This window comes from Aotus nancymaae, unplaced genomic scaffold (assembly GCF_030222135.1).
Source record: "Aotus nancymaae isolate 86718 unplaced genomic scaffold, 86718_ANA_hifiasm-v0.15.2.pri h1tg000064l_1, whole genome shotgun sequence".
Lineage (NCBI taxonomy): Eukaryota > Metazoa > Chordata > Mammalia > Primates > Aotidae > Aotus > Aotus nancymaae.
In genome coordinates this window covers 7,327,272-7,441,874 of record NW_026988479.1, presented here as the reverse complement: position 1 = coordinate 7,441,874, position 114,603 = coordinate 7,327,272, and the positions used below count along the sequence as shown (strand labels likewise).

At 44.8% G+C, this 114,603-nt stretch overlaps 2 protein-coding genes and 1 long non-coding RNA gene across 9 annotated transcripts; 1 reads left to right on the top strand and 2 right to left on the bottom strand.

Annotated features, from left to right (window-relative positions):
* Positions 1-9,077: 9,077 nt before the first annotated feature.
* Positions 9,078-33,484, bottom strand: SLC22A5 (solute carrier family 22 member 5). Of its 2 annotated transcripts, XM_012445616.2 has the most exons (10): positions 33,087-33,484; positions 26,659-26,762; positions 20,948-21,102; positions 19,437-19,608; positions 17,835-17,961; positions 16,021-16,121; positions 14,076-14,290; positions 12,355-12,537; positions 11,206-11,341; positions 9,078-10,823 (listed from the first exon to the last, which is right to left on the bottom strand). In XM_012445616.2, the coding sequence occupies exons 1-10, from the start codon at positions 33,477-33,479 to the stop codon at positions 10,736-10,738; spliced, it is 1,674 nt and encodes a 557-aa protein (XP_012301039.2). In that variant the 5' UTR covers positions 33,480-33,484; the 3' UTR covers positions 9,078-10,735. The 2 variants fall into 2 exon arrangements, with proteins under 2 accessions (XP_012301039.2, XP_064222372.1); XM_064366302.1 differs by lacking the exon at positions 19,437-19,608 and having other exon boundaries at positions 20,935-21,102.
* Positions 33,485-36,495: 3,011 nt separating this feature from the next.
* LOC105712563 (uncharacterized) lies at positions 36,496-65,874 on the top strand. Its single transcript, XR_001106366.3, has 4 exons — positions 36,496-36,754; positions 39,906-40,012; positions 52,407-52,505; positions 65,646-65,874. It is a non-coding gene; the product is annotated as an uncharacterized LOC105712563 (long non-coding RNA).
* On the bottom strand, positions 50,900-107,621 carry LOC105712318 (solute carrier family 22 member 4). 6 transcript variants are annotated; one of them, XM_021677496.2, is made up of 11 exons: positions 106,366-107,070; positions 89,361-89,464; positions 87,562-87,716; positions 78,888-79,059; positions 73,798-73,924; positions 69,561-69,655; positions 65,640-65,854; positions 64,581-64,763; positions 64,420-64,452; positions 60,940-61,075; positions 50,900-57,886 (listed from the first exon to the last, which is right to left on the bottom strand). In XM_021677496.2, the coding sequence occupies exons 1-11, from the start codon at positions 106,756-106,758 to the stop codon at positions 57,793-57,795; spliced, it is 1,707 nt and encodes a 568-aa protein (XP_021533171.1). In that variant the 5' UTR covers positions 106,759-107,070; the 3' UTR covers positions 50,900-57,792. The 6 variants fall into 6 exon arrangements, 5 of the variants coding, with proteins under 5 accessions (XP_021533171.1, XP_021533173.1, XP_012300766.1 ...); XM_021677497.2 differs by having other exon boundaries at positions 56,010-57,868; positions 106,366-107,040; XM_012445343.3 differs by lacking the exon at positions 64,420-64,452 and having other exon boundaries at positions 56,009-57,886; positions 106,366-107,056.
* Between the last annotated feature and the right edge of the window lie 6,982 nt (positions 107,622-114,603).

Below are 114,603 nucleotides of genomic sequence, written 5' to 3'. Positions count from 1 at the left end.
ATTTCTTTTTCTTTCTTTCTTCCTTCCTTCCTTTCCTTTTCTTTCTTTCTTTCTTTCTGTCTGTCTCTTTCACTCTTTCTCTCTCTCTCTCTTTCTTTCTTTCTTTCTTTTTTTTTGATGGAGTCTGACTCTGTTGCCTAGGCTGGACTGCAATGGTGGGATCTTGGCTCACTACAACATCTGCCTCCCAAGTTCAAGCGATTCTCATGCCTCAGCCTCCCAGGTAGCTGGGATTACAGACATGTGCCAACATGCCTAGCTAATTTTGCGTTTTTAGTAGAGGCAGGGTTTCACCAGGCTGGTCTCGAACTCCCAACCTCAGGTGATCCTCCTGCCTTGGCCTCCCAAAGTACTGCGATTACAGGCGTGTCCCACTGAGCCCGGGGCTTTAGCCTTTCTTAATGGGCAGGTCTCACTTCTTTCAGAGAGTCATTTCCATTGTCCATTTTTTGTATTTCATCCATTTGTGTTCTAGAGTAGTTTCCAAAAATCTTCGAAGAGGGCAAGAAATAGAGGTTTGCCAGATTTGGGAGTGTTAGGGAGGCTGTACCAGATGTTGCTAACATTTTAGTATGGCTCAAGAGATTAAGGGCAGGGTTAGAATCTTCATTTCTTCTCCTTTCACCAATTTTAAAAGTGTACTAAATTGTGCTATTTTCTTGTTTGGTTTTGGTAAAAAAAATGTGCAGGCTTTTACTTTTATTTATTATACTTAAGTTCTAGGATACATGTGCAGAATGTGCAAGTTTGTTACATAGGTATACATGTGCCATGGTGGTTTGCTGCACTCATCAACCCGTCATCTACATTAGGCATTTTTCCTATTGCTATCCCTCCTCTAGCTCCCCATCCCCTGACAGGCCCCAGTGTGTGATGTTCCTCTCCCTGTGCCCCTGTGTTCTCATTGTTAAACTCCCACTTGTGAGTGACAACATGTGGTGTTTGGTTTTCTGTTCCTGTGTTAGTTTGCTGAGAATGATGTTTTCCAACTTCATCCATGTCCCTGCAAAGGACATGAACTCATCCTTTTTTATGGCTGCATAGTATTCCATGGTGTATATGTGCCACATTTTTTTAATCCAGTCTATCATTTGGGTTGGTTCCAAGTCTTTGCTACTGTGAATAGTGCTGCGATAAACATACATGTGCATGTGTCTTTATAGTAGAATGATTTATAATCCTTTGGGTATATACCCAGTAATGGGATTGCTGGGTCAAATGGTGTCTCTGGTTCTAGATCCTTGAGGAATCACCACAATGATTGAAGTAATTTACACTCCCACCAACAGTGTAAAAGTATTCCTGTTTCTCCACATCCTTTCCAGCATCTGTTGTTTCCTGACTTTTTAATGATTGCCATTCTAATTGATGTGAGATGGTATCGCATTGTGTTTTTTTTTTGTTTTTTTTTTTTTTTGAGACAGAGTCTTGGTTTGTCGCCAGGCGCCAGGCTGGAGTGCAGTGGCACAATATTGGCTCACTGCAACCTCAGCCTCCCAGGTTCAAGCATTCTCCTGCCTCAGCCTCCCGAGTAGCTGGGATTACAGACACACACCACCACACCCAGCTAATTTTTGTATTTTTAGCAGAGACAGGGTTTCACCATGTTGGCCAGGATGGTATCAAACTCTTGACCTTGTGATCCGCCCGCCTCAGCCTCCCAAAGTGCTGAGATTACAGGCGTGAGCCACCGCGCCCGGCTGCATTGTGGTTTTGATTTGCATTTCTCTAATGACCAGTGATGCTGAGCTTTTTTTCATGTTTGTTGGCCGCATAAATGCCTTCTTTTGAGAAGTATCTGTTCATATCCTTTGCCTACTTTTTGATGGAGTTGTTTTTTTTCTTGTAAATTTGTTTAAATTCCTTGTAGATTCTTGATATTAGCCCTTTGTCAGATGGGTAGATTGCAAAAATTTTCTCCCATTCTATAGGTTGTCTGTTCACTCTGATGATAGTTTCTATTGCTGTGCAGAAGCTCTTTAGTTTAATTAGATCCCATTTGTCAGTTTTGTTTTTTGTCGCCATTGTTTTTGGTATTTTAGTCATGAAGTCTTTGCCCATGCCTATGTCCTGAATGGTCTTGCCTAGGTTTTCATCTGGGGTTTTTATGGTTTTAGGTCTTTAATCCATCTTGAGTTAATTTTTGTATAAGGTGTAAGGAAGGGGTCCAGTTTCAGTTTTCTGCATATGGACTTTTCTGCATCAATTGAAACAATCATGTGGTTTTTGTCTTTGGTTCTGTTTATGTGATGGACTATGTTGATTGATTTGTGTATGTTGAACTAGGCTTGCATCCCAGGGATGAAGCCGACTTTATCATGGTGGATAAGCTTTTTGATGTGCTGCTGGATTTGGTTTGCCAGTATTTTATTGAGGATTTTTGCATTGATGTTCATCAAGGATACTGGCCTGAAAATTTCTTTTTTTGTTGTGTCTCTGCCAGGTTTTGGTATCAGGATGATGCTGGCCTCATAAAATGAGTTAGGGAGGAGTCCCTCTTTTTCTATTTTTTGGAATAGTTTCAGAAGGAATGGTACCAGCTCCTATTTATACCTCTGGTAGAATTCAGCTGTGAATCAGTCTGGTCCTGGGCTGTTTTTGGTTGGTAGCCTATTAATTACTGCTTCAATTTCAGAACTTGTTATTGGTCTATTCAGGGTTCTTCCTGACTTAGTATTGGGAGGGTGTATGTGTCCAGGAATTTATCCATTTCTTCTAAATTTTCTGGTTTTCATAGAGGTCTTTATAGTATTATCTGATGGTAGTTTGTATTTCTGTGGGATCAGTGGTGATATCCCCTTTATTGTTTTTTATTGTGTCTATTTGAGTCTTCTCTCTTTTCTTCTTTGTCTGACTAGCGGTCTATTTATTTTGTTAATCTTTTCAAAAAAGCAGCTCCTGGATTCATTGATTTTTTTTTTTTGAAGGTTTTTTTGTGTCTCCACCTCCTTCAGTTCTGCTCTGATCTTAGTAATTTCTTGTTTTCTGCTAGCTTTTGAATTTGTTGGCTCTTGCTTCTCTAATTCTTTTAATTGTGATGTTAGGGTGTCAATTTTAGATCTTTCCTGCTTTCTTCTGTGGGCATTTAGTGCTATAAATTTCCCTCTAAACACTGCTTTTTCTGTGTCCCAGAGATTCTGATACATTGTGTCTTTGTTCTCATTGGTTTCAAAGAACTTCTTGATTTCTGCCTTAATTTCATTGTTTACCCAGTAGTCATTCAGGAGCATGTTGCTCACTTGCCATGTAGTTGTGTAGTTTTGAGTGAGTTCTCATTTGATTGCACTGTGGTCTGAGAGACTGTTATGATTCCCATTCTTTTGTATTTGCTGAGGAGTGTTTTGCTTCCAATTATGTGGTCAATTTTAGAATGAGTGTGATGTGGTGCTGAGAAGAATGTATATTCTTTTGATTTGTGGTGGAGAGTTCTGTAGATGTCTATTAGGTCCACTTGGTCCAGAGCTGAGTTCAAGTCCTGAATATCCTTGTTAATTTTCTGTCTTGTTGATCTAATATTGACAGTAGGGTGTTAAAGTCTCCCACTATTACTGTATGGGAGTCTAAGTCCCTTTGTAGATCTCTGAGAACTTGCTTTATGAATCTGGATGCTCCTGTATTGGGTGCATGTACATTTAGGAAAGTTAGCTCTTCTTGTTGCAATGATCCCTTTACCATTATGTAATGCTCTTCTTTGTCTTTTTTGGTTTAAAGTCTGTTTTATCAGAGACTAGGACTGCAACCCCTCCTTTTTTTTTTTTTTTTTTTTTTTTTTCTTTCCATTTGCTTGGTAAATATTCCTCGATCCCTTTATTTTGAGCCTATGTGTTTCTTTGCATGTGAGATGGGTCTCCTGAATACAGCACACCGATGAGTCTTGACTCTTTATCCAAATTTGCCAGTCTGTGCCTTTTGACTGGGGTATTTAGCCCATTTACATTTAAGGTTAATATTGTTATGTGTGAATTTGATCCTGTCATTATGATGCTAGCTGGTTATTTTGCCTGTTAGTTGATGCAGTCTCTTCATAATGTCAATGATCTTTACAATTTGGTATGTTTTTGCAGTGGCTGGTACTGGTTTTTCCTTTCCAGATTTAGTGCTTCCTTCAAGAGCTCTTGTAAGGTGGCCTGGTGGTGACAGAATCTCTCAGCATTTACTTGTCTGTAAAGGATTTTATTTCTCCTTTGCTTATGAAGCTTAGTTTGGCCAGATATGAAATTCTGGGTTGAAAAGTATTTTGCTTAAGAATGTTGAATATTGGCCCCCACTCTCTTCTGGCTTATAGAGTTTCTGCAGAGAGATCCGCTGTTAGTCTGATGGGCCTTCCTTTGTGGGTAACTTGACCTTTTTCTCTGGCTACCCATAACATTTTTTCCTTCATTTCAACCTCGGTGAATCTGATGATTATATGTGTTAGGGTTGCTCTTCTCGAGGAATATCTTTGTGGCGTTCTCTGTATTTCCTGAATTTGAATGTTGGCCTGCCTTGCCAGGCTGGGGAAGTTCTCCTAGATAATATCCTAAAGAGTGTTTTCCAACTTGGTTCCATTCTCCCTATCACTTTCAGGTATACCAATCAAACATAGGTTTGGTTTTTTCACATAGTCCCAAATTTCTTGGAGGCTTTGTTCATGCCTTTTCATTATTTTTTCTCTAATCTTGTCTTCATGCTTTATTTCATTAAGTTGATCTTCAATCTCTGATATCCTTTCTTCTCCTTGATCCATTTGGCTATTGATACTTGTGTATGCTTCACGAAGTTCTAGTACTGTGTTTTTCAGCTCCATCAGGTCATTTATGTTCTCTCTAAACTGGTTATTCTAGTTAGCAATTCCTCTAACTTTTTTTAAGGTTCTTGTAAGGCCGGTTGCCTTGCCAGGAGCACGGACGCACCCCCTCCCCACCCCCTCGCTGGGAGCTCAGATGCTCCCCCCTCCCTTGCCGGGAGCCTGCGTGCACACACCCCCTTCCCTCACCGGGAGCTCGGACACACTCCCTTCCCTCACGGGGAGCTCGGACACAACCCCCTCCCTCGCCGGGAGCTCGGACACACCCCCTCTTCACTGGGAGCCCGGAAAAATGCCCTGCCAGGACCTACCTGTTACCATTTTGTCCCATCTGGGCCCCACTGCCTGCCATTTTGTTCCATCTGGGACCCGCTCCCTGCCATTTTGTCCCACTCACCTTAGGCACAACCAATCAAACTCCTTCACTCCCTATAAAACCCCACGTCTAGGAGGAGTCCGTGCGACTTCTCTGGCCCCTCCTGTCGGACCGCAGAACCTCATCCGGGAGCCTGAATAAATTCCTTCACATCAGATCATCTTGTGCTGGCCTCAGTTTCTTTTCTCTTTAAACTTGGCGAGAACAAACCTTACAGTTCTTAGCTTCGTTGCATTGGGTTAGAACATGCTTCTTTAGCTCGGAGGAGTTTGTTATTACCCACCTTCTAAAGCCTACTTCTGTCATTTCATCAAACTCATTCTCTGTCCAGTTTTGTTCTCTTGCTGGTGAGGAGTTGTGATCCTTTGGAATTTTCAGCCTTTTTGTGCTGATTTTTCCTCATTTTCATGGATTTATCTACCTTTGGTCTTTGATGTTGGTGACCTTTGGATGTGGTTTTTGTGTGGGCATCCTTTTTGTTGATGTTGATGCTATTCCTTTATGTTTGTTAGTTTTCCTTCTAACAGTCAGGCCCCTCTGCTGCAGGTCTGCTGGAGTTTGCTGGAGGTTTGCTCTTTGCCTGGGTATCACCAGTGGAGGCTGCAGAACAGCAAATATTGCCACTTGTTCCTTTCTCTGGAAGCTTTGTCCCAGAGGAGCATCTGCCAGATGCCAGCCAGAGCTGTCCTGTTGGGAGGTATCTCCCATTCGGGAGTCATGGGGCTCAGGGACCCACTTGAGGAGGCAATCTGTCCCTTAGCAGAGCTCAAGCGCTGTGCTGTGAGATCTACTGCTCTCTTCAGAGCTGGCAGGCAGGAACATTTAAGTCTGCTGAAGCTGGGCCCACTGCCGCCCCTTCCCCTAGGTGCTCTGTCCCAGGGAGATGGGAGTTTTATCTATAAGCTCCTGACTGGGGGTACTGCCTTTCTTTCAGAGATGCCCTGCCCAGAGAGACAGTCTGGCTACAGCGGCTTTGCTAAGCTGAGGTGGGCTCCACCCAGTTCAAACTTCCTGGTGGCTTTGTTTACACTGTGAGGGAAAAACAGCTTACTCAAGCCTCAGTAATGGTGAACGTCCCACCCCCCACCAAGCTTGAGCATTCCAGGTCAACTTCAGACTGCTGTGCTGGCAGCGAGAATTTCAAGCCAGTGGATCTTAGCTTGCTGGGCTCCGTGGGGGTGGTATCTGCTGAGCCAGACCACTTGGCTCCCTAGCTTCAGCCCCCTTTCCAGGGGAGTGAATGGTTCTGTCTTGCTGGTGTTCCAGGCACCAATGGAGTATGAAAAAAACTCCTACAGCTAGCTTGGTGTCTGCCCAAACAACCGCCCAGTTTGTGCTTGAAACCCAGGGCCCTGGTGGTGTAGGCACCCGAGAGAATCTCCTGGTCTGCAGGTTGCAAAGACCGTGGGAAAAGCATAGTATCTGGGCCAAAATGCCCCATTCTTCACAGCACAGTGCCTCATGGCTTCCCTTGGCTAGAGGAGGGAGTTCCCCAAACCCTTGTGCTTCCCAGGTGAGGGGACGCTCCACCCTGCCTCGGCTCGCCCTCCATGGGCTGTACCAACTGTCTAACCAGTCCCAGTGAGATTAGCTGTGTCCCTGAGTTGGAAATGCAGAAATCACCCACCTTCTGCGTTGATCTCGCTGGGAGCTGCAGACTGGAGCTGTTCCTGGGGCTTTTACTTTTTTAATGCTCATTTGTTTGGCATGGGAGAGGGCAATTCTATGAGGACATTTGGAATTTTCAGAACTATTTTGCTCATAATCAAGGGTTGCATGAGCATTAGGTTTCAAATCTCTTCAGTAGACTAGCCATGCAAAATACCAGTATCACCATGTAGTAGTATTTAGCGGCCTATCCTTGATGTGGAGTGTATCCTCACATCTCCTCTATACATCCATGAGAAGTCTTTTGTGAGACTTATTCCCAGGGAAAGAGCCAGTCAGGGGCCTGGCTGCTGCCCTGTGGCTGGCCCAACAGAGAGATGATGTCCCAGTGTCTCTGGTAGCTTCTTGCAGAATCCTGTCCCTGAGGTTAGGTCCCTTCTTCACAAGGTGACACCTTCAGGGGTGGGTCTGCCTGAGAGCTCCAAAATGTGATTTCTGCTGAAAAACCTGTGTCTGTCATCCGGGGCATCTTCTATCAATCTCATGGGATTTTATTTTCCAAAGTGCTTTTAAAGCAATGGCATATAACATAAGGTGTTGCCAGTGTATTGCATCAAGCTTCTATGAGCCTAAAAGCCCTTTAGGAAAATAATTTTAAAAAACACCCAGAAGAAAGTTCTGTTGTGCTATTTACTACCTGGCAGAGAACAAGGTCCTGTGCCCTCCTCATTGACCATCACTTAGACCAGGTATTAAGCAGAATAATTCTCTTTGACAAACAATAGCCTTCTGGAATCCTTGAGAGTGTTCAGGGAACCCTGACAGAGATAATAACTAGTTGCCAAGAATAAGAAAAGATGATGTGGCAAATCCTTGCCTTTACTTTGATCTATGGCAAAAAAACTTTGGTTTTTAAAAAAATCTGGATTGTTCCTCTACCTCCTTTTCTTTGTCCTTTATATTTCTGTGGATATGCTGACTTCTAGTTGTTACAGACATTAACTGACAACCTCATCACTCACCAACTCTGTCCCTATGGCTATAGTTTGTGCATGCCTCTTTCCTCGAGCAGAGGAGATCCTTGGTCTGATAACATTGTCAGTCTTCCCAAAGTCATAGCTCTAAAGGAAATAAGCCACACACGAATCCAACAGGCTTAGACAGGATTTGTATTTCCATATGCTTGGCTCAACTCTGGAAGTGACTTGGGCTATTGCCCCACCACATGAAGAGCCCTAAGCATTCAGGTAATTATGATTTTTGCCCTCAGAAGGCCACAAATGACTATAATCAGTGGCATTGAGAATAAGAGAGAAAATGCAGAAACTGTTCATTCCTGCTACAGGAGAATGGGCAGACAGAACTGTAATTCAGATTCTAGAGCCCCTGGGAAGTCAATTAATCAGTAACCCAGCACAGGACCATGTTTGAGGAGAGTAGAGAGGCAAACAGTGTTCCAGAAGACGTGCTGCCTCCCTTCTCCCAAGTTTGATGCTGCTTGTTTGGTTATGCTGCATGCCCTTGAGTTTCTATCTAACACTGGAGCTTTTTACCCAGGTCCATCCACACCTTGTAGGCCAGGTCCCCTGTGCAAATTGTATATAGATTTAGACACCTCTTATGTACCACACTCAACCCCCAATCCTCTCAGCCCACCACTTACTCCAGCCACTGTTGCAGTGACCAGTTCTTATGGGCTCTGGCAACCCTCACTTTGGCCCTGCAATGTATCCTCTCTTGCTTTCTACCCATAGGAAAGAACTTATTTGGGACTCATGCATGTGCAGCCTGAAAATATGGGGAGCTGACACCTGTGGGCTGCTTTTGACAAATGGGTGCCAACAGAGAAATGCTTCCCCCTTTTATCCATGGTACAGATGGTATTGAGATGCATTTCATAAGCTTGCTCCGAAGTCCCTGCTGGATGGAGCACCCCTGCCCTTGTTGCTAGCCAACCTGAAAATGCATCCTTGTATTCAGCCTCACTCTTCCCTGTTCTCCTCGTCCTGTCTTTTATTCCTACTCCCTGGAATCTTGTTCCCAAAAGCATAAACTGCTTAACTGCATAGAAGCACTAGTCTCAGGCTCTGCTTTCAAGGGAACCCATGCTACAACATTTGTGCAAGAAGGCTGGCTCAGTCCATAGTCAGTAATAAAGTAAAGAATTCTTGTGCACAAGAATCAAATCTTAGCCTTAGAGCTTAATCCCAACCATTGCTAGAATTAGCCCAAGCTGATACAGAGAAAAGGCAGGTGACTGTGGCACAGGCTCACTAAATTCTGGAAATAAAGATTCTAGGCAGTTGCTGTTATTTAAAAAACATTTTACTTATTAAAACTTTATTTCCCAAGGCACTTCAGTAGCTTTCACAAAAACGTGTTTGTTCTTTTTTAACCAGGTAAAGCATATGCTTTAGGAGTACCATGGTAACATGATCAGCCAAGAGAAGACAATTACACTGAACACAAAATATCTCCCAATAATGTTACAGGACTAACGTGAGCTACTCTGAAAGACTGTGAACACAATTTAAATTTCTTTTTTGTAATTTCTTCCCATGATTAAGTATCAAAAAAGGAACACACACAATGACACTGATTTGGCACTTAGAGAAGTGCTAGAGGCTAGGGCTGGTAAGGCCTTGCACCGGTGGCAGCTGCAGACAATTGCCAGAGTGATTCTGGGTTTAAAAAAAACAAAAGACACGTCCAGGCACAGAGGCTCACGCCTGTAATCCCAGCACTTTGAGAGGCTGAGGCAGGCAGACCTGAAGATAAGATTAGAGACCAGCCTGGCCGATGTAGTGAAACCCCATCTCTACTAAAAATACAAAAAAAAAAAAGAAAGAAAGAAAAATAGCTGGGCATGGTTACGGCCGCTTATAATCCCAGCTACTTGGGAGGCTGAGGCAGGAAAATCACTTGAATCCAGGAAGCGAAGGTTGCAGTGAGCCGGCCCCTACTGAGGCCAAGATTGAGCCTCTGCACTCCAGTCTGGGCAACAGAGTGAGACTCCATCTCAAAACAAAACAAAACAAAAACACAAATCAGGAGGCTAAGGAACTAGCCTTTCCCAAGTGTATTCTGAAGGGCAAATAAGGAGAAAAGCATATAACAACAAACAAACAACAAAACAAAACCAACATTACAGATTTGAGAGACAAGACAAGGTTGCTTGTCTCTCTCACTGATAAACTTCCTTTAAACCATACATAAGACTCTATCGTAGCAAAGTTTCCACAGCAGTGGAAAACAAGAATAGTAGATTCAGTGGCATATTATTTCTTATGGGCCTAGACAAGCCCAGTGCTTTGATCAGATGTAAACAAGTCTACTCAGTCATCACATTGAGTGTTCTAAGAGCTCACACATAGGTGCATTTGCCAGTGATCCGCATCTGCTCATTCTGCTCCATCTTCATTACCTTTCGCTTTCCCTAGCCTTGAGCTCTCCTGCCCTGGGGAAGCAATGATCCAGTTAATGTCCTCTGTAACTGAGAAAAGGTAAGAAATCAAACTCCTCGTGCAATTATTTCCTTTCCCTCTAAAGTTCATCATTAGAGGGGAGTAGGGAAGGGGTGGGGGTCTTAGACCTCTAGCCTTATTAGGGGCCTTTTCAGGTAGTCTAAAATTAAAATATAAATTTAGCGCATGCTTCTCATATTCCTCCAGATCTCACTGGTGCTAGTGAATAATTAGCTTCTTATAAAGTGGAGTCCATCATTGTAATAGTTAGGACTTATATGAAGTTATCTGTAGGTAGCCACAGTGTCCCTAGAGGAAGGCAGTGCTCTAGGACCATATGTAGCCTTTGAGTGTGGTGACCATCCATGAGCAAGTCAGACACAGGTCAAGAGGATAAACAGTAAAAGGCCTTTGTCACTGAAGGCCTCAGAGTCTGCACAAGCTGGCCATTTCTGGCAAGACGAGTTTTCCTCTTCGGTTTCTCCCTTACTGGAAGGTGTGTTAGAGGGCTGTGCTTTTAAGAATTGTGGGCCTTTCTTCACCATCTTTTAACATCCTTGTGTGACTTGGAGTTTGTCTGTGTTTCATTCTATAAAAATAAGCAAAAAAATGTTAGTAAAATTTTTTTTTTTTTAAATTTTAAAAAGATGCCTCCCCATCTCCAAACAAACTGAGGATATCTTCCCTGGTAAAGAGAATCATGAAGCAGATTCTGAAAGGTTTCTTCTAGCCTCTGCAGTATCCAGCACGGCTTCTGCCACGGAGATGTGTATAGTGACATGTCCACACAGGAACAGACCAGAGAGGACAGGCTATAAGTAAGCACCTTGCCATTTACAACCCTTTGATGGCTAAACTAGTCCATGGTGTCTGTGAGAGGGAATTTGTGAGTGACTGTCATGTGGGGGGTTCCTGAGACCTGGCCAGGCCTAGACCCAGAGCATCAACACTGAGGGAGGAGGTCTTCTTACCCTTTGACCCTTAGCATCTGGTCAATGGTGTCTGGGAGTGGGGTACCGAAGCTCTCTGGGAGAAACAAGGTGAGGATGGCTGTCAGGATGGTCAGACTTCCCATGAGAATGTAGGGCAGGAAGCGGTCGTAGACACCTATGGCAAAGCAGACAGCGCAGGCCCAGGGCTTTGTTAGACTTGGTCTCCCTCTACCCTTTTATGCTCTCAGGACTCTGTAAGGGGATCACCTTCCTTCTTGGTCTCATATCTCCCACGGTCTGAGCTGCCAGATTAGAATCTGGCACCTAGACAGGTTTCAGAACCCAGAGCTGGCACAGGCATGCCCAGAGCCCAGTGGTGTTCCACCACGCAAGGGAGGAGTAGAGAGGGGTGGTTGCAGGAGAAAAGCTGGGCCATGCTAATTATTCTTATTTCCCAAGGTTGGGTTTCCAAGGAACTGGAGGTACTTGTCCAGGGATGGAAATAACTCCTCCACCTCTGCAGATGTGTCCCAGCCCATGTGATCTGCCTTCAGGCTAGGCAGGGTACTCTTGCTTTGAGATCTACATAGCATGTTCACAAAGCACTCTGCGTACTCTCAGGGGTGTGCCACCTCCCTAGAGGTACTGGCTAGGGATGTACAGGGAAACTGCAGGTGCTATGAGGACATAATTCTGAGAAGAGAAAACCGGAGCCCTGCTACATAAAATGGCATGGGGTGGATCTTCCCACAACATGAAATCGCTCTATAGTGCTCCAGGTTTCAGTTCATCAGACCTCTTACATGGACATCTTTTCCTTCATGTTACTTTTAAACTCTGATTCCAAGAAATTTCTCCAACTAAGTATACCGGCTCGCTAAACCACTCTGTAGGTTCTTAGGATAAAGGAATTGTAGTCTTCGATGGAAGGCCTGGGACGGCTAAAACAGAAATAAACCCTCTCATTTTCTCATCAATTTCTAGGTAGTCTATAGGTTGTTTTCCATTTGAAAGTGAGGGCCAGTACACTGGGATAAGAACCCTCCCCGGCTAAAGATCCAGTACTGGATGGAGCCCGTTTGCTGTATGAGCTTGTTTTCCTGTTAACAAGCTACCTCCAGCTTACATTCAAGCCAATAAGTACTTCCATCCCATTGCTCTAGTGTGCCCTAAGCCCATGGGACTTACCAAGGTAAACAAAGTAGGGAGACAGGATGCTGCCCAGGCGGGATGCTGTGGAGCTGACTCCCACACCCATGTTTCTCACCACTGTGGGATACAGCTCGGCTGTGTACACATAGACCATGGCAAAGGCAGCCGTGATTCCAAACTTGCCCACCATCACCAGGGCTGTAGTCAAATAATACAACTCTGGAGAGGCAAAGGAAAGAGGGTAAGAGTTGGCACCAACCCACAGGATGCAGCTATTGAGAGCAAAACAAACATACTTTCACCCTGAAGTTTTGGGGGAGTCATTTTTTATCACTTCCTATTGTGGGGAAAGGGGCTATAGCCAAGATTTCCCTCCAAGTTGATTGCTGAAAGGAGGCTAGGGACCTGCAGCTGTGTGAGGACATGCACTTTCCTCAGCCTGCAGACCACCAGAGTAAGCTCCTCAGTAGCCCAATCAACCTGCTTCCCAGTCCAGAAGTCATTAAAGACATGTCTGTCAGGGGTCAGCTGTCATCCCAGAACCTCACACTGCAGACACTATAGAATTAACTCATGATGTTTAGATGAACAGAAAATTCAGTTCTAACTCATTTCATGCTTTCCTCCCACCCAGACCTCAAAAAACTCATAGGCCATCAGAACCTTGAGTTGATCTTCTAATCTCCCTGTGCTGTGCTGATAGGAGAGCTATGTGTGACCTGAAGGTCGCTCTCAGCTCAGCTGTGAGCCTCTACGTGGGTTCTGGGCTCCTCCTGCCACATCCCATGGGGAGTTGTTCCCATGCAGTGTTCCCAGCCTGGTGGGCCCAAAAGCTACCACCAGAGACTCCCAAATCTACAGGTGCACTGAAGACTCTGGGCACAGTGATGGAGAGGGAGAAATGAGGGCCCATGAGCTGTTCTATCAATTACTGGAAAGGGCTACCTCCCACCTATCTGTGGGATACCAAGATAGTTTCAGAAATAAAATCCTGCTAAGGGCCTGTGAGGCCTCTCAGTGGCTTGGCCCCTCCCCTTCTCCCTCCTTTTCCTCAAACATGCCAGGCTTATCCCCTGCTCAGGGTCGCTGCCTTTGCCGTTTCTTCTTCCTAAAATGTCCTCCTAGACTTTTTCAGGGCTTTCTGATACTTTATGCACATTTCTGCTGAACTGCCCCCTGTTCAGGGACACCATCTGTGACTATGTAAACTAACTCGTCATTGTTCTTCATTTGTATTCCTAGAAGGTAACACAGTCTGAACTATATTAAACATTTTATTTACTTGTTCGTTGTCTGTCTTACCTAACTAGGATAAATGCTCCATGAGGGCCTAGGGTTCTGCCTGGCTGATTTTCTTGTGTATTGTTATCACCGAGCACAGTACCCAGCCCATGGTAGAATGCCTTAGCTATTTATTGGATAAATAAAGAAGACAGGGCCAGGAAAAAAAAGTAATGGAATGGCTTTCTTCCCCCTTCTTCTGGAGTGGAAAACAATACAAGCACATTAACTTGGGTACAGAATAAAATTAACCAACAGCTCCAATGGGCTGCTTTTTCTCACTCCCTCAAAGCCTAGGCCATAAGTGTTCTGGCCTCAGAAGGTACTTTCTATTGATTTTTAAGCCAAGAATGTATATATGTAGGGGAGCTGTGATGGGCTTGATTTTATTCTCTTTTTTTAATTGAGGAAGACAGCCTGGTAGAGAGTAAGAGACTCAATGAAGACCCCAAACCGTAGATGTATCTGATCCCTACCTGGGGGCACCAACTGCACGAAGAGAAGGACACTGCCACCCAGGAAGAGGGCAGTGGCCATGGAATAGCGCCGGGGCAAATACCGCAGCAGCAGCCAGGCCAACACGTATGCTGGGACTTCAACCATTGCTGAAAGGAAGCAGTTCACATAGATGTCCCCATGCAAGTTAGGAGTATCAAGGGAAAGCCCGAAATAGCCCACTGATATGGTCATCCTGAAACAGAGTGCAGAAGAAAGCTGGAAAAGCAGTACCACATCTCTCCCAACCTGTACAACTTTTACAATGTAATTATTTCAGTAAATTCCAAACCATCTTTAAGCAGAGACGAGTAAGGCAGCAGTCACTGTAACCCTGCATCTTACTTCATAGAACAAAAGATAACTTCCCCCAGTCCAAGTAGTACAGTGTAAATTCTGTGCCAGAGTACTCTCAGAGCCTTCCATATAGACAGTGTCCCAGCAAAAAAGCTTGTATAATTCAGATAGTTTTACTTCATTGAAAAGAAAAAGTCCAACCTGCCTTTCAGCTTTAAAAATCCTAAGCTGAACCTCCTCAAATCCAGCAACTGCAGAAGGAGCTAGAGAATGAGTCAGGAGGCAGACATCAAGTGAGATGTGATAGGATTGGGCAGATAAGATTAAAAAAAAAAAAAAAAAGGAAAAACACATTAGATCAAACACTTGGAGAGAGATCCCCACACACTACCTGTGGTGACCAGTCAGGAAGAGGCTGGTCAGAGGCAGCTGACACCAGCCCCACGGTGCTTGCAGAGCGGAGAGGTAGCTCCCAATGGAGGGGCCACATTGCCTCTCATCTGCATCCCCGCTGTGCCCTGGCCTGGGCAGTCCCAGTAGGCATTCTCTCTGTTGATGACCCACACTCTTTGGCACACCAGACCTTTATGGATTAGACTGTTTTTGACTCATCTGCAGGTGGAATACACAGCTGGTACAATAAAAAGAGTATGTGCATGAGTCCCTGGGAAATCCAGAGCAGGGAGGAGAGCCTGGGTGAACACAAAGTGGGTGACTCATCACAGGCTGGCATGTCTGTGGTGCAGGCCAAATGCTGCTCCCATCTTGAGGCCAACTCAGGGAATGGTGAACTGCCCAGAGGGATCTGGGCCATTCCTTGGAAATGGGTGAATCATAGCACCCCCTCAGTAGGCACAGTGGCCAACTGCCTCACAGCTGGATGAGACTAGTAATAAGGACTCTGAGATGAAATCTGTCCTCCTTGCCCATCTTCTCACAGCTCACCCAGCAGGCTCCAGAAGTCACCTAGAATCCCAGGGTTTGGCTGCTGAGCAAAAGCTAGCCAGGCACACTTGGACATGTTCCCTCTCCCTGGTAATTCACAAATCCCTTTCTGATACACTTTGTGAAATGCCTCATTAGTGGAAGCCTGGTGAGGACATCTAGGCCATGGCCCTGACTCCAGGACTGTCTGTGGACATCCCAGGAGGAACACATCCCACTTCCACATTTCCAGAAAGTAATTAGCAGCCTCTGCAGCCTACAGGACATGGTATCTTCACTCAGATCCTTCTTTTTTTTTTTTTTCCTAGATTGCTCAGCAGGATCAGATCCTTCTTAAAAGCCCTACCTGGCCTCCTCAGCCACTGTCTGTGACTGGGTAGGAGACAGGAACTAAATGACCCAAAAGGGGCAAGAATTCATCTTAAGATCTGGAGAGATTCCCCACCAAAGAGTTCATATGTCCTAAAAGAGCCTCCACAATTGTTTTCATTCTCTTTTTCTGAGGTTCCATCCCATTAAGAATTGTGACATGCCCATTTCTTCAGCTAACACAAGACATAACCTTTTCACTCTGTGATGACACAGGCTTTAAGTTTCCATCCAAGGCATGTCTGTAAACAAGAGACCCAATGGCCACCTCAAGAAGCTTTGTCTGGAAGCCTCAGGCAGGTCTCTTTTACATACCACAGAATTATGGACATGATGGTGACCATCCGGATATTCCGGGTTCGAAGCAGATCCAGAATGCTGTGGGACTGCTGCTTTTTGGAACTTAGGTCTTGTAACTGCAGGAACAACATGATAAGGGTATGGGAAGAAGAGATGGTCAGAGACTTAGAGCACACAATAACATACTTGAATCCCTGGCGTCTTAGCTGTCTGCATCTCAGAGTCGGGGAGTGTTGTGTTTCTTTCTTAAAAAGAACTATAAGTATACTGACTGTGTTTTAGGCTGTGAAAGCTTCCCCAGGCCTTGTCAGTAACAAATCAGAGTGAATTAAAATGAGGAAAAGTAGATGACCAGTCCCTCAAGGGTGCAGGAAGACAGGAGCCCAGGCTGACAGATTCCTCACTGCACCCCCACATCCTCCTGTTGTGGCCACTTTCCAAGGAGCCCTCTAAGTATTCCTCCCCAAGGCTGGCTCCCTGCCCTCTGGGTCAGAGAGTGAACCTGGCTATGTGGTTTATTGGTCTGATAGCTTTTAAAAGTTAATGTGTTGAGTCTTTATACCATGTAGTTACTGGTCTGCTTCCAGGGAAAAAGAATTCAAATAGAAAAACAGGAAAATTGAACTGAGCTTCACCCAGAGTGACTTCCTATGAAATTCAGCACAGCCAAGGCTATTAATAAACCGCACGTCTAAACACACTGATGCTGCTTTCTTAAGCAAACCCAGGTTTGAAGCTTGTTTTTCCAGAGCTAGAAGTTCAATAAAAGGTCAGCTTTGGCCTGAAAGGGTCCCCTGAAATAGACTCATTTCCTCAAAGATGCCAGTGGGGCTTATGCATTCACCCAGATTGACCCCTCACTTAAAAGCCTCCAAAGCCACTTAAAAGCCCTCTGCCACACTCCTCCCTGACCTTTGTGCATGGGACCCCTTTCTGGTGCATGCTGACAGTGGCTGCTGGGCCGCCACTCACTGTGAAGTCCGCAGGGCTGACAGTGGCCATTGGCCTCCACTGACTATAGTAACTGTTCCCTCTTTCCCAAGCCCAACATGCCTGCCTCTCACACTTCAGCATGACTGCTTGTGGCTCTTCCCACAGCCAAGCCCTTGTCTTCCAGTCAGACCACAGACACATTCCAGAACCACACCAGGCAGCATTTACAGCTTCTAACCTTTCCTCATAGTCACGAGACTGAGGAAAACTGCCTGCTGCAGAGAGGGTAGGAGAGGGAACGGGAAGGAAAAGCAAGAACCAGGAACCAGGCAGAGCCAAGAAATGACTCATGGTGTGTGAGAACAGGGTTGCAGGGAGGGTGGGTTAGGGGGAAGAGGTGGACATCAAAAAGGACCTGACTCCAAGATGATATGCAACAATTAACCATTGGAGGGCGGAAAGAGACTAAACTTTTTTTTTTTTAATGAATAATTGCCAATACTCAAGAGATGAAACACTTCTAACCCCAAATCTATTTCTGCTTTACATTTTACATTCGAGGTTATCTTTGTAAGATGACAAGGCACCTTAGGCAATAAGAAACAATGATTTCCCGAATGATTTCCCCTTTATGAAAGGCCTATTACTCAAAGAGTGTTCATTATTAAAAGTAATGGTTAAAATATATGATTGCCTAGAAAGGAAGTAAAGAATGAAAATCTGAAATCCACGGGAAAGGTGAAGAGTGAGGCAGCTGTAACCTCTTCCTCAGCTTCTGAGTGTTAACAGGACCTGCCTGGGGGGCAGCTGGGGCTCGCGCAGAGAGAGGGCTGGGTGCTGCTGCCCCCAAATCACGGTCACTCTGTCCTTCCCACCCGCACCTACGTGGTGCTTACCTCACTCGGGTCAAAGATGGTGGAGGGGACAACAATCCCATTGGCTTTGGCAGCCTTGCGGATGATCACCTCTGCCTCTTCAAATCGTCCCTGAGAGATGAGCCATCGGGGGGACTCAGGAATGAACCTGGCAGTACAAGATGTGATCTCAGTAAGGCCTTCCTGTCAACAGTGGACCCACAGAGCAGGCAGAGCATAGTGGAGGTGGGAATGAGATTGCAGAACCAGAGCTTGTGGAATGTTTGGTGTTCACAAGCCAGAAGCATAGAGCTGGTCCACAGGCAGCAATAACCTGGGGTGAGTGAGCTTTTGTGTACACTGCACTGCACAAAAACGGGAGAGCCCTACACCCCATGACGGGATCCCTATGCTGGCTGGACACCTCCATTTCTGAAGAGCGGTGGTGCCACCTGCTGGGCTAAGGTTATGGTTGCAGGATGGGTTCAGGAAGCCTGGCTTCTGCACATATCTCAGGCCTGCCCAGGCCCTGCTATCCTGTCCTTCCTGTCCCCAGCACCAACAGAAGCTTCTGCACTTGCCTCTTAGTGTCTCTTCTCTCCTCACCCTACCCCTGGTTTTCCAGCAGATTTATCAGATACTCTATCTAAAACAGCATGTTTGGCCAGGTGCAGTGGTTCACTCCTGTAATCCCAGCACTTTAGGAGGCAGGCACGTGGATCATTTGAGGCTAGGAGTTCCAGACCAGCCTGGCCAACATGGTGAAACCCTGTCTCTACAAAAAAATTACCCAGGTGTAGTGGCAGGCACCTGTAGTCTCAGCTACTCAGGAGGCCGAGACATGAGAATTGCTTGAACTGGGGAGGCAGAGGTTGCAGTAAGTGGAAATCACGCCACTGCACCCCAGCCTGAGCAACAGAGACTTTGCCTCAAAAAAAAAAAAAAAGAAAAAGAAAAAAATAGCATGTTTATTAAGGCACTTGAGTGCTCTATGGATATTGTTTTCTATCTTGCTGGGACCAGGTAGCTGCCCCCACCCTCTGCCATCCCACAAGCAAGCCCGTGATGTGCGGCTTGCTCCCCCACTATGCCCTGAAATGCTCTCTGCTCCACGTGGGCTGGTGATCTCACCTTCTCCACCTGCAAGGGGTGATTCACATCTTAGCTCCTCTGCTGTGTTCCCCTCTTGGTCTGGAATGGCCTCTTCTCTGCCTGTTCAACTCCTCTCCCTTGGAGGTGCAGAAAGAGCCTGGCTTCCTCCATGTGGCCACCCTGAGGACCCTTGCTTTTGGTGCCAGTGCCTGTGGCCTGAGGCTTCAGCAGCACACAGCCAGAACTAGGGCCTACACCGTCCTGCCCTGAGGCTTGGGAACTTCCTGCAGGTCTTCTCAGTTACTGCTTCTTCTCCCTGCACATAGGGCAACCCAGCACAGGGCTGAGAGCAAGTCTGTTGCTGTCATGGGATTCTGTTTTGTTTTGGCTCTTTTGAGTGTGGGGAAAACATTCTGAAATAACTTATAAATAATCTATGCTTCCTGTCTCTGGGAGACCAAATAGGGATTCATGGGTTGCTGCTGCCCTCTAGTGAAGGCCAGACAGAAGTCATCCTGCTGGTGGACACAAAGGGCACAGGGTCACACTCACCACCAGAGTGCCACACACAGCACCCCTGGCACCGTCAGCGCCAGCAGCAGCATCCGCCAGTCTCGGATGAAGTAAGCAAACAGTGGCAGCACCATGTAGCCAAATGCATAAAATATGCACACTCCTAACGTAGAGAATATTATACGAACTGACTTGCCAAGAATTTCTGTCCCTGTTCAAAACAAGGGAGGTTGAGTTAGCAGTTTAATTTGGTTTACTTCCGTATTAATCTTTTATAGTACCATTGTGAATACACAGACAAGAAAACAGCTAGAACTGTCTCCAAGTTCGTGGCGCTAGGGAGGCAATGGTGTTCTGAACCCCTCCTGTCTGACCATCTCCTGGGACTGCATCCCTGTGGCCTCTCAGGCCCCCTAGCAATAGCTCCCTCATGAAAATTTCACCATGTTCTGAAGCCACATACTAAAGATGCCATGGTAGGCCCCCTTTAATCCTCACGTGAGGAAGAATTCATTAAAGGTGAAGTCATTACTAAGTCAGCACATGCTGACTTAAGATTCAATACTCGGCCGGGCGCTGTGGCTCACGCCTATAATCCCAGCACTTTGGGAGGCCGAGACGGGTGGATCACGAGGTCAGGAGATCGAGACCATGCTGGTCAATATGGTGAAACCCCGTTTCTACTAAAAATACAAAAATTAGCTGGGCATGGTGGCGCATGCCTGTAGTCCCAGCTACTCGGGAGGCTGAGGCAGGAGAATTGCTTAAACCCAGGAGACGGAGATTGCGGTGAGCTGAGATCGCGCCGTTGCACTCCAGCCTGGGTGACAAGAGCGAAACTCCGTCTCAAAAAAAAAAAAAAGAAAGAAAAGATTCAATACTCTCTTAAGAGTGTGAAAAGAAAAAACAATCCATTCAACAATACAACCCAAGGAACTTAAAGGCCTTATCAACTAGAGTCAGGTTCCTCCAAACACAGGCCAGCCTGGCAGCTTCTCAGTGACAACAGGCTGGCACATCTGAGACAAAGCCTTGCAGCGTGTACTCTGAATTAAAACCCTGAAGGTGACAAAAGCCCATTCCTATCAATTTACCCTCTTTGTAGATATCGCCAGCCACAGTGCTCTGCAGGCAAGGGGTTCTCTACCTTGGTGAGCCTGCCAGTCACGACCCCTCCTCCTCCCACCATGACGCCCGCTTTCCCAGGCTGCCTCAGCCCTGGGCAGTGGCAGGCCCTTTTTGTAAATGGATGATCTCTGGTGAGTCTTAGTAAATTGGCCATTAAGTACTAAGACCAAGGAGCCATAGCCCAGAGGCCAGAAAAGAACAGGAAATCAGAAGTCAGGTTATTGTGCTGCTTGGGACCCCAGGCTGGTCACTCGTATGGCTCGATTTCCCTGCCTGTTAGTAGGGTTCACCAGGAAGCTCTGGCTCATTCTTTTAGAATCCCAGTCCACTTGAGGGACATCACAGCTGTCTCCAGAAAGGTGGGTGGTGGGATGATGGTGAAATACAGGATCAAGTACTCAACTCCAACCTGATGGCCATACCCAGGACAAATGCTGCCACGTAGTTGGAGATCTGGCCCATGCCTACAAAGACAAACAGCACGACAAACATCTCAAAGTTCTTCGAGAAGAGCTGCAGGAAGCTGAAGCCTGTCTGCATGCCCATGGTCACAAACAGCACATTCTTCCGGCCAAACCTGGGAAGAAAAGGAGAGTGACAGAGAACCAGCTGGAAAGGGGCAGCAGGAATGGGCTCCACCAAGTGGGGCTTTCCCAAGATTCATCCAGGGAGCGGGTGTGGACAGTGTTGCCAGGATACTGGCTGCCAGGGACAGTCTCGGTCTCACAGTGCCCATGCCGTTCCTCCCCCCTCCCCAGGACAAATGTACAGCCTGGGTACCAGGGTTGCCCAAAAAGCAATTATGATAATGATTGCAAGAGACTGAAACACATCAATTATTTAATCCATAAATTCATAATAATTTTTTTAAAAAAAGAATCTGCCAACTTTGTAGAATGACAGAGAAACAATTCATTATAAATAAAAACTGGCAAATAAGGAGAAAGAAGCATTTGTCCTGATTTTCCTTCATAAACTATGTGAACAGTAACCAATAATAGATAAGAGGTAGTAACATGTATAAAAGTATTCTAACTTTAAATACATGTAATAAAATGAGAATAATCCCATTTATAGCCCCCAATGGATTAATAGATCTATGCATTACATACTAATGACTGTGAACATCATAAAGAGACAGTCCGGCATTGCATGTTTCCTATGGTCTTGCGAAAAGGACTGAACCTGAATCAGATCAGGTCTCTGGATCCAACTGCCAATTTTCAGGAAATGCAGAGCACAGAGGAATGTGCTGAACTGCATCATAAGTGTGCAATCAGCAAAATCCAGACTGGAAAATTCCATAGGTGGAACAGCTCAGGTTCTTACTTCATAGCTAATCAGTAAGGCATAGAAAGAGATAGAAGGAGAATCTATAGATTAAGCAGGATAAAAGACATCAAATATGTTAAGTGGGCAACACTAAACTTGTGTCAAGGATGCATATTTTGATGATAAAACTAAAAAACTCACAAGCAAGTGATTATTACAGGGGTTAGGCTAGCAGTTACTGGGGAGAGAAGGGATGCTGCAGTTGGGATTAGGCACACAGACAGGGCTTCTTAATGGACAGCAAAGTTCTGCTTGACTTGGTGGTGGTTATAAGGTTATTTCTCTGAAATAATTCACTGAGCTACACATTTTTTTCTGTGTGGTTTTCTGTATCTGTGCTCATTTTTAAAAGTTTTTTTAAAGTTGTATTTATTTTGGTTTGTTTTAAAGAGAGTGCCACAAACAGGAGGAAAAAGTCAAGCTACTGGGAAGCAGTGGATTCAGCTTGAGTCTGGCCAGTACTGGCTGACACCCACTTTCATTCAATGTTTACTGAGCATCTATTATACAGGGCACTTTGTGTATCAATAAATAAAAAAGACACTGTTTCTGCCCTTAAGGAGCTTCATAGTATAACTGGTAAAACACATGTTAACCACATTTTAATCTAACAACACCCTACTGAATATACAATTACACACTGTGTCAAGTGCACCGAAGGATTGGCATGCAGGTCCATGAGAGGCACAAGGAAGGAAGCTACACTGGACTTGGGGTAAGGGTTGGGGAACTGGACATTAAGGGAGGGTCTCCTTGATCATGGGACACTGAGATGGGAAAAAGTAGTTGACAATGGGGGATTTAAGGTGTAGGGACCAAGCTCTCAATGATATTCACAGTATAGTGGAGGAGACCAACATTAATCCTATAATAACACTTTTCTGGTAGATGTTATACAGAAAAGTCACAAGGAACTAGGGATCCTGAAAAGAAGGCCACAGGGGGTGGGTGGGGAATGCTTCAGACTCTGAGAACACCACACCCCACTGTGGCTGGAGAGGGTATGGCGAACATGAGGAGCCAGTGTGGTTGACATCAGTCGTGCAATACAAGACTATAGTGGTGGCTAGGAGGCAAACTGCACAAGGTCTTGCAGCTATGTGGAAGAGTTTGGTGTTTTCTTCAATGTAAGAGACTTTTTCTGTTTTTTTTTTTTTTTTCCCATCACTTGTGGTGCTACTGGCATCTAATAAGTAGAGGCCAGATATGTTGTTAAATATTCTAAAATGCCCCAGAAAATGCCCTATAACAAAATTATTTAGCTCAAAATAGGGTCGAGGTTAAGGAACCCTCGCCTGGAAGTAGACTCCAATTTCCCCTGCATTGTTTTTTACCGAGTGTTCTATATGCCAACCAAGGGGTGTTTCCTAACCACAAGGCAGGCTGGTGTAATCTCCATGTCCTTTCCCTTCATAAGAGCTCCCTGGGATGGTAGGGAAGAGACAGATCTAGAGAACCCTTTACATAGCACCAGTCCTTGGCAGTTCAGGGATGGGCCAGAAATGTTCGCTTCTAAAGTCTGTCAACAAAATAGCAAATACACACATACCTGGAAACAGGGCACAGCAGTCTACTTATTCCCAGAGTTGTGCATCTCTTACAAGTCACATGCATAAAGATAACTCAATAGTGTCACATAAAGGGCTTTGACAACCCAGGAGTATTTTAATTGCTCTTGAATTTCAGACTTATATGCCATAAAGAAGGCAAAACCTTTGTACTACACAAAAAGTTACTGTTGATGTCCTAGACAAGTTAGGACATGAATTGATTGCTTTCAGGTAATCTATTTAGCTTAGGTTTTAGAACTGGTTTACTCAGAAGTAACGCGCTCAGAAGCTGTCCATCCCACAGGACTCTGGGCCTTTCAAGGGGGCACCGACAGGCTCGAGGAGGGGCATTGGGAGTTGAAAGCAAGGGCTGCAGGCAGAACAGCCATACTTTTAGCCACTTAAGTGATCTCACTTTAATGGAAGTTCTGCTGCCAAAATGTTTAGAAAGGTTTGAAAACACTATATTAGCCCTTCTGTAGACTAAAGTGGTCCTGAACATACTCACGAATTTTGTTTCCAGTTTCTGGGAATAGACCTTTTGGAACTTAAATGCTTTCCTCAGGTAATCATTGTGTTACGTGGTGAGCAGGTTCTTAAGCGGACCCATGACACAGCTGACCCAGAAAAATACACTGTGTTTCTACTCTGAACTTGGGGTATCTCCTTTTCACATCAAGGTCATTCCTCTGAGCCTCAGCTGCCACTTAGCACCGTGAGAAGGAATCTCCCATGTCCACTTGGGAGGCCTCTAAGCACATCACAATCCTCCCCTACCTCCCCGCTGCCCTACCCTCTCCCCTCTCTCCAGGCAACCTCATCCCCATCTGGGGCTTTGCTGAGGGTTCTATATGCTGACAATTCCTCTATATGTTTCTCCAGCCAAAACCTCTCATGCAGTACCATATTTATACAGTCAGCTGTACATGCTACTTCTCCACTTAGGGGTCTCATAGTCACCACAAATTTAGTACACACAAATTGAACTCAACATCTTCTAGAACATGGTTCTTTTCCAGTGTTCTCTGTCTTAGAGAAGTATACCTTAATTCATCCAGTTACCCAGGGCAGAAATCTTTTCTCCTCAATTCTCACATCCAGCCCATAGGCAAGGCAAGTCCTGTTGATTTTACCTCTTACCACTTCCCTCCATTCCTACCACCCTCATGCTAGGCCATGCCACCATTATCTCTGGCATGAACTACTGTGGCAACCTTTTAATTGGTCTCTCTACAACACGTTTTGCTTCCCTTCAATTCTTTCTCCACAAGGTTGTCAAAGCATCTTAGAAAAAAAAAAAAAAAAGTACAAATCTGATTGTTATACAATTGCTTTAAAAAATCTCAGTAGCCCCCTACTGCTCTGTGGCTGGAGCTCAGACTCCTAACTGTGATCCACTACGGTCTGGTCGCTTATTAGCTCGGGGCTCTGCCTGCCTCTCCCCTTCATCTCTACACCACTCTCCACACCTCTACCACATGGATTTTGTTCTGCTCCTATGCCTCTTCTTGAGTACCGGCTTTAGTACATGTTGTTCTCCCTGCCCGGATGTTCTTTTTCTCCCCTCTACCCCTCAGCAGACTACCTTCGACTCATCTTTCAACTCTCAGTTCATGCTTCACCTTCTCAGGGACGCCATCCCTGACCTCCTCTGTTAGACACTCCCATGGCACCCTGCACTTCTTTGTATCACTTACCACAGCCAAGGATAACAATGACTTCCTCACTTGGTTGTTTAATACATTCCACCCTGCTAGAAAGCAAGTTCTAGGACAGCAGGGACCTAGAACAATAGTCCATACAAAATAGAGGAGCAAGACTATCTGGGTCCAAATCCTAACTCGGCCACCTGCCAACTGTGAAACCTTGGGCAAGTTATTGAATCCCTCTGTTTCACTTTCTCCATCTGTAGGCTAGGAGTAATAAACAGGATAAATTATCTGTTTTTTAAAAAAATACCTGGCCGTACATGGTGTCTCATGCCTGTAATCCCAGCACTATGGGAGGCTAAGGAGGGAGGATTGCTTGAGGCCAGGAATTAAAAACCAGGGAAGATGCTGGGACTCCTTTCTACTGGGTGACCCACCGATTTGTGGGGTGTCCTCATGGTGCCATGTGGCAAAGGACTTATTGAAGGCTGCTACTCTCTTCACGGCCTTCTCTGATAGACCCTGAAACTCCAGGGAAGGAAGACACAACATAATGGACCCCTCTGAGAACTTCACGAAAGCTACGGACCTCCCTCCAAAAAAATGCTCACATGTAGTCTCTAACATTGTGCATATAATTTCAAGGGGTTTGGGATTCTCTAAGTCATTAATGTATAAAAGCTTTAGAATTACACAAATAACCTGTTTATGAGAAATGGGTCAAAACAGCTTTCTCCTTCCTTGTCATCAAGTAAATGCCAAAGCCACAGGCCACTTACATAAGGGGCATCAGCCTTGTGGGCACAAGAGTTCTGTTGGTCACACCACTGTGGCTGGTGAGATCTCCTCTCATTTTGCAGAGAGAACACTGGTCTTCTTGGGACTACAGAGGTGGATACCGTGGTACTGCTGCAGATCTACAATATGGCACATGTGCATCTGTGCATGAAGTCAACTGCTCCCATGCTCAGGGACACGACAGAGTCATGGTCAGCCAGGGGAGGCAAGCCAGGCTAGTGTAGAAGTGAATCATGGCATATTACCTAGTCAACCGGATCAGAGATACACTAGTCTTAGGTAGCTCAGGTTTCTTTACTTAGCAAGAATTATGGAGTTGGAGTTGTTGGCTCTTTTAACTAGGCATGGAGTCTATATCATAGACATAACTTCCTCTTATTTAAAATACAGGGTCCTGCTCGGGTGTGGTGGCTGGGGTTACTCCTGTAACCCCAGCACCTTGGGAGGCCGAGGCAAACAGATCACGAGGTCAGGAGTTCAAGACCAGCCTGACCAACATGGTGAAACCCGTCTCTACTAAAAATTCAAAAATTAGCTGGGCTTGGTGGCAGGCCTGTAATCTCAGCTACTCAGGAGGCTGAGGCAGGAGAACTACTTGAACCCAGGAGGCAGAGGTTGCAGTGAGCCAAGATCACACCTCTGCACTCCAGCCTGGCAACAGAGTGAGACTCTGTCTCAGTAAATAAATAAATAAATAAATAGGCCCTGGGCTGAAAGAATGCAACTAACTGAAGCCAAGGGCCATGCACACGCTTCTCGCTCAGTGCTGAGGTCCCCTGCTTCTGCAGGAGACAGACACCTTACCTGTCTGACAGCTGCCCCGAAATGAAGGAGCCCAACAGCACACCCACGAAGAACAAGGAGATGGTGAGTGGGGCCTTCCAGTCATCCTCACACACCAGGTTCCACTGTAAGATGAGCAAAGGGGTGTATCATTCACTTCTTTTTAAAAGGTTTTAAAGCAAAGGCATCCTGGAAAACGAAGTCAGAACACCCTGCATCCCTGCATGTTCTGGGTGTAAACTCATTTAGGCAGGTGATGGCTCACCTGGGCAGGAAGGCAGAAATGAAGCTTCCTCCCCATCCTGTTTTTCATAGCGTTGTGGGCCCCACTGTCTTGCTTCCATTTTGAGGAGGAGAGATAGGCAGAGAGTAAGTGTTCTGTCCACATGCTCACCCTGAAGAAGGCAAGGCCTCTTATGCTCAGTCCTAAAAAATCTGAGCAGAGCCCAGGGCTATGGAAAAGGCAGGGCACCCTTGCTCAGTGGGTTTCAAGGTCATTGGCATGAATGGCACTGTAGTAGTTCTGGAAGTGGGGCTCTGGGGCTCTCCGGGCCAAAGCATCCTGTGAGGAACTAAGGCTAGGGCACAGAGTGCACCATCTGTACCTGTTCCTCCAGCTCTGCTCAGGTTCCCACCCTGGGCCAGTGACCCCCAGGTCCTTCTTGTGATCTTTAGAGCTGGAATCCCTGATGCTGCACACCAACTATACTAGGCTCAATTACATCTGAAAGCTCTGAGCTGGGAGGTAAAAAACTGGGTTTTAGCTTCCACTCTACTATTAACTCATCCAACCTCAGATAAGCATCACCACATACTGTGCCTTGATTTCCCCATTTGTAAAACAGGGATTGGGGTAAGGAACAGGCTGCACTGCTTGAGTTTCCAGCATCCAATGTATGGTTCCATTTATAGTTACCATGAACAGAAAAAGAGGTCTGCAGGCAAGGGAGGGGGTACATGGGGAAGTAGCCAGATGCTTGAATCAGGCCGTGCCTGCCTAACCAGGAGCCAAAAGCAAGAAGAAAGCCCAAACAGGAAGCTTGGTGGTTCACAGAAAAATGAAAAATGTTTTTCAGACAGTGAGATGGTGCTCAGTAGTAATCTTTGCAGACTTTTCGAATGAGCAGCCACCCTCCTGGGAACTCAGACCCTTGCCTGCCTGGCGCCAGGCTGCTGGCCTGCCCTCCACAGAGCCTGCTGGCTCCTCACCAACAACACAGGCAAGGGGACATGCGGTTCCCTAGAACAAAGCATCTCTTCCGGGCCAGTGACAGGGAAAAACAAGCCTGCTTCTCTGCCCTGCTGGGCAGTGTGTGCGCACAGCCTCCTGGCACTTCTTAGAGGGGTTGGCAGGTAACCCCCACAGCAGGCACGCTGCTAACTCTCTGTTTGGAATAAGCATGTACCTGGATGGGCTGGGAGTGGGGTGGTAATCCCCAACCCAGGGAAGAATTGGAGCGTCCAATCCCCAATCAGGAGGCAGCCCAGACTAGCAGGAGTCAAGAACATGGGAGCACCATAGCCCAAGTGTCCAGGCTGCCTGCCGCAGCCTCCAACCTCCACAGCCTCAGAGGGGCCAGCACCCACAGGCCATCTCTCTGGTAGGTGGGCGAGTGTCCCTGTAGTGGCCCCTATCCACACATAGGGGCATATGACATAGTTCCCTGGGACTAAATGTTCTGACCTGTGAATTGGCAGGAAGGGAAAAAAAGATAGGTGTGTTGCCCCTAAGGCAGAAGTTCTTCCTGAGATGTACCTAGCCTGAACGCATGAACGCATGAACAGACACACTGCTAAGCACCACATGCTACTGATTGCCATGTATTCCTACACACATTTTGTCCTGCCTCCTTCTGCAATTGATGATGAATCCTTGCCCCAGGGCTGTCAAAGCAAAGAGGAAAGGTATTTGCTATCACATCCTCTATAACTCCTGGCAGTGTCCTGTATAGAGGAGAGGCTCAGGAGCTCTTTGGTACATAGGTGAGTGAATGAATGGATAAATAAAAAGGCATCAACCTTCAACATTTAGCATACTTTGGTTCTTGCTTGCCTGCCCAAAGTCCAGATGAACCCTGAACTTCAATCTCCAGAATATTCTTTTTTTGTGTGTGACCGAGTCTTGCTCTGTTGTCCAGGCTGGAGTGCAGTGGCACAAGCTCAGCTCACTGCAACCTCCACCTCCCAGTTCAAGTGATTCTCATGCCTTGACTTCCCAAATTGCTGGGACTACCAGCTGTGCACCACCAGCCTGGCTAATTTTTGTGTTTTTAGTAGAGATGGGGTTTTGCTATGTTGACCAGGCTTGTCTTGAACTCCTGACGTCAGATTATCCGCCGATCTTGGCCTCCCAAAGCACTAAGATTAAGGCAAGAGTCACCATGTCCGGCTCCCCATTTTTTTTTTGCTCCCTGACCCCCTGCTTTGTGTCAACTGTTAGTGTGTCAACTGTCAGAACTTTGACCCAGGATGACGGGTCTCAGCTAGCTAGAGAGGGGCTCAATCTGACCACTCATGGCCAGATATGTCTATTATGTTTGTGTATAGTGGGCCACGGGACCCCACAAGTGGCTTCTCTGCCTTGCCATATAGCTGCAAAAGACTGGATGAGGGTCTGTGCGTCCCATGAGTGAGAGAAATCAGCAAAGGTGTAGCATGGGGCCCAAGCTCTATGTCTCTCGAGTCTCTGCTGCCCAGAGTCAGCTCCAGCCCCAGCTCCCAGGTTGCTATAGCTTTTCCACCAGGCAGCTTTGGGGATAACAGTGGAGTCTCTCCCATCTTTTAAGACTATCTCTACGAGAGACAAGGCTGATAGAAAAGCTAGTCCAGGACAATAGGGAGGGAGTGGGAGTCCTACTCAGGACTGGGCTGAGGGCTTCTCAGAAGCAAATAGGTGGAGGGCAAGGCAATGCAGAGCAGCTTGGAGGTTTCTTTCTTTTTTTTGTTTGAGACAGAATCATGCTCTTGTCGCCCAGACTGGAGTGCCATGGTGTGATCTCGGCTTATTGCAACCTCCGCCTCCTGGGTTCGAGCAATTCTCCTGCCTCAGCCTCCTAAGTAGCTGGGATTACAGGCTCCCACCACTACACCTAGCTAATTTTTGTATTTTTAGTAGAGACAGGGTTTCACCATGTTGGCCAGGCTGGTCTTGAACTCCTGACCTTGCAATCCGCCCACCTCGGCCTACCAAAGTGCTGGGATTACAGGTTGAGCCACCACACCCGGCTGGAAGTTTCTAAAGAAAGCTTTCTGTCCACAGGCTGGACTGGGCTATGGTGAAACCAAAATGCAAGCAGCCTAGGCAACCTCTGAAAACACCCAGGTTTGCAGCAGAGGGGCTCATGGCCAAGAAGCACTGCATGATGGGTTGGCTAATTCCCCAGTACCCCAGGGATGACAGGGGTCAGAGGAGAGGCCAGCCTAGAAGCATGTGGACCATCAAACTATTCCTGAAACATGGGAGCACAAAACTGTTTCACTTCATAAATCATTTTTATTTATTATTATTATTTTGAGATGGAGTCTCACTCTGTTGCCCATGCTAGAGTGCAATGGTACAATGTTGGCTCACTGCAACCTCTGCCTCCTGGGTTCAAGCGATTCTCCTGCCTCAACCTCCTGAGTAGCTGGGACTACAGGTGTGTGCCACCATGCCAGGCTAATTTTTTGTATTTTTAGTAGAGACAGGGCTTCACTGTATTAGCCAGGATGGTCTCGAACTCCTGACTTCAAGTGATCTGCCTTGGCTTCCCAAAGTGCTGGGATTACAGGTGTGAGCCACCACACCCTGCCAATATTTATTTATTTATTAATTATTGACAGATTCCCTCTGCCAATCCCAACACCTCATTCCATATCCACATGGTGTCAAAGCCCCAGTCAGTGGGTGGAGAGAGCCAGATTTCCTTGAAAAAATTCCAGTCAATCCTTTTTGGCCACCCCCAAGTTTCCCTTCTAAGAACTGAACTGTCCATTTTTCTTCCGTTCTCAAACTTTAGAGATGATTCCTTATTCATTAACCCATTCAATAAAAATTTTCCTGAGAATCTCCCTCTGCATCCAGAATTGTGTCAGAAATTGAGGAAGATGCAAAGATCTAAATCCACCACAAAGTTTACTGCTGCATGTATGTACTCTAACTTGAACAAAGAAAAAAAATCCAAACAGGACAGCTGAGGTTCCAGTCTTCAGTGGAAATAATATGACTCATAATTCAATACCAGCATACTTACAAACAGCTTTATGTATGATTTGGGGCAGAGGGCAGACTTAGAGACATTTAGCAGGCACAGGACTAGATGCAGTGGTCAGCAGGCCAGGTTTGGGTTGAAAGACAACAGGTCATAGAAAAAGCCATTAGAATGTTGATGCAGCAACTTCTAGCAGTAGCTGTTCACCTAAGAACAAGCAGCTCTGAATTTAAAGTAAAGCATTCCAGGAGGCCAAAACAAAGATCTAAGTATTAATCTGGCCTCCCTGCAAAGATTGACAACATATAAGTAGGTGAAAGGGCACACAACTCCTTTGAAACTGCTAAGACAGCTAAGTAAATAGTCTAAATATTAAACAACAAAAGGCTGACATTGGCAGCAAGGTAAGTGCAGACCCCCTGGCACAGCTGGCCTTTGGGAGCTCATCAATGCCACCACCACTCATTCCAACATGGGATGGGGGCAGCAGAGCAGGAACAAATGACTAAGTAAGCTCTCAAGGGTCAATGTAAAACCCCAAGAGATGCCATGAGCTTCTTCTCACTTTACTATCTCCCTCTACTTTAGGCAGCCCCAAGTAGAATTTGTAGGGATTCCTGTATCATGTTCCCCTCTGTGTCCTCTGCCTGCAACCCCAGGGACAGCCTCTGTTTCACAATACTCACTGGTTTCTAGGAAGGTAACAGACTCAACCTGTGAGGCTAGGACCCAGGATTTATGGCAACTGAAGGTTCCAATTCTCAGTGGATTCATGGGCCTGAAAGCACAGTTGGCTACCTCCAGCAAGTGCCTCTTTTGTCAAGTCATGAAGCTTCTGATCACTGAGGCTATGTCACTAGCTAAGAAATCCTAGTGGGGCTCAGGTCACACTCCCACTGAATATATGTGAAGAAAGCAGGTCCAGGTGCTGGGGACATCAAATTTCCAAACATAGAGAAAACATGCGTGTGTACACACACTTGAGTCTCCCAGGGTAGCTCTCAGATTCCCTTGAAGGGTGATGACGTCAAGAAGCAACACAGTTGGGACCTCCAGAGCCCCTGTAAGCCCTTCTGAGGCTCCAGGAGAGAGGCTCAGCACCCACATCCAGCAGGGTGTGAAGCTGTGCCAAGGCCTGTAGCACTCTCCCTCTCTATGAACTCTCCCCTCTCTGTAAATTCCGCCCTCCTACTAGGTGGTTTTTGTTGTTGCATCTAGACCTTCAGCTTACTATTCTGCTGAGCTGAACACCTTAGACTCACTGAGAGGCCTCCTCCTCCGGGAAGCCTTCTCTGACCTGTGAATTCCTCATTCGCACATTCAGTGATCCGATCTATCAAGGAGGGCTCTTCACTGGCTGCTTATTCAATGCTGCTAAAATTCTAGGGAGCTAGAGTGCCAGTGTCTGAGAAAGACACAAAACACATGCATCATTAACATCATATTCTTAAATCCAGGTCCAGCAACTGCTCCAACAGGTTCGGAGCGGACAGACAAAACCACCCAGAAGGAAAATCCAAGGGGCTGAGAAATGAGAAAGGTTCCCCGACTCCCTGTGACCTAAGATTGTATGCTTTAACTAAATCTGGCCAACAGCCTTGCCTCAGAATACCTTAGAAAACATTCCAGGTCAACAAGTCACCCTGAACAGATCTTCAGATGAATGGATCTTAAATGACAACTGATCATGGGAAAAGGCAAACACAGGGCATGACCAGACTGTCATTTTGGGTTGTGGACGGTAGGGGAAGGAGTAACTAGAGGAAATAGGGAAGAGGCAGCTTTATACACATGCTTTATTTAACTTTAAAGTTCGGGAAAGAGAAGTATTTCCTCTCTTCTAAAAAGAAGCCAAGAGACTAGAGGAAAAACGGGATAGTCCCCGGCCCAAGCCCTGGCTGTGCTCCTCACCACCCCCAACCCCAACTAGAGGAAGTCCTGGACACTCATGGCCATAGGGCATCTTCCACGGACCGCCAGGACCTTCCTGGTACCCTCTTCAAAGTGGCCATCAGGATGTGGGGCCAGGCTGACAACCTGTGCTGTGAGGAGCACACTCTGGCTGCAGGTCACCTCGCAAAGCGTTCCCAAGCCACCTGGCTGGAGGGTCTCCATCACTAGGGTGTTGACTGTGGGGGATGGGGAGTGGCAGCGTCCAGCGCGCATTCCTACCCCTCCTCCAAGAGAGGAGCTCGGGTTCAAGGGCTGGACGGTCCCCTCCGCGTCCCAGTCTCAGCCCGGGCGGGGGCCGGCACCCACCTCGGTCACGATGGTGGACAGGTAGACGTCCTGGCTGAACTCCCAGCCATCCAGGCAGCTCTCCTGCTCCAGCTGCCCCAGGTCCACGTCGCGCCCCGGCTCCAGCCCGAGCGCCGAGAAGTTGGCGATGGTGGCGAGTCGGTAGCGGCGGCAGCTGTGGGGCACCTCGCGGCCGTTCTGCAGCCGCAGCGGGACACTGTGGTTGCGCCAGGCGCTGCTCAGATTCGCGGTGTCCGGCACCCGGCAGCGGTGCTCCGGGGTCCCTATCAGGAACACGGAGGACAGGCCGGTGAAGCCATTGGGGATGATGCTGGCGCTGAGCAGGAAGAAGACGAGGCGCTGGAAGGGCCCCCATTCGCCCAGGAAGGCGGTCACCTCGTCGTAGTCCCGCATGCCGCCCTCTGCGGCCCACAGCTCGCGGCCCGGGGTCGGGGGACGCGGCGGGCTTTGCGCGTGCGCGCGGGGCAAACGCCGCCGACCGGGAGAGCCAAGCAGCGAGCGACCCGAGACCGTCCGCCAAGGGTAGGCTCGTGAGCTGATACCGCCGCCGCGGTCCTGCTTTACATGGGGCGCTCTGCCAGGAAGGGTTCCGGGCCTGGGCCTTAAGGCCCGCCCCGCCGGCAGGCAGTGTGGCGCCGGCGAGGGCGGAGCTGGGGCGGGACGTGAGGGCGTGGGGCGGGCCGGGTGCACTTGAGGCCCGGGCAGTCTGTCCCGGGGGCCTGGCGGCGGCCGGGCTTCCACCAGCCAAGCTAACAAGGGACGACCGAGGTAGCCCGGGCTCGGCTTAGGAAGGCAGCGAGACTCGCGGTCTCGGGGTGCGAGTCCGAACTCGTTCCTCCAGCGCGGGGCCGGGAGCGAGTGGGAGAGCGGCCGCCAGGCTCCAGTGTTGAAAACGCACCTCTCCCAGCTTTCTGCTAGGCCTACGCGGGGTTGGCGGGGGGGAGGGGGGCGGGGAGAAAATGACTGGCCTAGGGTCTCACAGATAGTTGCTGTTGACACCGCCTATCCTTATAAGAGGAACTGAGACTGTTAACTACCCCACTAGAGAGGCTCGGAGCTATGACTTTTCATTCTAGTCCAGAGGCACTTTCTATATTTTGGTCTGTAACAAGCCATTTTGTTCATGCTGATATAAAAATTTAACATCACGATTAATGATCCTAGCCTAAGATTAAATATTCTCCACAGATTAGTTATTTCCGCGAAGAGTTTATTCGGGAACTAATTGGAACAACAACAAAAAGCAGCTAGGTGATTCTAAAGCAGCAATGTTCAATAGGATAAGGAGATACATTTGTTATGTTAATTTTTCTAGTAGCCATATTAATAAATTTTCAGATTTAGCAAATAAAAGTATAGGACTCCTAGTTAAATTCGAATTTCAGATATAGAATGAATAATTTTTAAATATTATAACCCATGAAGGAATATATAAAATGAAAATGTAACTGATTGTCCTGTATTTTATCTGGCAATGCTGCATATTTAAAAAGTAAAAGTAAAAGATGAAATTAACTTTAATAGTATATTTAATCAATATATCCAGAACATGATCATTTTATCATATAATCAATATAGAAATTATTGATATTTTACATTGTTATATACAAATTATTGATCTTTTATTTCCCCCCCTTACTAAATCTTAAGAATTCAGCGTGTTTCACAGATTTCTCAGGATTTGAAAAAAAGAATCCAGTGTGTACTTTACAGCACATTTCAATTTGGACTAGCCACAATTTTATTTTTTAATATTTATTCATTTATTTATTGGAGACATGGCCCTACTCTGTTGCCCAGGCTAGAGTGCAATGACACAATCATAGCTCACTGCAGCCCTGAACTCCTAAGCTTAAGCAGGCCTCCTGCCTCAGCCTGCCAAGTAGCTGGGACTACAGGCACAGGCCACTATGCCCAGCTAAATTTTTTTTTTTTTTTTTGGCAGAGACAAGGCATCCCTATGTTGCTTAGGCTGGTCTCATACTCTTGGGTTCAAGCAGTCCTCCCACCTCAGCCTCCCCAAATGCCGGTAGTTATTGGTTATCTTACTGGACAGCACCATTCCAAGGCCTTTAAGAATTTAGACTACTAAACTTAACAATGCAAGACATTCTTTTTTAAAATAGTAGTGGCTTAGTGATAGAAACAGAACTAAGTATATATTTTTAAAATATAATGTGTTAGGTAAGCAATATTTCATAGTCACTATATTGTAAATTGAAAATAAAGTTACAGAAAGGGAACCTAACCTTGCCAGCAGGTTTTTATCAAGGAAATTTAAACATTTGCATAAAGCATATAGACTTTTAAAAATTATGATAAAGATGTTATCACAGGACTTGTTTCTTTACACTTAACTATTCACTATTCTTGCTTCTTGAAGATGGATGCTTATACCTTTAGCAACGTACTTAATCCCTTCTAACATCTTATGTGAAGTTGTAGTTCTTATCTGGAATTAACTGCAAAAGAAAGCAAAGCTTCTTGAAAACTCCTTTTTTGTGTGCTAAAATATTGTTTTAATATTTCAAAATAAATGAAAGCTTCTATAAGAAGAATGTTGACCTGTGTCCAGACCAAACAAGGTGAAGAAGTCTTATTTTAACGTTCGAGAAACATCAGTTGGGCATCAGATAACACTCCTGAAAGGGATTGAAAATGCAGTAGACTACAAAAGAAGCTGCACATCCTTAGGAAGAAAAGAAACCATTTGTCATAGATGGCTTGTCCATGTGTGCAAAGTAGAGGGCAACCTAAGATGGTGCTGTCCGGTTCCAGGTTCACTGTGATTACTATCCGAATGTAGTTATTATTTAAATTACATTTTTTTTTTTTTGAGACAGGGTCTCTCTCTGTCACCCAGGCTGGAGTACAGTGGCACAATCTTGGCTCACTGCAACCTCGACCTCCCAGGCTCAAGCGATCCTCTCACCTCAGCCTTCCAAGTTGCTGGGACTATAGGCACACACCACCACATCTGGCTATTTTTTTTTTGTATTTTTGGTAGAAATGGGGTTTTGCCATTTTGGCCAAGTTAGTCTCAAACTCCTGACCTCAAGTGATCTGCCTGCCTTGGCCTCCCGAAGTACTGGGATTACAGGTGTGAGCCACCATGCTCAGCTTTAAATTTCATATTTTAAAAGAGAAAGAGAGCTCAGAATCTGAATCAGTTACCTGAGGCCCTTTATTCTGCAAGGTTCTGAATTAGGATGTTCCTATTTTACATATTAGAAAATGTAAAACTGATTTATATGGTAGATAACCATAAGGTTCAGGGCTAGAACTTTAAATGGTAGTTTGCGTCCGAGATGGCACCCAATGAATGATCCCTGTACCATGACTGGTCTATGTGACCAAAAGCATACAGCATTAGTGATGGTTACTTACATCACTTGGGTGATTACATTATAAAAGATGTCCATCTTGGGTGTTCTTTCTCTCTTTCTCTTGCTCAGAGACAAGCAAGCTGTCATGTTAAGCAGCCCTTTGAGGGGTCCATGTGATGTCAAAGAATGAAGTCTCTAGCCAACTTTTAGTGAGGTCTTGAGGTCCACCAACAATCTTGAATGAGCTTGGAAGTAGCTCCTTCAGCATCACTTGGGTGTTGAGATGACTACTGACAGCTTTACTGCAACCTCATGAGAGTCTTCTGAACCAGAACCACTCAGGTAAGTGGCTCCCAGATTCCTGATCCTCAGAAACTGTGAGAAATAATGAATGTTTGTTGTTTTAAACTGCTAAATTTTAAGGTATTATGTTATGCAGCAATAGATAACTCATATACAAATTATTTGAATCAAACAATATGTTAAATGAAAATTCAAAAGAATAAACATCTATAATTCCTTGATTTGTTTTCCCTTCTATTCTGCACAATAGAATTTTACAGATGAACCTTACAATTACTTGTGCAATAAGAGACAGTATATTGTATTGGTTAAGTGCATAGCCTTTGGATGTATGCTAGCAGAAAGACCAGTATTCAATTGCTTTTTTCTTCAATTCCAAGCTTGTGAGCTTGAGTAAATTTAAAGTTTACTAAGCCTCAGTTTCCTGGGATGGTAGTGCTTAGCTCAAGCTCCTAGCATATATTAACTATAAACCAAATATTAGTTATAATTATTTGTTTTAGTTTGATTATTGGCTCTAAATAAATACCTTAAGAACGACGTGTTCTCCATAGATTTGGATATGTCGGGACGTTATATAGGCTGGAGCAGTCAGCAATTACTTGCCTGAGGAAGGCAAAGTCTCCAAAGAACAGACTCCTCCTTTAAGAAAAGAGTAGGCCAGGTGCAGTGGCTCATGCCTGTAATCTCAGCCTTTTGGGAGGCTGAGGAGGGCAGATCACCTGAGGTCAGGAGTTTGAGACCAGGCTGAGCAACATAGTGAAACCCTGTCTCTACTAAAAATACAAAAATTAGCCAGGTGTGGTGGCACACTCCTGTAGTCCCAGCTACTTGGGAGGCTGAGGTGACAGGATCGCCTGAGCCTGGGAGGCGGAGGTTGCAGTGAGCTGAGATCGTGCCACTGCACTCCAGCCGGGACAACAGAGCAAGTTTCCATCTCAAAAAGAAAAAAAAAGAGTAGAAGGCCCAAACTCAGTCCAATATTATAGCTTCAGCATCAGCGTAGAGAATGATTCAGAGGGTCTATTCAGCGTCTGCTGTAGATCCCGCAGATCTGTGTTTGGATGCTTCTGGTAAGGAGTGTGTGGCAGCTGTACCTGACAGATGCACTTGGTAGCAATAACTTATGCATACCTGAAGGATGACCCTATGGTCTAAGAAGAATGTGTGTTCAGAGCTCCAAGCTAAGGAATCTGGGAGTGGCCAACCCAGAGATTTCATTTACTATCTATGACGAACTTCTGAACTGCTCCCACACCCAGCCCATCCTGTAGAATGCAGGCCCTACTAGGTGATCAAAGCCCTTTAAGTTAAATGAAGGGTGCCTGGTAGAGATTGCTAGGGGATAGGTGTTAAGTAAAAGTGCTATACAAACTGCATGCTTTTTTTTTTTTTGAGACAGAGTTTTTGCTCTTGTTGCCCAGGCTGGAGTACAATGATACAATCTTGGCTCACTGCAACCTCTGCCTCCTGAGTTCAAGTGATTCTTCTGCCTCAGCCTCCCAAGTACCTAGGATTACAGGCACCTACCACCAGGCTTGGCTAATTTTTTGTATTTAGTAGAAACAGGGTTTTACTGTGTTGGTTAGGCTGGTCTCAAACTCCTGACCACAGGTGATCCACCAGCCTTGGCCTCCCAAAGTGCTGGGATTACAGGTGAGAGCCACCGAGCCTGGCCAACTGCATGCTTTTTACAAGGAGTTTTGGTTCTCCTGCCCAGCCCACTGACACTGGACTGCCCTTTATGTAAGGCCCCTCGATAAATCTTATGTCTCATTTGCTGGTTCTAGGTCTCTTCTTCAGCCTCTTGAACATAGTGGCATCCTTATTGAAGTCAGTGGAGTCTGGCATGACAAGGGAAACTTGAATAAAATCTGAAATTGCTATTTTTTTCCTTGCCAAAATCCCTGTAAGATATTACTTACCTTGGCCTCAGAACATCGAACTATGACTCAAGAGTGGAGAAACAGAAGTCTGTCCATGTCATCAGACAACATCCCAAGTGGGATGTCATCACCCCAATGCATACCGGCATTTGGGCAGAGTAGAGCAGCTGCAGCCTAGCAAGACTTGGCGTAATTCTGTTGGTTTGCACAATAGAATGAGAAATCACATTTCTGCTGTTATGTGATCGTGCATTTTAACTTGAGTTTATTTGGCCTGGACAGATAGGTAACTAGCCATGAAGACAGTGGACCTTGAAACATTCTGAAGACTATAAAAAGGATGTAATAAAATACTTTAAACAACTGTTTAAGGACTTAAATGTCCAGTCCAGATTCTTTTTTTTTTTTTTTTGAGACGGAGTTTCGCTCTTGTTACCCAGGCTGGAGTGCAATGGCGCGATCTCAGCTCACCGCAACCTCTGCCTCCTGGGTTCAGGCAATTCTCCTGCCTCAGCTTCCTAAGTAGCTGGGATTACAGGCATACGCCACCATGCCCAGCTAATTTTTTGTATTTTTATTAGAGACGGGGTTTCACCATGTTGACCAGGATGGTCTCGATCTCTTGACCTCGTGAGCCACCCACCTCGGCCTCCCAAAGTGCTGGGATTACAGGTGTGAGCCACCGCGCCCGGCCTCCAGATTCTTTAGATGAGTATAATTTCCAATGTGAAACCTCACAGTTTGGCTTCAAGAGATACAAGACAGGTTTTTGAATTCCACAGAAAAAATGTGCATTGCATTGCAACAAACTTGACCATCCTATTCATGGTAGTTGAAATGTAAATTCATTCCCTTCAGAAATACCTGCAAAAAATGAAATGTGAAATATGCCATTTGCATTTTAAAGACTGGTTATTACATTCTAGAATAGATGGAAAAGACATTAATGAGGGTCAGCATAGAATTATGAGTTTTCCCAAAAGACTTTTATGTATATAAGTGACGTGGGAGGAAAATTGGGTCACTAATGTTTTTCACTTTTTAATTCATTTTGCAAACGTGAATAGATCAATGTGTGTCAAACACTGTTCCGAGTTCTAGGAATTGAGGAAAGAAACAAGCTATCTGTTTCCATGGAGCTCACGTTTAACTTGGAGGATGGGAGGCTGACAATAAACTTGTACAAATAAATACAAATTTGAGGTAGTGGCAAGTGCCAAGGAGAAAGAAAAGAGAATAATGGCATAGAATGACGGTCATTAGGTAGCTGCTTTAGATGAATGCTGAGTGAACATGTTTCTTAGAAGGTGATATCTGAGCTGAGAGGCAAAGGATGAGAAGGAATCTGTCATGTGAAGATCTGGGAAGCAGGTGTACTAAGCAGAAGAGCAGCAAGTACAAAGACCCTGAGGTAAGGGATGTGCTCGGGGTAACTAAGTAACAGAAGGAGGGAAGACCAGCGTGACTAGAACATAGTGATCAAAGTCAGTAGTGTTGGAACATAAGTCAGAGACATTGGCAGGAGGCCAGTATTTATGGAAGCCAGATTGTCTAGTGCTTTGTAGGTAGTGGCAAGGAGTTTGGATTTTATTCTAGGTGGAATACCACCAGAATCTTTTATTTTCTTTTCTTATTGTAAAGATGGGGTTTCACCATGTTGGCCAGGCTGGTCTCGAACTCCTGACCTCAAGTGATCCGCCCACCTCAGCCTCCCAAAGTGCTGGAATTACAGGCATGAGCCACCACGCCCGGCCTTCTTTTCTCTTTTCTTTTCTTTTCCCTTCCTTCCTGCCTTCCTCCCTTCCTCCCTCCCTCCTTCCCTTCTCTTCCCTTCCCTCCCCTCTCCTCCTCTCCTCCCTCTCTCCTTCCCTTCCCTCCACTTTCCTCCCCTCCCCTTCCCTCCTCTCTCTGCTTTGCTCTCCTCTCCTCTCCTCTCCTTTTCTTTCCTTTCCTTTTTTGAGACAGGGTCTCACTGTCACCCAGGCTGGAGTGCAATGGCATTATCTTGACTTGCTGCAACATCTGCCTCCTGGGCTCAAGCAATCATCCCACCTCAGTTTCCCCAGTAGCCAGGACTACACAAACCACACCCAACTAATTTTTGTATTTTTTGTAGAGATGGGGTTTTGCCATGTTGCCTAGACTGGTCTTGAACTCTTCCCACTTCAGCCTCCCAAAATGCTGGGATTATAGGCATGAGCCATTGCGCCTGGCCTGTCAGAGTATTTTCAAGTGGAAAACATCAGGTCTTATTTCTAGTGTAAAAGGAACATTCTGTCTGTTATATAGAGAATGGACTGTGGAGAACAAGAATGAAAGCAGGTTGACTGATTAGAAAGCACTGCAGCATTATAGGCAAGAGATTATGGTGGCCCGAACTAGAGTGGTAACTGTGGAAGCGATAAATGGATGAATTCAGAATATTTTTGAAAGCAAAAGGTGACATGATTTACTATTGGATATGGGCATGAGAAAAGGAAATTAAGGATGATTCCTGGATTTTTAGCTTAAGCAACGTTGTAGCTTTTCATGACTGTTTTTGAAATGGGAAAATTTGGGGGATAGGGGTTTTGGAAATTGGGCTTTTTATTTTTGTTTTTTGCTTTTTAAAAATTGTGGTGAAATACACATAATATAAAATTTACCATTTTAACCATTCTTAAGTGTGTTAAGTACATTCATATTATGCAACCATTACCATCATCCATCTGTAGAACTCTTTTAATCTTGAAAAATTGAAACTCTGTACCTATTAAACAATAACTTCCCACTCCCCTCCTTACCCGAGCGCCTGAAAACCATTCTATAATGCAGAAGTCTCTATGAATTTGACCACTCTTAGTTGGAATCACATAGTGTTTATCCTTTTGTGATTCGCTTTTATTGTCACTCAGCATAATGTCTTCAAGATTCATCCATGTTGTAGCATATGTCAGAATTTCCTTTCTTTTTGAGACTGAATACTATTCCATTATATGTGTATACTACATTTTATTTACCCATTCATCCATTGATGGACACTTGGGTTGCTTCTGTCTTTTGCCTATTGTGACTAATGCTGCTGTGAACATGTATGGACAAGCATCTATTTGAGTACTTGCTTTTAATTCTTTGGGTATATACCCAGAAATGTGATTACTGGATCATATGGTAATTCTATATTTAATTTTTTTCTTCTTCTTCTTTTTTTTTTTTTTTCAAGATGGGGTTTCACCGTATTGGTCAGGCTGGTCTCAAACTCCTAACCACAGGTGATCGGCCTGCCTCAGCCTCCCAAAGTGCTGGGATTATAGGTGTGAGCCACCGCGCCTGGCTATATTTAATTTTTTTAAGGGATTGCCATACTGTTTCTCCAGTAGCTGTACTGTTTTACATTCCCACCAACAGTGCACAAGAGTTCCTGTTTTTCCATGTCCTCACTAACACCTGTTATTTTCTGTGTGTGTGTGTGTGTTTAACAGAAGCTATTCTAATGAGCTTAAAGTGGTATTGTGGGTTTGATTTGCATTTCCCTAATGATTAATTATGTGGAGCATCTTTTCATGTGCTTATTGGCAATTTATGTCTTTTCTTTGGAGAAATGTCTACTCAAGTATTTTGCCCATTTTAAAATAAGGGTTTTTATTGTTGTTTGTTGAATTGTAGGAGTTCTTTATATATTTGGGATATTAACCACTTATCAGATATAAGATTTGCAAATATTTTTCCCATTCCATAGGTTGCCTTTTCACTATTGATTATATCCTTTTATGCACAGAAGTTTTAAATTTTTGATGTAGTCCAATTTTTCTGTTTTTTCTTTTGTTGCCTGTATAAGAATTTTATTTCAAATTCAATTTTGGGATGTCTGTTAGAAATCCAAGTCAAAATGTCAAATAGACAGCTGAATATATAAGTCTGAAGGTCATAAGAGAGATCAGAATGATATATAAATTAGGGAATCATCCACATAGATGATATTTAAAGCCATGGGTCTGGACAGAATCACCCAGGAGAGAAGTCACTTAGAAACACGTAGGTTTTCCTAGGGAATACAGTCATCTTAGAGTAAAATTCCATAGAAAGAGATCAGGAGGTCTTGGCTGAGTTAAATTTGGATAACATAAGTTATTAACTATGTTAATATGTTCTTCTAAGCTAGGTGCCAGGTTAGGGTAGAAATTAGGAGGTCCTGGGTAAGTATCAATTTGTTCTGGTACTGTATTATTACAAGAATAATACTAACAATAGCCCATGACCTCGTTTCATCCTCACAATAGCTCTATGCGATCTATATTCTTGTCTTCACTTTACAGACAAAGAAACAAAAGAGAAGTAAAGTAATTTACCCAGTTACTGCAGTTAGCATATGGTAGGTCCAAATTAGAGCCCTGGTCTGTCTGCATGATGGTTAATTTTATTAGATAGCTAGTAAAGCATTATTTTTGGGTGTGTCTGTGAGGATGCGTCTGGAGAGGTTCACAAGGTTTTGAATCAGTAGACTGAGCAAATAAGGTCTGCCCTCACCAATGTGGGCAGGCATCATCCAATCCACTGAAGGCTCCTGCTCACATAGAACAAAAAGGCAGAGGATGTGCCTATAGTTCCAGCTACTTGGAAGTCTGTGGCAGGAAGATGCTGGAGCCCAGGAGTTTGAGGCCAGCCAGGACAACATAGCAAGACCTTTTTCTTAAAAAAAATTTTTTTTAAGGTATAGGAAGGGCAAATTCTCTCATTCTCTCTCTTCTTGAGGTGGGACATCCATTTTCTCCTCCCTTCAGGAAATCAGAGCTCCTTATTCTTGGACTTTCTGACTCTAGACTTACACCTTACCCTGTTCCCCTCAGTCCTTCAGACTCGGACTGAATTACACTATCACCTTTCCTGGTTCTTCAGCTTGCAGATAGCATGTCATGGGACTTCTTAGCCTCTGTAATCACATGAGCCAGTTTACATAGTAAATCTCCTCCTATTGATCTTTACCTATATCTATAATCCTATTAGTTGGGTTTCTTTGGAAAGCCCTAACACCCCTTTATCCACAGTTTTGTTTTCTGCAGTTACTGCCAACTGGTAAACCAAATAGGTGAGTAAGTACATTAAAATATTTTGAGAGAGAAACACACACATTTGCATGACTTTTATTATAGTATATTGTTATAATTGTTCTATTTTATTGTTAGGTATTTTTATTAATCTCTTACTCTGTGTAATTTATAAATTAAATTTTATCATAGGTTTGTATGTATAGGAGAAAAACCTAGTATATGTAGTGTTCAGTACTATCTGAGGTTTCAGGAATCCCCTGGAGTTCTTGGAATGTAGTCCCCTGCCTCCAAGCCTGCACTCTCAATTACTGATGCTACATCTCATTACTCTGAAAGATGAAATCTATCCCTGAGCCCTTATCAACTGGCTGCATTAGATCATTTTAGATGTCACCACAGTCATATCTGTGTGTGATGAATGGTCCAGGAGAGATGGTGCTATTCTTGCCACCTTCGTTAGCCTGACTTGCATTCTCTTCTGAATACTCTGGGTCTTATTAACACTGTGCCAGGTTGTCGTATACCCCAAATAAAGAAAAAGAAGGTAGATGGACACAGTATACATATTAGGCCCAACAAAAGTTATGCTTTTACTGCCTTTCCTCTTCAGTTTAGATACTATTGCGGTCCTTTGCTTCAGTTCCTTCATTGTCTTGTCATTCTGTTCACCCGTACTGCAAGGCCCCAAATCCAACCATTTGGTCACTGCACTACTACCATGGGTCACTGGAGGAAACCACACAAGATGTGAGTTGGTGCTTCTACACATTTACATTTCCAATCACAATTGGACCCTCAGCCCACTTGTTACTCTCTCAACCCACGTTTCCTCACACCAGGCTAGACTGAGCCCACTGATGCAAGCTCACTCTGTCACCCAGGATAGAGTGCAGTGGTGTGATCGCGGCTCACTACAACCTCTGCCTCCCAGGTTCAAGTGATTCTCCTGCCTCGGCCTCCCAAGCAGCTGGGGTTATAGGTGCCCGCCACCATGCCCAGCTAATCAGCAGCCCCCTTTCTTTCCTGTATCTTAAGTCAGCATCCTGGATTGAGTGAACAGTAAAATGGTTTGACTTATTATGAGCTTAGATTTTGCAAGACTAGTAAACAAAAGGACTGGGGTAGTGGCAAGAGTGTGAATGGACTGAAGGGATCACAAGGTATAAAGTGGAAGGGAAAGGAAATGATACCAGGTGAGAGCTGAAGGGTTGGGAGGAAAACAAAAGATCATAAAGTGAGATGGAGCTGTTTTGATTGATGAGGGGCCCAGGGTGTGTCCTCAGCAGCAAGACTGTGAAGTATAGGTGAAGGTCAAGTACTCTGAGGCTAAGGTGTTGAAGCAGGAGCGGCTGCAAGAAACAGACCTCTCAAACACCGACCTAGGAAGGAAGAGGTGTTTATTATTATTATTATTACTACAGCCGGGAGCCAGGCGACAATTTGTCTAAACAGCCAAGCTCCCCTAACAAAGAGAAGCTCTGCCTTTATATAGGCTTACACTCTAGATATTACACATGAAAGAATCTTAGGTTTACAGCCTTAGAAATTACAAGTGAAAGGGTCTTGGGTTTACAGTTTTAGAAATCACGTATGAAAGGGTCTTGGGTTTACAGTTTTAGAAATCACATATGAAAGGGTCTTGGGGTTTTGATCTTGTTTAAGTAAAAACAATATATCTTTTGGAGAGATGCCCCCACACCATGCCTGCTATTTACAGGAAGGTGATTTAGGAGGCGCCAGTCGGCCAGCCTTTTCTTCTATTGAAATGCAGTGTGGAAGTCAAGGCGGAGGGATCCTAGATGCCTGGGTCTCCTTCTTCAGTGTGGTACTACTCATCTTCCTGGGCACAAAAGTCACCAGCACCTTGATCTGAGTTTTAGGGAGCTCATGAAATGTGGATAACCAACTAGGCAGATGTTAGTAACAGCAACCAGGAGGGCACAGCACAAACCTGAGCAGGCCTTTTAAGTATGTGAAGGTGAAGGAGTTATGATTTAGAAATGGCAGTGGGAAGCAGGGAGAATGCTGAGAGCTTGCTCAGCTCTTATCTTTCAAGATCATGGGTGGTGCAAAAAGCCTCCATTTGAGAGACAGATCCAAGAGGCAAGTGGGGTGCTCAGAAGGAAGCCAGGTCTCTATCAAGGAAAGGAGATGGAGAGAACAACCAGGGATGTACTTGAAAGAAGAGAGTTGTTTGGCTGGGCGTGGTGGCGCATGCCTGTAGTCCCAGCTATTCGGGAGGCTGAGACTGTAGGATCTCTTGAGCCCAGGAGTTCTGGGCTGCAGTGTGCTATGCTGATCGTGTGTCTGCACTAAGTTCGGCATCAATATGGTGACCTCCTGGGAGCGGGGGACCATCAGGTTGCCTAAGGAGGGGTTGAACCGGCCCAGGTTGGAAACAGAGCAGGTCAAAATTCCCTCGCTGATCAGTAGTGGGATCGCTCCTGTGAATAGCCACTGCACTCCAGCCTGGGTAACATAGGGAGACCCTGTCTCTTAAAAAAAAAAAGAGAGAGAGAGAGAGTTGTTTGTCTACAGTGGAATGCATGTTGCAGAGGACTCAGTCTTGGAAAAGACAACTGCAGGAGGGTGAGCTGGCAGGCTTTGCAGGGGCAGGAGCACAGCAGGGCATTAGAATGGGAGTTTTAGATGAGAAGGATTAAATTTGCAGTGCTGGAGGAAGATCGTCTCAAGATTCGCAAAATCAAGCTTTAGACTTTTCTGTGCCAACAGACAGAGAAATTAGGTGATAGTTCAAATCCCTATAATTTTTTATAATCCTTTCAGCAGTCTGTTAAATATAACCTTGGTGATAAGCTAAGTTACCTCAGCATAGCAAGCTTGGCTTGGTCTAAATCAGGGTAGAGGTAATTGCTGCTCAAAGGAAGTGAGAGAAACACCCAGCTCTGGACTGGAGAACATGACTTTGACCTTGCTTTCAGCCTCCACAGAGCTCAGCCCCTGGGATGGAGTCTCACTCTGTCACCCAGGCTAGAGTGCAGTAAGTAGTGTGATCTTGGCTTACTACAACCTCTGCTTCCTGGGTTCAAGTGATTCTCCTATCTCGGCCTCCCAAGCAGCTGGGATTAAAGGTACCCACTACCATGTCCAGCTAATTTTTGTATTTTTTTTAGGAGAGTTGGGGTTTCACTATGTTGGCCAGGCTGGTCTTGAGCTCCTGCCCTCAAGTGGCCTTGGCCTCCCAAAGTGCTGGGATTATTGGCATGAGCCACCATGCCCAGCCTGATGCATGAATTTTGCATTCTTCATGCTCTTCATCTGTGCTTCCAAAGACCTGGCACTTAGTTGATACTCAATATGTTTTTATTTTTTAACTTCTTTATGGTTATAAAAGTAATATATGAAGTATTTGTGATGTAAATTACAAATGTAAATAAATAAAATTACTTTTATTCATATAAAAGTAATATATGAAGTAATATATGAAGTATGGAAACCTGGAAAAAATAAGACAGAAGTCATTTATAATCCCACCTTCCAAACATACCTACTGTTAATGCCTTAGCCTACTTTCTTTTTTGTTTTCTTTTTTTTTTTTTTTTTTTTTGTGACAGTCTTGATCTGACATCCAGGCTGGAGTGCTGTGGCACAATCTCGGCTCACTGCAACCTCTGCCTCCCGGGTTCAAGCAATTCTCCTGCCTCAACCTCCCAAGTAGCTGGGATTACAAACATCCACCACCACACCAGGCTAATTTTTGTATTTTTAGTAGAGACAGGGTTTCACCATGTTGGCCAGGCTTGTCTCAAACTCCTGACCTCAGGTGATCTGCCCACCTCAGTCTCCCAAAGTGCTGGGATTACAGGTGTGAGCCACAGTACCCAGCTTTTTTTTTTTTTTTTTTTTAAATGAGACAGAGTTTTGCTCTTTTCGCCTGGACTGGAGTGCAGTGGTGTGATCTCGGCTCACTGCAACCTCCACCTCCCAGGTTCAAACAATTCTCCTGTATCTTCTGTGTCTGGGACTACAGACAGGTGCCACCAAGCCCAGCTAATTTTTTTGTATTTTTAGTGGAGACGGAGGTTTCACCATGTTGGCCAGACTGGTCTCAAACTCCTGACCTGGGGTGATCGCCCCATCTCGGACTCCCAAAGTGCTGGGATTATAGGCGTGAGCCACCGTACCCAGCTGAGCCTACTTTCTTCTGGTCTTTTTTTAATGCCTCCCCCTACTACACTGCCCCCCCCGCCATTGCATACACACACACATATATATATGTGTTTATTTTTTTCTAAAGAGATGGAGTCTTGCTCTGTTGCCCAGGCTGGTAGGCTGATCTCAAACTCCTGGTTTCAGGTGATTCTCCTGCCTTGGCCTCCCAAAGTGCTGTTGTTACAGGCATAAGCCATCACACCTGGCCATTTTCCATGCTTTTTTTTTTTTTTTTTAAAGACAGAGTTTCTCTCTTGGCACCCAGGCTGGAGTGCAATGGCACTATCTTGGCTCACCACAACCTCTGCCTTCTGGGTTCAAGTGATTCTCCTGCCTCAACCTCCCAAGTAGCTGGGATTACAGGCATGCACCATTACACCCAGCTAATTTTTTATATCTTTAGTAGGGATGGGGTTTCTCCATGTTGGTCAGGCTGGTCTTGAACTCCCGGCCTCAGGTGATCTGCCCTCCTTAGCCTCCCAAAGTGCTGAGATTACAGGTATGAGCCACTGCACCCGACCCTTTTTTATGCTTTTATAACTCAGTTTATCCATTCATTTATTCACTCATTTTTGGTTAATACCCATACATTGGTTTTATTTTATTATGTTATATTTTTAGCTACAGGGTCTCACTCTGTTCCCTAGGCTAGAGTGCAGTAGTATGATCATGACTCTGGAAGCCTGAACTCCTGGGCTTGAGGGATCCTCCCACTTCAGTCTCCTAAGAATTTAGGACTACAGGCACATGCCACCACACCCTGCTAATTTTTTTTTCATTAATTTTTTTTTTTTAGAGGCAGAGTATATTAGGCCTTGCATTACTGTAAAGAAATTATTCTTGCATTACCGTAAAGAAATACCTGAGACTGGGTAGTTTATTAAGAAAAGAGGTTTAATTGACTCATGATTTCACAGGCTGTATAGGAAGTGTGGCACTAGGCATCTGCTCAGCTTCTAGGGAGGCCTCAGGGAGCTTTTACTCATGGTGGAAAGTGAAGTAGGAGCAGGTATGTCACATGGCAAAGACAGGAGCAAGAGAGAGGGGAAGAGGAGGTGCCACATCCTTAAATAACCAGATTTCTCAAGAACTCACTTACTATGGTGGGGACAGCTCCAAGCCATGAGGGATCTGCCCCCACAACCCAAACACCTCCCACCAGGTTCCACCTCCAACATTGGAGATTACATTTCAACATGAGATTTGGATGGGGATAAATATCCAGACAATATCATTTCACCTCTGGCCCTCCCAAATCTCATGTTCTTCTCACATTGCAAAATACAATCATGCCTTCCCAAGAGTTCCTCAAAGCCTTAACTCATTCTAATGTTAACTCAAAAGCCCAAAATTCAAAGTCTCATCTGAGACAAGGCAAGTCTTTTCCACCTATGAGCCTATAAAAATCAAAAACAAGCTATTTACTTCCAAATTACAATGGGGGTATAGGCATTGGATAAACATGCCCATTCCAAAAGGGAGAAATTGGCCAAAAGAAAGGGCTACAAGCCTCATGCAAATTCAAAACCCAGCAGGGCAGTTATTAAATTGTAAAACTCCAAAGTAATCTCCTTTGACTCCATGTTCCATATCCAGGGCCCACTGGTGGAAGGAGTGGGCTCCCAATGCCTTGGGAAGCTCCGCCCCTGTAGTTTGCATAGTACAGTCCCCACAGCTGCTCTTAAGGGCTGGAGTTGAGTGCCTGTGGCTTTTCCAGGCACATGTGCAAGCTGCCAGTGGATCTGCCATTCTCAGGTCTGGAGGGTGGTGACCCCCTTCTCACAGCTCCACCAGGCAGGTCCCCAGTGGAGACTGTGTGGGGCCTCTAACCCCACATTTCCCCTCCAAACTGCCAGTAGACGTTCTCTGTGAGGGTTCTACCCCTGTAGCAGGCTTTTGCCTGGCCATCCTGGCTTTCTCATACATCCTCTGAAGTCTACGTAGAGGCTGTGAAGCCTCCTTCACTCTTATAGTCTGCATGCCTGAAGGCTTAACACCGAATGGAAGCCACCAAAGCATGCAGTCTGAGCTGTACCTGGGGCCTCTTGAGCCACAGCTGGAGCTGGAACAGTCTGGATACAGGGAGCACTGTCCCAAAGAGGCTGTGAAGAGCAGTGGGGCCCTAGGCCTGGCCCACAAAACCATTCTTCCCTCCTAGATCTCTGGGCCTGTGATGGCAAGGGCTGCCCCTTAGATCTCTGAAATGCTTTCAAGGCCTTTTCCCCATTGTTTTAGCTATTAGTACCTGCCTCTCTTTTAGTTACTCAAATTTCTCTAGCAAGTAGTTGGTCCACAGCCTGCTTGAATTCCTCTACGGAAAATGCTGCTTCTTTCTCTGTCACATGGCCAAGCTGCAAATTTTCTAAACTTTTACACTCTGCTTCCCCTTTAAATATAACTTCTAACTTTAAGTCATTTCTGTCTTCTGACAACTGAGTTAGGCTGTTAGATGCAGCCATGCCACTTCTTGAACACTTTGCTGCTTAGAAATTTCCTCTGCCAGATACCCTAGGTTGTTGTCACTGTGAAGTTCAAACTTCCACAGATCCCTAGAGCATGAAAAAAATGCAGCCAAGTTCTTTGCTAGGGCATGATAAGGGTGACCTTTGCTCCATTTCTAAGTTCCTCATTTCCATCTGAGACCTCTTCAGCCACGCCTTCAATTTCCATATCACCATCAGCATTCTGGTTACAACCATTTGAGCAATCAAGCACTGTTCTAACTTCTGGGAATACAGAAATGCTCCTTATGGAACTTACAGTCTAGTGGAGGAAGAAGGACAATAAATGCAACAAAGAAGTACATTAGTCAGGATGTCAGAGAGTGATAAGTCCCATGGAGAAAAATGAAGCAGGGATGCATAAAGTTAGTTCAGAGAGAGAAGAGGATATAATTTTAATTAGTGTAGTCAGATAAGGATTTCTTAATATGACATTTGGGCCAAGACATGAAGGAATTAAGAAAGCAAGCTATGTAAATAGCTGGGAAGAGCATTCCTAGAAAGAAGGAACATGTGTCTAATAGAGAAGCATGTCTAGTATGTTCAAAGAATAGCAAGGCCTGGGTAGCCTTAATGAAGAAAGCAATGGAGAGAGTAATAAGAGATGAAGTCAGCGAGCTAAAGGAGGGCATGAAGATTAGAGTAGGGCCCTATAAACTGGGTGACTGTCAAATGAAATTAAGGCTGCTGAGGCAGAAATGATTTGATAAAAGTTTATTGGATGCCAAATGTGAGGACAAACCCAGGAAAACACACCAACAAAGTTGAGAGTGTTCTGGAGTCTGTTACAAGTTGGAAGGCTTTTACAGGAAAGTTAGAAGAAAGGAGGGGGACTCTTCATATAAGAGTTGTCCTTTTTCATTGGAAGGTACAATACAAAGGTTACATTAATTGGCTACCGATTGCAACATACAGGCTAAAATGTCTACATGCAAGACAATCAGTAAAACGTTATGACTCAGAGATAAATTGGTGTCCCTAGGTTGTGCATTGATCAGTACATCAATAATTTGAGAAACTCATAAGATTCCTTACTCAGGGACAAGGCGTCACCATGAATCACTAGACCTTCCCAAGGTGGGTTAATTTGGAAGCCTGTTTACTTTTATTTTTATTTTTTGAGACAGAGTTTTACTCTTGTTGCCTAAGCTGGTGTGCAATGGTGTGATCTTGGCTCACTGCAACCTCTGCCTTCCGGGTTCAAGCAATTCTCCTGGCTCAGCCTCCTGAGTAGCTGCGATTACAGGCATGTGCCACCACGCCTGGCTGATTTTTTGTATTTTTAGTAGAAATGAGGTTTGCCATGTTAGCCAGGCTGGTCTCAAACTCCTGATCTCAGGTGATCTGCCCACCTCAGCCTCCCAAAGTGCTGGGATTACAGATGTGAGCCACTATGCCCAGCCACCTGTTTACTTTTAAAGTAAACTGTCAAATGTGACCTGTAGGTTGTCACCATGTATAATTTGTCATCCCAATTGGGAAACTTCTGGAATGAAATGTGGAAGTGAGGGTTATTAATGATTAACGCTAGGTCCATGGAGAGAAGCCATGACAGTCCTGGACAAACTCTGATGTGTAATCATTCCACTTATAGACCATTGTAAGGACTTGGGCTTTAAAAAAATTTGACTGAGATGGGAAGCAATTGGAAGGTTTTGAGCAGAAAAGTAACATGATGTAACTGAGATAGCCCTGAACTACTATGCTGAGAGTAGATTGAAGGGGCGTAGGAGCAGCCTTAATGAGGAAGGATTGGCTGGGGGCTAACAGGATACAGTCAAGAAACTGGATTCTACATATGCTGAAATTATGGCAAAAGACTTTATTGACAGACTGGATGTGGAGTACGAGAGGAAGAGCAGCCAGGAAAATGAAGTTGCCATTTACTGAGAGGGGGAAGACTTTAGGAAGAGCAGATTTGGGACGAAATTAGGAGCACATGTTAAAATTTAGACATGCTATGTTTGAGACACCTATTATATATCCAAGTGAGGATATCAAATGGGCATTTACTATGCAAGCCTGAAGTTCAGTTCTCTTTATATATTGGTGATCTTCAATGCAGAGATGATATTTAAACCATGAAACTGGATTTTTTGAAAAGGAAGAAGACCGAAAACTAAGTTCTGGGCACTCCAATTGTAGGCAGTAGCAGAGATGAAGAAAAGCCAGAGCACTATATGGTAAAGGAGCAGCCAACAAGGTAAGAGGAAAATCAAGCAAGTGTCATTTTGTTGTTGTTGTTTTTGATACGTAGTCTCCCTCTGTCACCCAGGCTGGAGTGCAGTGGCACAGTCTTGGCTCTCTACAACCTCTGCCTTCTGGATTCAAGTGATTTTCCTGCCTCAGCCTCCCAACTAGCTGGGAATACAGGCGCATGCCACCATGCCTGGCGCAAGGGTCATGTTGTAGAAAGCAGTTCAAGGATGAAAGAGAAATGAGTTTGTCACATGCCTTGAGAGGTCAGGTAAGATGAGGACTATGAATTGACTGTTGAATTCAGAAACATGCAGGTCACTGGGACCTTGATAGAGATGCTCTGATGAAAGTTGAGGGCTAAAGCTCAATTGTAGTGGGGCCAAGTGAAAATTAGAAGAAAAAAGTCAGAAGTAACAAGTTGATATAGCAATCTTCTGAAGACTTTGGCTGTTAAGGGACAGGGAGAAATGGGGCAGGAGCTGAAAGCAGAAACTGAGTCAAGAGAGAGCTTTTACAGCCGTTTGCTTACTGAATGGGAAAGATCTAGTAGAGAGGGAAAAGATTTATGATGAGGGAGTCAGGAGAATTGCTGGAGCAACATCTTTGAGTTGGTAAAGGAGTATGGGGTGGGGTGGGTAAGAAGTGTATAAGGCTGGGGCCGAGCATGGTGGCTCACACCTGTAATCCCAGCACTTTGGGAAGGTGAGGCAGGCCAATCACTTGAGCCCAGGAGTTCAGTACTAGCCTGACCAACATGGCAAAATCCTGTCTCTACTAAAAATACAAAAATTAGCTGTGCGTGGTGGTGCATGCCTCTAATCCTAGCTACTTGGGAGGCTGAAGCACAAGAATCACTTGAAACTGGGAGGCAGAGGTTGCAATGAGCCACCATCATGCCACTGCACTCCAGTCGGGAGGAGAGACCGTTCATCTCAAGGAACAGGAGAAAAGACAGAGTGTGTGTGTACAGATGGAGTTAGGCTGGTGGATTATGGTGCTTGTAGAGGTTCTCTCCATCGCTTCTATTTTCTAAGTGAAATAGGAAGCCAAGGCACAGCTGAGGGTGAGCATGGGGAAGGAAATGATGGAGTTCTGAAGAGAAAGAAGGTCCTCCAGGATAGAGAATGAACCAGGGCAATTAGGATCCTCTTGAAGTCACTGGTGGTCAGTTTAAAGTGAAACCAGTCAGCTGGAATATATTTTCCAGCTACATTTGGCTATGCAGGTGCCAATGAGAAGTAGGAGGGAGGTTAGATTTAACCAGCTTTATAGTTTCCCCAAAAAGCAAGAGAGATAAGAAAGGGACATGAAAGTTGATTATGATGATTAAGCATGGAATTTAAGCTGTTCAAGAGGGAGAGTGAGGACATGAGTAAGGTGAGAGATACAGAAAATGTGGACATCTTTGCCAGGTATGGAGCTAAACACAGCATGCATTCTCTCGTGTAATCCCCACCCAAATGGAACTGTTATCATCCCTCTTTACAGTTGGAAAAGCTTAGTTTTAGGGAAGACTGTAACTTGCTCAAGGTCACACAGTTGATTGAGAAGTGACAGACTCAGCATCAGGTACAGGACAGTTGTCTCCAAAGGCTATGTACTTAGCCCTATTTGCTTTAACTGGAGTATTAGTGGGCATTTAAAAAAATCGATGCATATGTAGAAAGGATGGTAATTTTGTCCAATATGTTTTTGTTAATGTTTTTCCATCTTGTGTTAATTTTAAGATATTCTGTTGTACAGAATACTTTAAAAGTTTATAGTAAAATCTATGTATCTTATCTTCAATTTCCTATTCACCTTAAAATTAAATATCACCTATATTTTCTTCTAGCTTTTGATTTATTTACTCTTGACTGTATTTTATTTACATTTATTACATTTGGGACTTCAGTTGATCAGGAATTAATTTGGTATGTGATTTATGGTGGGATGCTATTTTTTCCCCCAGTTTTTCCATTTATTCAGCTTATCAATTGTCCCAGCACCAGTCTTCAACAATGTATTGTTTTCTTGATAATTTATAATTCTCCTTTATCATATGTTACAATTTTTTTTTTTGAGATGGAGTCTTGTTCTGTCGCCAGGCTGGAGTGCAGTGGCACAGTCTTGGCTTACTGCAGCCTCTGCTTCCCGGGTTCAAGTGATTCTTCTGCCTTAGCCTCCCGAGTAGCTGGGACTACAGACATGTGCCCAACTCCTGGCTAATTTTTGTATTTTTAGTAGAGACGGGGCTTTCACCATGTTGGCCAGAATGGTCTCGATCTCTTGACCTAGTGATCCACCTGCCTTGGCCTCCCAAAGTGCTGGGATTACAGGCGTGAACCACCGTGCTCTGCTTAACATATGTTACAAATTTATCAACACTTGGGTCTGTTTCTGTGATACTACTTCTATTTCTTTGATTAATTTGTGTGTGTGTGTGTGTGTGTGTGTGTGTGTGTGTGTGTGTGTGTTTTCCAGGAAATCCAGAGTAGTCATCCTGTGTTTTTATATATGTAAGAGAGTATTTCCCCTTATCACAGATTTTTTTCAAAAATTTCTTTTTTTTTTTTGAGACGGAGTCTTGCTCTGTTGCCAGGCTGGAGTGCAATGGTACAATCTTGGTTCACTGCAACTTCTGCTTCCCGGGTTTAAGCAATTCCCCTGCCTTAGCCTCCTGAGTAGCTGGGACTACAGGCACACACCATCACACCTGGCTAATTATTTGTAGTTTAGTAGAGATGGGTTTTCACCGTGTTGGCCAGGATGGTCTCAATCTCCTGACCTCTGGATCTGCCCACCTTGGCCTCCCAAAGTGCTGGAATTACAGGAGTGAGCCATTGCACCCGGCCAAAAGTTTCTTAAACATACTGCATGCATATTTGTTCTTTCAGATGCTGTTTAAACTATTTTTTAATTTCTTAAAATATTAATTTTAATTATATTAGGACTATCAGTTGATTTGGTGAGAATGGCAAGTTCACAACATCCATTCTTCTCATTCAGGAACATGGTAAATCTCCATTCAAATCTCAATACAATGAAATAATTTATTCACTTAGGTTTTATATATTGCTTATTAAAATTATTTCTAGGTAACTTAGGAGTTAATCAGAACAGTTCAAGATAAGAATCTTGAAATAATGACAGTTATTAGAAGGTGATACCACCAAGCAGCATATCAAAAACTGGTGGCTCCCTATTTGTACACAGGTGTGGCCATGTGGGATATATTAAAGGGTGAGTAGCTTGTCACTTTAATTGAAAGAGAAGCCACTTTCAATGAAAGCATGCTGCCCCAAGTCTCCAGGAGCAACTTCTTGCTATGTTATCATCTCAGCATGTCTAATACACAGTGAGACACATAGCTGACATTTATTTTCTGAGCTTATCTTATGTAATATGTTAACCAATTAGTGCAAACTTGTCCCACCTGTAGTCCAGGATGGCTTTACATGTGGCCCAACACAAATTTGTAAACTTTTAGAAAACATTATGAGATTTTTTTCTGTGTTTTTTTTTTTTTTTTTTTTTTAGCTCATCAGCTATTTTTATTGTTAGTATATTCTATGTATGGCCTACAACAATTCTTCTTCTTCCAGTGTGACCCAGGGAAGCCAAAAGATTGGATAACCCTGCATTAGTGGCTTTTATCTTTCATGCTGCTTATTTGTGGCACTGAGGTTCCACTACTGCTGACCTGATAGATATGGGCTAAAGAGGACACAACTGAATACTATGCTTAGGAAAAGAACGGTTTTGAAGACTTTCCAGATTGTCAGCTTTGACGATTTCTTCCTCGGTGTGCACCCCTCTTGGCTATGAGGCATATAAATCACCTCTACTAATCTGTTTGTGCAGTTTTTCTGATTTTGTATTCACCAGCAAAATATATCTTAAGCCAGTTTTAGGAAACAGGAGGTTTTGTTATGTGCTCAAAAAAAGCACAATAAATGGGGGCCATTTAATGGTGTAGGGGTTGTGAGGTGTAGCTGCCGAAACTGTAGCTAGGAGCTGTCTTGCCTTCTTGCAGGCAGAGAGGCCAGATGAGCCAGGCTAAAATACAATTAATATCTGCCATTGTGGTATAATATGAAATATGGATACTTGGTCTTTGTCTCAGTTCTTGTCATAGAGTTCCCCAAACCTCTAGAATTTTCTGAGTGGTAGGAGTATCTCATTAGTCATAATGAGCCCCTTGGATAACTCCTGAGTTTGTGCTAATGAGGTTACTTAATGTGGGGCCCTACATATTCTTAGGATGGGGCTAGTCACCAGAAAGACCAGGACATTTGAGGATTAGAGGTTTGGAACTTTCAGTTCTACCCACTGACCTCTGGGTGGTGAAAGGTGCTGGAGATCAAGCTCTCTAAAAACTATTGAACAACAAGATTTGAGGAGCTTCCAGTAAATGCATCCACAAGCTGGGAGGGCACTGCACCCTAGTTTCACTGGGACAGAAGCTCTAGCGCTTGAGATCCTTCCAGACCTGGCCCTACATGGCTGCTTCATCTGGCTGTTCATCTGTATTCTTTATAATAAAATGACAAATGTAAAGGTTTAGCTGAGTTTGATGAGCCTTTCTAGCAAATTAATTGAACCCAAGAAGGGGGCTGTGGAAACCCTGGTTTGTAGCTGGTAGGTCAGAAGTGCATGTGGCTTGGACGCTCGAATGGCATCTGAAGAGGGACGGAGCACACAACATGTGGGATCTGACGCTATCTCCCCACAGATAGGGTCAGAGCTGAATTCCATTATAGAACACCCCATTGGTATCTGCTGGAGAATTACTTGGTGTGTGAGGAACCCTCCCCCTGCCCCCTAACACATCTGATAACAGAAGTATTCTGGCTTGAGTGTCAGAGTAGAAGATAAAAATGGTTTGTTTTAAATGTACTGGTTCACTTCCACATGTACATACACACACACACACACACACACACACACACACGTCTAATATTTACGTTAATACAATGACATTTTTATTTGGATAGTATTTGTATGATTGGAAATGAGTGTTAATCTTTATATGTATTTTACTAGTCCTTGACTAACATGTTTTCAAGATAGCTTACCAATCCATTTCATCAAATTAATGAGTAAGGAGGCTCTTTAGAAATGGTTGGTTTGTAAAGCAAGGACATTATCTGAAGAATCATCCAGAGTTTACTATATGAGGAGCACTTCTTGATAGCAAGGTCCATTTTCGTGTCAGTTGTTATAGTCAGTCCACTTCAGTGGGAATGACAGATTTCTCCACAGGGTCTTATTTATCTGTTTTTCATTTACCAAATGGGGTAGATATTTTATCAGAATGCAGTTATTAGAACCTTGGGATTTTCTTCTATCTCCATTGAGTCTCTTGTTTTTTTCCCAGATCTGAACCTGGAAATAAAATAGATGCTAAAGAAAATTAAATATTCAAGACTTTCCTCCTCAAAATGCTGCAAACTGATATTGAAAAATATTTCTCCAATTAATGAACAATTATTTGAACTCTAATGAGACCCTCATAGTATAGATATAGTATTTTATGCTTTTAAACATCTGAAGCCACTTTCTTAATTAAGCATAAAAGCCAAAATTTAAACGCTTTCGCAGTGTTCCCAAGCAAAGGATAGAGGGAGGCATGAAATTCTTGGCAATTAAAGTTGATACTGAAATAGTTCTATCATTAGAAGAAAACAACTTATCAAAAATGGGCACTTTGGGCTGTAAATGTTCTGTCAGGGATCAGAATTAATTCACATGCAGGCTTCTGTTTATCAAGGCCAGGCACTGAGAACACTTTATCTTTTATAACCTCAAAATAGCCATATGAAATATCTCCATATAACAGGAATACTGAGGTTTAGTGAATATTAAGTGATATGCCCAAATTTTTGCAGTAGATTTGGGATTTAAAGCCCGGCAATGTTACTCAAAACTCTCAACTACTCCTACAATACCACTAATCTTTTAAATGTTTGCTGTAGTGTCATAAAAAGATACTGGTCTTTGTCTCTGGAATCTCTTATAATTTCCAGAGTGATAGCAGGTGATAAGAGCTTCTTTTGTTCTAATGAGGCAGCCCTCGGCAGGGCCCTTAGATAGCTTCAGGTTGGGGGCTGGTTACCAGAAGACTAAGCCTTGATTAGAAACCTGGAACTTTCAGCTCTACTCTCCTCCTAACCTCTAGGGAGAGGAGAGGGGCTGGGGATAGACTTAATAATCCTCATGCCAAGGCGACTAAACCTCCATGAAAACCTCTAAATGATGAGGTTTGGAGAGCTTCCGAGTTGGTGACCACATCCATGTGTCAGGAGGACAGTGCACCTTAACTCCACAGGGACAGAAGCTCTGCACTCAGGACCTTTCCAGACCTCTCCCTATGTACCTCTTCATCTGGCTGCTCATTCGTATCCTTTATAAGAAACCGAGAATGGTCAGTGTTTTCCTGAGTGCTATGAGTCATTCTAGTAAATTATCAAACCCGAGGAGGGGAGTTGTTGGAACCCCAGACTTTGCAGCAAAGTCAGAGAGAAATGTGGGTAACTGGGGACTTGACACTTGTAAATGATGACTGAAGCGAGGCAGTATTGTGGGACTGAGTCTTTATACCTGTGGAGTCTGATGCTAACTTCAGGTATTGTCAACATTGAACTGAATTGTAGGACACTCAATAGGTGTCAGAATTGGTTTGTGTCAAGAAGAAAAACCCTTGCACAATCTCATAGGCCAAAAAAATGATTTTGAATTGTTTTATTTTTGCATTTCCTTATTAATGTGGACAAATTCCTTTTTTAATGTGTATATTGGACATTGAAGTGACTTCTTCTGTAAACTGTCTGTTCTTGTCCTTTGCTGGTTTTCCTACCGAATTATTTGTCTTTTTCTCACTGATTACTATGAGCTTTTTGTATATTAGGTATATTAGCCTTATGTCTAGATTTTGTGTAGCAAATATATTCTCCTGGCTTATTGACTTTTGTCTTTGTGGGTGGTTTCTTTTGCCTTGCCAATAATTTTTAAAATGTACAATCAGATATATCAATCTTTTCCTTTATGGCTCTTTGATTTTATGTTATGCTCAGAAAGATCTTCTCTAAGGTTATACACATATTTGTTTTCTCCTGGTACATTTATGATTTTACATTTTTTTTTTGAGACAGAGTTTCGGTCTTGTTACCCAGGCTGGAGTGCAATGGCGCGATCTCGGCTCACCGCAACCTCCGCCTCCTGGGTTCAGGCAATTCTCCTGCCTTAGCCTCCTGAGTAGCTGGGATTACAGGCACGCACCACCATGCCCAGCTAATTTTGTATTTTTAGTAGAGACGGGTTTCACCATGTTGACCAGGATGGTCTCGATCTCTTGACCTCGTGATCCACCCGCCTCGGCCTCCCAAAGTGCTGGGATTACAGGCGTGAGCCACCGCGCCCGGCCGATTTTACATTTTTAGGCCTAATTTTTTTAACTGTCTGGATTTTATCTTGATGCATTTTTCTTTTTCTTTTTTTTTTTTTGAGATGGAGTCTCACTCTGTCACCCAGGCTGGAGTGCAGTGGCGAGATCTTGGTTCACTGCAACCTCCACCTCCCTGTTCAAGTGATTCTCCTGCCTCAGCCTCCAGAGTAGCTGGGATTACAGGGGTGTGTCACCACACTTGGCCAATTTTTGTATTTTTAGTAGAGACAAGGTTTCACCATGTTGGCCAAGCTGGGCTTGAACTCCTGACCTCAAGCAATTTGCCTGCCTTAGCCTCCCTAAGTGCTGGGAATATAGGCGTGAGCCACTGTGCCCAGCCAATGCATTTTTTTTTTTTAAGATCCAGTTTTTTTATTTATTCAAAATGTCTAACTGAATGTTCTAATGCCTTTTACTTAATTAACTTTTCTCCCTTGACTTTGCTACTTTTTATTACATACCGAATTTTTATATTTTCTTGGGTTTTATCCTGAACTCTATCCTTTTCCATTGGTTTCTATTCCTATACCATTATCACACTGTTTTAATTACTATTGCTCAACAGTATGCTGTAATATTATTATTATTATTTTTTTTTGAGATGATTTTCACTTTTGTTGCCCAGGCTGGAGCGCAGTGGTGCGATCTTGGCTCACTGCAACCCCTGCCTCCTGGGTTTAAGTGATTCTCCTGCCTCAGCCTCCCGAGTAGCTAGGATTACATGTGCCTGCCATCATGCTCGGCTAATTTTTTGTATTTTTAGTAGAGACGGGGTTTCACTATGTTGGCCAGGTTGGTCTCAAACTCCTGACCTCAGGTGATACACCTGCCTCAGCCTCCCAAAGTGTTGGGATTACAAGTGTGAGCCACCATGCCTGGCCAGCAATATGCTTTATTATCTGATAGAGCCAGTCTCTACTTATTACTCTTCTCTTTCTGAAGCTTCCTAGCTATTCTTCCATGCTTATTCTCCTTAAAGCATTTTGGTATCATTTTGTTAAGTTCTACTTACCATTTCACTTTCTGCATCTGCTCTAAGGTTTCTGGAAGAGTTGTTCCCAAACTTTCAGGGAAAAGAAGGGTGATGATTCCAATCAGGACAGTCAGACTACCCATGACGATGTAGGGCAGCATTCTGTTGTAAGCACCTATAAAGCATGGGACATAAGAACATCAACAAAATATGAGGACTCTCTGGGCACTCTTGAGCATCATTTTGTGAAGGTGGTGAACAGTATGAGAGTGGTTTTAAATCTGAACATTTTCAGAGAAAAAAAGTAAGCAAAATATCCATTTCTTTTTGGCAGATAACATTGTGCATTTCTATAATGCTTTTGCATTATCATAAGGTTTTTCATTCTTTCCTGTCAACTGGTATCCTCTAAGCTACTACTCAGTCATGTGTGACAGACATTCCTTTGGGAGGTTCTTTGCCTACCAGAATTCTCTTCTTAAGGTGGAGATAATTGGAAATGGGGGTTAGGAGGACATCAAGGAGAAGGAGGTTAACCAGGATGTTTCAGGGATAGGTTTTGGCCATGATAAGTCTGGTGTGATCTCTGCTTTTGCCCAGACTAGTAGGATGCAGTGGAAAGTTAGGTCCACAGAGCTATGAGACTCAAAAAAAAAAAAAAATTAAGTATTATGTTCACTCCAGATTAAATCAGTAAATAATAAATATCAGGCACTTTCTGCAAAGGCACTATGTGCCTGGATTTGGCTGCTTTTTGCAGCATTTACATATCTTGGGTTAATATGTAATCTCTTCTTTATGAAGCTTTACTCACACTGGAGAACAACAGATCCTCATCTTGCTTTGCCTCTGTTTACATACAGAGCTTATAGAGGAGCAGTACACCCATGGATTTCATTTGACCCAAAGCATAAGGAAAATATTATTCTTGAAGCTTTTCTGAGGCCTCTGTGTCACTAACAGGAGTAGCTACTAAAGAGTAGAAGGCGCTTGGACTCCCTATCTTATGTACTGGTGTCTGATCACTGGACTGTCTGAGCATGGTTTGAAAATACAGGGAAGGACAAAGGGAAAAATAACACCACTCTGTATAATCTGCTATCTCAGGTGTGGCTCAGGGCAACTGTGCAGAATACTTTTAAGTTAGGAAAATGTTTCTCTTTCTCTGTAAGGATTTGGATTATACCTTTCTTAAGAATTCAGGCCGGGCGCGGTGGCTCACGCCTGTAATCCCAGCACTTTGGGAGGCTGAGGTGGGTGGATCACGAGGTCAAGAGATCGAGACCATCCTGGTCAACATGGTGAAACCCCGTCTCTACTAAAAATACAACAAATTAGCTGGGCATAGTGGCGTGTGCCTGTAATCCCAGCTACTCAGGAGGGAGGAGAATTGCCTGAACCCAGGAGGCGGAGGAGGTTGCGGTGAACCGAGATCACACCATTGCACTCCAGCCTGGGTAACAAGACCGAAACTCTGTCTCAAAAAAAAAAAAAAAAGAATTCATATATATTTTCAGGTGTGTGTGTGTGTGTATGTGTGTGCCTGTGTGTACCAGTAGGTAACCAATTGAGCAATTGATGAGGTGTGTCTACATTTCTCACCAGTGGAGTCCTTAATGAGAATCAGGCATGGAGTGTCAGATCCTACCTGAAGTTGAACATGCTACTGAAACACCTCTATGGTGTCATTTCAGATTGACACCTTTGAGTATACTAAAACTAAAATTGTCTTCATTACAAAGATACCATAAAGTCAAGATGCAAATGGTAAACTATAAAAAATATTTGCAACATATGTACAAAGAGCTAATTTCTTCCATTGCAAAGAGCTTGTATAAATAAAATGAAAAAGATGAAAACACCATTAAAGAATGGGCAAAGAAGACTGGGCGCAGTGGCCCATGTCTGTAAAAGGCCAAGGCAGATGGATCACTTGAGGTCAGGAGTTCAAGACCAGCCTGATCAATATGGTGAAACCCCTCTCTACTAAAAACACAAAAACAAATTTAGCTGGGCTTGGTGGCATGTGCCTGTAGTCCCAGCTACTAGGGAAGTTGAGACAGGAGAACTGCTTGAACCTGGGTGGTGGAGGTTGCAGTGAGTTGAGATTGCACCACTGCACTCCAGCCTGGACGACAGAGTGAGACTCAGTCTCAAAAAACAAAAGTGGGGGAAGGGCAAAGAACATGAGCAGTCAGTTCACTGAAAGATAAATAGAATGGCCAATAAATGCACAAAAATATGCTTAACCTCATTCATAATTAAATAAATAGGAATGAAAGTCATGATGATATTCATGTTTTACATAACAGATGACCAATGATAAAAAAAAATTAGGTAGGCCAGGTGCTGTGGCTCATGCCTGTAATCCCAGTACTTTGGGAGTTTGAAGCAGGTGAATCGCTTGAGCCCAGGAGTTTGAAACCAGCCTGGGCAACATGGCAAAATACTGTCTCTACCAAAAAAAATTAGCTGGGCTTAGTAGTGTGCATGCCTATAGTCCCAGCTACTTGGGAGGCTGAGGTGGGAGGATCTCTTGAACTTGGAAGATTGAGGCTGCAGTGAGCTGCGATCTAGGATCACATCAGTATACTCCAGAGTGAGACCCTGTCTCAAAAAAAAAAAAAAAAAAAAAGAATTAGGTAATCTTTATTGTTGGTGAGATTATTAGAAGCAACCACTCTTACCTATTAATAATTGGATTGTAATTTCATACAATATTTAGAGTTCAATTTGGCAATATCTATGAAATTTTTTAACGGCACTTTTGCTCCAGGAATTTTACTTTTATAAATCTATCTGTGAATCCAAATATATGTAAGTAAATTCACAAAGGGTGTAGGAGCATAGAAGAATGTTTGCTGTAATGTTCTTTGTAGTAGCAAAAACCTGGAAATGACCTGCATGTTCTCCATTCATTGGAGCCCAGTTAAATAAATTATGTGTATACATATATTGGAAGAACTATGTACTTATTTTAAAAAGAAGGTAAAGGAGCAATATGTAACCATTTGGAAGGATATTCTGATACAATGTTAAGTTTTAAAAGTTTCAATGTATATAATGTTATTTGTGTGTTTATTATTTTTATATTATTTAATTTATTTATTTGAGATGGAATTTTGCTCTTGTTGCCTAGACTGGAATGCAATGGCACGATCTTGGCTCACTGCAGCCTCCGCCTCCTGGGTTCAAGCAATTCTCCTGCCTCAGACTGCCAAGTAGCTGGGATTACAGGCACCTGCCACCATGCCCAGCTAATTTTTTGTATTTTTAGTAGGGGGTTTCGCCATGTTGGCCAGGCTGGTCTCGAACTCCTGATCTCAAGTGATCTGCCTGCCAAAGTGCTGGGATTACAGGTGTAAGCCACCACACCTGGCCTGCTTGTGTGTTCAAAAAATTATATAGCCACCACCCCTCATGCTCCATCTTTGTCCATGCCATTAAAAAATTTCATAGATATTGCAAAATATGTGTACATGATGTTGTGCAAAACAAAATGTCTGTAGGGCTACTCACCGAACAGTTTGTGTTGGCTTTCTAGGGCTCCTCCTGGGAGAGGAAAGGTGAACTTGTACTTTTTTCCAGAACATTCTATGCTATTTGGAGTTTTCACAATGAAAATATTTTATATTGAAAGCTAATTTAAATGAAGGATAAATGGACAAGATGCAGCTCACCGAGGTAAACGAAGTAGGGGGCAATGATGCTGCCCACTCTGGAGGCCATGGATGTGACCCCTACCGCCATGTTCCTGACCAGGGTTGGGTAGAGCTCAGCAGTAAAGACATACAGCATGGAGAATGCAGAGGTGATCCCAAATTTTCCCAGCATGACCAGACCAATAGATAAGAAGTAATAATCTGGAAAAGAAACCTGGTGTAAACAAGGGTGCTTTTAGAAGTGATACTTTCTTATCTCAGTTGTTTTTATTGTCCTTTTTGCTTCAGTGGGAGTGCTTTTATTAACATAAATGTATTCCCAAATAGCCTTTTCTCTTTAAATGTCCTAATACTTGAGCATGGACAAAGATGGAGTGTGAGGGGTGGCTTTGTACTTTGTTCTACTGTTATTCTAGGTCATAAGTGCATTCAGTGACCTTTGTCCACTTGTCTTTTGTTTGTTACAACAGTTTCATGGTAAGCTATTAGCATGTTAATATAGTTAAGTTTTATCTTCAAAGAGGAGGGCCAATCCTTTCTATCCTGTTATTATCTATCTTATTATTAAGAAATGTGTATTTCTATTACTATCAATAATTTATTGACATTTTAATATTATGAGAATGTCAGACACAAGGGAAATAGGGAAGCATATATCCTTTTGTGTGCTATTTAACTACTTAAAGATTCAGACCAGAAAATCACTGAATGTATCCTGGAACCAACATGTTCTACTCACTGTAATACTTGAATATACACCCAGGGAAAAGGTTTGACAGTAGCCAGAAATTAGGAATCATGACTATGACTCAAAGGAAGATTTTAGGTGAGTCTTTCTGTGAAGGGGATGACTGGGAGAGTTACTCTTCCTCTTTGGTGCTTTCTGCTTCTCCAAGGCTGTCTCTTCTGTTTGTTGAACACAGGAAACAACATACGTAGTGAGCAATCACCTGTCCGATTGACTTATGAATAGCTTATGATGTAAAGGCTGAATAAACAGGGAGCAGTGACTCAGAAGCAGCCTGGTCGATATGTGGGTCTTTTCTGGTAAGCTGTTCATCTTGGTTAACTTATTACCTGCAGGTACCAGTTGAATGAAGAGAAGCACACCTCCTCCCCAGAACAGTACTGCAGCTATGATATAACGCCTGGGCAGGGTTCGCAGTAGCAGCCAGGCTATAACGTAAGCTGGAACTTCAATCAAGGCAGAGAGGAAACAGTTCAGGTAGGCATCTCCATGTAAATTAGGAGCATCCAGAGACAGAGCAAAGTAACCCACTGAGGTCAGCATCCTGAAAGAAAAAGGTAAAAATGACAATGGGATGGTGTGAATCTCTCTAAGGTTTTATGATGGTCAAGAAATTGTCTATATCTTGCTGTCCTATAAGTAGCCACAACCCTCATTGGCTACTTAAATTTAAATAAAGTAAAATTAAATAAAATTACAAATTCATTTCCTTAGTTACACTAGCCACACTTCAAGTTCTTAATAGTCATGTGTAGCTAGTGGTTGCTACATTGAACAACATAGATATAAAGCATTTCCATCACTGCAGAAAGTTTTATTGGACAATGCTAGTCTAGATATATACCAAATTCAACAATACCTTTTCTCAGTTAGTTGATTTCAAGTTTTCCTATTTTCTGAATAGTTTGTACCTCCTCAATCTCTTAGAGCTATTATTTGAAGAAAAACTATTAGTCACATCAGTGAACATAAAATCCAGATTTCATTCTTTAACAAAAAAGAAGATACAAGGGTCATACTGTGGGATCCACTTAGAGTAAATTCTGATTCTCTTTAGGCAAAAGAGGAATGTCCCTTAATGCTTCCAAGTATCAGAGTGCAGCCTGTACATCCTGTCATTATAGTTAACGTCCATGTAGAAGCTTCTCCATGGGCTGGGTGTGGTGGTTCACACCTGAAATCCCAGCACTTTGGGAGACTGAGGCAGACAAATCACCTGAGGTCAGGAGTTTGAGACCAGCCTGGCCAACATGGTGAAACCCCGTCTCTACTAAAAAATACAAAAATTAGCTGGGCATGGTGGTATGCACCTATAATCCCAGCTACTTGGGAGGCTGAGACAGAATTGCTTGAACTCAGGAAGCAGAGGTTACAGTGAGCCAAGATCGCACTATCGTACTCCAGCCTGAGTGACAGAGCAAGACCCCAGACCCCATCTCAAAAAAAAAAAAAAAAAAAGCTTCCCTGTGGAAAAATTACTATGTAACTGAGTACCCTCTTTTTTTCTAAGAGATAGTTTATTTTCTCTCTCTTCTTTTCTCATTCCTCCTTTTCCCTACTTTCTACTTGCTCTTTAGAAGTGCCTTTGTTTTTGTTTTGTTTTGTTTTTGAGATGAAGAGTCTTGCACTGTCGCCCAGATTGTAGTGGAGTGTCACAGTCTCGGCTCACTGCAATCTCTACCTCCTGGGTTCGAATAATTCTCCTGCTTCAGCCTCCCAAGTAGCTGGGACTACAGATGTGCGCCACCACGCCCAGCGAAATTTTTTGTATTTTTAGTAGAGATGGGGTTATACCATGTTGGCCAGGATGGTCTCGATTTCCTGACCTCATGATCCACCCGCCTTAGCCTCCCAAAGTGCTGTGATTACAGGCATGAGCCACTGCACCTGGCCCTAGAAGTGCCTTTTAACCCTCTCTTCACTGGACACTGTGCAGGGCAAGTTTATCTAACTATGTGCTTAGAAGCTCCAGAGTGGAACTCTCACTCCCTGGGAGATTTCCTCAAGAGATAACAGTCAATTTCCAACCCAAAGAGTGCCTGCTAGAGTTTTTGGCCACCTGTACAACCTATTTCTGCCCATGAAGGCACCTACTCAACTGCCCAGTAGATAAGGCCTCCCAAAGTGCTGGGATTACAGGCGTGAGCCACTGCACCCGGCCCTAGAAGTGCCTTTTAACCTCCTCTTCACTGGACAATCCCCTCAGGGCAAGTTTATCTATGTGCTTAGAAGCTCCAGAGTGGGACTCTCACCCCCTAGGAGATTTCCTCAAGATATAACAGTCAATTTCCAATCCAAAGTGTGCCTGCTAGAGTTTTTGGCCATATGTACAGCCTATTTCTGCCCATGGAGGCACCAACTCAACTGCCCAGTAGATAAAGTAGCAAGCTAGCACTGGGACCCCTCACCTGCTCGTGTCCTCCTCTGCCTTTTAAAAGTGCCTGTTTTCTCCTCCAAAAAGAGAAGCGGTACCCTTCAGTCAGGAAGCCGATACCCTTCTCCCTAAGCTAGCTTTGGAATAAAAAGTCACTTTCCTTACATCAGAACCTTGCTCTTGTTAATTGGACGCTGCAAGCTGTGAGCGACTGAACCTGCGTTTTTGTTACAACTGCACTATGCAGACACCCCTGTATAGAAATTTGCTTATTATTAACATGACCGAGAAGCAGAGGATATTTGAAAAATGCTTTCAGGAACACTGATGGATCTTTTTATACATACTAGACCCAAATCAGATAACCATAAGGACCAATTCATAAACAAAACAAATAATTAAACTTTACTGCTCAAGGGATCTTAGTGATTTTCCCATTTAGTAATAGGAGCAGCTTAGATAGAACTAGTGACTAATTTTTTATTAGCTTAATAGCACTATTACTTAAGAACATTTACATCAGAGATATATGCTGAAATGTGAGAACTAAGAAGGTCATGTACCTGGGACCCACTTGCTTAATTCAGAGGCATAAGTTCTGTCACCAATCTCTTCTAATTGCCAAGTAGGATGGCCCTTAAAAATAAGCTTAGACTGGCCGGGTGCAGTTGCTCACGCCTATAATCCTAGCACCTTGGGAGGCCGAGGTGGGTGGATCACCTGAGGTCAGGAGTTCAAGACCAGCCTGGCCATCATGGTGAAACCCCATCTTTGAAAATAAATAAATAAATAAAAATAAGCTTAGACTAGCTGCAGCTTCAATCTACCAGTTCTGATGATCATCTTTTGTGTATGTGTGTGTGTAAACTGGAACTTCAATCAAGGCAGAGAGGAAACAGTTCAGGTAGGCATCTCCATGTAAATTATGAGCATCCAGGGATGGAGTGTGTATGCGTGTGTGTGTGCGCATGCATGCGCGTGCACGTGTGCGCTGCCATCATAGAATAGGAATTTTCTTTTTTCCTTTCTCTTTTTTTCTTGGCAGATAAATTATTAAATCTAATCTATAAAGCCAATTCATTATTTCTGTGCCTTAAAGCCACTTGTTAGTTTGCTATTGGCAAGTATAAAAAGCTTATCAAGGCTCCAATCCGCTTAATAGGGATCTAGGTTATTGTAGCCTCACTGTTCAATTGCCAGGTCCGTTTTAGGAGCAGGAGCTGAATTAGCATCTCTGCCTCAGGCACCAGGGATATCAATAGTCTTAATCTCAGAATTTTTGGTGGGGAGGGAACCCTTACCCAGGGACATCAATGATATCTCAATCCCATAACTTTAGGAGAGGGGAACGCTTTCCCTTTGGGCCCCAGTACTGCAGACTTAAATACTGTTCCCTGTGCCTTTCTTTTTCTTTCTTTTCTTTTTTTTAATAGAGTGTTGCCCTGCTGCCAAGGCTGGAGGGCAGTAGCACAATCTAGGCTCGCTGCAACCTCTGCCTCCTGGGTTCAAGTGATTATCCTGCCTCAGCCTCCCGAGTAGCTGGGATTACAGATACGCGCCACCATGCCAGGCTATTTTTTGTATTTTTAGTAGAGACGGGGTTTCACCATGTTGGCCAGACTGATCTCAAACTCCTTTCCACCTCAGCCTCTCAAAGTACTGGGATTACAGGCATGAGCCACTGCACCCAGTGACATTTTTCAGCATCCAGTCCCATGAACTGAATCGAGGCATTTCAAAATAATTTAGAACTTTATAATCTTAATTTTTCCTCAGGAAACCCCAGGTGTTGCCATTAATGTTCCTCTGAGTCAAAGAAAATGAGTTGCATACTTACATGCTAGATGTCTGCATTTCCAGGTCACTTATTACTTACCATAGCAGCAAAGACATAATGGTCATTATGGCAATATTCTGAGTTCTGAACAGGTCCATAATGAAAGCTTTTTGCTGCTTCAGGGTATTTAGCTCCTGTAATTAAAATAATGCAAATAACCATGAGATAAAGAAGTAGTAACGAAGTATCTTTGGCTATGATGCATGGGCAAAACGTATGCATGCAACTCTCACTTCACCCTGACTATGCTTAGAAGTGTGGGAATTGGAGGCAATAGGGCATCTACATATATGACGCTTATTCTGGCACTTTAAAATGTTTGTAGCCCATTTTAAACAGAAGCCTTTTAAATATATGACACCCCTTCCCCTGTCTCATTACACAAAGACTATTGGCTAACACAACCTTTTTCTGATTGACAGTCATCACTATGGATGACCTTTACCACACTGATCTGTGATCCTCAGGAATGCCTATTGAAGGGTAGGGCCATGTAGTTCCTTCCTTGAGGCCACCTCTGCTTTTTACACTTCTCTGTTTTTTGTTTGTTTGTTTGTTTGTTTGTTTTTTGAGATGGAGTCTTGCTCTGTCACCCAGGCTGGAGTGCAGTGGCACAATCTCAGCTCACTGCAACCTCTACCTCCCAGGTTCAAGCGATTCTCCTGCCTCAGCTTCCTGAGTAGCTGGGATTACAGGCAGGCACCACCACATCTGGCTAATTTTTTGTATTTTTAGTAGAGATGGGGTTTCACCATGTTGGCCAGGCTTGTCTCAAACTCCTAACCTCAGGTGATCCACCCACCTCAGCCTCCCAAAGTGCTGGGATTACAGGCGTGAGCCACCAGACCTGGCCTATTCTTTTACTTTTAATTTGCTGATAGTAACTTGCCGTGAGTTATGAATCAAGGTAACCAAGCTGAGTAGAATTGAAACTAACAAAAAAGTTATTAGGCTCTAACTTCCCCCTAGAGGTGGGGAATCTCTAGGGGATGAAGTACCAGGACTTGGTGACTGTGGCCCTACGGCGCATGTGCAGTAAGAGACTGATGGAGGCGTTTCTATTATGAATAAATGAGAGTGCCAGGCCTGCCTTGACAGCAGGTGCTCTCCTTCTTTCTAGGAATAATCAGACACTTAAACAGCTCACAGCCACATTGCCTTTTCTCTCCTGCACTATTTGGATTGTAGAGCCCCTGAACATGCCCCCAGCAGAATAACCCTGGTATTACAACAAAGCAAAGCCACTGCATAAACTAGTGGGAAAGGCATCATCTTGGAGGGTTCTGGGGTGGTACACACAGACAGGACCTGTGGACCAGGCCTTTGCTAACACTTGGTGGTTCCATGGGGCCCTTCTCAAATGCAAATTGCCAGGTATCTCCCTGGGCTTGCCTACTTTGACTCTTTTATACAGAGGCCTGAGAATCTGTATTCTTAAAGCACTTGGGTGATTGCGATGAGCAGCCAGGATTGGAAACCTCAGAACAAGAATATCCTTCTGTCCAGTGGTTGTCCCTGGCATCAGTGGAGCCACCAAAATGTCTTTGGATCAGGTACCAGGAGCGGGTTGAAGGTGCTTCTTCTGAAGCCAGGGTGCTCAAGACTGCTTTCTAAGACAATACTCTGTATCTTTTCCTGTCCAAGTTAATGCCACTGCCTCTAACATGAAGTTAAAAATCAAAGTTGTTAAGAGAATGTACTTTGGTACCTGGGAGAACTAGGTTCCAAATCTCAGTTTAACATCTGTGTGATCCTGGGCAAGTTACTTAACGTCGTTGTGCCTTAGTTTTTTCTTTTGAAGAAAATGCATGAGCATTAAATGAGCAGAACACAGTGCTTGGCATTTGGTAGCCTCGTCAATATCATTCTAAATAGGCTGTATTGCTGGCACAGGGCTCTACAGATCCTCCTAAAGAGGATCCTACAGGAGGTGAGCAGGGGAGATGACCAGGCCTTAGGAAAGCGCAGGCCTTTTTTTTCCCTCAATGGGTTTGTTCAATTGAGGCTAGATGTGCATTATGGTAGGAAGAAAGAAGGTGCTGTCAGGCTGAGGATGGTGGCTCACACCTGTAATCCTAGCACTTTGGGAGGCTGAGGTGGGAGAATTGCTTGAGCTTAGGAGTTTGAGACCAGCCTGGGCAACATAGTGAAGTCCTGTGTCTACAAAAAAAATGCATAAAGTTAGCTGGGTGTGGTGGCATGTGCATGTAGTCCTGGCTTGGGAGGTTGAGGTGGGAGGACTGCTTGAGCCTGGAAGGTTGAGGCTATAGTGAGCTGTAATCACATGACTGCACTCCAACCTGGGCAACACAGTGAGACTCAAAAAAAAAAAAAAAGTATGTGTAGGCCAGGCGTGGTGGCTCACGCTTGTAATCCCAGCACTTTGGGAGGCTGAGGCGGGTGGATCACGAGGTCAAGAGATCGAGACCATCCTGGTCAACATGGTGAAACCCCGTCTCTACTAAAAATACAAAAAATTAGCTGGGCATGGTGGCGCGTGCCTGTAATCCCAGCTACTTAGGAGGCTGAGGTAGGAGAATTGCCTGAACCCAGGAGGCAGAGGTTGCGGTGAGCTGAGATCATGCCATTGAACTCCAGCCTGGGCAACAAGAGCGAAACTCCGTCTCAAAAAAAAAAAAAAAGTATGTGTATATATACACATACATACATATATATACACATATATATGAATATATATACATATGTATATACACACATACATATATACATACATACATACATACATGTTTTTTGTTTGTTTGTTTCTTTGTTTTTTGAGATGGAGTCTTGCTCTGTCACATAGGCTGGAGTGCAGTGGCACAATGTCAACTCACTGAGATCAGCCACACACATACACACATATATATACACACATACATACATATATACACAATCTATACATATATAAAGCAACCTATTTTATGATTGCTTTCATCCATATAGGTGGATCCCTACAACTAGACTGTTAGATTCACAGATAGGAATCAGGACACATAGCTGATAAATACCAATAAACACCCAGCACAGCCCTGAAGGGCAGAAGTGTTAGACACTCCCAGTGTTGTTGTTGTTTTATCCATTTAAATTGACTAAGACTTGAAATTGACTTCTTGATTTGAAGGACAAAGAATTAAGGGATGTTTTGTCCTGGCAGCCCTCTGAGAGCTTGAGTTCAGGGCCACTCTAGCTGTAGCCAGAGTATCTGCTTCTGGAAAAAGTCCTGAAGGCCAGGAATTGGAGAAGCCCTCAAGGTGAGCAGTGGCATGCCCACCGTCCTCCATAGAGTTCTACTTTCCGCACTATCTGCTTTGCTGTGGGGCATGTATAATGCCACTGAAGCCACCATAGTCTTCTTTAGGTGTCCTGAGCAGTCCCCTACCCATCTCCTAGCCAGGAATGCCCTGCCCCATACTCTCCACTCATTTAAGTGTCCTGCTGTCCTTTCTGGCTTGGACCTGCCTGTGGGCCACCCTGCTCTCTTTCTCTGAATTGCTGGCACAGTGTCTCTACTTGGATACTTATCATTTCCTTCCTATGCCATTCTTTATGTTTTCATCTAATCCTCTTGCCCATCTTAGTTACATTCTCTGTTCTTTTAGAATTGGGGCTGTGTCTTATTTTTCTTATTTCCTCTAGGAGCCAGCACAGGGCATGGCACACTGCATGTCCTCACGAACTGTCAGGAGGTGTGGCTGCTTCCATAGAATATCAGCTTTTCCTTGTGGCCAACAGCTTTTAAGGGTGAATCCTCAAGCCTATGCTTTCAGGCCTTAAGGTTCTAGACATGACACAGAGCAAGACTAAAGACATGCATAGCTTCTTCAGCAGTCTGTTGTAAGATTGAGGGCACAATGGAGAACCCAGGGTGGCCTAGCTCTGAAACATATTTTTCTACTTAATCTTGGCATTTAAAAATCATCAGTACATAGCTGTGTCAGTGGTTTGGAGCAATGCCAATAGAATGTCGATGATAAACTTGCAAAATAAAAGGAACTAATATTTAATGAACGCTTGCTATTTGCTAAACAGTGTATATACATTATTGCATTTAATTCTTATAAACAGCCCTTTAAGGTGGGTTTTATCTTAGAATTTAATCATGATTGTGTTCCTAAGGCCTAGTGCAATGCCTGGTACATAGTATTTTTAGTAGAGATGGGGTTTCTCTACTAAACCAATTAACAAAGTGGGCAATTAACAAATATTGAATTAAGTTAAAGTTCATAAAATCAAGAATGCATAGCTGATCTAAGAGGAAACATCGGCAAATGCTTACCTCCACAGAATCAAATATCACTGCTGGTACTGCTATGTTATTCATTTTTGCGGCTTTTTGGATGATATCTTCAGCCTCTCTAAATCTTCTCTGGGATATCAGCCACCGGGGAGATTCAGGAATGAACCTATAATTTATTTTTAATATTTAATAATTTTTCACAACAGCAGAGTTGAATACTATTAAATCTGAGTTTTCCCCAGATAGTTTAAATTTTGTAAAATGCTAGTTTGTCTTTTTAAAGGGAGTCCACATAAGATTTCTGTTGGAGCATAGAAATGTAAATAAAAGCACCTTCAAGTTTCAAACTTCCAATCAAATTATAAGACTGATCATCAGTTGTGCTTGAGACCAGGACCAGACTATAAGTGGTAACATTAACTATGGGCATGTCTGAGCCAGGGCATCTGGAGAAGTTCATCCAAAACTTATAGCCAGTGTGGCTCATAAAAGAAACATAGCTACTAGACTATACATCCCCTCGAGAAGAGACTGTCTTTGCAGTGGGTCCATCCTAAGGAGAATTGCTGGTGTCCCAGCTGGTGATGTTCACAGTTTATTGGGAAAAGGATGGCCAGGGCACCTGTATTCTTGATCTTTTTCTTTAGTCAAGAGAGAAAGTGAGGGCACTGATAAATGCCTGTGGGAGGTCCCCATAGCTTTCAACAGATTCCCAGATCAGCGAGTGCCCAAAGCAGTTTTTGGGAGATGAGTCCCAATGTTGTCTTTTTAAAAAAATGTCTAAAAGCTTATTGTTTTAAATTACATAGTCTGTTCCCTTTTATAACTGATGCTCGAACACAGTTGCAAAAAATAGGACTTCTATTCTTTCCTAATTTTTATTTCTCAAAATATTTTAGCCATTTTCCTGTCAGCTCTCATTTTCCTTACCTATTGTCAGTACAGATGGTCCCTAACTTAGGATGGTTCGACTTATACTTATGATTTTTCTATTATAGGAGTAAAGTGATAAGCATTTAGTAGAAACCTTACTTTGAGTACTTATACCTGCATATATAGGTACTCAAAGTTTTGTTTTTTACTTTCAGTACAGTATTTAATAAATTACATGAAATATTCAGCACTTAATTATAAAATAGGTTTTGTGTTAGAAGATTTTGCCCAACTGTAGGCTAATGTAAGTGTTCTCAGCATGTTTAAGGTAGGCCAGGCTGAGCTATGATATTTGGTAGGGATACAAGGCAGGCAAGCCCCATAGTGGGGTTTGGCCCATGAGGGTTCTTGGCTTTGCCCAGGAAAGAATTCAAGGGCAAACTGGATGTAGAAGAAAACAGCTTTATTGGAGAGGCAGTGTTACAGCTCTGTGACTGCTCCTACAGAGCAGGGCTACCCCACAGGCAGAGAGTAGCAGTTCAGGGCAGTTTCGCACTCATATTTATAACTACTTTTAATTACGTGTAGATGAAAGGGCAGTTTATGCAGAAATTTCTAGGGAAAGAGTAGCAACTTTCGGCTCATTGGGTCATTGCCATGGAAAGGGGCAATAATGCCTGATTGTTGTCATGGCAATGGTAAACTGACAGGGCACACTGATGAGTGTGTCTTATGGAAAGCAGCTTCCACCCCAGCTCTATTTTAGCTGGTGGTATCTGGTGCCCAAGCTCTGCTTCTGGAGTTATGTCTGGCCTCCTACCTCAGTAGGTTAGGAGTATTGACCTAGAATAGTCTCAATTTACAGTGAGCTTATTGGGATGTAACTCCATCATAAGTTGAAGAGCATCTGTACTTACTTAGCCTAGAAGACAAATTATAAGTAGCAGATGCAGAACCCTCCTATAATTAACTGGCCCCAAAGCCACACTGCGAACTAGCTCAGAGCAAAACAAATCACAACCAGCAGCTCCCCTCTCCAGCTTACTAGTACATGAGTTGAGAAATGAACCTAGTTTGCATTTTTCAGAATATGCCTTTAGTTGGTCCTTATAGGAACTATGATGATGTTAGGTCACTGACTTTCAGTAATTAGATCTATGCTGTCCAATAGAAACTTCTGAAATGTTCTATATCTGTGCTAAGACAGCAGCCACTAACCACATGTAGCTATTGAGCTAATGTGATTGAAGAAATGAAACTTTAATTTTATTTACTTTTAATTAATTTTAATTTAAATAGCTGCATGTGGCTGGCGGCTACTGTATTAGTACAGAATTAGAGATCTTACTGCACAGCCACAATACACCTCATGGATGCTTCTACTTTGGGCCAGTATCTTTTCCCAACCAGATAATGCTTAGAAATATCCTACCTTTTTTCCTACAGAGCATTGGCCTCAGATTCTTAATGTTTAATCAGCTAGAAATTGCATAGATTTCCTCACCTTGCATCTATAGCCTGCTTCCCTATCCCAACCCCAACCCCTATACATATACTCCATTCACACCTGTGGCCACTTACTGCCAATCCTTTTAAAGAAAACTTGGGACATAAAAAGTCCCCCAAACCATGAGCAGTAGGTCTATGTAGGTTTCCTTCCCATTTCTAGCCCACTGAACTGAGGACCACTGGTATCTCTACTTTTGAATCTCTTTGATTTTTTATGGTGCCCAAAATCTCAAATCTAGCTGATCATTTCAAAAGTCAATGGAGTGCCAAATGCGGTTGCACACTGTGATCCCTAGATTTAATTCAGACTAAACAGGAATGAGGTGCTGCTGGAGAGCTTGCCTCATACTGAGCAGGCAGCAAGGGTCCATGTCAGCTCTAAGCATCCACCATACCCCAACCAGTAGACTGATGAGCATCGCTTTGGGAAGCCCCACCAGCAAGGACAAGATGTTCAGAAGAAAGCTATTTTCTTTTATAGAAAAATAATAAGACTACTGTTAAATGTTCAGGGGGAGCACTCAGTTTGTCAGTGCTCGTCCTGGGCTGGCCTCTGTCTGGGGCAAGTCCTGTCCCTGGTATACTGTGCCCACAGCCAGGGGCACTCATGGACCGGCCCCTGGGGAACAGAAGAAACGGTTCTCCTTAGGGCAGAGTGAGCCGGCTCCCTGTGGGATGGACCTTCTCTGCTGGAAACTCTGGAGGCTGACTCTGGAGGGTTAATGGATCAGAGCTGTTCATTCCTCACTGTGACATTTGGTCCTGAGGGAAAGATCCCATCCCTACTAACCTCTGTTCAGCCCATCAGGGGCCTTATATTGTTATTCTCTCTCTCTCTCTTTTTCTCTCTGATAAAATCATACACTAATATGATTGATTATAACTTTTTGTTTTTTTTGAGATAGCATCTTATTCTATCCAGGCTGGAGTTCAATGGCATGATCATATAGCTCACTTTAATCTCGAACTCCCAGGCTCAAGAGATCATCCCACCTCTGCCTCCTAAGTAGCTGGGACTACAGGTGCTCACCACTGCACCCAGATAATTTTTTATTTTTAGTATACACAGGGTTTTGCCATGTTGCCCAGGCTGGTTTTGAACTCTTGGGCTAAAGTGATCCTCCCACTTTAGCCTCCCAAAGTGCTGGGATTACAGGTGTGAACCACCATGCCTGGCTAATTATAACATTTTGAAAGTACTGGTCTCTTAGGTCAAAATGACAACTAGAGCCAGAAAACATAGTTTATTAAAATCATTCAACTGAAGAGGTAGAAAAGAACCTTTGAATAATCTTGTCTTGTATCTTGAGAGAACTTCTGGTCACCAACATCTTTTCCAATAAATTCAGTTAGCAAGGGAGTTGTGGAGAGAAAGATAGATGAAGAGGATGATAATTACTCTCATTCAGAACATCGCTCTGCTCTTGTAAATCTGGGATGCTTTCCTTGGAGGTACAGCTGTGTAGTTAATGGCCAGCCCTTATTTATTGCTCCTCAGACTGGGTTTTCTGGTCCTCAGACAGGGTTCCAGAGGGATGTTGCAAATCAGAATAATACCTAACCTTTAACAAACTATCTCTCAACTCCCCCTGCACATTTCATGCTAAGAATTTGCACTGGTAAATCATAGCACTCTGAGAGGTCATGAGAATACAGGGGCATAGAGTGAGCCCACCTGGCCTGTGGTGTCTGGTCAGACAGGGCTAAGGTGGCCTGCCTGTCAACCTCTATGACTGCCTAAGAGCTGCAGTAAGATAAAGGCCTAGACAGCTTCCCAGTCAGGAGGTGTCCAAAGGACAGGGCAACCATGAAGTCTAGTCTAAATCGTGAGTTCCAAAAAATGATCAAAGGAGCTTGTGTTATGTGTAAGCAGGTAGAAATCATGCAGTTTGGTAAAACTAGTCAGTGCTGGAAGATTTGACTTTTATATAATGAAATCAAACCAAGAAGAATTAAAGAGAGAGAGAGAGAGAGAATGAGAGAGAGACCTAACCAGACCCACAAATGGAAGAAATCCCCTTTCCTCTTACTTAAATATGAAAAAGCAAAGAAATGGGAAATCCCCCAAAAAAGAGTATGTCTGATACCTTATTCCATTATTTTTAATCTGTTCTTTCATCTGAAATCTCCCAGATAGTCATATTGGTTAAGACTGAGGCCAGAATCTTCGAACTTTGTTATTCCTGTAACTGTTGTTTTGAAACTGAGTTGAGAGGTTGTGGGGAGAGAGAACATTTCTCTAACAATTTATTAAATAAAAGTAATTATCTCACTCTTTAAGACATAGCAGATAAATAGGCACACTATCATAAGTGCTAATAAATAGGCTTCCCTATCATAGATGCTAATCATTATATGATAGGGAAGCTTGAAGAATTACATTAGTTGAATAGAGAGAGATATTTCTAGAGAGAGAAAAGTGACAAAAGAGCAGGGGAGGGGGCAGAGTTAAAAACAACAAAACCCACCACCAGCTTCACAAATGACAAATAGCAACAGACAAGAGTGGCTGGAGTCAAGGAAGAGATCAGAATCCCAAGAACTGTGCTTTGCAGGACAATGGAGACTCAAACTCCAGCACACAGGCCCACCCGCAATGAGGTGAAAACTCTCCCAGCTTGGAAGCTGGCCTCCGTGAGTTCCATGGAGGTCATGTGAGCCCAGGCTAGGTCAGCACCAGGCTCCAGGTGTGTTCCAGGTGTGCTGACCCGCAGCAGAGGGCCTGTCTGGGGACGAGTCACACTCACCACCACAGCGGGACACACAGCACCCCCGGCACCGTCAGCGCCAGCAGCAGCATCCGCCAGTCTCTGATGAGGTAAGCAAACAGTGGCAGCAGCATATAGCCAACTGCAAAAAATGTGCATACTCCTAACGTAGAGAATATAATACGAACTGACTTGCCAAGAATTTCTGTTCCTGTTCAAAACAAGGGAGGAGTATTAGCATTTTAACTCATTTTAATATTTGCTTTTTATATCATTATATGGCAGGTAGAATTCACACTATCATCACTTAGAAAAGGGAAAAGGCATTTGCCTCATGGCCCAGAGCAGGCATGGTCAGGGTGGATAAAGGTGAGAAGTGATCTGAGACTTGGCAACTTATAGAAGGTTGAATTTCCATGAGATTTTAAAGAAGGCATAGATTTATTTATTTATTTATTTATCTGAGATGAAGTCTCCCTCTGTTACCCAGGCTGGAGTGCAGTGGCGAGATCTCGGCTCACTGCAACCTCCGCCTCCTGGGTTCAAGTGACCTTCCCACCTCAGCCTTCTGAGTAGCTGGGACTACAGGCACATACCACCACGCCTGGCTAATTTTTGTATTTTTTGTAGAGACAGGGTTTTGCCATGTTGGCCAGGCTGGTCTTGAACTCCTGACCTCAAGTGATCCACCTGGCTCGGCCTCCCAAAGTGCTGGGATTACAGTCATGAGCCACCACGCCCAGCCAATTTTTTTTTTTAAGGCCATTCTATGTCATAGAAATATCATGCCAGCTCCAAGAGCTAATCCCTTCTGAGAATGCCACATTTCCAAAATAAGCCCCGCATGAGAAGCAGAGAGAGCGTTTCAGGAGACAAGCAGTGGCTCTTCTGAAGGGCTGTGTGGGGTCACGGTGTGTGTAGCCTTTCCCACAGTTCTGAACTGTAAATAAACGGACACTGGCCCATCAGGAAGCAGTGGAGAGTTCACTGTGTCTGAGACCTCAGGACACACTTACCCATGCCTGAGCCCTGAGAAATCAGTTGGAGTGAGCTGGCTCTAGAGGTGCACAGAGCAGGCCTTCAGCACCCAGGACTGAATTCCCTGCAGCCATGCTGTACCCAGAGATCAGCCCAGGCAGACACAGTCCATTTGGACCAAGGAAAGAAAAGCAGGAGCTGTTCTGCTGCCCCTGCAGGCAGCAGCCCTGGACCTGGCCACACACCCAGTGAACTCCACAGAGTTTTCCCAGAACAGCACAAAGGCCCATGACTGCTCGGTGTGGGCACTGCTTTTTGGGAAAGGACATGCAGGTGACTGTTGGCCTCTGCTTTGCTCAGTACCACAGTGGATTACTTGGCACCAGGTCTTCCAGAGTCATTGCCTGTCCCTTGGAGACTGGGGAGTCCCAGAACAAAGCTCCTTCTCTTGTCATGGAGCTCCAGCCACTTTCCACAGAGTCTGCCCTTGGTTCTCTACCCTTGGGGTGGAGATTTGACCAATGGCAACGACTCTGCCTTTTGTTGGGGATTTGCCCACACTACAGAGAAGAAGTAGCTCAGAAGATACCAAACAGATAATTCAAAGGTCATTCATGATTGGCTTTCAAGAGAGATTTTCTCAATCATGTCTATATGCTCTGGGCACAGGCTAAAGGATTAAGGGCTAATTCCAGAGAAGCAGCAAAATTACTACTTTGGTTTCTCATTTTACCACCTACCTGTGTCCATCCCACCCCAGTCATTCTCTCTCACTGTTCGTAACTTGAGAGATCTGCCTCAGTGGGTCCCTCTTGAGAGGCCATTTAAAAAAGCCAGACTGATAGAAACAGCCAGTACTTTGTGCCTTCTGCATACCATGTTGCAGACAGTTGCCCTAATCACTCAGAGCATTGCTCAGCCTAGAAACACATTTCCAAGCATAGGGCCCAACTTCTTTGAGGATCATGAGTGTGATTTTCAGGTCTTTTCTTACCTCATTAGTGACCTTCCTACTATGCACTGGTTTCTAAACCCTTTGGCTATGATTATGATGTGGAAATAAATAGAGGGTGCTTTATTCCTAAGCAGAGATTCAGAAGTGAAGCAGCAGAGGGTGTGATTTTGGAAAAGAGAAAGTGCATAGGATCAAGTGAGAATTTTGGAGAATTGTGAGGGCAGGGAAGCTTTCTCCTACCGTTGTGACCTTGTTAAGAAAAGAGAAGTTATACCACTGGGTTCCTGGATAATCTCCCTCTCTAAACATGGGACTCAGACCAGAACAGAGTTATATAACTTTGCAGAGTGCATGTTGGGGACAGAGGCTTGTACATCTGTCTCTTTGCCTTCCTGTGGACAGCATGGATGGTACAAATTGAAATAATTCCTTTTTAGCCCTACTTTCTGCTCTTTGACTTTTAGGCAGTCACCCTTCCTTAAACAGGATCACCATCTTCACAGATAGCTTTTTTTTTTTTTTTTTGAGTAAGTACTTTGAGACAGGTTCCAAGCTAAGTGTTTACGTATATTATCTCTTTGATCTTTCATACCAGTTATATAAAAACTAATATTCCAGGCTGGGCATGGTGGCTCACACCTGTAATCCCAGCACTTTGGGAAGCTGAGCCAGGAGGATCACCTGAGGTCTGGAGTTTGAGACCAGCCTGACCAATATGATGAAGCCCTATCTCTACTAAAAATACAAAAAAATTAGCCAAGCGTGGTGGTGCATGCCTGTAATCACAGCTACTCAGGAGGCTGAGACAGGAGAAGCATTTGAACCCAGGAGGTAGAGGTTGCAGTGAGCTGAGATCACACCATTGCACTCCGGCCTGGGCAACAAGAGCGAAACTCTGTTCCCCACAAAAAAACAAACAAAACAAAACAAAACAAAAACCCTAACATTCCTCCTGTTTTACACATAATTAACTGAGACTTCAGAGTTAAAACCAGTTGCCTAAATTCATGCACGTAATAGGTGGTGCACCAGGATTTAAGCCTTATTTGTTCTATGGATACTGGTCTACCTTCCAAGAAAAAAATTACTGGGGGCAAGCCTTGGCCCCATAAAGTAGTTCTTCAACTGAGATTCCAGTAGAGACATGAGGGGAGGTGGGTAAGGCCATATCTTGCTTTCATTTTTTCAGTTTTCTTTCTTTTTCTTTTCTTTTTTTTTTTGAGACAGTTGTGCTCTGTCGCCCAGGCCGGAATGCAGTGGTGTAATCTCAGTTCACTGCAACCTCTGCCTCCTGGGTTCAAGTGATTTTTCTGCCTCAGCCTCCCAAGTAGCTGGGACTATAGGCACTAGCCACCATGCCTGGCTAATTTTGTATTTTTAGTAGAGACTGGGTTTTGCCATGTTGGCCAGGCTGGTCTTGAACTTTTGAACTCAGGTGATCTGCACTCCTTATCCCCCTTTCAGAAGTGGATTTGCATTTTCCCTTCCTGGACTTGTCGCTGGAGGCCAGCCAGCCCCCTCTGAGGAATGCTAGGAAAGGAACCTGATTACGCAGATCTTTCACGGCCTGCAGCTGTCATGAGCTTTCCATGTAGCAGTGAGACAGATGACAGTAGTGACTCCTGCTGTGCTGACTGGGGATCCCTGTCCTGGCCTCCTCTACTCTATCGGCCTCCTCTGCCTGCTTTGCTTCTAGTGCAAAGCCTGGTTGGTCTTGGTCTGGCTGGGCCTCTGAGTGTCTCCTGGGAGTGAAATTTTGACATCTAAGCCAAAGGGACATAACCTAGCTAGGATGAGGGCCAGGATAGCCCTAGGAGTATTGCCTACCATCTGTCACAGCCACCTGAATCTGAGCACTCTCTCCAAGAGGAAGTGACTCAGAGAGGGCCAGGCTCCCTTCCATGTAGAGCAGTACCTGCCTCTGGAACCGCTGGGCCCATTTCACACAGAGGCAGGACATGAACCTTCATAAATGACCAACAGAGGCCCTCAGTAGACCCCAGCTCAAGAAATAAGACTGTAGTGCAGCTGCCAGGATATGAGGTGAGACCCAGGAACCCTGGGCTAGGAGTGTCCTCCATCTGGCACAAGGAGAGCCTGTGTTCCTTGGTGCTAACTTGCTGCTAGAGTGACTGTGATAATAATAATATCTCCTTCATGGAGATATTATTATGAAGACTGAGATCACATATGTAAAGTGACTAGGAGGGTATCTGGCATGTGGCAGGTGTTCAGCAATAGTTATTCTTTATCCTGGTCAAGCAGTTGAAATGTGCTACGTGTCAGGGGAATGATGGAAAGTACAATGCCTTTGATCCAAAAAGGCCCAGTGGAAGACAGCAGAACCCCTCTGCTTCCCAGAAAATGCTCAGGACTTAATATATGTTCTCCTGCTCGGGCTTCCCCTCTCTCTGCACCGATCACTCTAGTCAAAAGTAACCTTTCCTATCTTTGTGTATACCCAGCAATGATATGTGCCCTACTCCCATGACCCATGTCCCCATGTCCACAGTGACAACTACGTTAGCTGCCTCTCCACAACCAGGCAGTGAGCTTCTTGTGAATAGACAGGGGTGAGTTCTTACTCTTCCCTGGGTCGCCACAGTTCTTCCTTCTCATGGTGCAATGCAAATAAGGCATGCTAGAAAATTTCTGCATCATGTTTACGTATTTATGTATTTATATGCCAGCTCATCTCTTGGAGATTTTGAGGCAACTTCAGATTTAAACACAATAAAATAATGGTAACATTAAAGTAAGATATAAAGAAAAGTTGTGCCTTGGTGAAAAGAACAAAACTATGCAGCTGACTACTTTGAAAATAGTTTGGCAGTTCCTCAAAAGGTTAAATATAGAATCATCATAGGACCCAGCATTTCCACTCCTAGGTATGTACCCAAGATAATTAAAAATATATTTCCACAACTTATTCTCCAACGTTCATAGCATTATTCATAACAGCCCCAAAGTAGAAACTTCCAGATGGTCAATGTCTGATGAATGGATGGCCAAAATGTGTTGTCTTCATCCAGTGGAATACTAATTCATGCTATAACATGGATCAACCTTCAAAACGAGTGAAGTCAGTCACAAAGGCCACATATTATATGATTCTGTTCATATCAAATGTGCAGAATAGAGAAATCCATTAAAGGCAGAAGGTAAACTAGTGATTGCCAGGGGCGAAGGGCAGAGGGAAATGACTACTAATGGGTATAGGGTTTCTTTTTGGGGTGATGAGGCATTAGATAGTGTTGAAGGTGTACAACTTTGTAAATTTACTAAAAACCACTGAACTGTACACTTTAAAAGTGTGAATATCATGGTATGCAAATCTGTCATGGACTGAATGTTTGTGTCCCTCCAATATTCATACATTGTAGCCCTTGACCTGATAGGATATAGGATTAGTGTCCTTATAAGAAGAGATACCAGAGAGTGAGCTCTCTATGGCTTGCTTTCTCTTTCTTGCTTTTCCTCTCTCTGAGCACTTGTCCGGAGGAAAGACCATGTGAGCACTTAGGGAGAAGGTAACCGTCTGCAACCCAAGGGGAGAACCCTCACTAGACACCAACCCTGCTGGCACTTTGATCTTGGACTTCCATCCTCCAGAACTGTGGAAAATAAATTTTGGTCATTTAAACCACCCAGTCTACAGGATTTTGTTATGGCATCCCAAACAGGCTAAGACAAAATTATATTTCAACTTTTCAATTTAAAAACAGTAAAAAAACCAAATATGTGGCTGGTAAAAGCTGCATCATTGATGTAGTTAAATTCCAAACTTGCCTGAGCTTCCTATTAGCCAGAGTTGTAAAGGAAGATGCCATCATTTACACACCTATCAAAAGGAGAAACCTCTAGATGTCAGAGGAAGCAAGGATTTAAATGGTTCAGCATGCCCAAAGAAATGTCACATGGGAGGCTGATGTTAGAAGTATTGAAAAATACTGAATTAATGAATCAGTCAAGAGAGGAGGCAGGTAACTTTTTGTGTTTAAGCAGCTAGTTATGGGGGATAAGGGAGGATACTGATGGCATTCTACCCAGAAGGCTATTGACAGGTGGAGGGCATTATTTCTGGGCAACAGTAGGAGATTGTGAGGGGAGCTGAAGTGCGGGTAGGTTGGTGTCCTTGGTCCTGAGAGGTCATTTCCTCCTAAACCAGTGTCATTCTGGCAACACCATCACTTCCAGGCATGTCTGTTTTATGCTGAATTGGGTAGCACTGTTCTTTCTTTCCCTTTTCTAGTCTGCTGTGACTCTGGCAGGCTTGATCATTTTTAAAAAGCAGCACAAAACAAGGACTCATTTCTGTACCAGTTTGACAGTGGGAGTAATTTGGCTTCCCAAATTAATGTGAAATTATTACTGCAGAGCTTCGCCAACCCTTCCTTAGGGCCAGAGGGCAGAAGCGAAGGCACCTACAGAACTCCTCAGCCCAGACCCCACTTAATGGTTTATTTTAGTCAAATGCAACCTGGAATTCAGCAATTTTATCCCAGAAACACCAGAGAGCGCTGCTGCACTGTAGGAAAGCCAGCAGCCACCTTGCCTTTCTACTGTGTTCCCCAATCCCAGGCACTGACTGGGGAGTCAGCCACTCCAGAGCAGGCTAATTTTCAGGGACACTCTTAAACTTTCAGACCTGAGAACCCAACACAACGAGTCTCATACCAGGACACGAAAGCCAGTAATTTCCTGCAGAGCACAATGGAGTAAAACTACCACTGGAGAGGCTCCCAGAGCACCCTACAGAAGGCCTGGCCCCAGGCTGATAGCAAGCTCTGAGCAGCCCAGATCCTGGCTGATAGCAAGGCTGCTGCACCCAGGGTTTCACCTGCTGACTGCTGACTTGACTGATCTTCTATGACCTTACTTTCTCCTTGGCCCTCTTCCCCTTCTCCACCCTGCATGTGAGACCACACGTTGCATGTGGAGCTGGGAGGAGAGTAGATGACAGTGTCAGGGCCAGTAGGGCAGCCCTTTCCTATAGGAAGCCTGGAGTATGCTCTCCTTGCCTCACCCACTCGCATAGGGGAGGCTTGGAGGCCCCAGAAGCACCCTGTGCCACTGAAAAGGCAGATCTCAATGCTGCCCATTCTGTAGAATGGGGATGCCACCACCTGGCGCAAGTCCCACCTTGTTCCCATTCCCATAGATGGAGCTTCTCTGGCTTCACTGTGACTCTCTGCCCTTCTGTTCCAGGTGGTCCTTCAGGTCTTCCTGGGATATGAGCCTGCTGGTCAGAGTCCTCTGTTTTGGGGAGGCCTGTTTGGTTTTTGGTATGTGTCTAGCCCAGCAGAGCTACATGTTGGGGTTTTCAGGTTTAGGGAGGATCATCACACAGAAGATGGATTCTGGGGACTTCAAACATGCAGACAGTAGGCTTTACCCTGTGATCTTGGAGCCACTGGGGACTAGGAGATTGCAATTTCTGTCCTAAGACCCTCCAACCTCCAGTTTCCAACATCACTGGCCTGAAGCTCCCTATGCCTCTACACAAATGAACTTCAAGAAAATCTTGCCCCTCTCCTTCCCCCTGCAGGAAGGGGAGCAGCTTCCTCCTGCTGGGGCCTGCTGAAGAGTATGCTATCTGCTGGGACCATGTGGCTTCAGCATGTTCTTCCCTCCTTCTCTCCTCCCTTCTACCCTCTGCAGACACTGAGGCTGAGCCCATGGCACGGGGCTCTTCACAAATAGAGGAGTGGAAGTGGAATAATTCCATCCTGGCAGCCTGGTGGAGGGTATACACACCTTCAACTAAGAGAGCACAGCATCTCCAAAGCCAATTAGTCCTCCAGATTCTTAAAAAGCAATCAGAGTCACCTAACCAGATTCAGACTTTTGAGGCAAGAAGAATCGTTAGACTTCTATTAAAGGGGCATTATTAATAATGACACTGTGACAATAGAGAAACTGGGATGGTATTGAGCAAGCTAGAATATATGTCACCCTAGAGATGATGGGAATTTGTGTCTCCTGTCCCAGAGATACCTCTCACCTCTGCTTCTCTCATTTGCCCATTTGCTGTGCTCAGAAAACACACTGGGGGCTCTCACTCCTGTGGATGACCCTGATCAACTTGTCCGGAGCTCACCTTACTCCTTCCCAGGAAAAGGGCCCTGCTGAGGGCCCCAGGGACCTCCTCGTGACCTTGTAGCTGATGAGTCTTCCTCGTGCAGCCTGACAGGAGATGGGGCTGCTATCAGTGCAGGGAGGCTCGTCCTGTGCTTAGCTGATAGGCTCTGGGTTGGGCTCTGACTCAGGGTGAGACCAGATGGGCCCAATGATGAAGGGCTGGCACTGAACTCCCCCTGTCTGACATGAGCCTCCCCACCTGTGTACTGGCCACAGTGACTACCATAAGTTCCTTCACAGGCCACCAGGAAGAAGTCTCAAGCCTACAAAGCTCAGATCAGACATCCTCAGGCTGCCCTTCCCCTAAAATGTCCTCCTCTGTGCCTCTCTCAAGGCCTATGCTCCTGAGAATGTGTCTTGGCTATTGTGCGGCTGGTTCTTAATGGCTCCAGCTCTTCTCCTCCACCATATTTCAGAGCTCAGCACAGAGGTGGCTCCCTGTGAGTGCCTGCCCTCACAAGTTCCTGTGAGCGAGTCTCTATGAGTGACTTGCTCCAAGAGCTACAGCTACAGTTCCATCCCAACACACATATATTCAAGGGCTTTGGAAGCACAGCCCAATGGCCCAATGTTTCCTGTTTCTGGGCCTTTCAGAGAGGGTTGGAGGGAGGAACCCCGTGTCCCAGAAGCCATTCTTACCTAGTATGAAAGCCACCACATAGTTGGAGATCTGGCCCATGCCCACGATGACAAATAACACAGTGAACATCTCCCAGCTGATGGAGAAAATCTGCAGGAAGCTGAAGCCAGTCTGTACAGCCATGGTTGCGAAGAGAACATTCTTCCTGCCAAACCTAGAAAATGCAGTATAATACAGAACATGAGAAGTGTAGGTTGCCAAGGCATGTTGCAAGCCCTGAGTCAGGCATCAATGCAGACTTAGTGTTTTTTCAGGGCCTTGGCAGACTTTTTCCCCTGTCACATCTTCTCATCTTCCTCCTTGGTGAGGTCTCAGGAGATATCTGTCTGCTCAGGAGATAGCTTTGAGATTCTCAGCTTCCTGTGGAGTCACTATGCCTCAAAAGCATGGAACTGAGTATGCAAGGACCATGTGGAAATATGCTGTTTAGAAGGAGCCAGAGATGGATGCTGCCAGCACATTTCTGGAAAGTGAGTACAGCACAGATTGCAGGTATTTCTTGAATCAGCAACATGAAACTTCTGTAAATCCAGAACTAAGAATCACTCGGCAAGTGGTTTTGAATCTTGGCTGCACTTGGAATCACCTGGAGAGCTTGAAAAAATACTGATGCCAGCCGGGTGCGGTGGCTTACCCCTATAATCCCAGCACTTTGGGAGGCCAAGGCGGGTGGATCACGAAGTCAAGAGACCGAGACCATCCTGGTCAACATGGTGAAACTCCATCTCTACTAAAAATACAAAAATTAGCTGGGCGTGGTGGCGCGCGCCTGTAGTCCCAGCTACTTGGGAGGCTGAGGCAGGAGAATTGCTTGAACCCAGGAGGCGGAGGTTGTGGTGAGCTGAGATCACATCATTGCACTCCAGCCTGGGTAACAAGAGCGAAACTCCATCTCAAAAAAAAGAAAATACTGATGCCAGCACCCCACCTCCCAAGATTTTGGGATACAGTTTCGGTATTGGAATTTTGGAAAGTTTCCCAAACAAGTAGTGTGCAACCAAAATTGCAAACCACTGCTCTGTGGGAAGATGTAGCTTTCAGCAATGTCTCTTGGTGACACTGCAATTGGTTTGTTACCTTCACATTCTGGTAGTGACCAGTGGGTAGACTGGAGCACAGGTATGAGCAGCATAGCCTCTCCTGCCCCATTCTCCAAACTCAGGTCTCTGGCTGTTGGCTTGGGCTGGGAAGCTTTCCCCAGCACTGCCATTTAGCATTCCCACCTTCCTGCATTGGTCACCACAGCACATCCAGGGGCCTGTGGAACACTGTCTGCCGGTGCTGTGATGCTGCTTCCTCAGGCCTGTAAGCTCTATGAGGCCCAGAGCCAGCATCAGCTCCGTGGCCCCAGTGCCCAACCAGGGCCCAACGCACAGCAGCAGTGCATGCGAAGGCTCACTGTCTGGTTGCTGGCTGTCCTAGCAGACAGATCCTGTGCCATCCACCCCTGCCCCTGATGTGGTGGTGGAGCAGGGAGGGCAATGGTGATGGCAGCATCATGTTTTGTCAAGGAGTCTGTGGTATGAGGACCCCACTGACCAGTGGGGTCAGTGGCCCCTCCCCACAATCTGCCAAAGCCCTGGGAGTATGAGGCTGGGAGAATGGAACAAAAGTGTGTCCAGGCGAAGGGGACTGAGAACAGGGTGACTAAGAGTTAGGGCTCCTCCTTTCACGGACTCAGTGGCCTGAGGGTCCTCCCTTTCTCTGGGTAGAAATACCCTGAATTCAGTCCAATCCCAAGATAGGCAGTGATTGACAAGGAGTGCCATCCCACCTTCCTCCCCTCCCACATCCTTACCTGTCTGACAGCTGCCCAGACACAAAGGAGCCGAGGAGCACGCCTACGAAGAACAGGGAGGTGGTGAGAGGCACCTTCCAGTCGTCCTCACACACCAGATTCCACTGCCAAGGAAGACAGTATTGCAGCATGAGCCCAGCCCGAGGCAGACCTCGACCCCAGCCCAGCTCCGAGAGAATATTAGCACAGCTGCTGGGCAGACTCTCCTCCCCTGTGCCAGGCTATTGCCTTTGTGCAAAGGGCATAGGCCTTGCAGCTCTGGGTTTGACTGGCCCATGCTGGGACTGCGGCGAGTAACCTGGGGCATGTCACTGCCCTCCCTGAAACTCAGGATCCTCTTTGGAAAGGAAGGGTGATGCTCCTACTCTGCTCGCATTTACGTAGCAGGAAGCCAGCTGAGGCCATGGCTGTGACTGGTTACCCCTCAGCTATGAAGCAGTCCGAAGTAAAAGTAGCACTGCATCTTTAGAAGGCAGCCTAGTGTGGAGGGAAGGTGTTTAAAAAGCCCAAAGGGCAGGGCAGAGGGCATGGCCACTTGGTCCAGGGGTAAAATTTCTTTTCCCTTGTTGAACAGTGCAAGTGGTTCCAGGAGCTCTGTGACTTTATTTTCTGAGCAGATCCCTCGGAAAAATCATGTGGTCCCTGGTCTACTCACGCCTAGGCCAAGCCTGGGGCCTGATTCAGGGCCCCGCTGTTCTAGGGCCTACTTAACTTACTCCTCTCCAGGGCCCCCTATCTCCCCTTCCTACACCCCTACACCCTCCTTCCCATCCAGTCTTTCCAGAAGTGTGGTTCCTCCCATTCCCTAGGGCCTGTGGGATGCTGTTGCTCTAACAAGTCCCTGCCAGTGTGTCTACAAAATGAGTTTCAGCCAGAGTTTCAGTTTGACCTAAGTAAATTCAGCAAAATTTCAAGGGAGGTTGCAAAGATTTCAAAGTGTGTTTAGTGACTTTCATTTATTAACAAAAAATAAATAAATAAATAGATGCCAATGAGCACTTTGGGCCTGGGTTTTGGGGGGCTGCTGTCTGTGGCAAGATGATCCAGTCTAGAGGAAAGACCCCTCCCACCCATCCTGGCTCCATCTGGGGTGGGGCTCCTTTTACAGCGTTTGCCAAATAATTCATTCTTAATACTCACAACTCCCTTGAAAGTGTGGTGGATTTAAGCACAAACTCACATATTTATATCACACTTCATTCTGCAGCAGACAGAGATGTTTATTAAGACACATACAGGAGAAAAATGTAAAACAAAAAGCTAAGGAAATTGGGGCAAACGGAAAATAAAGGGGAAGGAGGTTGCAAAAACCAAGCCTGGGGTAAGACTGACCCTAGACTGTCCTGTCCTGGGCCTGTCTGCTTTGCCAGACAGGGCTCCAAAACTGGCTCTGCATATCCCAGCTCTCAGAAGGGTTACTACCCGAAGTAGTCTGCTCATTCGCAGAAGTACCCACTTGTTCTGAATACTGAGGTCTGAAAGAAGTCTCTCCTATGTACTTCTTCCACAAAAGAGCCACTCTGTGATGCTGAGGATAATGTCCTCGAGATTACCCCTGTCCTAGAGACAATAGCAAGATTCATGAGGCCGCCTCTCACGGTGCTCACAATGCTGGCTAGGGGCAACGCCCAACACAGCTCTGCAGAAGAAAAACAACTTGGGCCAGGAATTCAGCGCTCTGCCGCTCAGGCACAATCCAAGGAAAAATCTGAGGCTGTACCCAGAGTTGAGTTGCCTCACGTGGGGCTCCTGAGTGGGCTTCAGGAGAAAGGGGAATGAACCCTCTAAAACCGTATGACCAGATTAATGTGTTCTGCCAGTCCATAGACCAGAAACAGTAAACAGGATGTGTGCTTGCATTCATGGACATCTACCTCCAAAAATAACTGTCCAAAGCTTCAGATAAAAGCTTGGGATCTGCTTCTGACTTAGAGAGATGAGCAATTGAGGCCCCAAGGCCTCATGATGTGGTGTGACTCATTTTGCAGAAGATTAAACAGATTGTGAGAATGGGATTTGTCTGAAGTCACAGCAAGTAAATGAGCATGATAGATAGCTACTTGGGCCTCAGAACCCAAACTTGTACCAGCGTCCTGCTTTAGACCTGTGCTCCTAACACAGGACAAAAGGAGCTTATTAAATATGATGCCCTACCCTTCTTCAAAGAATGTGATACCAGGAGACAGTTACCCAGGACTAGGAGTAGAAGGCCTCCATCACAGCCTTTAGGCTTGGACAGAGCCAGGAAAAACTAAAGATTGGTAGATGCGTTAACATGCCAACCATCATCATTCCATCTGCAGTTGAGCAGAAAAGCTCTTTCAAATCTAATGTGCTCTTCTCTGCAGTTTTTCAAATATTTTTCTGTCTGGACTTTGCCTTAGGGGAGGATAGATAGGATTTAGAGATAGAAGGAAAGGAAGGCTGATAGATGTGGAGCCAGGCATTGCGTGAGCAAAGGTTAGGACTGGGGACTGGCTACTTAATTTGCAGGTCCAGGGCAAACTGAAAATGCATAACTCCTTGGTCAAAAGTTATTAAGAATTTCAAGACAGCAATGGCAAAACACTGAAACCAAGTGTGGGGCTCTGTGTGACTGCACAGTTGCATGCTCATGAAGCTGGCCCTGGTAAGAGGTCAAGCCTGGTCTCGGGCGAATGAAGCAGAGGCAGGAGTTCTGAATGAGGGCACTGGTAAGGGGAGTGGGGTGAGGGCCAACTCCCATCATTCTCCTTCCTGGAGGTTCTGTATCCATGGCTTTTGGTCCCATTCCCTCCCTGAAGAGGGGCCAAGAAACCCTGTCAGAATGATGCAGCACAGGAGGAACCACACACACGCAGTGGCCATTTGTCCCAAGCTCATGCGGGATGCTGTCTGCCTTTGGAGACCCTGCTTACAAGCAGCAGGGGAAGGCAGCTAGACTGCGTGGCTGCCCATGGTTGACTCTAGGACTGGGCTCTCCTGTGGGGAGTCATGGTGCACAAAAAGTCTTTTTGGGAAGTTGTGAGGGGCCTGGTGTTGGGACACAGGATTGGCAGATGAAGTTCCACCTGGAGTAAAGGGCTAGAGTCCAGTAAATCAGCTGCCAGTCCTAAAGGGGACCCTTCAGAAAGGGCTTTTCTTAGGAAACCAGGCCCTCCCTGCTCCCAGACCCTTCAGGTTTGAGGGATATGTCTTGGGTCCCCACTAGCCAGGGCCACAAAACCTCCCTGTGGTTAACAGTGATATGGCGGGCCCAGTGGGAGACAGTATTTTCCTTGATGGGACAGAACTGTCCCTGTGTGTCCCTGCACATTTGTACACACATGCACACACACACATACATTCACATGACTAGCTCAGAGGCTAATGGTGGATGTCTTCATGAGGAGCTGGCTGGCATTGCTCTGGGGCTGTGCTTTCAAGTCAAACACTAATATTTCTGAAACATAGCTTACCCCCCTCTCCCTGCCCGTCTGATGGGGCCTCCCAGGGTTACTATGTCTGTCCCATCAGCAGAGTCTCAGACCAAGGTTCTCACAACAGAGCAGAGTGAGTTTCACTTGGCTGGTCCATCTGGCCTTCAGCTCTAATTTAAGAAACAAAAATCCAGGTTATAAGGTAATAGGGAATGGGAGGTCACTCTTGGCATAGAAGGATGTGCCACCTCCCATGCCTCCCTACAGTAACAGTAGTGGGAATGACAATAACATGTGAAGTGCTCACTGAGTGCCATGTATTATCTCAGGGGATCTCAGGGTTGCCATGTGAGATGGGTACTCTTTTTATCCTCATTTTACAAATGAGGAAGTAAAGGCACAGAGCAATAAAGCAACCAGCCCAAGTTCTCTTAGTGAATTGGTTGCTTAATCATTGATTCAATTGACATTGAGCACCTGCTCCAGGCCAGGCTCTGTGTCGGGCACAAGAAAGAGGTGGTCCCTGCCCTCACAAAGCTCAAGGTCAAGCATACTTTACAGGACAGATCGGATGTGCACATGTGCATGCATGAGCCCAGCAGCCCTGGGTGTGGCAGGCTCTGTTCTGGGCCACTTCACCCTTGCTCTCTGGCTAGAGAGGAAAGAGGCACCCCCTCCTCACCATCCTCCAGCAGAAGGACAGAGTTCTAAAACCTGAATAATCTGTATAATCATATTTTAGTTGATTAATATTTGCACAGTGCTACGCACACAGTGGGTGCTTAACTGTTGAATGAACATTGAACAATTAATTAAGAGTCACAGAAAATCAGGCTGGAAAATGTGGTTCTGGGACTGAGGAGTATCACACATTGTACTTGGAAAATCACCCTTAGCCTTGAACTAACTCTCCAAGTAGCCAAAGTCTGGCAGTTTTAGTTTCTGCCAGAGTCATAAAGGACCATAAAGATAAACGAACCCTGTCTGACCTGCATGGAACTGAGAACACTGGAAGGTATCCTGGGGTTCAGCAAAGAACACAGGTTTTCTCGGGGTCTGCCACTTTGGGTTGTGTGATTTTGGGCAGTCCATTCACCTTTATTAGCCTGCTTCTTCACCTTCAAAAAGGTGACAATAATACCTGCTCCTGGGTTTGTTGTGTACGTTGGATGGGAAATGTCAGTGGAGCATCTGACACAGGCCTCATTAAATGGTAGTTTCCTTTCTACTAGTCTCATGCTAGTAGAGCATTTTATTTGTCCTGAGCAAAATCATGCCTTGGAACTCGGATGAATAAGCAAAGCAGGTTACACTAAATTCTGATTAATAGAAAGAAATTCTAAGAAATAAAAATTCTTCCAGTCCATTACTAAAAACTAGAAAAGCTCTTATAAAAGGGATTTTACAAATGGACTTCAATCCCAGAGACGACTGTGAGTGAAAAATCAGCAATGCTTCTTTTAAGAATAAAAAATTGATTTCTATGGCATCCTCTCATAGTTATCCTTTCTTTATTGCAGGAAAAAGTAAGAAGTGGTAGTTAATAATGGACTGAAAAAGGTTAACTGGGGTTAACCACCCCAGTTCTATCTTTATCACTTGATTGTGATGTAAAGCTGGAAATTCCTTGACCATCTGAAAAAACAAAACAAAGAAAAACAAAAACAAACCTGGCTTATTATTTTTTTTATAACAGCTTTATTGAGCTATAATTTGTGCAGCCATAACATTTACTCTTTTAAAGTATACAATTCAGTCATTTTTAGTATATTCACAGAGTTGTGCAACTATCAGCAATGATCTAATTTTAGAATTTTCATCACCCTTGAAAGAAAATTGATACCTGTTAGCAGTCACTCATTCTCTTCTTCCTCCAGTCCCTGAAACCACTAATCTACTTTCTGTCTCTATGAGTTTGCCTATTCTGGACATTTCCTATGAATAGAATTATACAATATATGTCTTTTGTTACTGGCTTCTTTTACTTAGCTTGTTTTCTAAGTCCATCCATGTCATTGTGCAGTGTATCAGTACTTCATTCCTTTTTATGGTTTAATAATATTCTATGGTTTAGGTCTACCACATTTTCAATGATCCATTCATCAATTGGTAAGTATTTGGGTTGTTTCCACTTTTTGGCTACTATGAATAATGCTGTTGTGAACATTCATATACAACATTTTGTGTGTAAATGTTTTCATTTCTTTGGGGTATATACATAAGAGGGAAACTGTCATTGGGACATATGACAAGTCTATACTTAACCTTTTGCAGAACTCCTAATCTGCTTTCAAAGTGGCTACACCATTTTATGATTTCAACAGCAATGAATGAGAGTTTCAATTTCTCCACATTCCTGCCAACATTCGTTATCATGACTTTAATTTTAGTCGTCTTAGTGGGTGTAAAGAGATATCTCATTATGGTTTTAATTGTATTTCTCTAATAACTAATGTTGAACATCTTTTGCATTGAATCTATTGATCAATTTGGAGAGCATTGCCATCCTAACAATAAATTTTCTGCTACATGGAACAGAACATAGGTTGCCTTTCCACTTTTTAAGGGCTTCTTGAATTTCTTTCAATGACATTTTATAGTTTTTAAAATATACATTTTGCAAACTCTTAGTTAAATTTATTCCTGAAGTGCCTCCTTTAATATTTCTTGTAAAACATCACTGCTAAAAACAATTCTCTCAAGTTTTGTGTATTTTAGAATTTCTTTATCTAATTTTTGAAAAGACAGTTTTGCTGGATGCGTAATTTTTGGTTGACAGTTTCTATTTCCTTCAGGACTTACAATATGCCACTCCACTGCCTTCTGTCCTTTATTGTTTTTGATGAGAAGTCAAACATTGATCTTATTGGAGTTCTCTTGTATGTGCCTAGTTATATATTTGGGGCTTTCAAATTTTTCCCATTGTTTTTGTCTTTTTTTTTTTTAAAGCAGTTTTACCATGATATGTCAGGGTGTGGTTCTCTTTGTGATTATTCTATTTGGAGTTTGTTGAGCTTCTGAAATGTGTAGTTTAATGTTTTCTTACCAAATTTGGTTAGTTTTCAGTCATTAGTTCTTTGAGTATTTTTTTCTGTCCTTTTTCTCTCTCTCTTCTCCTAGTATTTCCATTATGCATATATTGCTATGTTTAATGGTGTTCCCCATTTCTCTGAGGCTCTTTAATTTTTCTTCATTCCCTTTTTCCTCTCTGTTCTTTGGATTACATACTTTCCAATCCTCTATCTTCAAGTTTGCTGATTCTTTCTTCTGTCTGTTCAAATCTTCTGTTAAGGACTTTGAGTTAATTTTTAATTTCAATTATTGTACATTTTTACTCCAGGATTTCTATTCAGTTCTTTGGTTTGTTTGTTTGTTTGTTTAAGAGACAAAGTCTCTTTCTGTTGCCCAGGCTGGGTTTGAACTCCTAGGCTCAAGCAATTCTCCTACCTCAGCCTCCTGAGTAACTGGGACTGTAGGCATATGCCATCATGCCTGGCTCAGCTTTTAAAAATATAAGTGTAACTTTTCTCTCTTTATTGCTATTCTGTGTTTGATGCAATATTGTCGTTATACTTTTAAAAGCATGACTTCCTTTCATTCTTCGAACATATTTATAATGGCTGCTTTAAAGTTTTTTAAAATCTGACACGTGGGCCTGCTCAGGCAGTTACTGTTGTCCACATTTTTCTCCCTGTGTATAGGTCATACTTTTCTGTTTCCTCTGCATATCTTGTAAGGTTTTGTTAAAAACTGGACATTTTAGATAATATATTGTGGAAATTAGGACACATTATAAATTAGATAATATATTGTAGAAATTACTGACACATTCTTCTACCTCCATTTCCCTGATCACCTCCTCTTATTCTTCTTCATTTTTTTTTTTTCTGAGATGAAGTCTCACTCTGTCACTCAAGCTGGAGTACAGCGGCACAATCTCGGCTCACTGCAACCTCCGCCTCCTGGGTTCAAGCGATTCTCCTGCCTCGGTCTCCTAAGTAGCTGGGATTATGGGCGCCTGCCACTATGCCCAGCTAATTTTTGTATTTTCAGAGAGATGGGGTTTTGCCATGTTGACCAGGCTGGTCTTGAACTCCTGATCTCAGGCGATCCACCCACCTCAGCCTCCCAAAGTGCTAGGATTACAGGCGTGAGCCATTGCCGCCTGTCCTGATCTTTCTATTAAGCTGTCTGTCTCTGCTGGTATCACACTCAGCTGTTAGCCTCACTAATTGCTAGCCAATTGCCTTATTAATTTCAATAATTCCCTGGGGGCATATATTGTCCCACAGTCTAATCCTATTCAAGTCAAGCCCCTTTGCAATGATAGTTTTTGAGGCAAGTCTTTAAGGTTTGTTTTGACTCCAGAAGGGCTGCTCTTAGCTGTCTCTTTCTCGTTTATTTGTTTCCTGTTTTTTTCCTGGTCAACTAGCTGCATTATGAGTTCACTCGTTGCCCTAATGGAGTTACCAGAATCCTCGTAGTTGCTTACCACCAAATTCTCCATTGTTCTTGAGAGCAATCTTGGGCTGTCCTTTTACATTCTATTTCAAATAAATTTAGTTCCTGTGTGGATAGCTTTAGCACTCTCTTCTTTTGGATTATCTCTCCCCCACTGGGCAAAATCTCTGAGCTCCTGTTCTAGAGAGGTGGGCAGGAAAAGTGGCCTGTTTATCTCAGAATGACACCCCTGCTTTATGAGTAGGACACTGAGTGGGAGTGGGAGCTTGGTGTGGAAAGCTCTGCCCTATGAATAAGCTGGCATAAGGGCAATCAAAGCTCTAATAGTCTCAACTTGTAACACCTGGAGTAGCGTCTCTACTATATGAATAGGGGCTAGGTGGAGGATGGGATCCTATAATCTCCTGGTTGCACTCATGAGAATTTTAACTTCTGTAGTTTGGAGCTAAGAGAATACAGGGATGGGTGGGGGATGGGAATTTGTTGTTCCTCTTGGTGAGGTGCTTTCTCTCATTGGAAGCTGATGGGAAAGAGAACTCTTATTTTCTTGGTCACACCCACCTAGAGCGGAACTTCCATTTTTCTTGTGCTGAGTATGGGGAAAGGGAGGGCTGAAGGGGTTTTAACTCAAATACCATAGACTTCCACTGTTCTTGCCAAGATAGAGTAGACTTTCTTGAATAAATGTATGCCCTTAGGACAACTTCCAGGGACTCTAAATGTGTGTGTGTGTGTATGTATTTTCACCAGTTATGGTTGTTTCACTGGGGAGCTGGTCTGTGGCGCTGGTGCTCCTCACACTGCCATCTTTGAAGTCTGAGAATCTTTTCATGTGCTGATTGATTTGTATTTCTTTGGGAAAACGTCTATTCTCCAAAGTGGACAAATGATTTTATTCACTTTTAAATCAGGCTTTTTATTGCTGAGTTGTAAGAGTTCTTTTTATATTCTAGATATAAATCCTTTATCAGATACATGATTTGCCAATATTTTCTCCCATTTTGTGGGTTATCTTTCTGGCTGTTTAATTCTTCTACTCATATTTTCATTTACAAATAACTAAGCCAGAAGCCTGCTAAACCTTAAAATGTTCTCAGTATCTTTCTTTCTTTCTTTAGAGGTAAAGAAAACGCTATCATAGATGGAAAACCCTCACTGATGAGTTCTGTAGTCATTGGAGGCTAAACCAAAGCAGAAGAACCAGTGAGTATGAGTGGGAAGATAGGGATGGGAGTGGAGGGGCTGTGGGAAGGAGAAGGGGCATTCAGAGATCTAGCTGTGCCCCTTGTATCCTGACAATGGATCTACCATGGCTCTACCAGCCTGTATTAGGGGACCATGAGCAAATGGCACCATGTCTGTGCCAGTCACCAAGCACTGAGGGGAAGCTTTGGAAGGGGCACCTGGGCCTGCCCTCCAGTCTTGCAAACGCTGAGCAGGAGCCACCAGCTCGGGGCTGTCTCTGCTTCTTGCTAGAGCATGTGAGTCAATCCAACCTTTCCCCAGAACCCCCATTCTCTCCACACCTTCTTCATTCCAAATGGGGATTCTTGCCTTTCTTTTGGACTCCAGAAACATGTATAAAACCATAACATGGCTTTAGATAACAAGGCAGACCTGTATTAGACTTACACCTAAATTGAATGCAGCCTGTCATAAGGGAGGAATTACAGTCCTAGAGGCCCAAGGTACCTGCAGCTCCCCCCAACCAGTCCTGCCAAAGCCTTGTTTTTGTCAAAATGCCACCCTGGACTCTGTATGAGGGTTCTGCTGCCCACCAAGAGGGATGGGCAAAGTCTGTTTATCCAGAATCTTGGCAGGAGGTACAGGTGAAGCAGCCTCTGAACAAAAGCATATTCTGAGATCCTGGTGGCTGTTGTCAGAGGAACACAGCAGAGAGGCAAACAGTTTGGGGTGAGGCAGCTGATAAACAAACAGGGAAGCTTTTCCATTCAGGCCAGAGCAAGGGGAAGCCCCTGAGTCTCCTCTATCTGCTCTCTGGCAAGATTTGCTTTCTGAAGCGTTGACTGGAAATAGAAGTCTCACAGGGCTGGCTGGAGCCAGAGGCTCCCATACCTTATCCCCTTTGGAATCTGCCAGAGGGCAGGTCCAAGTATGGACTTGGATGAACAACTTGGTTAATATTCAGGCTATCTTGACAGTCAAGCTACCAGTCTCCACGCCCATGAGCAATGTCCCCAGGCGCCTGCAGGCCTGATAGAAAGAAACTCCACAAACCTGCCTATCATGGGAGGTTTCCCCCTTTGTTGGGGCCTACCCAGACCCCAGGGGAGGTGCGTCTTTGAGAGCTACTGTGTGAAGTCCCACATAGCGGCAGCTGCATGTGAGGGTTAGTCTGTTTCATTATTCCCTTGCTTGCTGCTCTCAATGCCTGCCAGAAGCTCCCTGTTAGCAAGGGAAGAGGCCCTCATCTTGCTCCACATACCTGGCTCACCTCTGGGCTATGGGTGGGGAATCAGTAAGTCCTGCTGCTGTTCATGCCCTGACCCCAGTTCCCAGGAAAGCACAAGGCTAGTGCCCCCAGAGGTCCAGGCCCTTTGCTGGAGACTCTGTCATGCTTAAGGGCGTAGCTACCAGCAGCTCCACTCAGGGGCTCCTAGAGGATGCAGCCCAGCTGCAGAAGAGGACAGAAGACTCTACGGTGTGGCAGCAGCCCTGTCTCAAACCATTGGTAGCCTATCAAGAAGGCTGGTCCTTAGTACACGAGGTTCCCCAAGAACTCTGGAGCACAAGACCTGGCAGAAGTGGTATATAGTTTAAGGTGACTGCCTCAGTTTTCCCAACCCATGGATGGATGGGAAGGTGAAGACCCTAATGATGTTTCATGGGAGAAGAGGACATGTTTGAAACAAAGGCTGGCTCATGCTTAGCCCCTGGCCAGGAGCCAGGATTGTCTCTGCTGCTCACTCTGTGGCTCTGCAGATGAACTTAGGCCCTCTCCAGAGCAGGGCATTTGTTGCCCTTCCTGATCCTTTAGCCTCAGGGCAGGAGGTTGCTGGGCTTCTTCACATACACAGGGCCTCTTCTCTCTAAGGTCTTGGCCCTGAGAGCTATAGATGAAGGGCCATGCCCATAGAGACTGAGATCTGACCCCTGAAGTAGGTCTCAGTGACGAGGACCCCATCATCAGACACTCTGGGTTGCTTGGGGCCCTTCCTTCCCCAACAGAAGCTTCAGTCCCAACCCAGGTCCCACCAGTCCCTGCTCGCGTTCCTGCTCAGCTGCCGCCTGATGGAAAACTTAGCAACGAGCTGTGGCTGGCACTCCTCCCGCAGGGGCAAACACAGACTCCTCTAGCCCTGACTCCAGAGATAGATAAAGGCCTTTACCCTGGATATTTAATTCTTTCTCCTTAAAGTGAAAAATAACTTGTTGGATTGAGCTGGAATAACTGGAGCAATGAAATAAAGACGGATAGCATTAGTTTATAACTGATGAAATAAGTATGTATGAACCTGTACTAATATGTTAATAATTGCATACATTAATAAATAGATGTGGAGGGGAAGCTCTTCTTCTCAGAAGAATTCCAATTAATATTGAAGGAATCAGGAAATGCAAAGTCATTACAAGGCAAACTGCAGCAATAGTTGTTTCAGTCAAGGTCTAGTGATGAATGCTAAAATCAGTGGATAGAAATTTGAGGAGACACAGGATTTTGTATAATCTCAAAGTACCTCCCTTAAGATATTTATTAATAACAGAGGAAAAAATAGTACTTTTACAGCAGAGAAATTCAGCAGACACCAACCCGACAAGTGAATAGCACCTTTACAGCAGAGAAATTCAGCAGACACCAACTTGACAAGTGATCAAGGTTAACATCACCAGTAATAAGACACATCAGCATCATGTACCCACTGGCATGATGCCTGGAGTATGCATCACTTCTATCGTATTGTTACCGAAAAGCACATGACGCATCTAATGATGAGAAAAATCATACCAACCCAAATTAAGGAGCATTCGTCAAAATACTCGTAAAAATGTCAAGATCATGAAAGATAAGACTGAGGAACAGTCACTGATTGGAGACAGACAGGACAACTAAATACGACATGGGATTTTGGGTGTGATTCTACAATAGAAAAAGTACATTAGCAGAAAAACGGGTGAAATTCAAACAAAAGTCTGTAGCTCAGTTATTACTATTGTAACCAACGTTAATTTCCCGGTTTGGATAAATGCATAATGGGTGTTTAAATTGTTAACATCAGAGAAAGCTGGATGAAGGGTATATGTGAAATCTCTGTACTATTTTCAAACTTCTCTCTAAATCAAAAGTTATTTCAAAATAAAGTTAAAAAATAATGGCTGGGCATGGCGGCTCACGCCTGTAATCCCAGTACTTTGGGAGGCCGAGGCAGGTGGGTCACCTGAGATAAGGAGATCAAGATCAGCCTGGCCACACACACACACACACACACACACACACACACACACAAATTAGTTGGGCATGGTGGCAGGTGCCTGTAATCCCAGCTGCTTGGGAGGCAGCAGAGTGTGGCACCAGCAAATAGGCTTCCTAGGTGGGTGGTGAGGAGTGGTAAGGACAGGACCTCAGCACCCTCTTTGCCTTCTCCACTGGCTGGGCACAGTGGACATGGTGGGAGCTGTCCTAAAGTCCAGGTTGTGGCCTGTAAAATAGGTGATAGGAGTTGCTGGAGGCTGAGTCCCTCTCCCCACAGTGTTAGGAGTGGGGAGAATTGCTTGAACCGGGGGGGTGGAGGTTGCAGTGAGCCGAGACGGTGCCATTGTACTCCACCCTAGGCAACAAGAATGAAACTCCATCTCAAAAAAAAAACAAACAAAAAATATTTTGACTCTTAGTAATTGCACAGGATGAATAACTTGGACTTCACAATAACCCCTGAAGAAGGAAACCTTATGTACATGCACACACACAGACGAATGCACTCATGCAAACTCCAGCTCAGACACCTTATTGCTACCTCCTGGCATACTATGAAAGGCATTTCTACACCAGAGCATGGCATCCTTGGTTCCTGACTAACCCTGACATCCTGTGAAGAGGTGTTGGGGGTGGGGGGCAGTTCAGGCAGTCTTGTCTGTCCCCTAGGATATGCTCACTGGGAGATCCTGGCACGGTGGTGTAAGGCAGAGACACAATATGAGGACGATTCCACTACCTGTGTTGTGCCAATTGGGATGCAGAAAACCTGCTCAGGGGCCCTGGGCTTGGCCTTCTCCACTGACACTGGCCAAGTCAGCATGGGTTCGGACCTGTGTCCAGGTCTCTGAGCCTTGGAACTAACACTGTGTGGAGAAGGACTCAGCCTCCAGCAAGTCCTATCACCTATTTCACAGGCCACAACCTGGACTTTAGGACAGCTCCCACCATGTCCACTGTGCCCAGCCAGTGGAGAAGGCAAAGAGGGTGCTGAGGTCCTGTCCTTACCACTCCTCACCACCCACCTAGGAAGCCTATTTGCTGGTGCCACACTCTGCTGGCCACCATGGGATGGGGCCTGGGGCATTAGCTCACTGAGTCCTCCCAACAACTCACATAAGGTGGTTTCTCTTATTATCCTCTTTGAAAACTGAGAGGAAGTACACATAATATACAGTTTAACATGTTAGCCATTTTTAAGTGTACAGTTCAGTAGCATTCACACTGTTGTGCAATCTCCAACACTATTTTCATCTTACAAAACTGAAACTTTATACCCATGAAACAACAACTCCCTACGCCTTCCTTCTTCCAGTCCCTGGCAACCACCATTTGCTTTCTGTTTCTATGAGTGTGACTACTCTTTAAGTGAAATCAGAAAATAATCTGTCTTGTGACTGGCTTATTTCACTAAGCATAGTCTCCTCAAGGTTCATCCATGTGTAGCATGTGTCAGAATTTCCTTCCTTTTTAAAGCTGAATAATTAATAATCCATTGTACGCACATACCACATTATGTTTATCCATTGTCTGTGGACCGATACTTGGGTTGCTTTCACCTTTTGACTATTGTGAACAGTGCTACCATGGAAATGGTGTACAGTTATCTCTTTGAGACCCTATTTCAGTGACTTTGGATATATATCCAGAATTGGTATTGCAGGATCATATGGTAATTCTATTTTTAATATTTTTAGGCACCACCATACTATTTTCCATAGTGGCTGCACCATTTTACACTCCCACTAGGAATGAACAAGTGTTCCAGTTTCTCTACATCCTCACTAACACTTGTTATTTTCTATGTTAAAAAACAACACTTTTTTTAAAGGTGGCGTCTCATCCTGTCACCAGGCTGGAGTGCAGAGGTACGGTGATAGGTCACTGCAACCTCGAACTCCTAGCCTCGGGTGACCCTCCTGCCTGAGCCTCCTGATAAGCTGGAACTACAGTTGCATGCCTTCATGCCCGGCTAATTTTTATTTTTATTTATTGGAGAGATGGGGTCTTGCTATGTTGCCCAGGCCTGTCTTGAATCCTAGCCTCAAGCAATGCTCCTGCCTCTGCCTCCTAAAGTGGATTTCTGGTGGTTTTTTTTGGTAGTAGCTATTTTTAAGGGTACAAAGTGGTACCTCATTATGGTTTTCATTTGCATTTCCCTAGTGATTAGTGATGTTGAGCCTCTTTTCATATGCTTGTATCCCCAATTTATAGACAAGGAAACTGAGGCTTTCATCAGTGATATAACCTGTCTGGAGTCAGCCAGCCAGATGGTTGGCAGTGGAGTCAGAACTGGCCCTCTAGTGAGTCTGACTCCAGAACTCCGTGTGCCGCCACTCCTCTGGGGAGAGCCATCCATCCATCCTGCTCACCCTGGTACTTGCTTCCTTCCCTTCTCCTCCCAACTTCCAGGGCCCAGTTGCTTTTTTTTTTCTTTTTTTGAGACAGAGTCTGCCTCTGTCACCCAGGCTGCAGTACAGTGGCATGATCTCAATTCACTGCAACCTCCATCTTCCAGGTTCAAGCGATTCTTCTGCCTCAGCCTCCTGAGTAGCTGGGACTACAGGGGTGCGCCACCACTCCCAGCTAATTTTTGAATTCTTAGTAGAGACGGGGTTTCACCATGTTGGCCAGGCTGGTTTCGAACTCCTGACCTCAAGTAATCCACCCATCTTGGCCTCAAGTGCTGGGATTATAGGCATGAGTGACTGCGCCTGTCCTCTGGTTGCTTTTTATTTTACTCCCACCACTCAAAAAGGAAGCCAGGAAGGAAAAAGCTGCTGAAAAAAAGCAAATCCTGGTGTATGCGTGTGAATATGTGATGATATACATCCCTAGAGGTCCCTGTGAACAGGGCACAACATGGGTAGCTTTGGACTGGGAGGCCAGCAGGTACCCACCCCTCATACCCTACGGTAAACAAAACCAGTGAACAAAGGGAAAGCAGACAGGTCAGCCCAGCTGTCAGGGAAGGCTGCCGCTCGTGGGTCCAGCCTCCATATCAGGCACTGCTAACACTTCCAGAAATCAACATGGGATGAGCTGGCACCCAGTCTTAGCTGTTCCCAGGCCATGCTGTGGGCAGGGAGTGGGCAAGCACTAGAGCCCCTGCTAGGGAAGCAAAGCCAGAGAAGCATGGCCACCTTAGGGCCCAGAGTAGGTATGGTGCCAATGCTGGGGAATCCAGAGGCAGTCCACAGGCTGAGCCCACTTCCCACAGGTGCCAACGATTCCACAGCCACCACGCCTGGCTGGCCACCATTCTCTTGCAGAGGAGACTTTCACAGCTTCCTCACTGGTCTTCTTGTTTGTCATAACAGCTAGAGCGAGCTATTTCCAAAAGCACGGACCCGGCCTTAGAATGCTTACTGTTTCCTCACTGTCCTCTGAATAAAGTCAGCCCTGGCCCCTGTGGGCATTTCTAGTCTCATCTGTCATCTCTCTCATCCCTTGAGTTCCAGCCACTCTGATGTATGAGAATTCCATTTCCTAAATCTCCCATGTTCTTTCCTAGACAGGTCTTAGCTCATATTTTCAGACTCACCAAAAATTGTATCACGCCTTCTTGGAGTATTTCCTCCACTTATTGTCCCACAGAGAAGGTGATTTATTTATCCCAGGTTGCATAGCAAGCAAGGCGGGATTTGAATTTGGGTTCCAGAACACTACTCCTAACCAGAGTTAATGTTAGCCTTCTCAGTAACACAGCCAGTGTGCCCCATGGGCATCTGAGGGCAGGCTCCACCCAACACAAGGCCAGACACAATGTCTGATGACTGCTATACTGTGCTGAGGGAAAGGGATAAGGGACTAGCAGAGGCCACTCAGGTTTTTCTTGGGAGCAGCACAAGGCAGAGGAGGGACTAGCAGCAGAGAAATCCTACCTGCCTGACCAACAGCAGGCAATGGCTCCATGAGGATGCTCTCCTCAGAAGGAAGGTGTGTCCTGACCCAGCAACCCCTGGTCCTTACCAGATGTGAAGCAGGAAAAAAAGGGAAGAATCCTGTGTGCATCCTGATTCCTGGAACTTAGAAAACCTACCATTAACCACACAGGGTGCTGAGGGGCTGCAGCTCCTGCCTACCAACTGACCTTGTGCTCAGAGAGGTCCCTGAGTGCCAGGGCTTCCAGCCGGGGTTTCCCCTTCTCTGCTTCCTTGCACCCAAAGAGCATCAGGAGGCCATCTGCTGTCTTTTAGAGAAACTGGGACCTCAGGACAGGACCCCAAACCTCATCACAAGTATGTGGTACAGCAGTACACCTCCTGATACCTCCGGAAGTCTGTGGCCAGGGAACAGACAAGATTTGGTTCTGCCCTGCTCAGTAACAAGGTCCTTCATACCCCTCCTCCCTTGCCTGGCAGGAAGGTGACTCAGGCAGTGCGTCTGGGTAGCCTGGGGCTGCGCTTCCCCCAAGGCAGCATCTAGGCTCTTGGGGAACTTCGTTTGTTGTGAAAATCGGAAATGAAAAGACAGTTGGTGACAAACTCCCTTCTCCGTCACCTCCTTACTGCACAGAAAGGACCCAGGAATGCACCTCGAGTGAGTCCTATTCTCTCTTGGGGTGCACACCCGCTGCTGGAAGTATGAACAGCAGGTTTGAGGGGAAGCAGAGCGCTGACCCTGACAGTGTGCAGGGAGTCAGTCTCAAGGGGAGCTGACACAGAGGGAGGGTCAGGCACTCCTGGGTTCCCGGTCTCGGCCTGGCACCCACCTCTGTCACGACGGTGGACAGGTAGACGTCCTGGCTGAACTCCCAGCCATCCAGACAGCTCTCCTGCTCCAGCTGCCCCAGGTCCACGTCGCGCCCCGGCTCTAGCCCGAGCGCCGAGAAGTTGGCGATGGTGGCGAGCCGGTAGCGGCGGCAGCTGTGGGGCACCTCGCGGCCGTCCCGCAGACGTAGCGGGACACTGTGGTTGCGCCAGGCGCTGCTCAGGTTCGCGGCGTCCGGCACCCGGCAGCGGTGCTCCGGGATCCCCGCCAGGAACACGACTGACATACCATTGAAGCCGTTAGGGATGATGCTGGCGCTGAGCAAGAAGAAGATGAGGCGCTGGAAGGGCCCCCACTCGCCCAGGAAGGCGGTCACCTCGTCGTAGTCCCGCATGCTTTTCACTGCCGCTCCGAAACTTGCAACTACGGGTGATAAGAGCGTCCTCGGGACGCTGTCGCGTGGCCTGGGCGCTTCCCAGGGATGTCAGAACGTTCCCGGGGGACAGGCAGGCTGTTGGAAATAGGGGCTTGCGGCCGGGGACTGGTTCTGGGAAACAGGTTGAGGGCTTTGGAGCGTTCCCGGGAGCTCCGCGCAGAGCTTGATGCCACTGTACGCATGGGACCACACCCCCATCCCGGGCCCTGCGCGGGGAAGGGGAGGGCGGCCCAGTCCGCTGGGGCGGGGCTCCCGACTGTCTCCGCCCTGTGTTCGGCGCGCCCGCAAGTCCCCAAGGACCCGGCGGGGGCTTCCAGGCCCGGCTCAGCCATTCCGCCCGCGTGCGGGGGAAGAAGCTTGCCTCCAGAACACTCTGTTGTCCCCAGCCATCCCTGAGCTCTGATTCCCAGACCTGGATACCACGTGGGAGGGCTGGCTCGACGGAGTAGCAGAGGCCGGAGAGCAAGGTCTTGGAGAGGTCGGTTCTCGGCCTACTCGGGCCGCGTCGCCCTGGGCCCAGCCGCCGGCAGCGTTCCTTCCGCGGTCTCTTCCAGTCTGGAGTCTGAGCTTAGGCGGCCACGCGAAGGGTGCGGACGGGCGAGTCAGTGGAGTCGGTCCCCGAGAAATTTCTGCGGGCGGCGGATCGACAGGGATGCGCGCCCGCGCAGGCGGCTGGCACTCGCCGACAGGGAGCTCTTTGCTCACTAGTCTTAGGAGGGCTCAATTCGGTCAATCCCCGGCGGCGCCCGGACAGCGTCCTCGGGACAGCCAGGAGCCTCACCTTGCACAGGGATAAAAGGCCCACAGCCTGGAAGGGATGAGCAAGGTCACACTACGTCAGAGATGGGCCCGGACCGGAGGGAGGGGCGGGGGCAGGAGACAACCGATTGCTCGTGAGGCGAGTTTCCTCCCCCCGCACGCCAGCGGAATGGCTGGGCCCAGCCTGGAAGCCCCTGCCGGGTCCATGGGCGGGCGGGCGCCTGGACAAGGAGCCTGCCCATTGCGGAAGCACACTCATGGAGGCATTGTCACCACGCTGGGTTCTGATTTTGAGCCCCTTGCACTCCACACGCCCCCAGAGCCCTTTATCCCGGCAGGCTGCTAGAGCTTTCTCCGACCGGAAGGCTTTCTGTTTGCCGAAGGGCCTGCCCCCAGTCCCGGAACAGAGGGAGGAAAAGGAGGGAGAGAGGAGGAGGAGATCGGATTTGGCGCTCAGACCCAGCAGGGTAACCAAAGCAGGGACCATAGCCTCCCTTTTTTTGGCTCGGTGCCCAGACCTAAGGCCCTTTTACTGTTGTGTAAGCTAGCCTGGTGCTGGAGACTTGAGCCTTGGGGTTCACGAGGCAGATGAAATTGACAGGATGAAGAGCTCACCCTCTTTGGAGATTTTGCACAAGTGTGTTTGAGTCTCCAGGGCCCGATTAAGAGGCAGAGGGACATTTCTGCCTCTTTTTGTGTAGCTTCCAGTCTGACTCCTCCTCTTAGGAGGACTTCCCACCCCCTTGGAACCTCAGCTTCCTTACCTGTAATAAGACTATATATCCTGATGTGCTAGGACAGCTCTGATTTTTGTCTATTAATCCCTGAAATTATTAATAAAGCCTCCGTATACTTTCACTAGTATCCTTCTTCAAATGATATATTATGGTAATTATCTTACTTAGCTTGGGTTTCATCTCCCCTACTCCACCCCAAATAATAGAGCAAACTCGGAGACAAGAACTTATATAAGGTTGTTTATCTTGAGTAGTGATGACATAAAACAGAAGTAGGGGACTAGGGAGGAGCCTGAGCAGGGAGGATTGTTAAAGCCAACATAGACTGTGAAATTGAGATGGTCATTGGCCATGACCAAGATCAGTAACAGTGCTGTGTGGAGCCCTGTGGAACCTAAGAATAAAGGGAAAACTAGCAATATTGTGTCTTTATTTAACATTTTGATATTGTGTTCATCATGGGTATTTGCATTAATTCCTATTTTTAAAAATATTGCATTAAAATATAATTAATCTTGGTTACTGAATTTTTGGTGCCTCCTTAAATTTGCACCAGAGACAAGTGCCTTGCTCTTTTCCCTCACCTCAGCCTTGTCTCAATCCCCATTGCTATGGGTTATGAGGTTTAATCCCACTAGGGACTCCTAAGAGCCATATAGAATGAGGAAGTATTTGTTTCCTAGTTCTGTCTCCATTGGTCAACTGCCTGCACTTCCAGGTTGCACATAAGTGAGTGCTGATCAGGTACCACTCAACTATTTGCCTTTGCTCACAAGTGTATGCAAATCTATATCTGGAATTGTTTTGTCCTCCATACAAAATGAATGAACAAGTATACTGTTTACAGCTTAGCCCATTGGGGGAATTTCCCTTCAAAGTTCTTTAGGGCTACCCCCTAAATGGAGGTATGTTACAGGAGCAATCTTTTTTTTTTTCTAGTATCAATGCCTAAAGCTAATCCATCTGTGAGTCAGGGCTATTTTCCCCTTTATCAGTTGGTTACAGAGAACTACCCACTAAAGCTGTAGGTCTGAGCTAAGACAGAAGGGTTGGTATGGTCGATAGCCGAGGTAGGTGTCACAGGAGTCTCCACCACCTTTTGTTGACTTACATGCACCTTACTGACCTGCTTAGTCCTGATCCTGAATTTACCATTCTTATTATACGATGGATTGCTGATAAGTCTGCCTTTTTTTTCTTTCTTTCCTGAGACGGGTCTCACTCTGTCACCCAGGCTGGAGTGCAGTGGCGCAATCACAGCTCACTGCAGCCTCAACCTCCCTAGGCTCAAGTGATCCTTCTACTTCAGCCTCCCAGCTTGCTGGGACTACAAGCAAACACCACCAGGCCCAGCTAACTTTATTTTTTCTTCCACATTTTGTAGAGATGGGGTTTTGCCCTGTTGCCTCCTGGGCTCAAGTAATTATCTGGCCTCAGCCTCCCAAAGTGCTGGGATTACCGGTGTGGGCTACCATGCTTGGCTTAAACCTGCCCGATCTTATGACTTGATAGACTCTGGCAATAACCGGCTTACAATGGGTATCTCTGGTTGCATAGACCCTTCATGTTCCATTGCTTGGCTCTCGGTTTTTACTGGGACCGAACAGCTGCTTTTCAAAAGTCAAATAACTCTCTGCTGCATGGCCTTGTTCCAGAACCTAAGAGATCTATGCTGAAACTCTTTTATTAGGGCATGTCAGAGACTCTGCCTGCAGCCTTATTCATTATGTTTGCCTCTAGCCCCATTGTATCTGCTGGATCATATGAACCAAATGGTAGAGAAACTTGTACAATAGTTGGACACACTGTACAGCTCTCTCCTCCTCTGGACTTCACTCAAAACTGAGAGCCTTCAAAGGCACCCAATAGATGGGTCAGAGGAATACTTCACCAAGCACTATGCCTTAGTGTTGGAGGATACAGAGCTTAACAACTTGTCTTTACTTTACAGGAGATAACCTGGTATGCTCCAGGCTACTGATCCCTGATAACTTTACCAATTTGTTTAAAAATAATAGGGATAGAAGAAGTTAGTGGGGATATAGATGAAATAATATGGGCTGTGAATAGTGGTTCTCTTTTAGGGGTTTGTTTTACTAGTTTGTCTACTTTTATATTCATTTAACTTATTCTAGAACAAAAAGGTAAGAAAAAATTTGAACAACATGAATTCCCTGAATCTTCATATTTTTATCTTCTATCCTTTGGCATACATGTGTCTTTACTAGGACATCAAGAGTTCTTGCTTCTTCTTGCTTATTAGGTCAAATTAGCATTAGGTCATCAATACAGTGGACTACTCCGATGTTCAATGGAATATTGAGATAATCGAAGTTGCTGGATGCTGTGTTGTGATAGAGAGGAGAATTAACAATCCAGAAGCAAGAGAGTGAATATGTACTGCTATTATTCCCACATAAAAGCAGTTTTTCATCCTCCGGACTGAAAAATATTGAGAAGAAAATCTTTGATGTTGAAATTAATCTCTGCAATATCACCCAGGATGTGGTTTTACCCCTCAATTAATAAATTAGTAAGAAAGGTAGGGCTAAGTGTCAGGGGCTTTCATTTGGCCCTTTCTACCTTATGGCTCTTAATAAAACAGGAAGTAAATGTTAGGGTCCTGCCAGTTGCTAGAGTATCTGTCCCAGTTATTTACTTAGGGATAAGGAAATCTGTACAGAGTGGATCTTCAGACTTCTTGGATCTGTTTGCATGAGAATGCCATTTACCTGGCTTTCATGAACCTCCAGTTTAATTGGGGGACCATGATAGTGTTTGCCCCCGGCACTGATGCAAGCTCATAATCTGTACCCAATAACCTTTGAAAGTCTGGTTCTTTTTCCTCCCCCCGATCAGAGTTACTCTGATAAAAGGCCACAGATCCCTCATGTGGAAAGATTGGGGGAATAGTTATCTTGTATACTTTTGGCAGCATTTAGAGGGCTCTTCTATAAAAGACTTGACCCTTCCTTAAATCAATAGGCTCTGAGCCTGAGAACTGGCCTAGATCAAGGAAATTTATTAGGAAATACTATTTTCCATTATGGCAGCTGTCATCTGCCTTCTGCTCATGAGCTCTTGATTTGGGGATTACTGTTGTTACAGTCAAGTAACACCCAGTCATCTGCCAGCTTAGTTAACTCCTAGGAACACTATGGTCTACTAGCCATTGCCATAAACAGACCCTATGGGTCAAAGCGTTCTGGTTGCCACTTTGGTTTTGTGGTAATTATTATATCTCCCCTGCCTCTATTGATTGTCACCCAGAGTCCTACCATCCCTACTAACACTAAGGATTCTTCACCTTTACATATTGTGTTGCCTCAGTGAAAAGTGTCCTCTGGATGTTCCCTTCTGGGAAGGCAGTCTTCTGGTAGGGTCTCCGGCCTTGCATAATAACTACAGTCTGACATCCTAATCCCTCTGAGCCTTCTGACTCCTTCAATATTCTCCCAAGAAGTTCTGGCATCTCTACTTCATTTCAAAGGTCATAATTGCATCCAAGATTCAAAGAACCGTCTCAGAAGCATGTGAAAATGGTTTTATGTATCCTCACTTAGATGTTAATCCCTGAATAATGAGAGTGCTCCCAGACTGATACATTCTCACACCCCTGCTCCGCACACCCGTTAATGCCTGTTCCTACCAGAACATATGTCCTGTAATTTTTTCAGCGTGTATGATATTTGCTTATAAGTCAGATACTGTATTTCTCCACTTAGACTATGCTGAGACCTAACCCTAGTTATTGGTCTGCAGGCAATGAAGAGAAGTACGGAATATCAAGGAGAATAAGCATCATCTTTCAGCCATTTACCTTAAGAATAGTCTTGGCAGGATTCCAGGCAAGGAGAGGCTTGTCTCCTATAGCAAGAGAAAGATAGCTGCTTCTGCTGGCCTTGAAGGTTTAGGGGAATCCAGGAATTCAAAATTCTCACATTAATCTATTCAAATATTCCCATTATGTGTCCCAGGGTTCCATATATTTCCTATCAGTGCCATGACTCCATTGTAGAAAGTAGACCCATTAAGGCTGTGAATCCCTTCCTTGCAGATCTGCCTTTTAGAACCACACTTATGTCAACTGTCTTAGCCCAGGTTTTCTCCTGAAAGCAAAGCCTGAGTCAAGAGTTTGTGTGTATATGATTTATTTGGGAATGGATCCAAAGGAACCGAAATAAGTGACTGGGGAGAGTAAAACAGGAAAGAAGGGAAGCCAATGTAAGAGTGCAGAGCCTCAGACCAGCCCAGAGAGCTGCAGCCGCCTTTTGCGCCCTCCCAGCCTTCCCCACCCTTCTTGCCGACATCATGCTCCAGTTCCTGCTTGAATTTACTTTGGCAATGTTACTGGAATGTATTTGGCTCAGAGCTATGCCACGCCAAACCTGGCTAAAACACTTGATAAAATGAAAAAGGGCAGTGCTGAGAGGAAACCCCCTAGTTCATGAGGCCGACTCCAGCACTGCCTTCTGGATACCCTGATTCCACCACTCTTGAGGGCCTCCTTTAACATCTCAACCAAAGGCTTTTGTTTTCATCTCCAACCTCAGCTATTTTCTTCTTGGCTAGACCCTGTGTGGGCAAAAATGGGCCCACAAGTTAAGAACTACCTATGTAGTGTGACAGTCCCCTGCCAGGTTACTTAAGGATTCATGTCTTACGCCTGAACCCTGAAGGCTAGGCAATGAGCCAAGGCCATGGTGTCTAGCTGAGGAATAGGTGTCCCTGAGAACCCAAACATCCTGGAGAATCACCGAGAACCTACCGAGGAAAACAGTCCCATCACACACACATAGTAGGTAAAGAGACAGAAAATTAGCTTAGGGATGAGAGGGGACACAGATCTCTAAAGCTGTCCCGCTGCCATTCAGGAGTGTCTCATGCGTAAGTCCTGATAAACTCATCTACTAGCCAAGCTGGACTTGTCTGAGACATTCTCTGGTCCCTTTGCTCCCTCCCAGTTTCGGGGAAGGTTTTTAAAATACAATTCCAGGTTTTTCTCATTACAATTGGCATCATGAGCAGGCTCTGAGAAACCAACAGATGAATTAGGAAGGAGCATCTGCGGGGAGAATCCTAGGGTGGTTGGCAACATGCATGTGGGGTGGAGTTGCCCAGCTGCTCAACCTTCGTGGGCCACTATGGACTCTGGGAAAACACTGGCAGAAACTAAATCACCTATTGTAAGAAGTTAAGATATTAAAATATGATAAAGATAATAAACGCACTGTTGTTGCAATGAGGCTAGCTACTGAGAAATCATGAGAGCAGGAAAGGGAGAAAGGGCAAAAACTCCTGCAGAAGGTCAAAGGCATGCCAGGTGTTCTAGGACACCAGCAGGTTACATATTGTGGCCTGTTCTTGCACACGTTTTAAAAACTGATGGGCAAATTACAAAATAAAATTCAGAGCTCAAATGGTTAACCTGCAACTATAGAGTTAAATAGTGGCTTCAGTTGCTTTCTGTTTCTCTCGTTCCGTTTCCACAGGCTTCGAATCTGCTGTTATTAAGCTACCAGTGTTGAGATAAAACTCACTGTTTATGATAACACTAATTCAAGGTTATTTGAAGATTTTGTTTTTCTTACACAATTTAGCCAGTTCTAGTTAAAATATAAACAATAAAACTCATTTGAAACAAACAAAAAAAAAAAAAGGGAAAAAGAGGATTTTAAAAATCAAACTGCCATGGAAACTGCCTTACCCCAAATTTTGATCCATAGCTTTCCTTGGATTACTTATTGGGGAAAATAGAGTTTAGCCACGTGAACAGGTCCCAGTTTTGTTAAAAGTAATTTGGGTCCAACTGTCTTTTGTAAAAATAACAAATTTATTTTATTGTCTCATGGCTAGAGTTCTCAAGTAAAAGCTATCAGATCTTTGTGTACGTATGTATATACATGTTTAAATACATTTATATATGTACATGTGTTATATGTTCTGTCTAACGTGCTACCAAATAAAATTATAAATAAATGGGTATAAAGTCCAAATGCTTTCCAAGTTCACATGAATTCAATAATCTTTGGTAAATAAGTGGGCTTTTAAATTATTAGCAAATGAAAATATGTCTTCAAAAGTGTCAGCATACATTTTTGTCTGAGTCTACTGATAAAATACATTTTATATTTGCCTCTGCTAGACACTTTAAGGTGTCAGGGTTTTACATAAAAGTTAAAAAACTGTAAACCCAGCCCAAATCAAAATTATCTTTGTCTGAATGATTTATTGATAAGCAAGACTAATTTGATATTGTTGGTTTAATGAAAACAGCTGAATTTTCTGAGTTATCAGCAAGAATCTC

Coding starts and splice junctions, on each gene's coding strand:
- LOC105712318 (XM_021677496.2), bottom strand. CDS start 106,758: ATGCGGGACTACGACGAGGTGACCGCCTTCCTGGGCGAGTGGGGGCCC. Junction 69,656..73,797: donor TGATATTTGATTCTGTGGAG/GTAAGCATTTGC, acceptor TTTTAATTACAG/GAGCTAAATACCCTGAAGCA. Junction 61,076..64,419: donor AAGCCAACACAAACTGTTCG/GTGAGTAGCCCT, acceptor CATGCTTTATAG/GTGCTTACAACAGAATGCTG.
- SLC22A5 (XM_012445616.2), bottom strand. CDS start 33,479: ATGCGGGACTACGACGAGGTGACCGCCTTCCTGGGCGAATGGGGGCCC. Junction 26,763..33,086: donor TGTCCACCATCGTGACCGAG/GTGGGTGCCGGC, acceptor CTCATCTTACAG/TGGAACCTGGTGTGTGAGGA. Junction 19,609..20,947: donor CGTGGCAGCATTTGTCCTGG/GTATGGCCATCA, acceptor TGTTTTGAACAG/GGACAGAAATTCTTGGCAAG.